At 54.9% G+C, this 116,465-nt stretch overlaps 8 protein-coding genes and 1 long non-coding RNA gene across 29 annotated transcripts; 5 read left to right on the top strand and 4 right to left on the bottom strand.

The window, feature by feature from the left end:
* The first annotated feature begins 1,999 nt into the window (after nt 1–1,999).
* CACTIN (cactin, spliceosome C complex subunit) lies at nt 2,000–14,224 on the top strand. 2 transcript variants are annotated; one of them, XR_003035521.2, is made up of 11 exons: nt 2,000–2,197; nt 4,589–5,078; nt 5,637–5,732; nt 6,218–6,363; nt 7,218–7,380; nt 7,461–7,575; nt 10,928–11,120; nt 11,826–11,948; nt 12,029–12,309; nt 12,806–13,464; nt 13,980–14,224. XR_003035521.2 is itself a non-coding variant. In XM_024995020.2 (10 exons), the coding sequence occupies exons 1-10, from the start codon at nt 2,025–2,027 to the stop codon at nt 13,294–13,296; spliced, it is 2,271 nt and encodes a 756-aa protein (XP_024850788.1). In that variant the 5' UTR covers nt 2,000–2,024; the 3' UTR covers nt 13,297–14,224. The 2 variants fall into 2 exon arrangements, 1 of the variants encoding a protein (XP_024850788.1); XM_024995020.2 differs by having other exon boundaries at nt 12,806–14,224.
* Nucleotides 14,225–18,397: 4,173 nt separating this feature from the next.
* Nucleotides 18,398–31,930, top strand: TBXA2R (thromboxane A2 receptor). Of its 7 annotated transcripts, XR_003035388.2 has the most exons (5): nt 18,398–18,741; nt 23,156–24,008; nt 24,365–24,407; nt 30,533–30,660; nt 30,739–30,815. XR_003035388.2 is itself a non-coding variant. In XM_024994470.2 (4 exons), exons 2-4 carry the CDS (start codon nt 23,223–23,225, stop codon nt 31,071–31,073), a joined length of 1,164 nt encoding a protein of 387 aa, XP_024850238.1. In that variant the 5' UTR covers nt 18,398–18,741; nt 23,156–23,222; the 3' UTR covers nt 31,074–31,930. The 7 variants fall into 7 exon arrangements, 6 of the variants coding, with proteins under 6 accessions (XP_024850238.1, XP_059744308.1, XP_059744309.1 ...); XM_024994470.2 differs by lacking the exon at nt 30,533–30,660 and having other exon boundaries at nt 30,739–31,930; XM_059888325.1 differs by lacking the exon at nt 30,739–30,815 and having other exon boundaries at nt 30,533–30,732.
* A 3,055-nt stretch (nt 31,931–34,985) lies between these two features.
* Nucleotides 34,986–41,325, bottom strand: GIPC3 (GIPC PDZ domain containing family member 3). Its single transcript, XM_059888665.1, has 6 exons — nt 38,197–41,325; nt 37,249–37,434; nt 36,917–37,097; nt 35,717–35,829; nt 35,352–35,433; nt 34,986–35,232 (listed from the first exon to the last, which is right to left on the bottom strand). Exons 1-6 carry the CDS (start codon nt 38,437–38,439, stop codon nt 35,081–35,083), a joined length of 957 nt encoding a protein of 318 aa, XP_059744648.1. The 5' UTR covers nt 38,440–41,325; the 3' UTR covers nt 34,986–35,080.
* Nucleotides 41,326–41,437: 112 nt separating this feature from the next.
* Nucleotides 41,438–46,983, bottom strand: HMG20B (high mobility group 20B). Its single transcript, NM_001038054.2, is given in 10 exon segments — nt 41,438–42,138; nt 42,676–42,808; nt 43,374–43,589; nt 43,828–43,900; nt 44,174–44,220; nt 44,590–44,710; nt 45,326–45,529; nt 46,009–46,117; nt 46,599–46,654; nt 46,935–46,983. Coding segments are annotated over 9 exon segments (954 nt in total). The 5' UTR covers nt 46,637–46,654; nt 46,935–46,983; the 3' UTR covers nt 41,438–42,125.
* On the top strand, nt 43,184–49,673 carry LOC100849681 (uncharacterized). 5 transcript variants are annotated; one of them, XR_009495207.1, is made up of 3 exons: nt 43,184–43,918; nt 45,158–47,381; nt 47,590–49,673. It is a non-coding gene; the product is annotated as an uncharacterized lncRNA (long non-coding RNA). The 5 variants fall into 5 exon arrangements; XR_009495205.1 differs by having other exon boundaries at nt 45,158–47,158; nt 47,239–49,673; XR_003035522.2 differs by having other exon boundaries at nt 45,158–45,257; nt 46,908–49,673.
* Nucleotides 49,674–57,436: 7,763 nt separating this feature from the next.
* MFSD12 (major facilitator superfamily domain containing 12) lies at nt 57,437–67,271 on the top strand. Of its 4 annotated transcripts, none has more exons than XM_024995023.2 (10): nt 57,437–57,857; nt 61,499–61,709; nt 63,371–63,509; nt 63,605–63,787; nt 64,082–64,174; nt 64,259–64,351; nt 64,832–65,002; nt 65,087–65,181; nt 66,196–66,326; nt 66,453–67,271. In XM_024995023.2, the coding sequence occupies exons 1-10, from the start codon at nt 57,560–57,562 to the stop codon at nt 66,467–66,469; spliced, it is 1,431 nt and encodes a 476-aa protein (XP_024850791.1). In that variant the 5' UTR covers nt 57,437–57,559; the 3' UTR covers nt 66,470–67,271. The 4 variants fall into 4 exon arrangements, with proteins under 4 accessions (XP_024850791.1, XP_024850790.1, XP_024850792.1 ...); XM_024995022.2 differs by having other exon boundaries at nt 65,092–65,181; XM_024995024.2 differs by lacking the exon at nt 64,832–65,002.
* Nucleotides 67,272–67,458: 187 nt separating this feature from the next.
* On the bottom strand, nt 67,459–70,918 carry TEKTIP1 (tektin bundle interacting protein 1). Its single transcript, NM_001077082.2, is given in 4 exon segments — nt 67,459–67,656; nt 67,762–67,887; nt 67,982–68,220; nt 70,836–70,918. Coding segments are annotated over 4 exon segments (627 nt in total). The 3' UTR covers nt 67,459–67,477.
* A 1,954-nt stretch (nt 70,919–72,872) lies between these two features.
* FZR1 (fizzy and cell division cycle 20 related 1) lies at nt 72,873–91,574 on the bottom strand. 4 transcript variants are annotated; one of them, XM_059888229.1, is made up of 15 exons: nt 91,373–91,574; nt 86,526–86,619; nt 79,829–79,950; nt 78,633–78,758; nt 78,468–78,531; nt 78,269–78,396; nt 77,792–77,874; nt 77,339–77,522; nt 76,636–76,701; nt 76,137–76,239; nt 75,870–76,054; nt 75,541–75,774; nt 75,145–75,249; nt 74,565–74,666; nt 72,873–74,287 (listed from the first exon to the last, which is right to left on the bottom strand). In XM_059888229.1, exons 3-15 carry the CDS (start codon nt 79,895–79,897, stop codon nt 74,246–74,248), a joined length of 1,491 nt encoding a protein of 496 aa, XP_059744212.1. In that variant the 5' UTR covers nt 79,898–79,950; nt 86,526–86,619; nt 91,373–91,574; the 3' UTR covers nt 72,873–74,245. The 4 variants fall into 4 exon arrangements, with proteins under 4 accessions (XP_059744212.1, XP_005209006.1, XP_010805283.1 ...); XM_005208949.3 differs by lacking the exon at nt 86,526–86,619; NM_001037609.2 differs by lacking the exon at nt 86,526–86,619 and having other exon boundaries at nt 74,090–74,287; nt 74,574–74,666; nt 91,373–91,513.
* A 15,462-nt stretch (nt 91,575–107,036) lies between these two features.
* DOHH (deoxyhypusine hydroxylase) lies at nt 107,037–115,181 on the top strand. Of its 4 annotated transcripts, none has more exons than XM_059888217.1 (6): nt 107,037–107,142; nt 107,967–108,163; nt 109,698–110,028; nt 111,732–111,808; nt 113,159–113,399; nt 114,471–115,181. In XM_059888217.1, exons 3-6 carry the CDS (start codon nt 109,755–109,757, stop codon nt 114,788–114,790), a joined length of 912 nt encoding a protein of 303 aa, XP_059744200.1. In that variant the 5' UTR covers nt 107,037–107,142; nt 107,967–108,163; nt 109,698–109,754; the 3' UTR covers nt 114,791–115,181. The 4 variants fall into 4 exon arrangements, with proteins under 4 accessions (XP_059744200.1, XP_005209005.1, XP_010805282.1 ...); XM_005208948.4 differs by having other exon boundaries at nt 107,037–107,116; XM_010806980.3 differs by lacking the exon at nt 107,967–108,163.
* Nucleotides 115,182–116,465: the final 1,284 nt, after the last annotated feature.

A 116,465-nucleotide genomic window follows, 5' to 3' on the forward strand; every position in this document is an offset into this window, starting at 1 on the left:
AGAGTTCTCTAATAAATTGGGTAATAAGCATCAGCCGCCTCTCTCTGTCTCTCTGGTGATCTGGGTGCGAGTTTAAAGACTGACTTTGAAGGAGAACACAAAGAAACCTTAGTAAGAATCACAATAAATAAAATCAACAACGGACCCAAATGCTTTAGTAGCATTGGCTTCCACTTCTGCTCAAAAAAATTTTTTAAAAGCTGACCACAGGGGACTCCCCTGACAAGCCAGTGGTTAAGGCTCCACCACAGGGGACGCAGATTTGATTACTGGTCGAAAACTAAGGGAGAAGGCAATGGCACCCCACTCCAGTACTCTTGCCTGGAAAATCCCATGGATGGAGGAGCTTGGTGGGCTGCAGTCCATGGGGTGGCTGAGGGTCGGACACGACTGAGCGACTTCACTTTCATCTATTGGAGAAGGAAATGGCAACCCACTCCAGTGTTCTTGCCTGGAGAATCCCAGGGACGGGGGAGCCTGGTAGGCTGCCCTCTATGGGGTCGCGCAGGTCGGACACGACTGAAGCGACTCCCACATGCCGCCTGGCCAAAAAGATTTTTTTTAATAAATAAAAGCTGACCTCAGGAACAAACACTCCCCAGAGATTGTTCTGCCAGTCCGTCAAACTGAGTAATGCATGGACCCCTTTTAAGGGGAAAATATTTCTCCCTGACTCCCAATTTGAGAAACACTGCATTGAAGACAAGATTCTGTCTCTAAGCAAGCCCTTGACAACCCAGTTTTGATCCCAGACACAGATGGCACAGCTCGTTGGTACACGAGACTAGGCGATCACGACTATGTTCCCCTTATGGTCAGAGAGGAGATATGCTCAAGGATGCCTCCGGGTGGGGAAAATAACGTTTTGGGCCAGCCTGTCACCAGGACAACCCACATCCCAAGACAGGCAGTTATCAAGGGTTGCCTCCATGCCGCCACCCTCCAACCCGCGCTGCAGCACTAAGCAGAATATGCAAAGCTAGCATCTAGGATGGTGTCTGGAAGTTGTGTTCTACACATTTAAAGAGTTGGCTTAAAGAATTAAGCACCATCCCCTGGGGGTGGGGTTTGGGGAACTCAGAGCAGGACTTTGGGCTCCTCCAGATTTCGGGCTTCCACTCTCACCCCTTTGTGGTCTTGCCCCTGCCTAACGGCCCTGCAGGGACTCCACCTAAAGACCCCTGATATCCCTCCCCGCTCAAAGCCCTCCCACGGTTTGCCAGCACCCACAGGACAAAGCCGGATGGGCCACCGATGAGCTCCACACTGGCTCATTGGGGGCGGGATTTTGGCGTGACTTTCTCTCTCTTAGCCTCAATTTCCCAATCTATAAAGTGAGTTAATGAGGAACTTAAGACGTTATGGAAGTGTTTTTTCAAAGCTTAATCCAAGAAACAGGTATTGGCAGTGGTGTAGCATGATGAGGACTCTCACAGAGGATCAGCCCATCATCTAAGACTTTTCGGTCTCCATACCAGCACCCACCCCTGGTCTCCTGGAGCAGCCTGGATTTAAACCTACAGTCTGGAGGCTTCCCCGCCTCAAGACCAGCGAGAGTTCGCCCCCAAGACGTCTCCTAGGCCACGCCCCAGAGACCCCGCCTTCTCTTGACCACGCCTCCTAGGCCCCTCCCATGCCGGCTCCTCGTCCTCTCTAGGCCGGCTTCTTGGTCCCGCCTCCCCATGCCCCGCCCTTTACAGGTCCTCTTTCGCATTTGCTCCGCCCACTGCCCCTCTGATTCGCTAAGGCGCTAGGACCCACCTGGGCCTGCCCCTAGTATTGCCTGAAGAGCGAATCCCAAATTCTGGCGGCGACAGTCCGGCCGGAGTCCATCACTTAGGCCACACTGAGGACAGTGGAGAGGTTAAGGAGGGTCGAAGTCCCCGCGGCATGGGGCGACAGGATGGGTTCCAATCTCCCTGCTCAGGCGTGGGCGGGGCAACCAGGCACGCGCCACAAGCGAGGAAGGCCCCCGGCACAGGCCCCGGGTATTTGTGTCAGCGCCGTCGCCACCGTCCCAGCCGATGGGTCGGGATACACGCTCGCGCTCGCGGTCGGCTGGTCGCAGGGGTCGAAGGCAACGGAGCTGGAGCGGGAATCGGAGCCGAAGTCGGAGCGGAAGCCATGGGCGGCGAAACCGGCGTAGCCGAGACGACGAGGGACGACGCAGACGGAGGCGGAGGAGTCGGGATCGTAGGTAGGGTAGTTGTGTAAGCCGCGCTGGAGGTCCAGCTCCAGCCTTAGGGGAGCTGAAAGCCCCTCGAGCTAGTCAGGGAGGGCTTCCTGAAAAGGGGGACGTCTGAGGACGTCGGAATTGACCAGGCAGCGATAGGAAAGCGAGAGGCTCCAGGAGCGAGGAGTTGGGGAATCGATGAGGTCGGAGAGGAAGCGGGAGACCAGATCGTGCAGGCTTGTGTACCGTTGAAGCATTTGAGAGTTATTTAAGAGGGGAGCAGGGAGCTGTGGAGTATTTCGAACCAAGAAGTGATGTCTGGATTACCTTGCACAGTTCCCACTGGTTTTCGCCTGGAGAAGGGACTCAGCGGGACTGCAGGAGTGACACCAAGGAGCAGGAACGTAGTAACAGTTGTCCAGGCAACAGATGATGATGGCTTTCTCGAGGGGAGGCTGTGGGAAGGTACAGTGAGAAAGTGGGTAGATTTGAGAGGGATTTCCGAAGTAAAAGTGACAACACATGTTCCTGGGGTGTGAGAGAGAAGAACCGTTGATGACAGGTGGCAGGACTCGGTTGAGTCCTCGGACTTGTTGCTCAGCTTCCCATCTGCCCACAGCCCTTTTCTTCTGGAGATGGGGCACCTGACCAGACTTGGCTTGAGTCTGCTTGAATCTGTTCCAACACAAGGGAATCAGCATGGAGATAGGGACTGACTCTCAGAGCTGGGTTCTACTGCTGGCTCAGCCTGTAAATGGCAGTCCCTGCCCCACTTTCATCCAAGTTCTGTCATCTGTGCCCTAAGGATCTCCACAGGGGCTCTGGAAGCATGCACTGTCTCCCCATCCCTCCAGCCTGTTCTCCACACCATAGCCAGGGTGGCTGTCATCCACTGTCATCCACTGATCACCCTCTAGGTTTGAGATCACCCTCCTTTTGAGTCTCATAAGATCACTGTCACCCAGGAATTCCAGGAAGACAAACGGAGTGAAAATAGTAAAGAGATGGTTTAAACCAGTATTTGGTAAACTACAGCCTAGCACCAAGAATAGCTTTTACATGTTTAAATGTCGAGGGGAGGGGGTGGGATGGGAAAGACAAAAGAGTAGTACTTCATGACACATTAAAAGTACATGATATTCAAGTTTTGGTGTCTAGAAATAAAATTTTATTGAATAAACTTATGCCAGTTAGTTCATGTGCTGTTCATGGGCCACTTTTGCCCTGTGATAGCCGAGTTGACTTACTTTGCCATCCACCATCTGGCTCTTCACAGAAAAAGTTTGCTGACTCTGGTTTAACGTTTAATGTTGATGTTTTAGCAGTGGTTTGTGGGTAGCAATAAATTGTTATTGTCACCTATTGGTTTCTAAGATTTTAGTTGCTCACAAGAATCAGCCACTCTAGATAGGTCATGAAAATCAATGTCATTTATGAAGATTTGACCAAGTTTGTAGTTTTTGTTTAAGTAATGCCAAATAATTGGTTTTCAAGGTGTAAGTTTTTTCTCGTGAGCTTAATGGGTGGAGCATTGGACAAAATAAAGACAGATTTAGTTGCTCAAAGGCCCCCAACATTAAAGAATCTATCCCCAGGGTTCATTACTTTGCCTGCCCGCCTCACCTGCCCTGTCAAGGCTCTGTATTCCCGCCAGTCTTGCTCCTGCCTGTCCTATAGAGCCGGCAAACACCACCTTCTTTCTGTAAACCCTCCCTGGACACCTTGTTATTGTTGTTTAGTTGCTAATTTGCATCTGACTCTTTTTGCAACCCCATGGACTGTAGCCCACCAGGCTCCTCTGTCCATTGAATTCTCTAGGCAAGAATACTGGAGTAGGTTGTCATTTCCTTCTCTAGGGGATCTTCCCAACCCAGGGATCAAACCCATGTCTCCTGCATTGCAGGCAAATTCTTTACGACTGAGCTACCAGGGAAACCCCCTGGACACCTTGGACAGAGCTTATAGTTCCCTCACCATCTGGCCCAGGCCACCTGCCCTCCTGCCCTCCCTCCCATTCTCCCCCTCACTCACTCTGCTCCAGTTACACAGGCCTGCCTGCTGCTGTTTAAATATGCCAAATGAATTCCTGCCCAAGGGCCTTTGCCCCATCACTCTCTCCAGATCTCCCCGTAGCTCCCTGACACTCCTCCAATGTCACCTTCTTAGCGAGCTCCTCTCTGGCCTCTGCACGCCCTAATGCACTGTCACTATCCTAGTGGCTCATGGTCCCATCTAGTGTCACATTTGTTGATGTGAGCCCCACAGAAGCAGGGACCATCAGTGTTTGGGTCACTGCTATGTTCCCAGAACCTAAACCAGCTCCTGGCCCCCAGCAGGTGCCTGCCCAGTCAGTGGCAGTGGGACAGGTGATTGGCCAGCTGGCGGCAAGCAGAGCTTCACGGGTTCCCTCCACAGGTCGGATTCAGAAGAGGAGCGACCACGGCGAGGCAGGCAGACCCGGAGCCCCTCTCCTGCCCACCGGCGTGCCCAGGACCACTCCTCTCAGTCTGACTCAAGCGATGAGCAGCAGCATCAGCAGCAGGGCCAATGGGCTCGCCGGCAGCGGCGGCAACGGACATGTTCCTGGTCCCCAGGCTCCTCAGCGTCCAGCTCCGCATCCAGGGACCACTCACAGAGCCCCCGGGAGGCAGCGGCAGCAGCCCTGAGCCAGCAACAGAGCCTGCAGGAACGCCTGCGGCTGCGCGAAGAACGGAAGCAGCAGGAGGAGCTGATGAAGGCCTTCGAGACTCCTGAGGAGAAGCGGGCACGCCGGCTGGCCAAGAAGGAGGCCAAGGAGCGGAAGAAACGGGAGAAGATGGGCTGGGGCGAGGAGTACATGGGTTATACCAACACCGACAACCCCTTTGGTGACAACAACCTGCTGGGCACCTTCATCTGGAACAAGGTGAGCCTCGGGCAGCCAGGCTGGGCCCTTAGTCCTGCTCATGTTGCTTGCCAGTCCTTTCTGTCTTTTTGCTTCATACACTGGTTACAGCTTATTTCCAAAGACATTGTTTAGCATTCCCAGTGCATGTGCCCAGGTTGTACCTGCCACTGACATTGTGTGCCTGCACGAGCACACACACCAGCTTCCGCCGGCTTCTCCTCTGATGACACTCTCCTATGGTGTAAAATTTCAGGCCCTCCACCCACAGAACCAGCCTAACCTCAGGCAGAATGGGAGAACAGGGTCTCAGCATCACATGCAGGGTGGGATTCCATGGTCAGGGCAGACAGAGCTCCATGATGCTGGAGTGGACTGAGCCGATTCTGCAGGCCGCAGTTCCTTCAGGCAGCCGAATCCCTCAGCCTCACACCCCACATCAGCAGAGCAGGTGCTTCGGCCTGGTGGGTCCCCACCTGGTAGAGCAGTTATGAAGTGTAGGAGGCTGTGCTGGATGTTCCCAGGGAGGATGGTGGGAGGAGGCATCTGTCTCAGCGGGAGTGTGGTTGGCCCTTCCAGGCCCTGGAGAAGAAGGGGATCAGCCACCTGGAGGAGAAGGAGCTAAAGGAGCGGAACAAGAGGATCCAGGAAGACAACCGTCTGGAGCTGCAAAAGGTGGGGGCGCCCTGGGGTTTCCTGCTTCCCTCCTGAGGGATCCAAGGGAAGCAGACAGAAAGTGAGTCTGGCTCACCCTGGCTTAAGTCCAGGGGGACCTGATTGGCTTTCGTGGAAAATTCAGGGGAGATTGGCCTCAGGCATGGCTGGATCCAGAGGCTCAGGCAGTGACAGTACCTCAGCTTTGCTGGCCTCCAGGATTTATTCTAAGGCCCTCCCTGCTGGGTGGCCAGAGCAGCCCTGGCCACTAAAGCTACTGTGTCTCTAGTAGAAAGAGGGTTCCCTTCTGCCCCAGGGTCTGTCCAGAGCTTCAGGCATCCCTGGATGGATTCCTATGTCCAGGGCCAGCCCACTGGGGCCAGGCGCCAGGAACAGTACCCCGCCCCCCAAACCTTGGGGAACCCCACAGGCTGAGAGGATAAGGGCAGACCCCACGAGACCCCGTCGTCTGCTGTCCCCCCCTCATTCTCTGCATGTGCCCTCAGGTGAAGCAGCTGCGGCTGGAGCGGGAGCGAGAGAAGGCCATGCGGGAGCAGGAGCTGGAGATGCTGCAGCGAGAGAAGGAGGCGGAGCACTTCAAGACCTGGGAGGAGCAGGAAGACAACTTTCACCTGCAGCAGGCCAAGCTTCGGTGCTTGGGTTCCCCAACCCCTCCTCCTCCTGGGCCCGCCCCTGCTCCTACTAAACCTGCCCTTCCTCTTCCCCCTTCTGCTCCTGGGCTCGCCCCTCCTCCTGCTCCTAGACATGCCCCTCCTCCTCCTAGACGCCCCCTGCTCCTGGACCTGAGGGGGTGGGACCCACCCTTGCTCCCCACCCTGCCCCCTTGGCCCTCAAGCTTGCACCTCGCACCTCCTCAGGGCCCATCCTGACTCACTTTCTGTCTGCTTCCCTCATCATTGCACTCTCACCCCGTGATGCCAGGTGCTGCGGGTGGTACAAACATACGGCTGAGTAGAGGGTACCAACCAGCCCTGACTGGCTAGGCCCTGGCTGTCCGCAACCTTTGAGGCGTTTTGCTCATCAGCTTCATCTACAAACAAGGAAAGCGAGGCTCCTGAGGTGTCAAGAGTTGTCTGAGGTCATGTGGGCTGTGCGAGCCTCAGGCCTGGCCCCTACTTACCTGGCTACCCACAGTCCCCAGGGGCTCAGACCCGCCTGGTCACAGGGTTCTCTGGGGTTGGAACAGGGTTAGCCTCTGATGCCCGTCCCCATGCACAGCACTGAGGCTTTAGATCTTTCGCCCGGGCTGTCCTCTCTGCTCCTCTCTCGTGGCCCACCCACTGTTCTTCAGACCCCACCTTGTCCTGTCTCTGCCTCTTTCAGGGCCTGTGCTTTCCAACTTTTCTTGCTTCTCGGCCTGATGCCTCCTCTTGCACAAAGCCTTCCCTGACCGCCGCCCACAGCGGGCTGGGCTCCTCTCCTGGCTCCCAGTCTGGGAGTGAGGACGCGGCCCTGGCTCTGACTCTGCCCTCTGCTCCCTGGCAGGTCCAAGATCCGCATCCGGGACGGACGGGCCAAGCCCATCGACCTGCTGGCCAAGTACATCAGTGCTGAGGATGACGACCTGGCCGTGGAGATGCACGAGCCCTATACCTTCCTCAACGGCCTCACGGTGGCTGACATGGAGGACTTGCTAGAGGACATCCAGGTGCGCCCTGCAGTGTGCCCCCCCACCACCACCTCCAGGCCCCAGGCATGCCCTCACACCAGCCGTGCCCCCTCCTCCAGGTCTACATGGAACTCGAGCAGGGCAAGAACGCAGACTTCTGGAGGGACATGACAATCATTACAGAGGACGAGATCTCCAAGCTCCGAAAGCTAGAGGCCTCGGGCAAGGGGCCAGGTAATGTGGGCCAGGCCAGCAGTGTCGCACCTCTGGGTCTGGTAGGAGCAGGTCAGGTGGCTCCACAGAAGACCCGATTCTCTGCAAGTCTCTGCCTCCCCCCTGGGGTAGCCACAGCCTCATCAGGCCTCTGCAAGCCATCAGGAGCAGCTGGTGCTAAGCGAGGGGCTCTTCTGCTGGTGGGGGAGTCTCACCCAGCAGTGTCAAGGGCTTCCTTTAAACAATCGCCTACACTTGGGCTCTGTGGTATCAGCACCAGTAGGACTCTTCTGTTTGGGTGTTAAGTTTTTACTGGAGGCTCAATCTGTTTCAGTGAGAACAGGACCCGACTCCACTTGGTAGGAACCTGTGCTGTATGGAGGGCTTTTTTCTTGTTTGGGAGGTTTTTCTGGCCACGCCATGTGTTTTGTGGGGTCTTAGTTCCCTGACCAGGGATCAAACTCATGCACCCTGCAGTGGAAGCTCCAAGTCTTAACCGCTGGACCACTAAGGAAATCTGTGTTCCTTTTTAATTGCTTTTCTTTTCTTCAAAATGATTACATGCATATAATTGCAAAGAGGATAAACTCTAAAACAGTGTCTCCCCCCATAGCACTGCTCACATCTGGGCCCAGACCATTTTCTGTGGGCCTGTCCTGGGCCCTGTGGTGTGTGGACAGCCTCCCTGCCCCCACCTACTCAGTGCCAAGAGCTCCCAGTCGTGACAATCACAGATGTTCCCTATATGGCCCAGTGGCCCCTGAGAGGAAGCAGGTTCAACTGTGGTTGAGAGCCACCGTTATAAAAGCCTGCCAGCAACCACAGGAGCCCCACTGCCCCTGCCCCTTGAAGCCACTGGCTTTAACGGCATCCAGCTCCTGGGGGCCTTGAGCCTGTGTCGCTAAGCTCTCAGCCCCGTATCTCGCTGCCCACCCACGGCAGCTGAGGGACAGGCGCCCTGTGTCCCCTGAGCCTGTGTACATGCTGCTCAGACGGGGTGGTCGGGGCTGTTTCCTTCCTCTTAGAGGAGGAGCATCCTTTATCTTCAAAAGTGGAGTTGTGTTTCTGTCAGCCCTCCTCTCGGGGCGCATCCTGTAGTGAGTCCCAGAGAAAGGAAGGGGCTCTGCCATCAGCAGTGCATGTCCAGAGAACTTTCACGGCTGCACAGCAGTTAGGGCCCAGCGTTCCCACTGCTGCAGGCCCCGGGTTCTGTCCCTGATTGGGAAACTAAGCTCCCACAACCCTCTCAGTACGACCAAAAAAACCCCAAAACAACAACAGAGAAACGTCCAGAAACAGCTGCTTGGTTGGCAGAGGTGCTGGTTGAGAGGTGCCGCAAGCCCCTTGGACTGGATGACAGCCTGGGGCATGACTCTAGGGGCACACCCAGGCCAGTGAGTGAGTAGCTTGGCCACCAGGGGTGGTCAGCAGCCTCCCCAGAGCCTGGGTGTTCTTCCTGTGCACAGGGGACAACCTCCCGGAGGGTTTCCAGAAGAGAAGTGAGCACACGGTCGTCAAACATTCAAAACAGCATCCACCTTTATGGAGTTGACGCCTCAGCTCAGGACTATGGAAGGCATGGGGGATTTTTCACCAATGACCCCACCTTCCGCTTCACTCCTCAGGGGGCCAGACACCTGGGAGGCTCCCATCCGGCCCCCTGCCCCCCTCCCTGGGCCCTTCCTCCCTGTTCCCCTGAGGGTGGGGTTGTCCGCCACCACCCTTCTAGGGCTTCCTGCTTTCGCACCAGCAGTGGAACCCTGCTTTCTGGGACCCCACGGCTCTTTTCTGCAGCTTGGCCCTGCACCCTCCAGTAACTTCTAGAGCGAGGCAGGAAATGGTTGGTGTCCCAAATGTCAGGAAGCATTTCCTCTCCCCTCACTGGTGTTTGCAGGGCTGGGGCTGGAGCTTGGCTCTGGCTGTTCTCTTTCTGAAGCACAGCCCCACCCCAAGGCTGCAGGAAAGTGAAGGGGCATTGTGCCAAGTGTCTATCCCTGGTCCCGTACCCCCGCCCCGTTTCCAGAGCTCCCCGAGTGCCTGGCCCATGCCCCCTCCTGGCCCCTCCTGGCCCCTCCCCATCCCCACTGCATCAGTGACCCCTCTGTCCCCTTTCCCCCTGCGTGTTGTGGTTGGGGCCCCAGGTGGCTCCAGGTGTCCTCAAAGAGCAAGTGTGTTTGCTTTGGGCCTGATTTCTGAGAGAGGAGGGGAGCTGAGAGGTGTGACCCCACTGTTCCCAGAGCCCTGAGGATAGCAGCCTTCCCCCTTTCCAGTTAAACTGGCCCTTTCCTTTCCTTCCTTCTTTTCCTTCTCTTTTCTTTTTTCTTTCCTGTTGCCCCACCCCCAGGCGCACTGCATGTGGAACTTCCCCACCTGGGGATTGAACTTGAACCCACTGTAGTGGAAGCACAGTCTTAATCACTGGACCTTCAGGAAAGTCCTCCTTTTTTTTTCTTTTCCCCTCCCATCACCTCCCCTTCTCACCTTTGTAGCTGGGGAATCCTCACTATACAGTAGGGTTGCAGGAGAAAGTGGGTCCTCGGACACCCCTGTGGCCTCCTTAGTTCCCCACCCTGTTAAAGCCCCCTTAGGTCCTTTAGACAGTGGCTTAGTGCCTGTGGCTTCTGTGGATTGTTAAGTTTTCACTGTGTCAACAGGCAGAGCCTGGCTTATATCTGAGTCAGTGCAGGACACGGTCCTGCCTGGCTGGGTGTGAAGGCTGCTGCCAGATTCGGTTTTGGTCCCATGATGTATTTGCACCTGCGAGAAACCACAGCCAGGCTGCTGGTCCTACAGGTCCCACTGAAGCCAGTGCTGCTTGGGAGCCCAACTGCTGGTTGCAGGGTCCCACGTTGGTTGGCTGAAGGGACTTGGGTTCTTCTTGACCCTGTCTGATTAACTGACCTTCTGTCCACTGGCAGGGGTTGGAGAAGCCAGCTTTTGAGCAGGGAACATGAGCTGGTTGCCTGCCCTACATTCACCCAGCCCAGCACAGTGCTAAGCCAACAGCAGCTGGAGGTCCCCGCCCTTGGGAAACTGAGAGTTAGGCCCTTAGGCCAAGGGAGGAGGCTGGTGACTGTGGATGGCCTCTCAGTGGACGGGACATTGTCTCAGGACTGAGGATGGCTGGGATCTAGGAGGCCAGCTTCATGGGGAAAACTTACTGCTGGTGGAAAGCTTGCATGGCATGTGCAGAGGCCCTGGGGCTGGGCGGGAGTGTACACAGCTTGCTGTCTGATGAGCCACAAACAAGGAAGCCAGCCAGTGTGAGGGACAGGGGTCAGTCAGCCTGTGCCTCGCTATCTGGGGCCTCTCAAATGTGAGGGGTTAGGGCCTGGGCCCAGCCCTTACCTGAGCCACCTCTGCCCCACTGCAGGTGAGCGGCGAGAGGGGGTCAACGCCTCAGTCAGTTCCGACGTGCAGTCAGTCTTCAAGGGGAAGACATACAGCCAGCTGCAGGTCATCTTCCAGGGCATCGAGGGCAAGATCCGGGCTGGAGGCCCCAACCTGGACATGGGCTACTGGGAGAGCCTGCTCCAGCAGCTGCGGGCCCACATGGCACGTGCCAGGTAAGCAGGTGGGGCCTCGCTGGGGGCACCCCCACCAGCTCCCAGCCGCCTTCCCGCCTTCCTTCCAGCCTCCACTGAGCACTTGGTCTTTGTTTTCCTGGGTTAATAGACATCACGGGAAGCCCCAGAGGCCACTGCCTGCCCCATCCACAGGCTCCATTCTCCCAGTGTTTGAATTCTCTGCGTGATGGGACCATCGTGTAAACACAGTTCCTGTCTGCCACAGAATGCAGTCACTTCTAAATTTATCCTCTTCCTCGGAGAAGGCAATGGCACCCCACTCTAGTACCCTTGCCTGGAAAATCCCATGGATGGAGGAGCCTGGAGGGCTGCAGTCAATGGGGTCGCTGAGGGTCGGACACCACTGAGTGACTTCACTTTCACTTTTCACTTTCATGCATTGGAGAAGGAAATGGCAACCCACTCCAGTGTTCTTGCCTGGAGAATCCTAGGGACGGGGGAGCCTGTTGGGCTGCCGTCTGTGGGATCACACAGAGTCGGACACAACTGAAGTGACTTAGCATAGCATCACCAGTCCGTGGTCCTTTTCCGGCCCAGGGCAGGGACCTGCCCCCTCCTGGTGTCTGTGCTGCAGCCCCTTGCTGCCCTCAACCTGGTCCTTGCTGCAAATTGGGAGTCATGAGAAATCTTGGGTAGGGGCCTTCCCCATGGGGCTTCCGGATGACTGCCTGGCCTGCCCCCCAGGCTCCGGGAGCGGCACCAGGATGTGCTGCGGCAGAAGCTGTACAAGCTGAAGCAGGAGCAGGGCGTGGAGAGCGAGCCGCTATTCCCCATCCTCAAGCAGGAGCCACCATCTCCTGGCCACAGGTAAGTCCTGGCCTGTCTGTCCCTGCTCTCCAGGACCCTCTTCCGCCACCGGCCCTGCTCAGCCCAGCCCTCTTCTGCAGCCTGGAGCCTGAGGACCCAGCCCCAACTCCGCCTGGGCCCTCGGAGGGCGGCCCTGCAGAGCCGGAGGCCGAAGGGGCCACGCCAGCGGAGGGCGAGGCGGACGGGGAGGCGGTGCTCATGGAGGAGGACCTGATCCAGCAGAGCCTAGACGACTATGACGCCGGCAAGTACAGCCCGCGGCTGCTCACAGCTCATGAGCTGCCGCTGGATGCCCACGTGCTGGAGCCGGACGAGGACCTGCAGCGCCTGCAGCTGTCGCGGCAGCAGCTTCAGGTCACAGGTGCGCGGTGGGGGTGCAGCAAGAGGTGGGGCTTCCCTGTTTATGGGGTGGGCAAGGGCAGGGCTTCCCAGCGGAGAAGGGGGCATTGTCCTTGAACCCGCTTGGATCCTCCTCCAGCTCTCCTGAGTGTCCCTTTGTTCACTTGCTTGTTTGTCCAAAGGACACAGGGATGGTGGTGGTTACCTCCAGTGCCCGGCTCTGCTCTGAGCTCCTTACACGGCCCGTGGGCCAGGGCCTGGGCCTCCCGGGGCAGCCATCATTCCTGGCACAGAGGAGAAACCGCCTCGGGGAGACCAGATCCAATGTCCCCATGCGGGCCTCTAACTACCAGGCCCTTTGGGCAACTCAGCAAGGGGACACGTGGTGTTTGGTGCCCACCTGGGAGGACAGGGGGCACAGGGCAGGCAGGCCGGGAGCAGGGAGTGTGACAGGCAGGGAGGCCGGAGGGGGGTGTCCGGGGTCCCAGGTAATGCGCCCCCCACCTCACTCCCTGCAGGCGACGCCAGCGAGAGTGCAGAGGACATCTTCTTCCGGCGAGCCAAGGAGGGCATGGGCCAGGACGAGGCCCAGTTCAGCGTGGAGATGCCACTGACCGGCAAGGCCTACCTGTGGGCAGACAAGTACCGGCCGCGCAAGCCACGCTTCTTCAACCGCGTGCACACCGGCTTCGAGTGGAACAAGTACAACCAGACGCACTATGACTTCGACAACCCACCACCCAAGATCGTGCAGGGCTACAAGTTCAACATTTTCTACCCCGATCTCATCGACAAGCGCTCCACGCCCGAGTACTTCCTAGAGGCCTGCGCCGACAACAAGGACTTCGCCACGCTCCGCTTCCATGCTGGGCCGCCCTACGAGGACATCGCCTTCAAGATCGTCAACCGCGAGTGGGAGTATTCGCACCGCCACGGCTTCCGCTGCCAGTTTGCCAACGGCATTTTCCAGCTCTGGTTCCACTTCAAACGCTACCGCTACCGGCGGTGATGGCCGGGACCCCTCCTGGAGCCCCACGACCCAGAGAGGGCTTGTGCAGAGCCGGCAGCCTCCCCTGGCGGGGCCTGGTCCTCGCAGGGCGCCCCCCCCTTCCCTGCATGAACAGGTCCCACTTCCCTGCGAAGCCTACCTGGGAAAGCTGAGGGGACGCACAGACAGGTGGGCCTGTGGCACTGACACACTGGAGGGGCTGCTAGGGGGTTTTCAGAGCCCAGGGGACCCGGCAGGTGTCGCCAGACCTCGGTCCCTGGGCTGACGCTGAGCCCCAAGCGAGACAGGCCCCACATCAGCCATCTCAAGTCAGGGCCTCAGGGCTGGCAGGGCACTCACTGGCCCAGGTCGCTGACGGGTGGGTGTGGGACCAGTGGGACCCAGGCTCCAGGGCCTTGAGTGCATGCTCCCCAAGAGGCCATCCAGGGATGTCTGAGCTCTCAGGTGCCCTAGCTCACCCCCTGTGCTGGCTGGGGGTCAGTCTCCTCCCCATGGGCACGGAGGTCCCGTTACTGCCCACTATCAAGTCTGGGAGCAATATCCTTCCATAGCTGCCGCTCCGGGGGCCCCGTCTGGCCTGGGCATTCTCCTGTCCCTTAAGGATGCCACCCAGAGCCACCCTCCTTGTCCCCGAGTCTTGGATGGGGACAGTGGAGAGTCTGACAGGTACGATCTCTCACCAGGTCACAGAGCGCCAGTGGGGCCCCAGGCCGGCCCCCGCCCCGCCCCAGAAACAGGCTGCTTTTTAACAATTTCTTATGGAGACATTTCCAGCCTCAAGTGAGAAGAAGCCTGAAGGGCTGCCTCCACTACTCAGACAGCGTGGTCCAGACACCTTATTTCATCTGGAAATATGTACAATTCAGGTTGTTTCTCTACAAAGATTTTTTTAGGTGGGGGGAGAAAAATCTTGTTTATTTTCCTTTAATTGGTCTACTTGTGAGAGTGCATGTTTTTTAAAGAAACATTTTATTTTAGAATAATTTTAGATTGTCAGAAATGCTGCAGAGGTCGTCTCGCGTTCCCGCCCTCAATGCCCATATCCACACCCAGCTGTCCACATGGCTAACATCTTGTGTAACCACAGTACATCTGTCAGAACTAAGACACCAAACAACCAAGACCTTTAGAAAACAAGTACAACCCCTAAAAATAGTCGATAACCGTTCCCGAGGGAGCTCCTTGTCATCTGAGGGTTTCCTCCATCTTTGCCCTCTACCCTCACCCCCCAGAAGGAGGGTGCATTCCTAAACACCCCAGGGGGTGCTTAGCTGTTCACCTAACCCAGGGTTCGATGCTCAGCGGTGTCTAGGGACAACTGTGGTTGTCAGGACCTGGGGGACTCCTGGCATCAGGGGTGGGGGCTCCACACCCCACCGTGCCCAGGATGGCCACTCTGAGAGAGTGATCTGCTCCTAGGTCCCCAGCACTGAGACTGACACCCCCAGGTCCCCCAGTCATCTCCCAACCCTGACTTAACTGTGTCCAGGAGCCTCTGGTTCAGCTCTGGCCTCCACTGATGTGCCCTGCCCCACATGTTCTCATACATCAGCGGACACGTTCTAGATAGCAGGGCCTGGGGACTCGGGGACGAAGTGCACGTAGTCAAGGGGCACCCACTCCCCACTGCAGACCCTGGCCCACCCAGCCAGCTTGGTCCAGGTGGAAGAAGACCCCATCCATCCCCTTTGGGACCCTCCATGGACATCACTAATCAATGGCCGATTGCCATAGCAATCAGCATCCTCTGGGCAGCTGCTTCCAGTTGATCCCTGGCCTGCTTCACCGTCATGGGAGCAGGACAGGCCCTGGAGCAAGGTCGAGTCTGGGGCAGAGCTTGCTCACCAGATGGGTGGGGCCCTGTTCTGGTCTCAGCATGCAGGCTGTGTGTGGCTGCAATGACCTGGCCTTTACAGGCGTTAAGCAGACCTCACGCCAGCCGTACATGACAGCATTTACATCCATTTGGGAAACAGACTCACAGAGGCCCATGTTTTCAAGCCTAGAAACCAGCTGTCAGAGTTAGAACCCAGCCTTCTCCAACCTCCCATTTCCAGCCTCAGGTTCCCTACCTGCCCCAAGAGGAGTCCTCCCAGTCCCAGTGTCTCAGTTCCTCCTCACTTCACTTCTGCAATCCAGGTGGCCTGTAGACCCCAAGGGAGACTCTGGGGTCTGGGGGAGGGGGGAGGGGAACAAGGCGGCCATGTCCCCGAATAGCTGGGCACATGTTTAGCAGGAGTCCCCAGTCCAAAGGGAGGAGAGCTGCTCCAGGCAAGGGTTCAGGCTGGGGCAGGGGAGGCACAAGGTCTAGGGGTCCCAGAAAGGGCTCTGAAGGTTCCCTGGGGGAGGGCCCTGCCAGGCCTGGGAGGACAGGGCTGCCGGACAGAGAAGGAAGTTGGGCCTGCCTTGCAGAGGAAAAGGCAACAAATGCTTCCAGGGCAGTGAAGTGAAGTGGAATTCACTCAGTCGTGTCCTACTCTTTGTGACTCCGTGGAAAGGAGCCCACCAGGCTTCTCTGTCTGTGGGGATTCTCCAGGCCAGGATACTGGAGTGGGTTGCCATTTCCTTCTGCAGGGCTTCCTGGGCAGGGGTGAATGCAAGTCCAGGTGCTGGGCTCTAGGGCACTGGGGAGGCATAGAGGGTAAGTGAGCTGGGTGGGACACAAGCTGGGTGTCAGGAAGACCCATTAGGCAGACTGGAGGCACCACAGCACCCAGCTGCCCCAGGACCCAGCCCCTGCCCAGTGTCCACCCAGCATCCTTCAATTGCCCTCAACCCCCACCTCAGCCTCTTCCTGCCCTTGGCTGAGTGTGAGACTAAGAATAGATGCTCCCCGACTCCCAGCGGAAACCATAGCCCCGGGAAGCCGGTCCTGAGCCTGACCTCTGTTCCCACCATCTGCCGCCCCCCACCCCCACCCCACAGACCATCTCAACGCTTCTCACGACTCCCATGTGCCCTTGACCAGGGCCAGGGCAGAGACCAAGAGACCTCCAGCGGACAGCCTGGGAGGTGGGGGAAGCGCAGAACTCACGGTCAGATCGCACCTGCATGTGGCCTTAGACCCAGCCTTCCTGCCCTCCAGGCCTCAGTTTCCCAGTCTATAAAATGAGCATTTTCGCCCCCTGCCTTGCAGAGTCCTGCTGTAACCCAGGCACTTGCCAATCTCAAGTCAAGTGTGTTTATCTGACCCCTGCCCTGGATGTTTACCAGAAGGAGCACTGTCCTTTTATCTCAGGGCAGAGGAAGTGGGAACGGAACAATCCTCCTCCATCTCAGCCCACCCGCCCCCAATCTGGAGCCCCAGCCCCACGTCCTCTGCCCTCCTTACAGTCCCCTGAAGCCTCATGCTCTCTCTTGCTTCCAAAGCATATATATAATTTCTGCCCTGTCTCTTTCTTGCCCTCCTATGCATTCCACAAAGCCCCCGTTCTCACAATTTCTGCCCCATCCCCACTCCAGGATGCCTTTCAGACTCACCTCCTTGGCCCCCCTAACCTCTGTCCCTTCCTTTGGCCCTGCCCTGAACGCAGGAGGCTGGGAATGTCTGTATCCAGCTTTATTTTTCTCCAGCCTGGGGGATCTTTGAGGGCAGATGTGGTTTACAGTCTACCTGGGGCTCACAATTGTCCTACCATATGGGCTGGGGCAAAGAGTTTCCCTAAAGGAAAGGCTGGGAGGAACAAGACTGCCTCCTTTGATGTGAGGGACATCAAGGCTTTACAGAGGAGAGAGCCTTGGAGCCAGGGTTCTGCCAGATGCATAGGAGTCGGGGAGACTCCTTGTCAAGGAAGAGGAGTTAGGGTTAACCTGCTGGGGACTCAGACAATGGTATGGAACAGAGGAGGGGCCGTCTGGAGGGATGGAGAGGCCAGAAGGATAGTAAGTGGACCCAGTGGAAGGGAGATCAGGGCCAGGGCAGGAGTCCGTCTTTCCCACTCAGAGCCTGTACTGGTGTGCCCCTCCCAGGCCCCTGAGGACTCGGTGGCATGAGATCAAGGCCAAGGCAAATGGGTTCCAGCCCACTCCAAGCTGTAACTCAGGGCCAATGAGGCCCAAACTCACCCCTCTATGCCCTAACCCTGCCTTCCATGCATCCTCGATGGCCAGTCCCAAACCCGTGGACCCCCTTCATTCACCCAAGGCCCAAGGACTGTGGGCAGGAAGGACTTTTAAGAAGCTTCTCACTTTCCTGCACCACGGTCTGGGTTTAGCCTCCACACCTTTGCTGTAGCAGTACCCGACTGCTCACTCTTTACTTTCACAGCTTTGGGCCGATGAGACCCTGGCCCACAGCCCTGAGTGAGTCATGGGGCTTTCAAGAAAGTCCATCCTGTCTGGAGAGTCATTCCCAGCTTCCAGCTCCCTGCCTCAAGCGCGATCATTCCTGCAGTGAGGGGCTCTAGGGAGCAGAGCGAAAGCGTACCTCCCCACCCTCACCTCAGGGGCCCAATGCCAGCCTAGGTGCTCCCAGATGCTCCCCCTAGAATGCAGCCGCCCACAGCCCTCCCGCTCACCTGCTCCCGGGAAAACCTGTCTGAGCAGGCTGCCCACGAGGCTTCCGGCTTCAGAGTGCGGTCCTTCTCCCCTCTGAACACCTCTGCACCCCCACCCCCAGCCCTGACAGGGGCCTCAAACAAACCCTACACTGATGAAGCCTCTACTGAGGGGCCAGCCACTCCTCAACCACCACGCACCCCGCGTTCACCAGCTCTGAGCTCTGGGCCTCTGGACCGGGGTCTGGGCGCCCTGGGGAGCTGGCCCCGCCCCCGCCCCCTCTCGGTCTGGGGTACTACCCAGACGGTGAATAATGCGGGGCCTGGCGGCTGGAGCGGCGCCGGAAAGGGGCCTAGCTGGGGCCGGCTTGGGGGAGGGGGCGGGAGAAGGCTCCTGAGAGGGTGCCGGCCACCCCCGCCGCCGCGCCCCTGCCCCTGTGGCCCGGGATCCCACGGACTCCCCCTCCCCCAGGAGGCCGCGCTGTCTCCCCGGGGGCTGGGGGCGCCCCTTGACCCTCAGCAGCCAGGCCTGGGCGGGAGGGGCGTGGCCAGCGCGGGGCGGGAGGGACTGATGCGAGACAGACGAAAGACTGAGAGACTCGGGCAGAGAGACTAGATCCAGCTGTAGAGCAGAGCCCCCGCCCCGGGGCTATTTTTAGACCCCTTGGGCCCCCCTCCAGGCCGGGAGGGGACCTAGTCACCCCTCCTTCGGCCGGGGACCCCGCGCCGCCAGGCCCTCCGTCGGTGTCCCTGCGCGACGTGGCAGCGCGGGAGTCCTCCCGCTGTGACTCGGTTTCCCCAGGGGGCCCGGGAGGCCGAGCTGCCCTGCTTCCGCCTCCGAACTCCCTTCCTCCCGCCAGGCATTTACGCGTGCTCCAGGGCCCAGGACGGCGCGCCTACCCCTGCACGCCCCCTCGACCACCTTCAGCTGAGGACAGTTGGCCCTGAGGTAAGGGGCGGGGCATGAGAGTGGGCAGGTGTGGCTTGAGTGCATCCTACCGGCCGATCCGCGCTGCCGTGGGTGTGTTCCCGTGGGCGGTGACAGCTACTAGGTGCTCGGTGTCCAGGGGCACTCTTGAGCCTGGGTCCCAGTCTGGAGTGCTGCCTGCCCTGGGCACCTGCTGGCTGGTGTGAGCAAGAATGTGCTTGTGTGTGGATTCCCTGAGTCTGGGTCAGGCCTCTCCGCGTCCTGTAGCGCTGCAGCCAGAGACAGTGCTGAGACGCTGGGTATGGCTGCAAGTGAAAGCACACGCCTGGTTGGTTGTGTGTCTGCACGCACACTCGGAGTTGTGTCCATCACTAACCAGTGGCTGCCTGGCCTGGATCGGTCCTGTCCCTCTGTCACCCATCTGTTCCCCTCGCCAGTGGTGAGTGCTGAGAGGATGCCCGCTGGACAGATGAGGAAACTGAGGCTCAGGGGGACCACATGAGTCAGGGCCAAGGCTCAGCTCTAACCCAGTCAGGCTGACTGGGGTGGGGACCTGGGTGGTGTCACAAACAGGAAAAGTTCCCGGAAATAGAGCCTTGTGGTGAGGGGAGGCAGGGCTGGGTCTGGGAGCTGCCTTGCGTGGAAGTGTTTGTGTCTGTGTGGGCGTCTGTGGCTTCACAAGGGCGTACAGAGGGTCCCCACCCTAGGGCGTGCAGATGCGAACCGGGCATGAGCTGGAACCAATGCAGTAACGGGCCTGCTCCCTGCATGTTCGTGCTAGAGGGCATGATCCTTGGTCAACTGGGCAGCATTAGAGAACTTAGGAAATGTGGAAATAGACTGAGGTCATACAGTGCATCAGGGCTCCCACCTGGCTGCTCAGTGTGTGCACCCAGGAGACAAGCTGTGAGCACAGCCAGGAAGCAGGAAGAGTGCGGGCACCAGGCTGGGATGGGTGTGTGTGTGTGTGTGTGAGTGAAGACTGAAAGTCTCAATGGCAAGAGCAGGTCGGGCCTGGGAAGACGCCCAAATGCTGGCAGGCAAGTCAGTGGCCTTGTTGTCCCCATTTCAGAAAGGGGGAAATTGAGACTTGGCAAGGTCGAGCCCCTGCTTGACAGTGGCAGATCGGGGACTCCAGTCCAAGCTTGTCTGAGGTCACTGTCGCCCCTCTGGGGGGAGGGTGGGTAGGCCCCTGGCGAGGGGACAGGCAGGCAGGCCAGGGGGTGGGGTGTTGAGAGGCAGAGGGACTTGTTAAAAAATGGATGGCTTGTGGAAGCAGCAGGGGGAGAGTGGGCAGTCAGTGATGGACCATCAGGCAGAGGAGGGGCCCAGCCCTTGGAATCCAAAGACTACAGTCTGCCAGGGACACCGTGGTAGTGGGGGGGCAGCCTGGTGCCCACGCCTGGCCCAGCGCCCAGGCCTCTGGGACAGTGGGCTGGAGCCCTCCCAGCCTCCCCGAGGTGAGCTGAGGGAGCACTGAATGTTTGTCCTGCAGTTCTGCAGAGAGGAGCCAGGACCCAAGAGAGAGATTTCTGGAACTCAGGACCAGCCAATGAGAGCTGTGGAACCTCAGCCCCCTTAAAGTCTAGATGCTTCAGGCCTTTGGGTTCCTGAAGTGGGACCTTGTTAGAATTCTAGAACCGGGGACTCGTTAGAATTCCAGAACCCTGGATTTTCCAAATCCAGACCTCTCCCACTCTCGGGTTATAGGATCCTTGGGTTTGTCCAGCAAATCTGGGGTCCATGTTTCTCATGAGGCACAGAGAGGGAGAGCAGTTCTCCCAAGGGCCGCACAGGCGTGCTTCTGGACCTCGGAGCCCTCCTGGTCAATGTGGGAGGGAAAGGGAGGCCCCGCCAGGTGCCCCTCCTGGCCCGCTTTCCTGGGGAACTTGAGCAGGCTGCTATCACCTGAACCCCTGGTTGGGGGACTGGAAACCACATGCTGGGGCCAGAGGAAGTGGTGCCAGTTTCCAGTCTCCCCCAGGCCAGGGGTCCTGGGGTCGCAGTTTTTGTTTCCACATATGGGAAGCGTGAAACAGACTCGGGGTCTATGTCCCTGGGTGCATGAGCTCCTGCACAAGAGTAGGGGACCCTGGGGCCATGAGATGCGGGAGGGGCTGGCAGTCACTCCAGGGTGAGGCAGGGGCAGTGACCACAGACACAGCCCGAGTCCCGAGAATATTTAGAAACAACACATACCAGCTCCGAGGGAGGGAGGGAGGGAGCGCCCTGTCCCAGGGGGAACTCAAGTGCAGGTCGAATCTGAGCTGACGACAAACACATCCCTTCCCCGGAGTGGAGGGCTCAGATGGCCACGCGCCTTGGAAAGGCCGCATGCCACCCTCGCTCAGGATTTAGTTTCTCACTCGAGGCCCCACCCCACCAAAGTGGTGCTGACCTTGGCTGTCAGCCTGGGAGGGAGGCTCAGAGGAGCTGGATAATTTATGAGGCTAGATAAGGAGTTGCTGAGATGAATTAAAGAGATGGGGAGTGAGGTGGGGTGCAGCTAAGCACACTCGCTGCTGAGGCTGGTCACGGGACACAGCCCCAGGGCTCGTCATTGGCCCCATTTTATCAGAAGGGAGACTGAGGCTCAGAGTAGGGAAGAGACTCCTCCAAGGTTCGTGAGGGAAATCATGGCAGTCATTTTAGAAAAATTCTATCCCTTTTTGGCTGTGCCTCATGGGACCTTGGCAGGGCAAGCATGTATGTAGTCTTACTCACTGGACTGCCAGGGAATTCCCTAGAAATGATGACCCTCCACACCCACCTCTCACCAGCCTCTGCCTGACTGCAAGGCTTTTGACACAGATGCACACATTTGATCTCCAGTCAACTCCGGCTAGGCTGTGTGACTTTGGATTAGTTACTTAACCTCTCTGTACTTCTGATTCCCTGCCTCCGCAAAATGGGGATCATAAGACTCTGAGCTCTCATTTCAAGGGACCCTGAAAGGTTTGATCCCTGGTCCGGTAACTTGATCCCATATGCTGCAACTAAGACCTGGTACAGTTTAATTAATTAATTAATAATAAAATAATGTTGTCGTGGTGGTTTAGTCACTCTGTTGTGTCCAAGGCTACTCTGTCCATGGTATTCTCCAGGCAAGAATACTGGAGTGGGTTATCATTTCCTCCTCCAGGGGATCTTCCCAACCTAGGGATCGAACCTGTATCTCCTGCATTACAGGCAGATTCTTTACCACTGAACCACCTAGGAAGCCCAATAAAATAATAATAACTAAATTTTTTTTTAATTAAAAAAAATAAGTGGACCTTTCTGGGCGTCAGCTGCCTGGAACCTCCATGCCTCCCACCGTCCTGCCTCCCCACCTTTGTCCACTCTGATCCTGCGGCCAATGGCCCCTCACTGCTGGCACAAGCATGGTTTGTGATAGGCACGCATACCACATGGGAGGCTGGCCCCATGGGTGGCCCTGTGCCCTCCCAGCTGGATCCTTTTGGGCAACTGAGAGAAGACTTTTTAAAAAATTATTATTCAAGTATAATTGCTTTAGAGAGCTGACTTTTAAATGGTGTCATTTTCTTTCTCCTCAAACACTGGTCAATTCATCCACACCCCAGTCAGACCCACACGTCTCTCCAGTTTTCTCCCCCAGCCCCATACTGAGGAGTTTATAGCCCATTTCCTCCTGCTACTGTTTATAGCCCGTCACTGGGGATCCAGTTGCTTCCAGTGAACTGGGTTTTTTTTTCCCCCAGAATGGAACTGGATTTCAGGGTTTCTTTTTTATTAAACAAAAATGGGGGGGGGGGAGGAATATACATGATTCTAACACAGGAGGAAGAATGTCCCTAAAGACCAACGGGGTCGGATCTTCCCCGAGGCCTTCATGAGGAATTGTGACCTCAAGGCTGACCACAGAGCTGGCCTGAGAGTCAGCGACCTCTGGCTGCCAGCCAGTGGCCCTCCCCACACTGCACGTGTCCTGTTTTACAGCAGTTGAAATCTGTCCTGGATCCTTCCTTCCATGAAGGACTCAGATGGATGACCCCCAGGGAACCAGAAGTTTAGAGAAGAAAAAATCATTTGCCTGAGGTCGCATAGTTGGTGTCAGGGCTAGAGTTCAAACCCAGAGCTTCTCAACCCTTCTCTGCAACCTGGCAGACACTAATTGGTGTCTTCCAGGGTTCCCAGAAGAGGAAACACTGATCCTTGCCTTTGAGGGTCACTGAGCCTGGGGCAGGACAGAGTTGGAGCTAGTCATACTAGTAATTGTAATAGCAGGACTACTACTAGGAGTAGTAATAGTAATGCTTACTGAGCTGGGAGTGAGATAAGTGAGGAAAGGCGTCTTCAAGGAGGGTATAGTTGAGCTGGGGCATTGAAGTTTGTGTAGGAGTTCACTGGGGCCACTCAGACTAATATGCAGAATGAATCACCAAAATCTTCTCTGCCGCCCACCTCCCCACAGGTGTCTCTGAACCACCACCAGCCTTGGCCTGATGAAGTGGTAACCCTCCCTGCTATGCTCCAGAACCATGTGGCCCAATGCCAGTTCTCTGGGGCCCTGTTTCCGGCCTATGAACATCACACTGGAGGAGCGGCGCCTGATTGCCTCCCCATGGTTTGCAGCCTCCTTCTGCCTGGTGGGCCTGGCCTCCAACCTGCTGGCGCTGAGTGTGCTGATGGGTGCACGGCAAGGCAGCTCCCAGTCTAGATCTTCCTTCCTGACCTTCCTCTGTGGCCTGGTCCTCACTGACTTCATGGGGCTGCTGGTCACCGGCGCCATCGTGGTGACCCAGCACTTCGTCCTCTTTGAATGGCAGGCCGTGGACCCTGGCTGCAGCCTCTGCCACTTCATGGGTGTCATCATGGTCTTTTTCGGCCTGTGTCCGCTGCTGCTGGGGGCCGCCATGGCCTCAGAGCGCTTCCTGGGCATCACCCGGCCCTTCTCGAGGCCCGCGACTGCCTCGCAGCGCCGAGCCTGGACCACAGTGGGGCTGGTGTGGGCCTCTGCGCTGGCGCTGGGCCTGCTGCCCCTTCTGGGTGTGGGCCACTATACCGTGCAGTACCCCGGCTCCTGGTGCTTCCTCACACTCGGCACCGATCCAGGGGACGTGGCCTTCGGCCTGCTCTTCGCACTCCTCGGCAGCATCTCAGTGGGGATGTCCTTCCTGCTCAACACCATCAGTGTGGCCACCCTGTGCCACGTCTACCATGGGCAGGCAACCGCCCAGCAGCGCCCGAGGGACTGCGAGGTGGAGATGATGGTGCAGCTCATGGGCATTATGGTGGTGGCCAGCATTTGCTGGATGCCACTGCTGGTGAGTGGCGGGGGTAGGAGCGGGGACTGCCTGGGGCCTGGGTTCATCCTGAATAGATTCATAACCCTCAGAGCCCAAGAAAATGTGACCCCAGAGTCCAGGGGTACTCCCTTGAGTGAGACACAGATAACCCCAAACTGGGGGCAGGACTGGGGCAGAAGCAGTGTCCTGGGACTGAGATGCCCAGGGAGGGGCTCCCAGGCTCTCCCCACCCCAGGGAGGGTATCAGAGAAGACTTTCCGTAAGAGGGTCATTGGAGCTGGGGTTTTGAAGGAGGAAGAGGAGTTTACCTGCTAGATGAAACCAGGGAGGATATTCCAGGTGGAATCACTGAATCATTTCTACCTTGTGCCTAGTTCTGGGCTGGACCCCAGCTTTGCACAGATGTTCCTGAGTCAGGTGAGTTTACTGAAGTCCTTCCACTGATTAATATAATTGGCCTTTTGGAGTTGTTATTTTTCCATTTCTGATTCAATCTGGACAAGTCTGAAGACCAGAATCAGATACTTGGTTTCCAGCCCATATCCAACAAGGACTTACCATGTGACTCTGGCTATGGGCTTCCTTCTTCCAGCCTCAATCAGTTCCTTAGATTTTAAAAGAAAGAAGAAAGTGTTCATTGCTCAGTCATCTCCAACTCTTTGTGACCCCATGGACTGTATAGCCTACCAGGTTCCTCTGTCCATGGAATTCTCCAGGCAAGAATACTGGAATGTCCAGGGGATCTTCTCGACCCAGGTATCCAACCCGGGTCTCCTGCACTGCAGGCAGATTCTTTACCGTCTGAGCCATGGGGGATGATTTAAAAGGTGCCTGCCTCTCAGAGTGATTCAGGAGGAAATGAACTCATTTATCCATTTGTTTCTTCAACAAACATTGATTGAACACCCAGTGTGTTGCAGGCTCTGGTCTAGATGCTGAGCAGGGAACAAAAAGTACAAAATGCTTGACTTCCTGCAGCTCTTTGATCATGGTGGTGGCGGTTTAGTCACTAAGTCGTGTCAGACTCTTGCGACCCCATGATCATGGGGAAGACAGCAAATAAACAGTGCATAAATAAGTGACATGGTAGATATTAGGAAGTGATAAGGGCTAAAACAAAAACTAAATCTGTGGGATAGGAAGATTGCAAATTTGGTTGTGCTCTGTTTTGCTAAATGTTTTTACATGTGTCAGTGGTGGGAAAAGAAATAGAAGGGAGCATAAGTTTTTGTGTGTGATACATGAAGCTGCAGGCATGACGGGCCCCGGGGGAGCAAAAGTTACAGTATGATGCTTCTGGCTGAGCAATGTGCTTCTGAAACCCAGTCCCTGGGGTGTCCCTCCCAGGTCTGTTTTCATACAGCTGAGACCGTTTCTATTTTTGTTTATTATAATTATTATCATTATTATTTATTGAGCAGCATCCAGAGGATGCCTGTGAGCACCTGATTCGGGTTTCCCCCTCTCTGCCTACAGCACCTCAGGGCTCCCATCTCCCTCAGGATAAAACCCCAAGTCCTCCTGCAGCCCACAAGACCCTGCGAGACCTTCTCCATCCCCTCCCTGCCCTTCTGTCCGCCCTCTCTCCCCCTTGCTCACTCTGCTCCAGCCACACTAGCCTCCTTGCTGTTCCTCCAACATGCCAGGCATGATGCTGCCCCAGGGCCTTTGTATGTGCTGTACCGTCTGCCTGGAATGCTCCCCCAACCCCAGATCTCCATGTGAATCACTCCTTCACTCCTCCATGTCCTTGCTCAAATGTCACCTTCAGCAAGAGTTCCCTGACAAAGGTCTGCCTCAGCATCTTCCTGATCCCTGCCTTCTAGGCTTGACTGTCTTAGAATACCCCCAGATGACCCCTGCCCTGCCCTGAACCATTAGAGTCTCAGCTGAGACTCTGAAGGATGGATAGGAGATTAGAGAGAGGTGTGTGTTAGTCACTTAGTCGTGTCTGATTCTTTGTGACCCCATGGATTGTAGTTCGCCAGGGTCCCCATCCATGGAATTTTCCAGGCAGGAATACTGGAGTGTGTTGCCATTTCCTTCTCAGGGATCGAACCCAGGTCTCCTGCATTGCAGTTGAATTCTTTACCATCTGAGCCACCAGGGAAGCCTGAATAGGATATTTGTTCTTGTTCAGTCGTTCAGTTGTGTCCACCTCTTTGCGACCCCATGCATGCCAGGCTTCCCTGTCCTATCTCCCAGAGTTTGCTCACTCATGTCCGTTGAGTCGATGATGCCAGCCAACCATCTCATCCTCTGTTTCCCCCTTCTCCTCCTGCCCTCAATCTTTCCCAGCATCAGTGTCTTTTCCAATGAGCCAGTTCTTCCCATCGGGTGGCCAAAGTATTGGAGCTTCAGCTTCAGCATCATCCTTCCAATGAATGTTCAGGGTGGATTTCCTTAGGATTGACTGGTTTGATCTCCTTCATAGGAGATAAGCTGCCAGATAAAAACCAGGAAGGCGTTTTAGGTAGAATCACTGAGTCATTAAATGATTCCCAAGTCCCCTTTGGGAGCCAAGTTTTTCCTAAAAGGCCATATAGTATCCCTTTTAAACACTGTCTCTGGGACAACCACACAGCTCTTCTATTGGGGTATGAAAGCTACCTGGAAATGACTGGGCATGCCTGAGTGCCAAAAGGAGTTCATTTATGGACTCGGAAATGTGAATTTCATGTAATTGTCACATGTCACAAAATATGCTTTCTGTTTTTTTTTCTCACCATTGACATGTGTAAAAACATTCTTAGCAAAACAACAAACCAAAAAGGCACAAATAAAGCAAACAAAGCACAACAAAAACAGGTGGCAGGCCAGAGTTGGCCCATGAGCGAACTCATGCTCTGAAACCTCCCATGGCTCCCTGTTCTCCCAGAGGAAAGGTCCACAGACACTTCCCTCCATCTCACTGGGGAAACTCCTATTCTCCATCTGATTACCTCTCAAGCCTGGCCCAACGCCTCCTCTGGGCTACAACAGTGCCTCCATGTCTGCTTGGTCACACCAACCCCCACCACCGAGCCGAAACCACCTGGGCATGTAAGTAGAGCCTGGGTCCATTGTGGCCATAGCACTGTCCCCAGAATTGCCCAGCACACAGTAGGTGCTCAGGAAACAACTGTACTGTAGTGATTCAATATAATAATATTAATCATAGTATTATTTATAATTATGAAATATAATACCCACTATAATAATTATTTGTATTAGAATTAATATATATAATTATAACAACTGTGATATAATTGTTAAATACTATATAATATACACTATAATTGAGTGAGTGAGTGAGCGAAGTCACTCAGTCGTGTCTGACTCTTTGTGACCCCGTGGACTGTAGCCTACCAGGCTTCTCCGTCCATGGGATTCTCCAGGCAAGAATACTGGAGTGGGTTACCATTTCCTTCTCCAGGGGATCTTCCCAACCCAGGGATCGAACCCAGGTCTCCCACGTTGGAGGCAGACGCTTTAACCTCTGAGCCACCAGGGAAGCCCGAAACTATAATTATATAGTATTAATTAATATTTAATAAGTATATTAATCATATAATATATAAGGAAGCCCCAGTTAACATTTAATAATTATATCAATCATATAATATATATTTATATAGTATATAATTGTTAAATACCGTCAGTCTCCTCAGTCCATGGGATTTTCCAGGCAAGAGTGCTGGAGTGGATTGCCATTTCCTTCTCCAGGAGATCTTCCCGACCCAGGAATTGAACCCGGGTCTCCCACAGTGCAGGCAGATGTTTTACCATCTGAGCCACCAGGGAAGCCCCAACATATAACTATAATTATATATATTCATAGAATGGGAAAGACTGGGGATCTCTTCAAGAAAATCAGAGATACCAAAGGAACATTTCATGCAAAGATGAGCTTGATAAAGGACAGAAATGATATGGACCTAACAGAAGCAGAAGATATTAAGAAGAGATGGCAAGAATACACAGAAGAACTGTACAAAAAGGATCTTCACGACCCAGATAATCACGATGGTGTGATCACTGACCTAGAGCCAGACATCCTGGAATGTGAAGTCAAGTGGGCCTTAGAAAGCATCACTACGAACAAAGCTAGTGGAGGTGATGGAATTCCAGTTGAGCTATTCCAAATCCTGAAAGATGATGCTGTGAAAGTGCTGCACTCAATATGCCAGCAAATTTGGAAAACTCAGCAGTGGCCACAGGACTGGAAAAGGTCAGTTTTCATTCCAATCCCAAAGAAAGGCAATGCCAAAGAATGCTCAAACTACCGCACAATTGCACTCATCTCACACACTAGTAAAGTAATGCTCAAAATTCTCCAAGCCAGGCTTCAGCAATATGTGAACCGTGAACTTCCAGATGTTCAAGCTGGTTTTAGAAAAGGCAGAGGAACCAGAGATCAAATTGCCAACATCTGCTGGATCATGGAAAAAGCAAGAGAGTTCCAGAAAAACATCTATTTCTGCTTTATTGACTATGCCAAAGCCTTTGACTGTGTGGATCACAATAAACTGTGGAAAATTCTGAAAGAGATGGGAATACCAGACCACCTGATCTGCCTTTTGAGAAATCTGTATGCAGGTCAGGAAGCAGGAGTTAGAACTGGACATGGAACAACAGACTGGTTCCAAATAGGAAAAGGAGTTCATCAAGGCTGTATATTGTCACCCAGTTTATTTAACTTATATACAGAGTACATCATGAGAAACGCTGGACTGGAAGAAACACAAACTGGAATCAAGATTGCCGGGAGAAATAATAACCTCAGATATGCAGATGACACCACCCTTATGGCAGAAAGTAAAGAGGAACTAAAAAGCCTCCTGATGAAAGTGAAAGTGGAGAGTGAAAAAGTTGGCTTAAAGCTCAACATTCAGAAAACGAAGATCATGGCATCCGGTCCCACCACTTCATGGGAAATAGATGGGGAAACAGTGGAAACAGTGTCAGACTTTATTTTTCTGGGCTCCAAAATCACTACAGATGGTGACTGCAGCCATGAAATTAAAAGATGCTTACTCTTGGAACGAAAGTGATGACCAACCTAGATAGCATATTCAAAAGCAGAGACATTACTTTGCCAACAAAGGTCCATCTAGTCAAGGCTATGGTTTTTCCAGTGGTCATGTATGGATGTGAGAGTTGGACTGTGAAGAAGGCTGAGCGCCAAAGAATTGATGCTTTTGAACTGTGGTGTTGGAGAAGACTCTTGAGAGTCCCTTGGACTGCAAGGAGATCCAACCGGTCCATTCTGAAGGAGACCAGCCCTGGGATTTCTTTGGAAGGACTGATGCTAAAGCTGAAACTCCAGTACTTTGGCCACCTCATGCGAAGAGTTGACTCATTGGAGAAGACTCTGATGCTGGGAGGGATTGGGGACAGGAGGAGAAGGGGACGACAGAGGATGAGATGGCTTGATGGCATCACTGACTTGATGGACATGAGTCTCAAGGAACTCCAGGAGTTGGTGATGGACAGGGAGGCCTGACGTGCTGCGATTCATGGGGTCACAAAGAGTCGGACACGACTGAGCAACTGATGTGATCTGATAATTAATTATATCAATTATTATATAATATATGATTATATATTATATAACTGTTAAATACTATATAACATATAACTATAATTAGGGGGTTTCCCCAGTGGCTCAGCAGGTAAAGAATCTATCTACAATGCAGGAGGTGCTGGTTCAGTTCCTGGGTTAGGAAGATCTTCTGAAGAAGGGAATGGCAAGCCACTCTAATATTCTTGCCTGAAAAAAAGCCCATGGACAGAGGAGCCTGGCAGGCCATAGTCCATGGGGTCACAAACAGTTGGACCTTACTGAGCAAAACTATTATAATTACATATTATTAATTAATATTTAATATATCAATCAGTATATAGTATATAATTGTTAAATACTATATAGCATATAATACATATTATTAATTAATATTTAATAACATTGATCATTATATATTATATAATTGTTAAATACTATATAACATATAGCTATGTTATTAATGAATACTTAGTAATTAGATCACTCATGTAATACATAGTCACATTACAATTATATATTATATAATTAATTACATATATAATTTTAAATACCATATAATAAATAATATGGTTATAATTAACAACATATTATTAGGTAACTATATTATTATATCTATAATTATTTGTAAGTTAGTGTGTATAATAATTTGTATCATATTACATATTGTGTAATATTAAACATAAATCCAATATTTAATAATCTATATTAAACTTACTATGTTTAACATAAAATTATTTAATATAAAATTTTTGTCATAGAATTTTATAAACTATAAATTTCAATGTAATATAAAGTGACAAAATAACATAAAATTTAATTACTTAATATAAATCTTATACCATAATTTGATATATTATTATATATAGTATGTATATTTGATATATGTAAAGTTTATATAAAATATGTGTTTAATAGAATAATAACACTGGCAGTCACAGTGATTCCACCTGTTCGCACCTGCAAGTCCTCTTTGTCCACCGTGTTTAATCATGTCCAGGGAAGGAGCAGGAAAAGTGTGCTATTTTGCAGCCACATCAGCTGAAGCTCAGAGAAGTCAGGCAGATATCCTGAAGGTCACACAGCCCAGCAGGAACAGAATCAGCACTGGATCTCAGGGGACAGCAGGTGGCACAGGCAGGTGCTGGTGGAGGGCAGGGCTGGCTGCCAGCCTGGCCCCTGGCTGACTGCTCTGGCTCCCGGCAGGTCTTCATCGCCCAGACGGTGCTGCAGAGCCCACCCGCCATGAGCCCGACGGGGCAGCTGTCCCGCCTCACGGAGCGGCAGCTGCTCATCTACCTGCGAGTGGCCACCTGGAACCAGATCCTCGACCCCTGGGTGTACATCCTGTTTCGCCGGGCAGTGATCCAGCGCTTCTACCCTCGCCTGAGCACCCGATCCCGGTCACTGTCCCTGCAGCCCCAGCTCACCCGCAGGTCAACGATACACTAGGCTGGACACTCTGGAAGGACAGAGCACCCTGCCAGAATGTCCCCCACCAGACCTTTATCCTCCCTGTCGGTTGCTTCTGTCTGTCCTGATGCCCAGGAGCCAAGAGTGTAGCATAGACAGAGGGTTTGAACAACAAAATTGTGTGCTATCTTCCATCAGCCCCAGGGACGCCCCCAAGTCTTCCCTGACTCCCCTTTCCAAAGCCCTTCCCCTCTTTCAACCCCTTCTTTGAATCCCCTCCCAACCCTAGGAAGGATGTGACGGTGCTGAGCAGGTATCTGGAGGAAATCAGACTTGTAAGCTTCCCTTTGCAGAAATCCTCCAAAAATAAGGGGCTCCAACCCCTGAATCTGACCTTCTTACTGGGTATGGTTGATTCCCTTTGACATCCCAATTCAAGAAGGCTCTGTCTAGAAAGGTTGAATGCCAACAGACCCCCTCTCTTGCCAGAATATAATCTCCACCTCGGCTTTATTTTCCTTTGGCTCTGAAATCATCCATCATTGAAGTTTCTGGTGTCAAGATTCCTATCCAGCCCACAGCTGCTGAACAGGACTGGGGTGGGGGTTGGGGAAGCCCCAGCTGAGCAGGACTAGGGCGGGAGTGGGGGAAGCCCCTAGAGGTGGGGCTGGCTCCTCACTTCTCTCCCCACCCGCTTTATTGAGTCTTCCCTGAACATTTCACGGTTGAGATCTCCTGGAATCCTGCCTGAAACCCCAGGAGAGGGTTCTGGGTTAAACCCATTTTGTAGATGAGGAAAAGAGAGGACGAAATAGATACCCAGAGACCATGGGGTACACACCTGCTTCCTCCACTGCAGATGAAGCACATGCCTTCATCAGCTTGTGGTTTCACCATCTATCCACTCAGCCCCTCAGACTCTCTGCACCTTGAGCAAGCAGCTCCTGGCCCACAGTAGCTGCTCAATAAAAGTAGACTGATCTTATACAGACTGATGTGTGTCCTGCAGGGCCCTCAACACCTGAACAATTAGCACTTATAGGGTGCCTGGCACATAGTAGGCACTTAAGAAGCATCTAGTGTTTTCGTGTCAGCCCCTTCCTCTGCTCTCCCCCAAATACCCGCCAAAATAACACATCAGGCTGCAGGGGTGGGAGGTGCCTTTATGCCTTTATTCCCCACGAGCCCTCAAGCCCTCAAGGTACATGAGAAGGAAACTGCCTCCTGCCTCCCCTGCCCGCCCCTACCCCACTGTCCTCCCATAGACCTAGGATCAGCTGTTTCCACCCTCCCTTCCTCACCTGCCCCACCCCATGTGCGGGGTGGGTGTGGAATGAGGTCACCTGCTACTTCTGGGCAACCCAGGCAGGGAGGAGCAGGAGGAGCAGGATGGGGGCCCCAACTATGTCACGCCCAAGCTACTGCCCTCCATGGTGGGGTAGGAGCTCTGACTCCCGTGGAGGTAACCCAGACTCCCTGAGCATGGAGGAGGGGGCAGGCCCCTCAAATGAGGGTTCAAGGGGCTGAGAACGAAGGAGGGCCACCCTGGGGGCAAAACTAGGGATGATGTATTTGGTGGGTGGGGTAGACTTCTGGGGTCCCAGCTGGGGCTTGGGGGAAAGGGCTGGTTTCTGGGGGGTGAAGGGGGACTGTGGGTGTGGGGCCAGGGGAGAAGTTGAGGGGCTTTGGCCAGGGCTAGGGTTGGGCGGGGTTCCTCGTACCAGATCATGGGGATGGGGCTGGGGGCAAGAGATTTGGCTAGGACCTGGAGTCAGGGCTCTGGGTGGTGGGCCTAGGTGTTGAGGTCGGGCATAAGGGGTGGGATCAGGCTGGGTTCTGGGGTCAAGGCCTGGGGTCTGTGGGCAGGGCCCCTTTCTAGAGCTGAGCTGGATTCTTGGACTGGTCTGGCTTCTAGTTTTAGAATCAGATTCAGTTCTGGAACTAAGGTGGACTCCAGAGCTGGGCTGAGTGTTTGAAGTGGTCTGGGTTTCAGAGCTGGGCTGAATTCTAGAGCTGCACTGGGTTCTGGAGCTGAACTGCACTCCAGAGCTGAGTTGAGTTCTTGCACTGGTCTGGGTCCCAGAGCTGGGCTGGGTCTCAGGACTGAGCTGGGTTCCAGAACTTGTCTGGGTTTTAGAGCCAGGTTGGCATCCAGAAGCAGGCTGTGTTCTGGAGCTGAGCTGGACTCCAGAGCTGGACTGAGTTCTTTCACTGGTCTGGGTCCCAGAGCTGGGCTGGGTCTCAGGACTGAGCTGAGTTCCAGAATTTGTCTGGGTTCTAGAGCTAGGTTGGCATCCAGAAGCAGGCTGTGTTCTGGAGCTGAGCTGGACTCCAGAGCTGGACTGAGTTCTTTCACTGGTCTGGGTCCTAGAGCTGGGCTGAATCTCAGGGTTCAGCTGGGTTCCAGAACTGGTCTGGATTCTGGAGCCGGTTTCGGATCCAGAGCTGGACTGTACTCTTGAACTGCTCCAGGTTTCAGAGCTGGCTTGCATCTCAGACCTGAACTGAACTGTGGAGCTGAGTTGGGTTTTGGAGTTGAGCTTGACTCCAGAGCGGGGCTTAGTTCCTGCACTTATCTGCATCTCTGAGCTGTGAGGGGTTCTAGAGATGAGCTGCGTTCCAGAGCTGCTCTGTTTCCCAAAGTCTGGCTCAGTCCCAGAGCTGCCCTGGGTTGTGGTCTGGATTTGGTTTTTAGAACTTGTCAGGCTTTCTGAGCTGAGCTGAGCCTCAGAGGTGTTTTGAGCTCCTGGGCAGGGCTGGGTCCTTGAACTGGGCCTACTCTCGGAGTTTGACACAGCTGTGGAGCTGAAGTCTGTGTCTGCATCCTTCTGGGTCCCAGGACTTGACCGGGTTCCAGATATTAGCTGTATTTTGGAATGCACCTGGGTCTCAGCAGTTGACTGTGTTTTGGAGCCAGGTGGGATTCCAGAGCCAGCCTGGGCTCTAGAACCGAGCTGAGTTCTGGAGCTGGGTGGAGTGCTGGAGGTGGACTGAACTCTGGAAAGAGGCCAGGCCCGGAGATTAGTCCTTGTCCCAGAGCTGGATGGCATTCTAGAGTTGCTCTGTGCTCTGCAGTGAGCATGGGGCTCAGCATCAGGCTGAGCTCTGGAGGCAGGTCTTGCCCCAGCAATGGGTGGGGGTCCAGAGCTTGTCTGAATCCTGGAGATGGGTTTGCTTGTTGCACGAGGCTGGGGGCTAGAGCTGGGCTCAGTCTCTGAGCTGGATTCATCACTGGAGCTGGACTGGGCCCTAGGACGCAGATAGGGTCTGGACCTGGGCTGGACTGAAGTGTGCATCTGGGTTCCTGAGCTGGCCTGGGTTCGGGAACAGGGTTGCATTTCAGAACCGTCTTTGACTGCTAAGCTGGAGGGGCTTCCAGGGCTGGACTGCCTCTTGAGTCTCACGTGGGCTCCAGAACTACCTGGTGTTCCTGAGCTACATTGAGTATCCAGGTTCGGCTGAGTCATGGAGCTATCTTGAACTGCAGAGTTGGATCGAGTTTTATGGCAGGGCTTGGTCATAAAGCTGGCTTGGCTTCCAGAACCAGGTTGGATTTCAGAACTGGGCTGGATCTTCAAATTTATTTGGGTTCCAAAGCTTGACTTCACATCAAAGCTCCACTTAGCCTCAGAGCTGTCCTGGGCTCTAGAGCCATCCTGGGCTCTAGAACTGAGCTGGGTTCTGAAGCTGGATTGCATCTCAGAACTGGATGGGGTTCTAGTGATGAACTGGGCCTCAGAACTGACCTGGGTTCTAAAGAGGGACTTGGTCTCTGAACAGGGCTGAGTCTCAGTTCTGGGTTTGGTCTCTGAGCTGGGCTGGGCTCTAGAGTAGGGCTGGGGCTCTGATCTGGGCTTGGTCTCTGAGCTGGGCTGGGCTCTAAAGCAGGGCTGGGGCTCCAGTCTGGGTTGTGTCATAGATCTGAGCTTGGTCCCTGAACTGGACTGGACTCTAGAACAGGACTCGGGCTCAGATCTAGGCTTGGTCTCTGAACTGGGCTGTGTTCTAGAGCAGAGCTGGATCTCAGGTCTGGGCTTCTGGACTCTGGAGCAGGGCTGGGCTTTGGAAAATGACCGGGAGGGCTGGGGTGGGGGGCTGGGCTCCGAGCTGGGGCTGCGCTTGGCACCAGAGCAGACTAGCCACAGGCTTCCCTGGCCTCGCCGATGGCGGCCCACACCTCCACCACAAACTCGTCTGGGAAGGCGAACTCGCCCAAGACGGAGTCTAAATGGCGTGCAAACTCCTGGACGCTCACTGTCTTCTTGGACGTCTCCACCATGGTGGATGCTGCAGGCCAAGCAGAGGGGAAGTGGGTGAGGGTTCTCCCTGGGGTGGGGGGGATCCCTGCCTCCTCCCCATGGGCTGTCCTCCCCCCAGGGTCCACCCAGCTTACCCTGGCCCCTTACCCAGCTCTGGGTCCCGAATGCCCATGTAACTTTCCAGCAGATCGTCCACCCTCCGAGATGCCTCCTCCTCGAATTCACTGGGCTGGGGGCATGGGGGGCAAAGCAGAGAGTCAGAAGCCTGGGATCCTCCGGCCCAGCCCCCTCCCCAAGCCACTACCCCTTTGGTGACAGCAGATTGGGATCTTCCATGAGTCAATACTTCTGGTCCTGCCATTACTGCCCTGCCTGACAAGAACCCATTCTGCAGATGGGGAAACTGAGGCTGAGTAAAGGAGAGGGTCTTCCCCAAGGTCATGCTGAGTCAGCGTCAGCGGTAGAACTCTGTGTGCAAGAGCCCCTGAAGGCCCCCCATCCCCTCCACTCACCACTTCCTCCACAGTGGCAGCCCCCCCAGACCGAAGCCGCAGGGTCTCCCTCCCACTGCTGACTTTTGCTTCCATGGGGTATTTGCTGCTCCGGCTCCTCTGGCCGATCATATCTGGAGGGGACAGAGTAGAGGAGGTGCATGTGTTCTGGGTGAAGCTACATTTTCGTAAAGACTCAGAAGCCACCAGCTGAGCCCTTCTAGAACATTCCTACCCTCCAAAGTCCTCCTTATTTCCATGGATGAATCCTCAGAGACCCTGTTTGAGAATCCTTCCTTCCCTTAAATTTCCTTCCTCCTCTCAAAATGACTCTCCCTAGAAGAAACTACTTCAGATTCTCCTTAGGGAAAGTCTAGAAAGTATCTTGCTCTAGCATTTGCTCTCCCTAATCTAGTCATTGCGGGAAAGCAATGACTAGATTAGGGAGAGCAAATGCTAGAGCAAGATACTCCAGTATTCTTGCCTGGAGAATCCATGGACAGAGTAGCCTGGCAGGCTACAGACCATGGGGTCACAAAGAGTGGAACACGACCGAGAGACTAACACTTTCACAACCTAGTCGTGAGGGCTTCCCAGGTGGCTCAATGATAAAGCATCTGCCAGCCAATGCAGGAGACGTAAGAGATACGGGTTCGATCCCTGGGTCAGGAATTTGCCCTGAAGTAGGAAGTGGCAACCCACTCCAGTGTTCTTGCCTAGAGAATCCCATGGACAGAGGAGCCTGGCAGACTGCAGTCCATGGGGTCACAAAGAGTAGGACCTGACTGAACCACTGAGCACTCACACATGCAAGGTGACCTCCTTATCTCATCCACAGACCAGTCACAGACTTCTCTTTGAAAAGCTCCATTCTAGAATTCCTTATGAAAGCCACTGTCTAGAACTCACCAGAGACTCAGAGCAGGACTTTAAAAGCTGCCAGTTAGGTTACAGAATAGATCCAGACAGCTCCTTATCCTTTCTCAGTCTGCCCAAGCCTCCCCCGACCCCATGCCTGGGCTGACTCTATGACAATGTAGAAATAACCCACCTGTTTCTCATACAGTGCCAGAAGGTCTCTGTCCTGTTACCAGGGGCATCTAGACCCTTCCATCTTGTCCCATCCCCTGACCCTTTGCCGCTCCTTACATCCAGAGAACCCATTTCTGAAAGAGCTTCACCCCACCCAGCCTGTCCCCCAGGGCCCCAGGTGGCCCTCACCGAAGGCTCTCTTGGGCTGCACCAGCCGCAGGGTGAAGGGCTGAGACTTCGGCAGCTCACGCAGCATCTTGGCCACCTCGTAGTGGCGGCAGCCGACGATCGAGTGGTCGTTTATGGCCTCAATGCTGTCTCCCACACACACTGCCTCGATTCGGTTGATGATGCTGCCTTCCTTGATCCTCTGCGGAGGACCCAGAGTCATTCACAGGACCCCACCATCCAGCCACCCCACTCGGGTCCCCAGAGCCCATTCACACCACAGAGGAGCAGGGGCTCACCCCAGATCGCCGGACACCCTGGAAGCCACCTCCCCCTCACCCCAAAGTGGGCACCTTGATGAAGGCATAGCCGGCCCCGTTGTCCGTGATGGTCAGTCCCAGGGCGTCCTCCGTCTTAGTGACCTCCACCTCCTTAGTCTCGCCGCGCACATGGGCAAAGATAAAGTCCTCCAACCCTATCTGGCCGCCCAGGAGTTTCTGCATGTCCACCTTGTGGCTGTTTAGGGTGCAGAATAAGATCTGCCCCAAGAGGAGAGGGAGCCCCAAATTAACGACAGCCCTCATCCCCCACCATCTGCACAGAACAACCAGGGGATGGGCTCAGGGGCCTGATAGGGATACTGCAGCACAAAAGCATGAAAACCCTGCCTTCCCCAGGATCGTAGTCATGCTTAAGGGCAGAATATGGGATCCTCAGAATGGAGTAGGAGGCGAGGAGACTGGGACCCCCAGACTGAGGAGCAGGATGAGAAGGAGGCTGCGGACAGATGGACGCCCTTCTTCCATCCTCCCTCAGACTTCCACTTTTAACCCTTTGATGACCTGACAACCCCAGACCATCTTTTAAAGGCAGTTAGTTCCAAATCTCCTGGCGCCCCCTGGGGGCTGAGGGGCGTACCTGTGGCCCAGTCCCTGACTCCCATGACCTCGGACATCTCACCTGGCAGGGAGCTGCCGGGAACCCCAGTCCCCAGCCGCGCCCAGGAACCGGAGGCGCTTCCCTGAGGGCTGGGGTCCACTCCTAGCTGGGTAGCCCAGTGTTTTCCGGACGATCTAAGGATCCACGAACCTTAAGACTTGCTCACCTTTTGCACAGGGAGTGCAAAGGGGGTCCACGGGGTATGGGCACCGCAGGATCCGAGAGGTGAGTCTCTGAGATCTGGAGATAGGGTCCCCTCCATCCGGAGATGGAGGATCTGGGGACCCCGTCCCAGAGTCCAGGGTTCACCCCTATCCCCGGTCGACTAGTGGGCCTCGGGTGCTGGGGTCCGCGGGCCTCACCTCGGTGGGCGCAATTCCGAAGGCCTCGGCGATCTTGGCGTAGAGCTCGCGCACGTTGGTGAAGCCCTCGATCTTGCCCGTGGGGCTGCCGTGCGCCAGCTGCGTGCGGAAGACGAGGCGCGGGCGGGCACGGGGCGCGGCTGGGGTCTGGGACGCCGCCGGGGCCTCGGCGGGCGAGGGCGGGGGCGCGGGCAGGCGCTGAGCCTCGGCCCCCCGGGCCTCCCGGGCCTCTGTGGTCTCCATGGCAGGAAGAGCTTGGTCACCGGGGCCACCGCCACAGCCGCCGGATCCACCGCTTCCTGCAGCCTCCCCTCCCCCGGCCCAGGGCGCGACAGCCGAGCCGCCCGGGGTAAGGGGATCCGGGAACCCGAGCCTCCCGGGAAGACGACACCGCGGAGTGTGTATGCGAGGGTGGGCCCCAGGTGTCCCGGCCCTGCCAGGTCCAGCTGTGCTCTCCCCGGGGAGCAGGGGAAAAAATAAGGATCACAAATAAGGATAGGGCAACTCCTAGTGCCAGAGTGCTCACTCTCTGCTGGGCGCACTCATTTAATCCTTGCAACAACCGTCGGAGGTGGGGAGAACCCTTACCCTATCCTTACCCTCAGGCATAAGTGAGCTACATCGTGTCCATCCCCTGCCCACAGCCCTCCAGGGCTCCCACCTTCCCTGGGGTAAACCCTAGTCCTCTATTCTGCCCACAAGGCCCTGCACAAGCCGCCACATCCCCATCCCTGGCCCCTTCTCCTCCCTCTTTTCTTCTGGCTCACTCTGCTCCAGACACATGGGCGTCCTCCCTGCTCATTCAACACACAGGGCCTTTGCACAGGCTGTGCCCCCTCCAACACCTGGAACGTCTCTCACATCTCCAAGTGGTTCACTCCTTCGCCTCCTCAGCTCTTGGCTCAGACGTCACCTCCTCACCAGGTCCCAGTTTCTCTTCCCTGCTTTTTTTCCTCCCTAGCACTGAGCGTGACCTGGTAGGGCAGATATTTTATTTATTCATCCTGTGTTTCCTCAGTCTCCTCAACTGGAGGAGAGGAAGGCAGGAGTTCTCTGAGCCCATTGGGTTACAGATGAGAAGGCTCTGGGTACTAGGAGGTTTCTCTCAGAATCCCCTGGGGACCCACTGTCACCAAAAGGAATGTTGATTTTGGCTCAATAAACAGCACTGGAATGCCATACAGCAGCTCAAAAGGGAGGACTTATGCCTCTGAAGAATCTCAGAAACCAAGCATTGCTGGAAAAGGCAAGTTACAGAAGGCTTCAGACGAGGTAAGAAAATTTACGAAAAAAAAAAAAAAAAGAAAATTTACGTAAAGCTTGAAAACGTGCAGAACGGCATACACACCATAACACAGATGAGCCTTGAAAACCTGATACTCATTGAAGGAAGCCAGATTGCAAAGGCCACATAGCCTGGGATACCATTTAGATGAAGTGCCCAAAACAGCCAATGCATGGAGACAGAAAATGGATTTGCGGTTGCCAATGGCTGGGGGAAGGGAAGATGGGGAATAATAGCTAACATGGAAGGGGTTGTTGTTTGGGGGGTGATGAAATATTCTGGAATTAAGTGGTGCTGGCGGTTGCACAACTTTGTGACTATACTAGAAACCACTGAATTGTACATTTTCAAATCTTTAGAAAACAAACTAAAACAAACAAACAAAAAATCCATCAAAATGGTATTCTTGTGGAAAGACATCCTTTTGTGCTAAAGGTTATGTAAAGACCTGACCAGGAATGGTAAACTCCAAACCTGCGATGAGGGTACGATGCCAGAGAGGGGGTGAGGTGAGGAAGCACACACGTGTGTGTGTGTGACAATATCCATCTTTTCCAGTTTCCTGGGGCAGCCATAACACAGTACCACCAGTTGAGTGGCTTAAAAATGATAGAAATTTATTCTCTCAAAATTCTGAAGGCTAGAAATCAATTTGTCAGCAAGTCCAAGCTCTTCTGATTCCTTGGGTGGCATCCTCTCCCCCCAGCACCACTCCCAGCCTCTGTTGGTGGCTAACCATCCTTGGCCTTCTTTGGGGTGTGCTCTGCTCCAGTGTCTGCCTGTTGTCACATGGCTGTCTCCTTTCTCCATGTCCAAATCCTTATCTTCTTTTTTTTAATTTTTAATAACAATTTGTTTATTTTATTCAGTTCACACAGTAAAAAAAAAAAATTGGAATCTCATTTTGTTGAATATGTGACAAGTTACATAATTGAAAGTATAAATTTAGCCCAAAAGTTTAACATTGACTGTGAAATTGCAGTTGGTTCTAGAGCAGTGCAGAGGCTAGCGGCGCTGACCACCCTGCCCCTTGTTGTAGAAAATCCATGTATAATTTTTGATCCCTCAGAACTTAATTTGAAGTAGGCTGCTGCTGCTGCTGCTAAGTCGCTTCAGCCGTGTCCAACTCTGTGCGACCCCATAGACAGCAGCCCACCAGGCTCCCCCGTCCCTGGGATCCTCCAGGCAAGAACACTGGAGTGGGTTGCCATTTCCTTCTCTACTTTATCTTCTTATAAGGATCACCAGTCACATTGGATTAGAGGCACCCCCCACACATACACTCCAAGATGACCTCATCTTAACTAATTATATCCTCGGTGACCCTATTGCCAAATAAGGTCACATTTTGAGGTTCTGGGGGTTAGGGCTTCAAGATTTTCTTTGGGTGGGGCTAAATTCAACTGATAACACCAGTGTTTGTCAAATTAAATCTCTGGAATTTTTAGGGTGTCTCAAATATTCCATAAAAGGCTTAAGTCTCTGAAAGCACTCCCCAGTAAGTTAAGTACAGAATTATCATCTGACCCAGCAAGTCTGCTTCTTGGGATCTACCCAGAAATAAGAGCAGGTGTTCAAACAAAAATCTGTATGTGTGTGTTCTCAGCAGCATGATTTGCAATAGCCAGAAGGTGGAAACAACCCAAGTGTCCATCAACCGATAATGGGTACACAAAACATGGGCCATCCACACTATGGAATATCACTCTGCCAGAAAAAGGAATGAAGCACCGAGAAACGCTACAACATAGACTTTGAGGACATGACGCTCAGTGAGAGAAGCCAGACACAAAAGACCCAGTGTGTGATTCCATTTGTATGAAATGTCTAGGACATGTAAATCCAGAGACAGAAAGTGGACTAGTGGTTGCCAGGGGCTGGAGAGGGTAGGCCTGGGACCCCAACAGAGGATCCTGGCCCATTCCCCTTTAAAAAAAACACACATACTCATTTAAGTTTGAAATTCAATTCCACCTTTTTTTTTTTTTTTTTTTTTATTTAAGAAGTCCAGATCGAGTGGTGGCAAAACAACTGCCTCCATGGTGGTTCCTCAGCTGAACGAGCATGGGGTGGTGCCAGCCCCCCCATTCAGGGGTGCAGGAATGCGAGGGTGACAGATAGATGGCTCCGCCAGGAGTGTGAAAGTGTGTCCCTGCAAGGTGCCTGCCCGTGTGGGTACTTAGGGTGACACCTGCCAGGCAGGAGTCCCCGTGTATTGGATGTGGGTTTTCTCTGCCCTGGGTCTGGGAGCTGGTCCCGGGGAGTGGGTGTAGGGTGTGTAACTCTCCCCACACCAGCTGTGAGCGGCTGTGGGTTTCCTCCTGTCCCGGGCTACATTACCCCTCATGTGTTCCCACGTCTGTGTAGTGTGATGTGACCTGTGAGGCCAACAGGCCTGGCTGGGCCCTGGGAGTCTGTGCACAGTGCATGGTGGGTGGGTTTTCTAGGATGGGGACCTGGGGAGATTCAAAGCTAGAGGGATGCTGTAGAAATTTAATTTTAGGGGGGCTAGAGCCCCCAAGGTGCAGGATCAGGCCTGGCCCCAGAGGATGGAACCCCCCACCCCTCCTCCAGGGGGTGCAACTGGGGGAGGGGCCATGACCAGAGCTTGGTCTTCTCTGGATCTGTGGGGCGGCCGACACCCTCATAGATGCTCACTGTGACAAAAGAAGAGATTAGTTGATGGGGGACCCACATCAGGTCTCAGCCCCCATCCCCATCCTGGGGTACCCCAGAGGCCACCCTCCTCTGCTCCTTCGGATGCTAGGGTGGGGGGCCTGGAGTTGATCCCACCTATCCTGGGCAGCTAGGAGCCACCCAGAAAAACCCATGCAGAAGCTGTGGTGAAGCTCTGGGTCCCCTGAGCCAGAGGTGTGCTGGCCTCAACATCCCCCAAGCAGCATTTAACACAGTACCAGGCTGAATTAGGGCTCCCCAGTAGCTAGGCCATTAGCCACCTACATCAAACCAGCCCCACCTAGTAGATCCTGCAAGCACTGTGGCCTCGGAATAAGATCTGGCAGCTAGATCCCACTTGGCGGCAACGGCCCCAGACCCCAGAAAGCCCGCTGGAGACCTAAAACCGGTTTATGTAGCCAGGCTTCTCCAAGGCAAGTCAAGCCTGAGGTGGTCCCCACGCGAGGCAGCCCAAGCTGGGCTGAATGGGCGGGGGGCAGACCTGCCCTGGTACACACCTGGCGACCTGGGCCAGGATCTCCTTGATGCGGACGATGAGCTTCTCGTGCTGGGCGGGGTCGCGCTCGATGGCGCCGTGCAGCCGGGCCATGTAGAAGTCCAGGGTGCTGAGCGTGGGCGTTTCGCCGGTGCCTGGGGAGGCAGGGACCCGTCAGACGAGCCCAGTGGGGGATCACCACGGAAACAAAGATCAGAAGGTGGGGGTAAGAGGAAGGGGCCATGGGTGAGCGTCAGTGGGGTCAGGTGCGCGCGGTCAGGGCGTCTGGACCCGGGGAAATCAAGGTCAACTGTGGCAGAGGTCAGAAGATGGAAGATGGAGAGGGCGGGGTCGTGATGGGGGGATTCGGGAACTGGTGGGGGAGAAGTTGGCCTAGGTCAGCCGAGGAATGAACACGGAAGTTAGACCCGGGGAGAGGCGGGGCGCGAGGGCTACTGTGGGCGGGGCTGGCACGAGCAGCGTTCAGTGAGGACCGGGCCGCGGGGGCTTAGGATTCCCGGGAGTAAGGGTCAGCAGGGGCGCGTCGGTCGGACAGAGAAGCGGTTTGCGCAGCGACTGGGGGTGAAGGGATGCCAGAGTGAGGACTTGCTGGGCGGGGTCAGAGGGGGCGGAACTCGCGGAAGCCCGGGCAGAGCCGAGGTCATCGAGGGCGGGGTCATAGGGGGCGGGACTAGGTTGTTGGGGGCGGGGCCTCCACACCAGGCACTGGCAGCGAAGCGAAGCTGGCGGTGAGCGCTTGGCGCACCGCCTGGAGCTGCTGCTGCAGCGCCAGCGTCCGCCGCTCCTCCAGCGCCAGCTCCTGCTCCAGACGCTCGCGCGCGCTGCTCATGCTCTGCGTGTGCCTTTGCAGCACAGCGTTCTGCTCCTCGAAGGCCACGTTCATCTTCCGCAGGCGCCGCAGCTCCGCCTCCCGTGCTGCAGGCGGGGAGCCGGGTAAGAGCCTGACGCTTCCCCGCCATCCCCCGGCCGCCTTCCGTCTGCGGACTTCGCCCTGAGCTGTGTCCCACGCCAAGCCTTCCGTCACTGCTCTGTCTCCAGCCCCACATCTCAGCAGTCTGGGCTGCGAGGGCAAGAGAGGAAGGCACCCACTGCCTCCCGCCTCGATGCCCTCTTGGTTCAACGCTTGCTTCAAGAACTGCTGGTCAGCGCTCACCTTTGTTTTGGTCCAAGAACTCTTCAGTGAAGATGGGGACGTCGAAAGTCGAGAAGCCGTCACAGTCCCCACCCTGGGACGACAGGACAAGGTGGCAATTTTGAGGGGGGTCAGTCAACTCTCCTATGGGACATCCCCTAAGCTTGGGAGGGTCTCCTGAGGCTACCTGGGTCAGAGTCCATTTTACTGCCCCCCTCTCAATTTGTGTGAGTGCCCCGCCTCCACCCGCACACATCTGGACGGGGTGCTCACTTCACCCCATGAGCGACGGTCCTTGGTCACCCGGGGGTTTAAACACGCCAGACCTTTCTCGCCCCGGTGTTCTCCGTGGAGGAGGGACGCTTACCTTGTGTCCATTCAAAAGGGTATTCATGAGCCCAGAGCTGGAATCCTCTGGTGGGGGAGGGAGGAGGGCAGGGTCAGTCTCCCAGGTCTCCTCTGACCCCCTGCTTTGCACATGCTGTCCCCTCTGCCTGGAACGCCACTATTTCCACCAACACCCACCCCCTTCCCCCCACCCCCGCACCTGCTCATCCTGGATCAAAGGCCCCTCCTGGGCCCCTCCCCCCACCCTCATATCCATGAGTGTCCTATCTCAGTACAGATCAGCCCCGTTCACTCACAACTGTCTGGTTACATGTGTCTCGTTCCCACATGACCGTGAGAGACCCTTTGGCAGGGGGTGGGGTGGGGGGTGCATCGGCCTGGGTCACCTGTCTCAGAGTAAGCACTCAGCTGCCTGGAGGCTGAGGCCCTTCGCACCTTTCTTGATCTTCTTTTCCTGGATCTTCTCCGCACACATCTTGTAGGCTTCCGACTGCTGGTAGGCCCTCAGCTCCTTCATGTACTGCTGCTTCTCCCGTTCAGCCTCGTCCAAGTACCGCTGGTGGGGGCAGGGAGAGAAGGCTCGGCCCAGTGGCAGCGGAGGCCTCGCAGACTCCATCACTCAGCCTGCTGTACTACACTTTGCCACAGCTCCCTGCTGCCCTTCAGACAAAACTTCGCACTTCGCTCTGCTGCTCAAGCCACCTCCCAACTCCCGGACCTCACTACCTCACCCCAATTCCAGCCTTTTTAAACCACTCCCCGGTGTCTGACTGTCTGCAGGCTCCCACCTCTGGGCTGACCTGCCCTTCTAAACCCATTTTGCCTGTTGAAATACCATGTAGAGGGTGTACGCTGCTGGTGATTTTGTTACATTTCCTTGATGTTTTTGCAAATTTTAAATTAATTACCAGAACTTTAAAACCGCAAGGTTTCTAACAAAAATCCAGCATCCACCCTCGACTTCTTTTATAACGGTGTTTATTAACTTTTATGTTTATTCCAGCCAACTGCCACCCTCCCCTCCCTTCAACAAGCTGGAGAGAGCTAACGGGTGGTCAGTCCTCCCGGCAGAACGAAGGGCCTGCCACACCTGTTCATTGGGGGTAAGTGATGCTGATGGATGTCTGAGTGAGTGAGAGCAGGTCAGTCAGTGGTCCCGGGCCGTCCCCACCTGTTTCTCCGCCGGCTGCAGCTTGCTCCACTCGGCGCCCAGCATCTTGGTGATCTCGGGAAAGGGCAGGTCCGGGTGGCGCGTCCGGATCTGCTCGCGCCGCTCGTTCAGGAAACGCACGTAGCCGGTGACAGGTGCCTTGGGCCCATTCGGCAGGATCTTCTTCCGCTTCTTGCCCTTGGGCCAGCCGCGCTTCTTCACCGGCTGCAGAACCCAGTCGCGCTGTTGGGAGGGGTCTGGAGGGCTGGGGCTGGGCACAGAGGGGAAGAGGCGGGGCCCTGGAAGACTTGGGTGGGGCCTAACCACGAGGTGGGACCCAGAGGTATGGAAGTATGGCCTGGTCAGGGTTTAGAATTGGGAGAGTGGGGTTAAGGAACCCCTGGCCATGGGTAAAGGGATCAGAGAGGTACTGGGGACAGAGCATCAACCCAAGGATTGGGTTGGCTTGTGTTGTGGGCGTGTCCCCTGTATGGGCGTGCCTTACTAGCAGAGATTCCGCGGGTAGTGGGCGGGGCCTAGACAGTGGCAGTGGAGCTCTTGGGGGCGTGGTATCTGACATGGGGCAGGCCTCAGCTTGGGAAGGGAATTCTGGACTGTGGGCGGAGCCACAGCAAATTCAAATTTAGCTCGGGGCGGAGCTTTAAGGCTAAGGCCCACCGACACAGCAGTGCAGGGACTCTCACCTCCTCTTCGTGGGACCCCTTCTCTCCGGCCCGCGGGCCCTCGCCGCGCTCTTGCTTGACAGCCACCACGAAGCTCCCATGCTGTCCTGGAGCCTTGCCGCTCGCCGGCCTGTAGCCACGGGAAGCCAGGGTCATTCCCACTCCCCACCCCTGACGACGGATTTGGCAGCAAGAGGCCTGAGTCCTCAGAAGAGGGCTCTGAAGAGGGTCAGGATACGGAGGTTGAGATTGGAGCACTAGGGGAGTCACAGGGGACCTCGGAGAGACTAGAGCTACGGGACGCCAGGGTCACCCACCCCTTCCCCCACGACGAAAGCGCTGGCAGCTAGCGGCCTGAGTTCTGAGAGCAGGGGTCTGAGGAGGTCAGGATCCGGGGTTAGGGCAGGAGAACTAGAGAAGGTCAGCAGGCCACTCCTGAAAAGGACTAGAGCACGGAGGTTTGGGGGAAGCCCGTGGGAACTCCGAAGTGGGGGGGGCTCCTGTCCCAAGTCGGAGGAGTCAAGACCCTGGGCCCGGGGTTCGAGAAGCTCCAACGGGACGGGGTGGTTGCATCCCCGAGTGGGCTGAGGGGGAGGGGATGTCGCACTCACGCGGAGGCCGCGCCGGGCTGCTTGGGGCCGTGGGACATGGCCACTCCCGGCCGCACCTGGAACGTAGACGCGTGGCCAAGTGAGGGTCGCCCAAGCCAGCGATGGCGGGGCTGGGCTGGGAAACCCTGTAATGCCAGGTCCGGGGCGCCTGGGGGGGCCGGAACCGGGGGCGGGGAGGCCCTCGGGGGCGGGCGCCCCAGGGATCCTTTGTTGGGCGATCGCCCCCCAGGAGGCCTGGGTCCGCACCCTCCCGGCCCAGGAGGGTCCCCGCCCCGGCCCAGGGATCCCCGCGCCCCCGCCTCCTCGCAGGGCCCCGAGTTCCGCGGCTGTTTTCACCTCCAAAGAAACTTTCCCGGACCTCTCGGCTGCTACGACGCTCCAACCAACCGCCGGGAGCCCGCCCCTGCTGCCCGCTCCGCCCTGCACCGCCCCCGACATGCTAATAACGACTCGGCGAGCGATCGGATTGGGTATACCCATCCCCTGGGGCGTGACCATGCAGATACAGGTCGGCGCGCCCGTTGGTGATTGGCTGCGGTAGCCACTGAGCCGCGTGGGAGGTAAGTAGAGAAAGCTGCAGGCGGGCGCGTCAAGTTCGGCTGTGCTCGGCCGCTCTCGGGACCAATCAGGATGTTTTCAGGTTTCGCCGGGTGGAGCCTCTTAAAGGGCCAGCAAGCGCGGCTCAGACTCCTCCCCTGCTGAAGGCGAGACTCCCCGCCCCTGCAGGATCCGGAGACCTATGAGGCCGAATCCGGCCCCGCCCTAGTTGTCATGGGGACGGTAGTAAGTTGCTAGGGAAGGGGTTAAGGTCTTTTGGAGCAGTCCCTTTCCCCACTGCAAGGTGGGACCTGTTCTTAGCAGACCGGGTGGAGAAGTTTCCCGTTTACTGACTGGACTTAAAGCCCCCAACAGGGCCGTGCCCCACCCTGCATGCAAGAGCTTCTCTCCCTCCTGTGAAAGGGCCTCAGCTTTCTCTCCTATGCAATGGAAGCTTTGCACAGAGTCCACGTCCAGAAGGCCGGATGCAGCAAAGCTGAGACCAGGAGCTGGGCTCGAAGCAACTAAGAAGAATGTGGTGGGGACAAGAAAGCTGCGAGGATCTCGTGAAGATGAAGGGCCAGGAGACCCTGCTCTGGAGTCTTGGGGACCCCCAGGCAGCAGCCTGGTCCTCTTACAGCCTGGACTGTGTTTCCTCTGACCCCAGGATAATTGTGGTCACTGGATGCTCCTGATGGCCCGTTAGACCCCAAACAATCTACCCACAGCACCTTCCTGCTCTCGCCTCCCTTCATTTTCCTCCTCACTTACTCTGGCGACCTCAACGTTCCTTAGATATGTCCATTTCATTTATTCCCACCTCTGGGCCCTTGCACTTGCTCTTAATGCCCTTTCTCCAGGTTAAATGTCCCCCTTTCCAGTGAGACATTCCCAGGCTTGTACCCCACCCCAAACACCCCATCTTATCTTTGCTCCATATGTTCATTTCCTCCCTATAAGCTGCCTGTTTGCTCATTGCTATATTGCCAGCACCCAGAACAGTGCCCACAGGTGCTGTCAATGCATATATATTAAATAAACAAATAAATGTATAATGTAAATTTCTAACAGGCAGGTGCAGCAGCTTTGGAAAGCAGTCTGGCAGTTCTTCAAAAGGCTAAAAACAAAACAAAACATAGAGTTACCATGCGATGTACCCAGGAGTTAAAGAATGGGCTTGCAATACAGGAGACCCAGTTCGATCCCTGGGTCAGGAAGATTCCCTGGAGAAGGAAATGGCAACCCACTCCAGTAGACAAAAGCGCCTGGCAAGCTACAGTCTATGGGGTCGCAAACAGCTGGACAGGACTGAGAGACTAAACCACCAGCATCCAGGAATTACCGTGCAATGCATCCACTGCACTCCTAGGGACATATTCAGAATTAAAAACATACATCCACACAGAAACTTGTACATGAATGTTCACGGCAGCATGATTCACAATAGTGCAAAAGTGGAAACAAACCCAAATGTCTATCAGTTGATGAATAGGTAAATACTGTGGGCCAGCCATCCAATAGAATATTCTTGGCTATAAAAAGGAATAAATTGCTGTGTCATGCTAGGACAGGGATATGCCTTGAAAACATTAGGCTCAGTCAAAGATGCCAGTCACAAAAGGCCACACAGTGTATGGTTCCATTTATATGAATTTTCCAGAACTCCAGAGAGATAGGAAGTGGATTAGTGGTTGCCTGGGGCTAGAAAGTCAGTGGGCAGGGGCAAAGGAGGTCACGGGGCTTCTTTTGGGGTGATCAAAACGTTCTAAAATTAGGCTGCTTTGATGGCTGCATAACTCCATTAATGTACTAAAGTTCACACAATTGTACACTTTACACAGGTGCATTATCTGGAATGTGAATTAAATCCCAATGAACCTGTTTCTCTAAGAGGCATCCCAGAGCTGAGGAAGATAAGCTGTGCCCTGGAATTTTGACAGACCCAAATTCCACACCGCTCTGTTGCTTCATCAGATGTGGGACTTCCTACACCTGCTTGCCTCTCTGCTTGGTTAGAAAATGTCGAGGTGAGAATTCCAGCCAGGAGAATAGGAAAGACCCAACCTCCAGATCCTGCCTCTTTGGCTTGATTGACAAAGCTGATGTTGCCATAGAAACGTGTCCTTCCACTCCCAAGGTACTACACAAGGAATTCAGGGGTCTTCCTGTGCATGGAAAAGAAATGAAAGGTCTTGAGGTTGATTTTTTTTTTTTTTATTGGCATATAGTTGATTTACAATGTTGTGTTAGTTTCAGGTTTACAGCAAATTGAATCAGTTATACATATACATATATCCACTCTTTTTTAGATTCTTTTCCCATATAGGCTATTACAGAGTACTGAGTAGAGCTTCCTGTGCTGTACAGTAGGTCCTTAATTGTTATTTATTTTATATATACTAGTGATATAGATATCAATCCTAATCTCCTATCTTATTGATGTCGATTTTGAAAGCAGTTTGCAGCTCCTTGGCATCAGGACAAATTCCTTGCTGTGTGGATATTTTCTGGGAAAAATAAAAGTGTCTTGAATCCAAATGGCATTGCATCCACTCCAGTGCATGTGATCCAGACACCCACCCATCCCCAAGAAGCAACATGTAAGAAGCAGCATTTCTACTGTTTGACTTTATATCTTTCATTCTTTGATCTAAAAGCCGATACTTTGGCCCCCCAAAGTATAAATAGGTTTTTCCTTAGCCACAAACTTCTCTCAAGTCCTAGCTCTCAATAAAACCAGGAACTCTAGCTGTCTAACCTCATATAATTTCATGTTAGTTTCTTTGCATTCATTTCTATGCTCCATTTGGAAATGTAAAAAATATATTTATTTATTTATTTGGCTGCATTGAATCTTAGTTGTGGCATCCAGGCCCAGTTGCTCTACAATGTGGAATCTTAGTTTCCCAACCAGGGATCAAACCAGCATCCCCTGCCACTGGAAGAAGAGTTCTTAACCACTGGACTACCAGGGAAGTCCCTGGAAATTTTTATCGTGTGAAACCAGGAAGAGGGCCCCAATTTGTAGCCTGAGAAATACAAGATCCATTAAGGATGACTTAACTGTCTTTGTGAAATTAATTTTATGATGCAAGCAATGTGCAAATTCATTTCATTTGTACAAATTAAAGTTGTGTGTGAAGGCTACCAGACCCATACCATACTTCCCCTTATAAGCTTGTCACATTTCTTACCAAAACTTTTCCTACCTACCTATACACATACATACTCTGTGAGTCTCCTAGGGCTATAGGAACAAGGCACCACAAAGTGGGTGACTTGAACAACTGAAATTTATTTTAAAAAATAATAATAGGGGCTTCCCCAGTGGCTTAGTGGTAAAGAATCTGCAACCAATGCAGGAGACACGGGTTCCATTCCTGGTCCAGGAAGATCCCACATGCCTCAGAACAACTAAGCCAGTGCAACACAACTCCTGAGCCTGTGCTCTAGAGCCTGGGAGCCACGACTCCTGAAGCCGAATGCCCTAAAGCCCATGAGAGGCCACTGCAATGAGAAGCTCCCGCACAGCAACAAAGGGCAGCCCCCAATCGAGGAAATGGGAGGAAAGCTCATGCAGCAATGAAGACCTAGCTCTGCCAGAAATAGAGAATTTTTAAATGGTTAAAATATTAACTAATAATAATAATAAGTTAAAAGGACTTCCCTGGCAATCCAGTGGTTAAGACTCTGGGCTTCCACTGCAGGAGGCATGGGTTCGATCCCTGGTCAGGGAAGCTCTGCATGTCTTTGCAGTGTGGGGAAAAAAAAAACAAAACAGAGTTATGGGGACCAGAAGTTCAAGATCAAGAGCTTGGTCAGCACTGGTTCCTTCTGAGGCTGTGAGTCTGTTCCATGCTCTCTGAGCTCTCCCAGCTTCTGTGGCATCTCCTAGCCATCTGCAACCTTCCTTGACTTGTACAAGCATCACTGCATCTCCACCTTCACATTTATATGACGTTTCTGGGCGTGTGTATTTCCAAATTTCCCCTTTTTTATTAGGTCATGGGTTGTATTGTACTAGGAACCACCCTGCTCCAATTGTGACTCATCTTAACTCATTACATCTGCAATGACTCCATCTCCAAATAAGGTCACATTTGAGGTCCTGGGGATTAGGACTTTCACCTGGGAAGGCTGGGGGGCACAAAGCAAAACACAACACTTACACACACACACACGGGTGTGAATGCACTCCTATAAGGAATGTAAGCTCACGTCTTGCTTTTTTTTTTTTTTTTTGCCACACCAAGAAGCATGTAGGATTTGAGTTCCCTGACCAGGGAGTGAGCCTGTGCCCCCCTGCAGTGGAAGCCTGCAGTCTTACCCACTGGACCGCCAGCGGAGTCCCACAGCTTGCTTCCTGTGATCATATGATCAATCACGCCGTGAACATCCTCTGCAAACTCTTGAGTCCGCAGCCTTTGGCCCAGTGGCTTTATATGTGAAGCCCAGAGCCCTGCCTCTGGGGCTGGGTAATTTCCCACAGCAGGACCTCATCACCGCCTGTGTAACGAGCTCTGGCAACTTCTGGTTCTTCCTCATACGACTGTATTGCCGCCTTTGTTTCAAACGTTCCGAACCAGCTGTCTGGACCCCTTTTCCAGCGTAGCTAGGAAAACATGAAGTTACGCGTAGTTCCTCCCACCGCCGCCCTCCAAGCCCCGCCTCTTTGGCTTGATCGACGAGGCAGGCGTTGGGGCGGGGTTACCGTTTGGGGGGCTTTTTGTTTTGTTTTGTTTTGTTTTTGTTTTGCAGGGCTGCGCTGTGCAGCATGCGGGATCTTAGTTCCTCGACCAGGGATAGAACCCGTATTCCCTGCATTGGGAGCAGAGTCAACCACTGGACAACCAGAGACGTCATCCCCCTAACCCACGCCTCCGCGTTTACGTTTGTTTTTAATACTTATTTGCCAGCACCGGGCCGTTCAATTTCTCTCCATCCCCAGGAAGGATCAGGATGCGGTCGGCGCTCTCGTGATATCCCCGCCTTCGTTAGGCTCTTTTACAGAGTGAATTTAATTCAGGGGATTGCCGTCGTGAGCAATGAAGGGCCAAGGAGGCAAAAGCGAAACGCAGAGGCAACCGCTGTCCGAAGGAAGGGGTGTGGGGACGGGGTCTCAGTCTTTTGGGCAAGGGACACCCCCCACACACACACCGCTGCTGCTGGACTCTCCTGGGCTCAGGGAGGTGGCGCTGAGGCCCACCTCTGTGACTTGGGCAATTTACCAAACACTCTGTGCCTCAGTTTGCCCCACCGCAAAGTGGGCTAATAAGCATGTCTGCCTGTATGAGGTTGTGAGAAGGATTTAACGAGTTTAATTCAAGCACAGTGCTCGCGACCCGGCCTGGCTGGTCAGTGCTCCATAAAGCATTGGTTGCTCCTGTCCACGGAGACTGAAGCCTCTGGTACAGAGAATTTTCTAGTGTCGTGGTTTCCACCCAGGGGTAATTCAGCGCCCCTCCCACCCCCACCCAGGGGTCTGATGTCTAGAGACATTTTTGGTTGTCATGTCTAGGGCGAGTGGGGCTGCTCCTAGCATCTACCCGGTGAAGGCCAGAAGTGCTGTCATCCCAGGACAGCCCCCACCACAAAGAATAATCCAGTGCCAAGTGTAAGCTGTGAACAGGATTGGGAAACCCTTCTCAAGGGTCCAGGAAGTGCTCTATCCGCCTGATCCCGCTAAGGTCTCCCAATAACTCTAATCAGAGTTGCTCCTCTTCCCTGGTGGCTCAGTGGTAAAGAATCTGCCTACAATGCAGGAGCTGCAGGAAATGGGGGTCGATCCCTGGGTTGAGAAGATCCCCTGGAGGAGGACATGGCAACCCACTCCAGTATTCTTGCCTAGAAAATCCCATGGACAGAGGAGCCTAGCGGGCTCAAAGAGTCGGACACAACTGAGCATCATACACACTCTCACCTCCATTTTATACAAAGGGGAAACTATGACCCCGTAGCTTGCACAAAACTGCCTGGTTTGATCTTGGCTGTGGGCCCTGGGATGTAAGGAAATTTTTTTTGAGTGTTAGAACCTTCCCCCTCTGAGTGTCCGCCCACCCCCCACCCATTTTGGCCTGAGAAGTTCAAAGGTCAGAGAGAAGATCAAAGCAAGCACCTTCCCGATGCTGGATGGGGGCTGCCAGGTCATCCGATACTCAGCTGGAGGAGGAGAGCCGCGGGTCTGGCGTCTGAGGCGGCTGTGGACGCTCTGGGGGCATCAAAGCATGTCTGGATCTCTCCTGAACACAAGCCTGTCTGTCCTTCCTTTTGTCCTACCCAAGGGTTCAGCATTTATCTGTCCTTCCTGACATCCCTTCCCCTAGGCATGGCCTTCTCTGGTCTTCCCAGCAAATCTGACCCCACCCCCTTATTAGGGGGCCTACATGCCCCCTGCTGGTATCCACCCAGGCAGCTGAGGCCTGATTTGGGATAAACCACCTTCACCTCCTTTCCCACCCCCACAGGCTTTTTTTTTTTTGGCTGTGCTAGGCCTTCGTTGTTGCATGGGAACTTTCTCTAGTTGCTGTGCGCGGCCTTCTCATTGCAGTGGCTTCTCTTGAGCCTTCTCATTGCAGTGGCCCCTGGGCTCTAGAGCATATGGACTCAGTAGTTGTGGCACATTGGCTTAGTTGCCCCATAACATGTGGGATCTTCCCAGACCAGGGATCAAACCCATGTTCCCTGCGTTGGCAGGCTGATTCTTAGCCACTGGACCACCAGGGAAGTCCCCCCATAGACTTTTTAATCTGATTCTCCTCACCTTTTCAAAACTCTACTGTGGCTCAGTGACCTGAGGGTAATGTCCCAACTCCTCTGACATTCTGTCACCTTTCCTGGTCTGATTCTTCCAGTCCCAGCACTGATTATGGGGGGTTTGGAGGATGCGGCTCTGCCCTCACTTAGAATTGGGGCTTCAGAATCTTTGGGGCTCCAGCATTGCTCAGGCTGAGACCAGATCCAGTGAGTTGAATGAGTTCATTCATTAAGTAATGAGTTCATGAATGAATGAATGACAATACTCGGGGGCAGCTCTCTGGCTCCCCCAGTGTCAGGATCAGTCTTGTTCCTGCCATCCCCACAGAGTCAACTTCCCTGGTGGCTCAGACCGAAAAGAATCTGCTTGCAATACAGGAAACCGGGTGTGATACCTGGGTGGGGAAGAACCCTTGGAGAAGGGCATGGCAACCTACTCCAGTATTCTTGCCTGGAGAATCCCATGGACAGAGGAGCCTGGTGGGCTACAGTCCATGCGGTCACAAGTGAGCGACTGACACTTGCCAGAGTCAGGGCCGAGAAGTACTGCTGCTGCTGCTGCTAAGTCGATTCAGTCGTGTCCAACTCTGTGTGACCCCATAGACGGCAGCCCACCAGGCTCTGCCACCCCTGGGATTCTCCAGGCAAGAACACTGGAGTGGGTTGCCATTCCCTTCTCCAGGAGATCTTCCTGACCCAGGGATTGAACCTGGGTCTCCCTCATTGTAGGCAGACCCTTTACTGTCTGAGTCACCAGGGAAGTCCCAAGAAGTACTAGCTGGCTTCAATAGGCCAAAAACCCAGAGATGAGAGATGTATTGGTACTTCGACCAAACGACCCCTCCTCCCCCTGCTGGATCTGTGCCCAGGGGCTGCCAGGTTGATGCCTTGGGTTCCTGATCCACATAGGAGGCTGATAAAAGAGGGAAAACTCAACCATCTTTACCCACAGGTGAGACCTCTCCTGAAAGTGAGTAATTAACTCAAAGATATTGGAAGTCACAGGGAATTCAGTTGGAATCTTGAATCCACCTCTTGTCAGCTGCTTGCCCTCTGGCAAGGAATTTCTGTCTGAGCCTCAGTTTTCTCATCTGTAAAATGGGTGTGAAGTGTTGAGGTAAGAAAAGAGAGGAGGAATGCAAATAAAAAGCTTAGGCTAATAGGGTTGTATTTATTTTTTATTTTATTTATTTGTTTGGCAGTGCTACACGGCATGTGGGATATTCCTGCAACCAGGGACTGAACGCATGCCCCCTGCAGTGGGGCTTCTCAAGTGGCTCAGTGGTAAAGAATCTGCCTGCCAATGCAGGAGACTCAGGAAACCTGGGTTCAATCCCTGGGTTGGGAAGATCCCCTGGAGGAGGAAATGGCAACCCCCTCAAATATGCTTGCCTGAAAAATCCCATGGACAGAGGAGCCTGGCGGGCTACAGTCCACAGGGTCACAAAGAGTGGAAAATGACTGAGCGACTGAGTGACTGAGCACACCCCAGCAGTGGAAGTATGTAGTCTTGGGACCGTTAAGTCTTTGGAGTCTTAACCATTGGACCACCAGAGAAGTCCACTGGTAGTGGTAAAGTCGTCTTCTGGGGACTTCCCTGGTGGTCCAGTGGTTCAGACTTCCCGCTTCTATGCAGGGGGCTCGAGTTCAATCCCTGTTGGAGAACCAAGATTCCACATGCCTCAGAGGGTGGCCGAAAGTTGAAGAAAAAAAAAACCCGAAATTGAAAGGAAGCAACCTTGGCCGGGAGGAAATGTGGTTCTCTGATCTCTTCTTATCAGTTTATCAGAGATCTGGGTCTACCCCTATCTCCTCTGTTTTTCTACCAGGCTATCTCTCTTGAAGCCACTATTTCCCATTCACACCCATTTCAGCTCCTCTCCATGAAAAAATGTGTGTGGCAGTAGTTGGTCCTTATCAGTGTCAAAGTCTGGGCTGGGCACCCCTTGGGTTGCTTGAGCCTCAAGTTTACCTTTTTGCTTTTTCTTCTTTTTCCAGCATGGGGGATCCTAGTTCCCTGTCCAGGGGTCAAATCCACAACCTATGTAGTGGAAGCGCTGGGTCTTAACCACTGGACCACCAGGTAAGTCCCCTGAACTTTAAGTTTATAAATGGGTTCCCCTCTGGTTCCCAATTTCTGTCTGCATTTTTCTGCATTTCTGATTCTTTGCCTATATGTCCACTACTCAATCATTTGACAAATATTTCTTGAGTTCCTACTATGTGCCAGGCATCACTGGGGACAACCCAGTGACTAAGAGTGTATTCACAGGGATCATCATCCAGTGGGGAAGACAAAGGGTTACAAATGGGGCAGGGGAGAGCAGGATACTGTGGAACCCAGAGTAATAACTGAGTTGGGAGGAGAGGGTGCTGAAAAGGCTTTCTGGCTGAGAATATTAAGCGCTGATGCTTATATTCTTTTTAAAAGTTTTTACTTTATCTTATTTATTTGTCTGGGCCAGGTCTTAGTTGTGGCATGCAGCATCTAATTCTATGATCAGGGATCAAACCCAGGTCCCCTGCGTTGGGAGGGCGGAGTCTTAGCCACTGGACCACCAGGGAAGTCCCATGACGCTTAGATCCTTTTAAACATACAGCATATCCATTCTAGAGCTGGGGAGTCCCAGGAAGAGATGGGACTTGTCCCAGCAGGAGGAGCTCGGAGTGGATGGGGCCGGACCTGGATCCCGGCCTCTGGTTCCGGAGTGCAGGTTTTATACCACTGCTGGTGGAGACCCGGAGGCCGGGGGGAACTGCACCAAACGCTTGGAGGAACTTGAAATTGTGTGCGCGATGACCCAATCGTGGCGAGGGGTGCGGGGGGTGGGGGGTGGGGGGTGGGGGAAGGCGTTGGAAGGAGGATGGAGAGGGGTCCAGACCGCTGGCCTCAGAGTCACATGCACCTGACTCACGATGAGCCCCAAGGCGGTGTCTCGCTTGTGAAATGGGAGACTTGCTCCGCCTCCTGCTCTGCTGGGAGGAGAAAATCCACGTGGGCGCTTGGCACGGTCAGCGCTCATAAATGCCAGCTGGTGTTAATATTTTTATCATCCCCATTATCGTTAATAACTAATTAATTACAACTAATGTGTCCTCTCTGCGTCGGACTGGGTCTCTCCAGGCCAGGAAATCACCGGGCCCCAGGCGAGGTCGGACTCGGACCGCTCTTCCACCCATCCGCGTCCCCAGCCCACCCTGTCCTCCTTGGCCCACAAGAGGCCTCGTAAATTTGCGGGCAGCCTGAAACGGCATGGGTCTTAAGGCGCGAGTCTGATTAGGAGAGCCCTTAGCGTCGCCCCCCACCTGCGTGGGAGGGGGTCCGCAAACCAATGATAGGAAACGTGGGCGCTAGGACCCAGCAGCCCCGGCGGGGCTGAACCCGCTGGCACCCGGCATCGAGAACCTATTTGCCCCCGGGCCACGCCCCCCCTCGTGATGATTGGCTTGCCTTCTCCGGTATGCGGCTCCGATTGGCGAGAGTGGACGCCGCTCCCGAGATTCCCCTCCCCACCCGAGGTTGTCCCGGGTCCACCAGCACCACCCCTGCAAAAGCGCTCGGCGGGGTGGGGCGGAGGAGAGGCGCCCCTGGGAGAACTGGACGCGGCGATCCCGGCTTGGGGGTACAATCTGCCAGCGCCGGACGGACGGGCCGAGTCCGGAGCGCCGCCATGGGCCCGGGGCCCCCGGCTGCCGGTGCCGGAGCGCCCCTGCGACCGCTGTCCCTGGTCGCGCGGCTGAGCTACGCTGTGGGCCACTTCCTCAATGACCTATGCGCGTCCATGTGGTTCACCTACCTGCTGCTCTACCTGCACTCGGTGCGCGCCTACAGCTCGCGCGGCGCCGGCCTGCTGCTACTGCTCGGCCAGGTGGCCGACGGGCTGTGCACACCCCTGGTGGGCTTCGAGGCTGACCGCGCCGCAGGCCGCTGCGCCCGCTTCGGCCCGCGCAAGGCCTGGCACCTGGTCGGTAAGCCCCAGTCCGGCCTCCCTCATCCGACTGCCGGCCCCTCTGTCCCACTGCTCAGTCCTCTATCTGCGCAGCCCATGAGCCTTCCCATCGGTCCACTTGACTGCTCTGTAGTCTTTGTCTGTCTGATGGCTGACCCGTGGAGCCTCCTCCATGTGACTCTGGGTGTGACCCTCTAGGGTCACTTTTCTTCATCTGTCTGACGCTCAGGGGCACCCTGAACCCTCTCTGGGTTGGATCTTCCTGCCAGTGCCTCCACTGTCAGTCTGTCTGGTCTGGCCTGACTTCTCTCTGTTTGTATGAGAGTGACCACCGATGGCAGCTCAGAGTTAGGTTGCCTAGAACCCCGTGTTGCTCTCTGTCCCCTCAGTGCACTTTGTCCATATGTCTTCTGCCCCATCTTGGGCAACGTGGCAATTGGTGACTTTGGGGAGCTGCCCTGGGAACTGGGTTGTGGGCTGGGTGAGCCAGAAAGGTCAGGGTTCTGTGCTTGTCCCGCTGATGGGATGGGGTTCTGCAGAGAAGGTTATGGGGTTACCCTCTGTTCCTTCTGGGGGAGTTGCCTGGACTAGAGGGCTGTCTGAGAGGGGAGGAGGTAGGTATCACAGGGCTGGGAGTACCCTCCCCAGTGCACACCCCTGATAAGGCCCAGCTCCTAGAGTCCCTCCTCTGCCCGCCTGGACCCTGGGCCCTGAGATTAGCTGCGGGCCACTTTGCCTACTGTTCTCTCCCTGGCAGAAGTACTAGCCACATCCTGGCACTTGGGGCACGCCAGGCATTTCAGAAAGCAAAGCCAGGAATCCTGCCACTTATGAGAATTCAGGGTGGTAGCTTTTCAAGTGCCAGGAGGGCCGGCTAGTATCTCCCTGCCCCCTGGAAACAGTGACTGAAGAGGCAGTTATTTGCCCTGGGCCCTTGTGAGTGACATATTTGCAAGGTTCAGCAGACCTCCAGGTTGCCTGCAGGTGGCCAGCTTTGCTGTGTCTGCAGCGGCTTAGGGCTGGATTTCAGGTTTCTTAGACACTGAGCACGCTCAGGCTGTTAGACAAGCAGCCAGGGAGGGGAGCAGGTAGAGGCAGGTGACTCAGACCGCAGATGGAGGTGTCCCTCCACAGGCTCACATTGGGATCGCTTACAGAGCCAAACCCACAATCTCGAATGCAATTTTGTTCATAATAGTTGGGTAGGCTTGTTGACACACACACCAAACAGGTCGTTCCTGGGCCAAAGAGGTGTGAGGACTCTTTTTGTTTTCTGGGATGGACAGACGAGACCCTTCTAAGGAGACGGAGCCTGCGGTGGGTAGGTGGCCCTGGCAGTGGATGCTGCCTGTGCCAGGGCCCTGGGATGGGACCTGGTAGCAGCGCTACTAAAAAAGCGACTTCCCCTTTTGTAATCAGAGGGCTGAGCTTCAGTGAGGGTCTCACCTGACCCCAGACCAAAATCTAAGTCTCCTAAACTGAAGGCTTTGTGTTTAGGCAAAACAGGTGTGGGGCATGGTGCCCCAACCAGATATCAAGGCATCTCCCTGCACCCTCCCCCTGCCTTGGGGTTAGCACATAGGAAGATCCAGGAAGATCTGTGGGGAGAGGAAGCCAGGGTGGCCCCTTGTGAGGCTTGATAAGGTGACTTGAATAAAGGTCACCTTGGCCACAGTGCCCACTTTCACTCTATTTTGCCCCTGAATCTGTGGGTAGTGGGGACGGACTTGATGTTCACCTTAATGAGCATCTGTGCTCCGCTTCTAGCCCACGGAGGACCCAGAGAGCACATGGATACTCCTGTGGGGTCCAGGTTGGGGCAGGTGGGTAGACTGGACTTCATAAGGAAGAAGCAGAGCACTGGAGGGGGCATTAGCTTGGGGGTTTTGGAGGATGAATAGAAGTGTGTGTTTATGGGGCAGCATTCCAAGTAGTTGAAACAGCATTTGCAAAGGTGTGAAGTCTCATGGCTTTGAAGTTGCTGAGACAGGAAGTGGCTCAGAGTAGTAGGAGCTCCCAATTTCATTAACTCTTAATCCTCACACCCATCTTGTGGGGTATTTTCATTAGCTGCCTTTTCTGGAGGCAAAGGCCCAGAGATGTAAAGTCACTTCCCAAAGTTCCGCAGCCAGGCAGCCTGGGGCGCTGACAATGGTTAACTACCTGAGCAGTGGCAGGGTAGAGTCCGGCCACGGCAGCACATTCTTCTGACCAGAGTCTACAGTTCCTGTCTGGCCCTGAGTGGCAGCCAGACCTCCAGGCATCTAGAGGGGCCCGGGGTGCCCCTCCCAGGCACCAGTTCCAGAGAAATAGTGAGGGTGGTTTGGGTTTCAGTTCCCAATCCCTGGACTGCGGGGGCGGGCCCAGGGTCTGGGGGATGAGGTCACCTCCGGAGCCGGAGCCGGGGCAGGAAAGAGGAAGAACTGAAGTCTGACTCTAGGCCCTCCGGGGATGGGAGGAGAAGGGTGGAGGGCTGGACTCTTCGTTCCGTAGCTCACTCTGTGGGCCTCAGTTTCCTCATCAGGAAATGGGGTTAATAATAACGTGTACTGCTTTGGGCTGTAAACAGAGGCCACTGTTATTATTCACTCACTGAAAAGATCTTGGTGTGCCAGGCTCTGTAATGGGTGCCAGGGACACAGAAGTGACTTGGAGAGACCTGTTACCCACCCTCAGACAGACAGGCAGACAGAGAATTCCTGTGAGTGCTAAGGGATGTGAAGGAGAGAAAGCAGGGTTCAGACAGTGTCAGGGTGGGGAGGGGACTGCTGGCAATGGAGCTGGTGAGGGGGCAGCTTTTTGGAGGAGGTGACATTTGAGTTGAGTCCCAAGGGATGGAGAGGAATGGGTCTTGCTCAGATGTCGTGGGGAGAAGCATTCCAGGCAGAGGGCACAGATGGTGCCAAGGCCCTGGGGCAGGAGGAAAAGCTGGAGGCCCAGTACCTGGAGCAGAGCAAGCTGAGGGGAGGAGGGGGGAGGAGGGGAGGGCAGGGAGGATACGGGGCAGGTCGGCAGGGCCTCTGAGGCCTCGGGAAGGACCTGTGCTTGTTCTGAGGAATTAGGGTATTTTCCAGGAAGAGGCCCCCTCATGCTCTGATGGGGACACTAGGGTTCAGGGAAGGCAGGGTCCAACCAGCCCCACCCAGCATCACCTGGTAGGAACTGGGAAGAAAAATCCTCCTTGGTGGGGAGGCAGGAAGGGGAAGTGGTGGGCACTTCCCCAGGGGACCCCTCAGCGCTCTTTCAACTTGCTGCATGGCCTCAAGCTCTGCTTCAGTTTCTCGAGCTGTCACCTAGAGGGCGAGCTGGGGGAGTCCTGAGCTGGCATGGGGCCCCCCATTGCTGCCCCTTCCCCCTCGTGGTTCGGCATGTGACCTCCTGTGTGTGCTTCCCCGCCGCACACAAGGGGCAGGTAGCCTGGATGGGGAGGCCCAGCTCCTCTGTCCTGTTTGGGTGTGTGTCCTCAGGGGGACCCCTAGATCTGTCTGCCTTAGTTTCCCAATCGGTCACAGGGCTGTGAGCCCAGGGAGCCTGGGGCTCTGGCCCTCACTCACTGTGTAGCCGTGTCTGTGTCTGGGTCTGGCCCCATCCGGTTGCCTGGGGGGCCCAGGGCCGTTGGGAAGGCCTGCGATGTGCCCTCCCCATTCTGCTTGTCCACAGGCACCATCTGTGTCTTGCTGTCCTTCCCCTTCATCTTCAGCCCCTGCCTGGGCTGCGGGGCCGCCACACCTGAGTGGGCCGCCCTCCTCTACTACGGGCCCTTCATTGTGATCTTCCAGTTCGGCTGGGCTGCTACACAAATCGCCCACCTCAGCCTCATCCCAGAGCTCGTCACCAACGACCACGAGAAGGTGGAGCTCACAGCTCTGAGGTACCACCTTTGGGGCAGGGCAGGGTGGGGCAGGGGGCCCAGGGCAACCTATCACATCTGAGCTCTGCTTGGCTGTGTGGCTCTGGGTCTCAGCCCCAGAATGGACATCCGTCAATCAATGTATCATTAAGCTGTTGCCGCGTAACAAATAGCACCACATCAGCAGCTTCAGACAGCACATACGGGACTGCCTCACAGTTCTGGCAGGTGAGGAGTCTGGCTTAGCTTAGCTGGGTTCTCAGCTTCAGGCTTGAGGCTGCAGTTGAGGTGTTGGCTGAGGTTTCAGGTCCCTCTGCCCCGCTTACGTTGTCATCATTTGCTGTGTTTGCGTCCTTTTAGAAGTCCTGGCGTTTGCTGCTGCTTTGTGGCCAGCATGAGAGTCTCTGATCTCAGGGACGGTGTGTGAGCCTTCTTCTTTCTGAGGGTCACTGGATTAGATCAGGCCCACCCAGGATGTGCTCAGTCGTTCAGTCGTGTCCAACTCTTTGCGACCCCATGAACTGTAGCCCACCAGACACCTCTGTCCATGGGATTTTCCAGGCAAGAATACTGGAGTGGGTTGCCATTTCCTTCTCCAGGAGGCCCACCAAGGATAGTCTGTCTTAATTACATCTGCAAAATCCCTTGATCTTTGCCATAGGATGTTATCTTAACATGGCCTGACATCCCATTGTATTCATAGGTTCCATTCCCCAAAGGGGGGAGGTTAGATGGAGAGGAAGCAGGGCAGGGGGATCTCTGGGCATCTTAGCATCCTGCCTGTCACATGTGGGTACAGCTGGCCCCCAGCTCATCCACTGACTTGCTTAAAGGTGGCGATTCTAGGTGTGGTGGTAGCAGGAGCCCTTTAGAACACTTGTTGTGTGTGAGCACAGCAAACCATCTTTCATTCTCATGACAAGCCCAGGAGGTTGATTGACATGTACCCAGGGAGAGGGTTTGAGCAGAGCGGGGCCTGTGTCGGGGGAACGGGCATCAGGAGGTGACTGTTGGGCAGGAGGGATGTCTCTCCTGCAGGTGGACGTTCAGGCATGAACGCTGGTCATGAGGCCCCACCTGTCCGCAACCCAGTTCCCCATTAGGGCTGGGAGCTGCAGGCACTAACGGCATCGGGGGATTGCCCAATGACCGGGGCCCCCAAAGGCCCCAGCTGCAGGGGGCGGGCTGGGCTCATAGAAGTCAAGCTCCGGGTGCTTTCTACCCACAAGAGCTTTACCAAGCCTGCCTCGTGACTCTGTGGGTGTTCTTGTTTTAACTTTCAGAAAGGGAAACGGAGTCCCAGTGAGACCCAGAGGCTCCTTATCTGGTGAGGCCCTGGGGGACAGGGCTCAGGGGCTACAGGCAGGTGCGGGCCCAGGTGACTCTGCCCAGTTGAAGCCCAGGGTTTCTGAGTATCTCAGGTCTCTGGGTTGCAGCCCTGACTCGGCCCTGCAGGACCTCGTGGTGGAGTCTTGGTTCAGAGCAGGAAGTCTGATAACGTGGAGGCTGGGGAAACTGAGGCCAGCAGAGGATTTCCGGGGACTACCTGATGTGTTGGTGGCTGACATCATGTGGCCAGGACTTCCCCAGGCATGGCCAGCATCTCTGACTGGGTGACCGCCTGGGAAGGAAGCGGTTGTGTGGCTTCTGGGTGGCCTCTCTGAGACCTGACTGTCCCGCAGGTACGCCTTCACTGTGGTGGCCAACATCACCGTCTATGGAGCTGCCTGGCTTCTGCTACACCTGCAGGGCTCTCCCCACACCGGCCCCACTGAGGATGTCAGCGACCAGCTGGGGGTCCAGGATGTGCCAGTGTTCCGGGTGAGCTGTGGGGGCTGGGAGGGGTGCTCCCAAGGTCCTGAACTTAGGGTTGGGGCCAAGTGTCACTGCTGACCCCTCTCCTACCCGGTCCCCAGAATCTCTCCCTGCTGGTGGTGGGTGTCGGAGCTGTCTTCTCACTGCTGTTCCACCTGGGCACCAGGGAAGGGCGCCGGCGGCAGGTGGAGGAGCCCGGTGAACACAGCCCCCTGTTGGCTCCCTCTACCACCCAGCCCTTGCTGCTCTGGAAACACTGGCTTCGGGAGCCAGCCTTTTATCAGGTATGACAGCGGGGAGAGGGAGGTCAAACAAGGTTGGGGTTGATGCTTCTCCCCAACCAGGGCCCTCACTGTGCCGGGCTGCAGGCAGAGATGGCAGACACTAGAGGAAATGTACCCCTTCCCAAGTCCACACCCAGGACAGACATTACTAATAGATCCCTGCCATCTTCTCCACCTGACCAGCTAGGCGGTCACTACTAATGGTCAGGTGCCAGCTGCAGGGTGGCGAGCTACAGGGTGACTCATCCTGACTTGCAGCCCTGCCCCCCTGCCCCATGCTCCGTGTGTTCCTAGGTTGGCCTGCTGTACATGAGCACGAGGCTCATTGTGAACCTGTCCCAGACGTACATAGCCATGTACCTCACCTACTCCCTCCACCTGCCCAAGGTGAGCCGGGTGGGCAGGCTGGGGCAGGGGTCCCTGCGCCTGCTGAGCCAGGCCCGACGTGCTTGCGCCCTCTCCACCCCACAGAGGTTCATCGCCACCATCCCGCTGGTGATGTACCTTAGCGGTTTCTGCTCCTCCTTCCTCATGAAGCCAGTGAACAAGTGCATCGGGAGGAATGTGAGTGGGAAGGTGGGGAGGGGGGTGCCCCCAGAACCTTGGCAACTCCGGACAGAGCACCCACATCCTACAGGAACCCCAAGATGGGAAACGAGTTGTAGAACCTGGGCTTTGAGCACACTGTGACCACCCACAGCCCTCTAGAGGTCAGGAGTGGGGGTAGTGGGTATGACTGAGGAACCAAACACTTCACTTGATTTCCTTTATTAACTCGTGTTGAGACATGAGTAGCCACCAGTCTCTAGTGGCAGCCATGACAGACAGCTTAGCTGTAGAACATGCGCTCCATGGATCACTCCGTATCAGCAGGCTCAGAACCTCGGAATTCTCTGAGGTCAGAGTGGGGGCTCCTTAGGGATGACCCAACTCAGTCCTCTTGTTTGCTGGGGCTGGGGGCCGGATTAGAGACCAGAAAGGGCTGGTGTCTGGCTCAGGCCTGCCCAATGAGGTGGGCCTGACGCCGGGCTGGGTGCTCTGCAGATGACCTACTTCGTGGGCCTTCTGGTGATTCTGGCCTTTGCAGCCTGGGTGGCGCTGGCAGAGGAGCTGGGCATGGCTGTGTATGTGGCGGCTGTGTTGCTGGGCATGGGCTGTGCCACCATCCTTGTCACCTCACTGGCCATGACGGCTGACCTCATCGGTCCTCACACGGTAGGGCTGCTGAGTGGGGCCAAGTCGAGGTTGGGGACTGGGGCCGAGCCTGGGGTGCTGACCCCCCCGCCTGTGTCCCCCTAGCACAGTGGAGCCTTCGTGTATGGTGCCATGAGCTTCTCGGACAAGGTGGCCAATGGGCTGGCAGTTATGGCCATCCAGAGCCTGCACCCCTGCTCGTGAGTACCCCATCCAACCATCGTCATGTCTAGTAAGGTGTGCCAAGCCTGTGTTGTATGCCAGGCACTGCCCGCAGACTATGGATTCCATGACTGACAGAAGATCCCAATACAGTGGTGGTGGCCTCAAAGTCAGGGAGACCAGGTTATTCCCCATTTCCAGCACCCATTTATTCAGAGTGGACAGTGTGTCCTGTGCTGGGCGCTGACCACACAAAGATGGGTTGGATGACGGGAGTGGACAGGGCAGTGGGAAAGCCTGGAATTCCTGTCATTCAGATCCTTAGGCCTTAGGGTTCCAGGCACAGTACTATCCAATGAATAAATATGTATGAGGGCGTGAAGGACACTACTTAGGGAGGCCCACTAGGGAAAGAGGTCAGGAAGGCCTCCTTGAGGTGACATGAGATCCGAGACATGGTGGATGTCAGGGATTTCTAGGTAAATGGAGAGGAAGAGCCTGTGCAAAGGCCCTGAGGCAGGACCAGGCCTGGTGTGTTGAAAGAACAGTGGAGAAGGCCTGGGTGTCTGGAGAGTGAGGAGGCCAGGGCAGGGAGGGGATGGTGCAGGTCGTGCAGGGGCAGAAGCAGGGGAGGATGACTGCAGGAGTAGGGGGCTGGGGTGGGGGTGGCTCTGAGCCCTGTGGGCAGAGGAGGGGTGGGCCTGACTCAGTTGCTCACTGAGCCCTCTAGTGGCTGCTGGAAGGACAGATGGGGCAGTGAAGGAGGGAACGGGAGGGGACTAGGGTGTAGGGTGGTGAGGGTGGTGCTGGGCTGGACTGGGTTGGGGGTCCCGAGGGAGGACAAATGGGGAGTCTGGGATAGACTTTGAAGGCAGAGCTGACCTTATTGGGTGAGGTATCAGATGCTGGAGGGGATAAGGGGGTGGAGGGTGACCCCTGGCCCTGGCCTGAGTGCCAGGAAAGCTTGGGCACCAGCTGAGAGGAGTAGGAGGTCCAGCCTGGAGCCGGAGGGTACCTAGTGATAACTCTCACTCCCTCTTGCTCCTCCCCAGCTTGGAGCTCTGCTGCAAAGCCTGTGTGGCTTTCTACCACTGGGTGATGGTGGTCGTGACGGGTGGTGTGGGCGTGGCCGCCACCATGGCTCTGTGCAGTCTCCTGGTCTGGCCCATCCGCCTTCGGAGATGTGAGTCGTAGGCGCCCCCACCCCACAAAAGCCCCAACTAGTCCTGGGTGGTGGTAGGTCTGGGACAGCGGGGCCAGAACTGGCTGGCCCATCCCCCCAACCCCACTCCCACCGCTTTTCTTGCAGGGGACCCTGGAGCCTAGCCCTGACCCCACTCGGTGGTCCCTTGCCCTTTGTAAATTAACCTCGACTGTGAACATCTGATGTCCAGAGGCCTGGAGCAGCCCCTCTGCTCCCTCCCCTGCATTGTCCTGTCTCTGCCTGGCTGTGGGTGGAGGTCAGGATGGGTGAGGTCCCAGCAGCTTATCCCTGCTGGGGTAAGGGGAGAACACCGAGCTGGTGGGATTCTTGTGATTTGGTGTACTCCAGTGCCAACTCTTCCAATACTCCTGCCTGGAGGAGTATTGAAGTATTGAAAATCCCATGGATGGAGGAGCCTGGTAGGCTGCAGTCCATGGGGTCGCTGAGGGTTGGACACGACTGAGCGACTTCACTTTCATTTTTCACTTTCATGGATTGGAGAAGGAAATGGCAACCCACTCCAGTGTTCTTGCCTGGAGAATCCCAGGGACGGGGGAGCCTGGTGGGCTGCCGTCTATGGGGTCGCACAGAGTCGGACACGACTGAAGTGACTTAGCAGCAGCAGCAGCAGTGCCAACTCTAACCCACCTCCCACCGTCTGGATGATAGAGGTGCTTTGTGTTATGTGGGGCCGGATATGAGGGTCGTGGGTCCAGGGGCTGCATGGAGCTCAGCCCTGGCCAGCCAAGGGTTTCCTGGGTGCTGGAAGGCCCTGGAGGACAGAGCTGTCGCTGAGCCTGCCAGGAGCCCAAACCCTGGCCGTGGAGGCGTCGAGGATCCGCGTGCCTGGCTGGGGTCCCCGAGTGCAATCCCCTGCGCCCAGGCCACTGCTGACCGTGAATAAAGAGCTGCCTGGGGCCAGAACTCTCTGCCTTGGCGGTTTGCCTGGGGCCCAGGGCGAGGCCGGAGTGGGCGTCTGTCTGCCCCTGCCTCGAGTTTGGTCACCAAGGTCTCCCTTTATCTGACTGCCCCCAGGCCTCGGCCCCAGAGGTGGACGGACGCCCAGAGCGGGTGGGAGTGGTGGCGCCTGCACCCCTGCAGAGCCGCCTCGGGCAGCAGCACGATCTTTATCAGTGACTGGGTGTATAGACAGGCGGGGGCCGCTGGTTGGTGGCGGGACAGTAGGGTTCCAGGCCCCACTGCCGGTAGTTCTGGGCGGTGTAGCGCGGGCGCTGGGGCGCTGACAGGTACCGCACGTAGTCAGACGCCCGCCATAGCGGTTCCACCCCGAAACGGTGCCTGTTGATGGCTGTGGGGCGGGGCCAGGACCCGGTCACGGCTGGCCCCGCCCCTTGGCGGTCCCGCCCCGAGCCCCGCCCCCCGCCCCCCCCCCCCCCCCCCCCCCCCGCCTCACCGAATTCTTTGCCCCTGATGGGCCTGTCCTTCCACAGCACGCTTCCCCACCGAGTGCTGGGGTCTGTGTACTGGGCGGGAATGATGGGGTCGTACCAGGCCGTCTCCCGCAGACGCTGGGTGTAGGCTGCGGGGTGGGGGTTGGGGTCAGCTCCGCACCTCCGGCCCCACCTGTTTTCCAGGCCTGGGGACGGTGGGGGAAGGTAGGGGCGGGAGCTCACCCGAGGGCAGGCTGCGCTCCCGGTGGCCATAGCACCCGTGCCAGCGGGCATAGGCCTCACGGTACGGGCTGTCCGGAGCCCGCGGGAGCGTGTACCAGGCTTCCCGGGAGTCCGAGTTGGTCAGGCCCGTGTACCACAGCTGGCCGGCCGCGTCGCGTCCCATGGGCGTGTACTTCCAGCGCGTGGCCTGTTTGATGGCCGGAGTCCAGCGGGGCCCCTCCTGGGACAGGTAGTCATCGCTGTGGGCAGGGGGCGGGAGGAAAAAGACTGAGCTTGCAGCCCCCCTGCCCTCCCTGGGCCTCTCTCCTCTTTGCTGGCATCTCGGTGCAGAGGCAGAGGCCCTGTCAGAGGTGCGGGAGGCTGCCCCCGTAGCCCCTCCTCCCTACCCCATCCTCCCCGACCCCCAGGAGCCTCTTAAATGTTTCTTCACCTTTTCTGCTTTTCTTGCCTCTACCAAGTCCCTTGTCCAACCTCACAGACCTGCAGGCCCTTTCCTCCAGGAAGCTACCCTGGCCTGGAAGTGTGCTGGAAGTGGTCACAGCTACAGCTGAGTGAGTGGCCCAGGTTTACCTGTCACTGGTCTGGCCTGGGAGCCATGGGCTGGGGATCCAGGGAAAACGTGTAGAGGGGCCCAGGCTCCCAGGAAGTGCCCTCACCATTCCTCCAAGTCCCCAGGAGCACCTAGGTGCTAAGACTGGCTCACATTTAAAGAAGCACCTATGCCTCCTGTTCCAGGGGCCTCTGGTACAGAGCCTCTCCCAGGCTAGCACCTCAGGAGGGCTTCCCGGAGGAGGAGGTAACAGTGATGTGAGGCGAGCAGCTCGTGTAAAGGTCGTGGGGCAGCGGGGGAAGATGTAAGAACTGAGGCTGGCAGAGCCGGGGGAAGTGGAAATATGCTGATGGTGACACTAAAACCTCAAGGAGGCATCATTAAAACTAAAGCTCCCCTTCCAAACATCCCAGCAGCACCACTGCCCAAGGGACAGAGGTGGGCACCTGCGGTGACCTGGCAGTCTAGCTCCAGGGACGTGGGTGCCCCAGGGAATGAGGCTGTGACCCCAAGATGGTGCCAGCAGGGCTGCTGACTAAACCATCTCCTATGTGCCTGCTTGGGGTTCTCACCCCACAGGGCAAACTAGAAAGAGGAGAGCGTGGCCTGCTGTGTTTGGGGCACAGGTCTTGGGAAGTGGCCATGGGCTGGGTTTGCTGCTTGCAGGGAGGGGAGTTGCGGGACCCTCTGGCAAGCCCTACCCTTTTGAGCTACAAAATGAACTGAAACCACAAAGCGCACGTGGTTTGTGGAAAGGAATTTAAACAGTCTAAAACAACACACAATGAAAAGTGTCTGTGTCAATTATTACCTCAAAAAATAAAAACACTGCATTACAGCTGAAAGAAAAATGTTTTTTCCCTAATAAATGAAGGCTTCTCGGTCTAGAATCGAGAGACCTACTGGCATTTAAATAAACGTGTTGTGCTTAGTTGCTCAGTCGTGTCTGACTCTGTGACCCCATGGACTGTAGCTCGCCAGGCTCCTCTGTCCATGGGGATTCTCCAGCCAAGAATATTGGAGTGGGTTGCCATGCCCTCCTCCAGGGGATCTTCCTAACCGAGGGATGGAACCCAGGTCTCTTGCATTGCAGGTAGATTCTTTACCACCTCAGTCACCAGGGAAGCCCACTGTTTAAATAGAGCACTGAAAAAAATTCATCTCCCATGCCAGCCCTGACCCCCCGTTATTCCCCAGCCCTCACAGCAGTCCTGTACTCATTGCTGTCCATTCCCTTGCAGCAGCAGTCTGTGCATGCACCCGTGTCCCACTGCACACCTGTGGGACCCTGCAATTGAGGTGGCACAGCTTTTCTTAATTTTCTTGGAAATGCAGCACCCAAGGTACTCGCTCCCCTTTTTTTGTAAAGCTGGATAGTATACCATTATAGTTTATTAATGATTAATGGATCTTCTAGTGGGTTGAAGGTGTCACCCAAGTTCCTGTCCACCTGGAATCTCTGAATATGACCTTATTTGGAGATATGGTCTTAGCAGATTAACTCCAGAGGGGGTGGGGCTTCCCTGGGGGCTCAGTGGTAAAGAATCCACCTGTGCCAATGTAGGAGACACGTGTGCAATCCCTGGTCCAGAAAGATCCTACATGCCGTGAAGCAACTAAAGCCTGTGTGCCTACTGAGACTGTGCCTTCAAGCCCAGGAGTCACAACTACTGAAGCCTGAATATGTGCTCCACAGCAGAAGAACCTGCTGTAATGAGAAGCCCAAGCCCATGCAGCAACTAAGACCCAGCACAGCCCAAAAAAGGGTCACGCTGGGTCAGGGAGGCCCTAACATGACCCTGATGCAGACTCCCAGTAAGGCAGGGGATCTGGACGGGCAGGGGAGAAGATCACGTGATGCGGAGGCAGTGTGGGTTATGCCTTTACAAGCCAAGGGATACCACAGACCGCCTGCACCCCCAGAGCCCAGAGGGTCAGGGGACAGGCGCCCCCTTGTGGCCTCAAGAGGCCCCCAACCCTGCAGACAGACAGCTTGGTCTTGACCTCAGCCCCCGGAGAGGGGAAGAGGGTGTATTCTGTGCCCCTTGTGGAGACTGGTCCAGCAGTGTGGGGTTCACAGGACCCTCTGCTCTGCTGGCTGTGTGCGTGCGTACGCTGTGTGTGTCGTGCAGGTATGAACCACCACGTGACCTGCATCAACTCCTGCCAGGTCCCAAGCCAGGCACGGGTGGGAGGGGATGGGTGCAGGGAGCAGCCAGGTTAGGACAGGGGAGCCTTTATGGAGAAGGACTGAGGCTGGTGGGAAGCAAACCCGGGGAGCGGCACAGGGCAGCACATGCTCACCTGTAGAGAGGCGGAGGGAAATCCACTTCCAGGGTCCCCCGGGGGACACAGGGCCAGGCAGCCTGCCGCCTCAGGGTCTGCATGTCTGCCTCTGCGTGCCTGGGGGCTCCTGCCTCCAAGTCCTGTGGGGCCATTGTTGACAGCAACAAAGGCCACCCCAGTGTCCTGGCAACAGCTGGGCCTACTGGCCCCCATCCAAGCCGCTGCCTCCCTCCCTCAGGAGAGGGGCCTGCGTTGGAGCTCTTGGGTGGGGCCGGCCCGGGGCTCGGTCCACCCGCCTCTTTTCTGTCCCCCAACACCCCCACAGGGGCATCTTGGAACAGAACCAACTTTCTGAATTCCCCTTCCACAATCTCAGCTCTACCTTCTCCCCACATCCAGTCCTTTACCCAGTTTGAGAGTCTGCACACCTGTGTTCACAATAGCACACACCACCACAGCCAGAGCGGAAGCAACCCAAACACCCACCAACCGCAGAACAGAAACCCCAAGCAGGGTCCTTCTGTGCTGGGGAACATTTCTCAACACAGAATGGAGTGATACACTGACACGACCCTAAAAACACGACGCTCAGTGAGAGAGGCAGACACAGACGGGCACACAGGATGTGACTCCACTGATTGGAAACATCCAGAACAGGCTGATCCACAGACACAGAGGTGGGTTCCTGGTGGTCAGGGGCTGGGGAGGGGGAAGAGGGGGGTGACTGCTGATGGGGATGGGGCTTCTTTTCAGGAATGTAAATTCTGGAACTGAACAGTGATGATGGTAGCACAACATAGTATACATACTAAAAACATACTAAATTGTACACCTTAATATGTTACGCACATTTCACCACATGCAAAAAATACTAACAAATCTAGAACCTGGCTGTCTTTTACCATCTCCAGTGGCTTGTGGCCATAGTCCTGCCAGCACCTGCCAGGGCACAGCCTCCTCCCTGGTCCCTTCCCACCTGTGTCCAGGTCTCCACACAGCAACCTGGTCCTGTTCCACCTCCCTGGGGGTAAAGGCCCAAATCCTCTCCTCGGCCCCCCAGGCCCTGCCTGACCTCCCCCGTCCCTTTCTTTCCTTCCCCTCCTCCCTCTCTCCCCCTTGCTCATTCTGCTCCACACACACAGGTCTCCCTCCGTTCCTCCAACATGGTCCTGCTCCAGGGCCTTTGCACAGCTATGCCCACGGCTTGGGGCACCACCTCAGCCCGGCTGTTGTCTGTGCCCCACATTGGACCCTTGCTCCCACCTCAGCCCTGGGCTCAGAGCTGCCTCTTCCCAAGCCCCCCACCCCCGCTTCACGCTGTGCCTGCCACATGCACTTTAACACTTTACTGTCCACTCACCTGCAAATAGAAGCTGCTCAAGGGCAGGTCTGGACTCTGGCCTCCCTTGTCCCCGCTGCCCAGGACAAGGATCTTCACAGGATGTACCACCAGTCATGGGCATCTGCTCACTGCAGGGGCCTCACCTAATTTCTTCTAGGACCCCCTGGGGGGCCCATCCAGTGTCGCAGCTCCTCCAGCCTGGCTGCTTTCCTCCCCGTCTCACCCTCAGCTGTCAGTAACACCTTTCCCCTTTGTCAGTCTAGGAGCAATGGAAACAAGTCCCAGCCCCCTCCCCAACCACTCCCCCAGCCCAGGGCACTGAGCCAGGCCTTGCTGCATACTCATACCACCACCCCTGGGTCCACCCTCTCACTCCCACAGAACCTGCCACAGCTGGGCTGCAAGGATCAGGGATCCAAGCCTTCGGGGACACTGGCATTCCCTGTTGACCACCTGCAAGTGGCCTCCTCAGCCTGTTGACACCTGCTTGTGACATTCAGGCTGCTCTGGGGTTACGCTGAGTGCGGACCATCAGAGCCAAACACATCGACAGACTGACAGCCCCACTGGGCATGACCACGTGGTTGGCTCTCCCACCAGCCGCCCGCTCCCATGCCCAGCCCTGCCACTGCATTGGAAGACAACACATGCTTCATCATTTCTACCCTGTCTGTGCCCTCAGGTGCGGGGCCCACAAGTAGAGCCAGGCTGGGTGCGGTAGACACAGGACTGTTTTCTTATTAAAAAAAAAAAAAAGACTCAAACAAAAATAAGACCTGGACCAATGGGCATACACATGTCTGTACACACTGTCCCTCTGCCCCCTGCAAGCAGCTTGGGGCAGGCCCACCCTTCCCCAAGTTCAGACACCCGCCCACCCTCTGAATGCTAGGGCTTTAAGAGCTGTGACCCCTGTTTTCCCCAGGGGTGGGGGCAGGTCACTGCTCCCTGCCAGCGAGCCTTAACATTTGGGGACCAATTTACAGAAACACAAAAACAAATCCAAAGCAAAGTCACAAATACGTATGTACACATGCACACGCTGGCTGCTGAGGGGCAAAGGTACTCAGAACCAAGAGCAGGGCTTCTGCAGGGTCCGCCCCACCCTGTCCACGCCCATCCATGTCCTCTCGCCTCAGAAGGGAGGCATGCTCGGGCCCCTGGCCACAGCTGCCTAGCCTCCCTCCTCCGTCTCCTCCAGGTGCAGCGGAAACAGGGTGGAGCATGACAGAGAGGTGGGCCCAGAGCCAGGGGAAGCTCAGAAACTTGTGGGGGACCCTGGGGTGCCCCCTGCCCTGGCTGAAGGCGCAGAGAGGACCCACTAGGGTAGCCTGGAAGGAAGGGCTGGGGAGGGCCAGGCACCCACAGGACCTGATCCTTGGGATCGATTCTGCCCTCAGACTACCCTGACTGGTCACCCTGCAAGCGCCAAGAATCACAGTTGCCTGTGACCCCGTGAGCAACAAGGAGGGCTCAGCTGGGGTAAACACATGACAGTGGACAGATCCCCCTAGAGTTCTCCTCAGATAACAAGTCCACCTCGAGATGACCTCTGGCATGTAGCATGCCTGGGGCCTGCTCCCAATGTCATGCACTCAGAGTCAGTGGGGGGTGGCCGGGTCAGGGAGAGCAGAGGTGGCTGCAGAGACCCCCTTCAAGAGGGTACGTCCCTGTGATCCCTCCTGGCCGATGGGCGTGGTGTCCAGCTGTCCTGTCCTGTGGCAGGCGTGGGCGGCGGCGGGCACATGCTTCCGGGCATAGCATGCAGCCCTGATGAGGCAGTGGTGGTGACAGGTGATGGAAGCAGCCAGTCCAGGAGTTGTCCTGCGCTGGGCACGCTGTCCGAGCCGGGGCCGCCCAGGGTGGGGAGCCAGAGCCCCACTCCTGCTGCTGCCCGCCCCGGCCCTGCCCCAAACACCGGCCAACAGGGTTCGCAATCAGGCTTTAATGCAATCTTCAGGTTCTCTCCAGGCCCGGCTCCCGCCCCACCCTACTGCCAATCTTGGGCTCATGTGGGGGGGAGCAGAGAGTCCATGCACGCTGACAAGGTGTTGCTCTGCGACCAGGACGGCCGGTAGCTGTGGGTTTACCGGATCCTAGTGAAGAGGTTGAGGACGGACACAGACTCCTGCGGGACACACAGGGGCAATGCTGAGCACTCAGCCCAGCCCCGCCGCTCAGGCGTGGGAGGGAAGCTCTGCCCGGAGGGACCCCGAGGCTCTGGGCCAGGAGGGGCCTGTGTGGGCACCGAGCATGGTGAGCGCCCCAGGATGTGCAAGGGGGCCAGGTGATGCAGAAGCAGAGGGGTGGGGGGTCCTGGAGAGATCCCGGCTGGCAGGGCGGGGGGGGGGGGGGCAGGATATGCTGGGGGCACACAATTGGGAACATCTGGCGCTGATACCGACCCACTTTACCTTTGTTGAACGGGTTTTGCTAAAGACATTCCAGAACCTCAGTGTCTCGTCTCCAGCACCGGTGACGATGGCCTCTCCGTCAGGGGACATGGCCTACGGGAGGAGAGAGAGGCCACTGTCCCTGAAGCTGCAGGCACCCGGGGAAAACATAAAGGACATTCTGCCTGCTGTGACGAGGGTCTCGCTGTGTGATTCGGCAAAGGACTCACTGGCTTAAGGACAAAACTTTGTTTTGGAAAACACCAAAATGCTGACGAGGGCATGTGCGTTGAGAAGGGCTCCTGTCTCCAGACACGTGAGAATGGTTGCTTAGTGAACCGTCTAGAGAAGACCTGAGCAAGTACATGGGGGTTATCTGCAGCATCTTCCACTTCCATGTGCAGGCAGACACCTGGAGATCACACAGTGGGCAGAGCCACCGTTGCTCACAGGGCAGGGAGCTGGTGAAAGAGACTCAGAGTGACAATGCCACAACCTGTCACTTGGTCCCGGGGCCCAGAGCTGGCCCAGATGGGATGACAGACCTGGGCGGCAGGGTGTACTGCCTCTTGGGCCTGGAAGGGAGACTCACCAGGTACAGGACCCGATAGGAGTGCCCGGTCAGCTTGGCCACCTGGGTCAGAGAGGGATACTTCCAGACCAGGATCTGGTTCTGTGAGTAGCCGTGTGTGCTCACCTAGGGGACAGAAAGGGCACTGTGCTGGGGTCCCAGGCCCCCAAAAGCATCCACAAGGCACAAGAACACAGGGCCTGCCTGAAGGGTACAGAGACTAGCAGGTGACAGCCCCCAGCCTGGCTCCTTGGTCCACGACTGGACTGACACGGGGACCACATTGGCAATGAAAGCCCTTGGGCCTCTCTGAGGGTCACTGGGTGTGGGCACCTTGAGGTTCTGCCAGACCTGGCTGGCCGGGGCCTGACCGCCTGCCCCCACTGCCGCCTACCCATCCTGTACCCCAACACTCACCAGCTCGTTGGCGTGCTTGGACCAGGCTAGGTTGCACACCTGGGAGCCAGTGTCAATGCACTGCAGCGGCTGCCCCGTGAGCGTGTTCCAGAAGCGGATGCAGCGGTCAGCTGTGCCACCACCGGACGCCAGCAGCCCGTGCTGGTGGGGGGACCAGGCGATAGCCTTGACAGCAGCCAGGTGCTCTGTGTACTGCTGCACGGGGCTCAGGCTCGAGTGGTTCCATACCAGCAGCTGCAGGAATGGGGCTGTGAGGCTGGCGTCCCTCGGCACACCCCCATTACCCCTGCTCCACAGAGGGGGCTGCAGGGAGCGAGGGGTTGGCCTACCTTGTTGTCGTTGCCCCCCGAGGCGAGAAGCTGGTGGTCGGTGGACCACTTGAGCCCGCACACCTCTTGCCGGTGGCCCTGCAGCCGCCGCTCTGACTGCAGGGGGGGCGTGCGGATGTCCCTCTGCAGGATCATGCGGTCCCGGCTCCCGGATGAGAGCTGGTCGGCGTTCCAGGCCAGCGCCCCTGTGGCCAGGTAGAGGGTAGACTGAGGATGTGGCCTGGCCCCACAGCACAACCCCACCCTTGCCCCCAGGTGGCTCCTCACCGACACGCGCCGTGTGGCCTTCCAGCATGGACAGCTTCTTCCCCGCAGCGGCATCCCAGATCTGCACGAAGCCCTTGTGTGTGCCGACAGCCACCAGGTTCCCCTAGGATGACAACATGGGCGGGTGTCAGGCCCAGATGGGGCCCTCCCCTCCCCCTCCCTCCAAAGTCTCTTAACACATGTGTCATAGGATCCTCCTCCTAGGAACCCAGGTAGGTAAGTCATATGGAGCTTAGGTTTGTTAAAACCCACATGACATGCGTGCGCAGAGATCCACATGCGTCAACGTGTGGAGCAAACTTGCCCACCCCCGTGTCTGTCATCTAATCAGGCTGAGGACAGCCAGGGCGCAGATGTCACTGGGGCTAGACAAATGACCATAAGGCTCCTTCCGGGTATGCAAGGCCCCCACCACTGTGGAAGCCCCTTCCAGTGAAGTCCAGTCAGACCTCCCCTGTGCCTACCCTGCCCAGCAAGGGGATGGAGCTGGTGTACTGACCCTCTCAGACCAGCCCACGGAGGTCACTGAGTCCCCTTCCACGGAGAGGTCACAGAGCCGGGTCACCTGGTGGAAGGTGTCATGTTGGTGCAACAGATGTGGGGCCCACTCCTCCTTTAAGGCCCAGATTGTCTATCCATCCACCCACCCACCCCTTCACTCTCTCATTCCCTCACACCTCAGGCCTGTGAGCCACGGCCTCACTGTGGGCCCCAGGAGGTAGCTAGGAGCTCAGGGACACACACAAGCACAGGGATGCTGACTGCACAAACTGGAGGGGCACGGGCATCACAGCCGGGGGGCCCTGCAGCAGGCGTCAGCCACGGGCTGTAGGGGATGTGTATGCCGGTGTGCCGGTATCCCTGTGGGGGGCTCCACTTGCTTTCTCTGAACCCACCAGCATGTAGTTCTGTCCCTCAAACATGCCACCCTGGGGGCCAGCAGCCACTCAGAGGAGGGGGAGTTACTGCTGGGTGGGGGCCCTGTGCTCAAGCCAGGAGCAAAGACTCTAATTCCTGGAAGGCAGCCCAGGGCAGGGATGGTCTGCACCCTGAGGAGACGGGGTAGGAGAAAGGGGTGGCTGGGAACTATCCAGGGCCCAGCAGCTTCCCCATCACTCACACAGGGCCTGGCCTGGCTTGGCCGCTCCCTAGCACCACCCTCCGCAACACACACACATGTGCACGCGCTCCGCGGAACCCACCTGGCTGGTGCAGGCACTCCACAGGTACACACAGGTCCCCAGCCCCACACTGAGCACGTTGAGGGAGGACCAGTCCACCAGGTTCAGGTAGAAGTCATCCTGCAGCTCGGGAGCGTCCAGGACCTTGAACGGGATCTTGGAGATCTTGCGCGTGGGTTTCCGTGGAGATCGCAATAACTTCTGACTGCAGGGAGGGGGCGGGGTAGTGGCTTTGCAGTGACTGCACGGACCTCACAGTCTCCCCTTCCAGCAGCCCCCGGTGTTTTGGGCTCATCCTGACTGACACTATGTGACTCCAGACCTGTGGGTGACCCCATGGCCACCAACCCTCCGTCATGGGTGCTCAGCCGACCTGAGCGTCGATAACCCACTTCCCCTCTGCCTGGAGCCTCCTCCAGGAACTTCCCTGACCTGTGCACAGCCCCTCCCCACCCCGTGCGGGTCTGGACTCACCTCTTATTGCTGACGGGGGACAGGGAGTATGGGGACACGTCGTTGCCATCATCGGGGCTGGAGCGCTTGGTGCTGAGGGAGTACTGCAGGTGGGGGATACCTCTGAGCGGATGCTGTGCCCCAAAGCCCTGGTGCCCTGAGCCCCTGGGGGGAGAGCACACAGGGCGCCAAGCCGCAAGTGCTCTGACTAGAGACACGTGTCCCCAGCAAACCAGGCCTGGCCCCTGAGGTGTCCTCCCACAGGCTTGCTGGCGTCCGCCCATCTTCTCCTGCCCCCACAGCCACCAGCCCCTCAACTCAGAGTGTCAGGGGGTCCCAAGCCGGGCCCCTGACACTGCCCTGGGGCTTGCGCCTGAAAGGGGTGTGGGTGGCTTGGGGTGAGCCTGGTGTGAGGCAGGGGTTAAAAGGGCCCCCACCATCTGGGACTCCAGCCCCCAGCAGGGCTGAGCAGGAGGCGGCGGAGGCCAGCAGACTCACCGTGAAGAGGCCCTTCCTCTCAGGTGTGGAGGGCTGCAGCCGGCGGTCCTCTGTCTGTGGGTCCTGAACCTTCTCAATGCCAGCGCCCAGCAGCTCGTTCTTGAGCAGTGCGGAGTAGGCCAGGCCATCTGTGGGCACCAAGCTCCGTGAGGCCAGGCGGGGGGTGGGGGCCTGGGGCTGGGGGGACCTGAGTGCTGACCTTTGCCATTGTCCGAGGTGGCGTCCTTGGCTTTCCGGTTCTGGCTGGGGGACTTCTCATTTTCCTGTAGGTGGAGAGGGGAAGGAAGAGTGAGTGGGAAGGATGGGCCCCTGCCCCCAGGCTGCACAGTCAGGGTCTCGCCCTCCACCCTCGACAGCCCCTCACGTTGATCCTGTGGAAATTCACGCTCCAGTTGGCACCAGCTCGTGAGGGGATGAAGCGGTCTCCATGCTTGCTGGGGGAGGACACGGGGGAGTTGGCAGGGGTCAGGGTTCGCCGCATCTCCGCCACCTGGAAGGACGGCAGGGTGGGCTGGGTGCCTCAGAGCGCCCAAGGCCAGTGTCTCCTCCCTGACCAAGGCCCCACCCGCTATGTCTCCTTGTCCGTGGCCTCTGGGCTAAGGGTTTGATCTTGGGAGTAACCCATGTGCTGGCGCCTGTGAGTGGCACCACGTCTGAGGCTCAGTTCGTGTGTCCCACTCCCTGGGCAGGAAGTGGCCAGAGAGCGAGAGCCCAAGTGCAGGCACCGCCACGAGCTGCAATCCATCTCCCAGGGTCACACACGGACAGGAGTGGGCGGCAGAGAACACAGAGCGTCCAGCCTGTCTCCCGCCACCCACAGCCTGTGTCCCGTCACCCACATCCCCACACTGTCTCTTCCCGGGCCCCGGCGTGAGGCAGTGGGAATGTCCCAGGAACGCCCTTTCTCCTATAAGGGAGGTTCAACTGTGCTCCCCAGAGAGATATGCTGAGGTCCTGCCCCTGGGACCTGGGGTGCGACCTTAACTGGAAATAGGGTCTCTGCAGGTGTTCTCAAGTTAAGATGAGCTCACATTGGAGCAGAACAGCCCCAAACCTAAGGCCTGTGTCCTCAGAGGAGACAGAGACATCAGCACACAGAGGAAGGAGACGCAGAGACAAGGCAGAGGTGGGGTGGGCAGGTCTGTGCGCCCAGGAGTGCCAACAACCCCAGACACTGGAAGAGGCAGGAAGGAGCCCACTCTGGAGAGCCTGTGCAGAGCCAAGAGTGCTGAGAAGCAGTGGGCACAGCCTGCCACGTGTTGGGAGCCTACAACATGGTGGAGGGGGTAGGAGCTTGGGAAAGAGAAAAACAGCTCCCCCCATTGCTCTGTCCCAGTCCCCCAGAGAATGAGGGGTCTGTGGCCCCAGCAGCAGAGGAAGTGTGGGGAGGTACTAGGGGGTTCACACCTGGGTGTGACCATGGGGAGGACGTGTGTGTCACCTGTTGGGCACCTCTGTTCTCAAGGGACAAAGCCCCGCGGCTGAGCACAGCCCCCACCAGCCCCACCCCACCAGCTCCACTGGGCAGGGTGGCGCTGGCGCACCAGCCCCAGCACTCACGCACGGCATCGTGTTTTCGTTCTGGATGACGATCTGCCGCAGGAGGCGCCGCTCATAGTCCTGGTCCATGGTGAGGCGGGCAGGCACGGCCCCGCCAGCCGTGCTCAGCGGCCCTGGATGGCCTGGTGGGGAGAGGAGGAGAGGTCAGCGCCAGCAGACAGCGGTCCCTGGTCGCTGGTGACCACGGGGTACCCTGGGCGACAGCCAAGTCCCCCTGCTATGTGGGTGGGGGGTGGGCCCTTCCCCCAGGAGCCCAGAGGGCCGTGATGGGGCAGACAGGCTCCTCTCTGGTTGTCCTGTGGGGAACCTGCCCCCAGGCCCCCTCCTCTTCCCACACAGGCCCAGGTCTTGCCACCTCTGGACCACATCCTCGCTCCTACGGCCCCTAGAGAGGAGGGGTGGTGCTGATCCCTCTTTCTCTAAGCAGAGCAGCTTTGATCCCAAAGCACAGAACAGGGGGCAGGAGTCGGGAGGGGGTCCATCAGCTGCCTGGCCCTTCCCACGGAGCTGACTGGGCACGAGGCCTGCCTGGTGGAGGGATGTCGCCGCCAGTGGACAGACAGGTTCCCCCCCAGGTCCCCCAGTCAGGAGGCCTCTCTGAAGACCGGAGTCAGAGTGCGGCATGAGGGGAGGCTGAAGAGAGAGGCCTGAGGCAGGAGGGCTGTGCACCTTCTAGGACAGGACGCCTCAGAGAGCAGCGCACCCTTCCCAGGGGGACAGCAGACCTGGGTCCGGGGTGCCCACGACCACACGCGAGCCTGTCACCTGCCCTGATGGAGGGCAGCATGAGGCTGGGGAGGGGGCCAAGCGTTGTGCCCCCAGCGCCCGCCGCCTCTCCCACCACCATCAGTCTACTCCTCCAGCTGGAGGGCCATGTGCAGGTGGGGCCAGCCAGCTCCAGCCCCTGAGCCTCCAGGCCAGCACACAGCGGTGACAGACCAAATACGAACTGAGAAAGCAAAGCCTGGCCAGAAATTAAGTTTACTAATACAAACTGCTAGATGTAGTGCCCTGGCGAAGTCCACTCCTGCCTTAAAAATATATATATGGTAAAGTACCCATGACATAAAATTCACCATCGTTACCGCTTCTAAGTGCACAGCTTAATGGCACTAAGCACACTCCCACTGTTGTGCAATCATCCTCCCGTCATCTCCAGAACTGTCCCATCTCCCGAACTGAAGCTCTAGGCCCATGAAACACTCATTCCCCATTCTATCCCTGTTAAACACTTGACCCCCCAGCCCCTCTCCCGTTAACTCTTCAAAAAATCAAATATACACAGTCACATGACCCAGCAAGTGCACTTTGAGATAAATGCAGATATACACCCTGGAGAAAGGAAACAGACCCACAAAGAAGCCAGTATTCAAGTGCCTTTACATACACTAGTCACAAAAACCAAGAAGAGAAACCCAAAAGTCGTCAACAGTGAACAGATGAACGAATGTGGTCCCTCCACACAGTGGAGTCACTCAGCCTTAAAAAAGGAAGGAGGTTCTGACACCTGCCACCCCAGGTGGGCCGAGGACACGATGCTCAGTGAGAGAAGCCAGACAGAAAAGGTCACACTCTGTGTCATTCCACTCTTAGGAGGTCCCAGAGTCGTCAAATCCATGCAGACAGAAAGGAAATCAAAGAACATCTGCCCTTATACGTGACCACAAGACTACAAGACGCTCAGGTGGCCCTGCCTACGTCCTACTTCCACACCTCAGACACAGACTCCCCGAGTTCCTGGGCCTAACCCTGGGCTGAGGCAGAGGCACTGGCATGAGCCTGTCTGGTCCCCGTCCCTCACTGGGACTGTGCCACGCACAGGGTGTCCTCAGTGTGGCTTTGGCCCAAAGGCAGATACTTGGCCAAAGCAGAGCCAGTGGGGTTCGACCCTGAGGGGCCGTAACACAGCCACCAGTCACCTGTGAATTTTCTGCCTGCACCCTCTTGCAAAGATGAGGACGGCAAGGCCGGGCAAGGGGTCAGGGGTCAGGTGGGGCACACAGGGATCCTGCCTGGAGGTCCACCTGCCCTCCCTCCCCCACCCCAGGCCCATGGCACCCCCTCACTTGGCCTGGGGCTCTTCTGAGCCCGTGCTGGCCCACATCCCTGTCATGGACTTCCCGCTGAGAGAAATGGGCAGGCAACACCGCCAACTCCCACTCCCATTTCAGGTCAATCTGTGAAAGAAGCCACCTCTTCATGACCACTGGCATCCTGTCTGGCAGAGGTCCCTGGACACGTTTTGTCCACTGTGGCCGCAAGACAAAGCCTCTGAAATGCCTGCCAGTCATCTCCTTCTCTGGCCTTCTACTCCTCCTCCCCCAGGGGGCCCGTGAGCAGGCTATGAGCAGGCAGGACACTGAGAGGAGACACTAAGCTCTGTTCCAGCGTCCAAGTTAGGTTAGTGGCTGTCCCTGCTTGGCAGACACAGAAACCAGGCTCAGAGGGCTAACTTCCCAGCCCAACATACTGAATGTACTCCGCAGACCTAAACAGGGCCTCAGCTGCCGTATGGCAGGCAGAAAGCTCCCTGGAGCCCACGTGCTCAGGGGCGCCTCCTCTGGGGCCTCAGCTCAGGGATGGCGAGGGGGTTGCCCACAGGGCTGATGGAAACCACGGTCTCTCTATTCACAGACCAAAGCCACAATGTCAACGCCCCTAGCGGCTCCTTGTGTGGTCAGATGGCAGGGCCCAGACAGCAGTGCAGATGCAGGCCACACACCTGAAGTTAAGCACCCAAAGCACTGAGGTCATTGCAGAGTACGTGGAGACTGGTTTTCTAGGATGCACAAAGGAGCTGCTGCTAAGACGCTGAGTGTCCAGGCACCGGGTGTCACTAAATCAGCACGCCCACGTGAAGTGCCCTTCGCCATCTGTGGGCTACGTCCTGACAGGAGAGTCTGCAGAAGGCCGTGTGGTGGGCAGGCGACTCACTGCTGACAGGTGTGGCTGCTGAGGATCAGAGCGGTCCCTAGTCCCTGACTGTGGCTGCGTTCCTTATATGGCAAAACGGGCTCTGCGGACAGGGTCAAGGCCCCTGAGATGGGGACAACCCAGGATTCCCCGGGAGGCCCAGTGTCATCACAGGGTCTTTATAAGAGGAAGGGGGAGGGTCAGAGGCAGACAGGAGATGCTGACTCCCGCCTCATACTGCACAGCTCCAGAATCAGAGGACACACCCTTGCCGCGGAGGAGACACTCCCACCCGCTGTTGGCAGGAGCCGAAATCTGGCAACAGCTTTCAAAATCTAAAAACGCACATCCTTTTTGACTTCTAAGAATTTCCCCTTAGAAACTCTGGCACACGTGCAAACCCATGTGTACAGGGAAGCTGCTGTACGCAGGCCGCTCAGGAAAGCAGGGGACAGAGCTCAGATGTCTACCTGGGGGGCCTGGCCTTTTTCCCCTGCTGCCAGAGGCACTGCAGTAAAGGGGTGGGGGTCTTGGGGACCCACTGCACGCACAACACGCTGTGCAGAACAAGCTGTTTTCAGAAGGGTTAGTCGGTCGGCTCTGGGAAGAGGAACTAGAGGACAGGGTCTAGTGAGGAAGGAAGCCCTGGTCTCCTGCCTTGTCATTGTGCTTCTTGGATTCTGTGTCTCGGGAACTTGCCAGCCATTCACAGAAATAAGCAGCCAGACACAGCAGGGGTCACGCACACCCGGCATGAGACCGGAAGAGTCTCCATGGTAGGGGCATGGCCAGCTGTGCACAGGAACACTCTGCCCCCTTTGCTTGTCTCCTAACTCCTGGGTTTCCAGCCGCTGCCCCACTGGAGGAGGCTTCCCCTGCAGTTTCTCACCAACTCCTGACCTCGCCCAGCCCTCCAGCCTGCAGGATTTCCAGTTACCAGGCACTCAGTACAACCTAGTGGTCCTCATCAGGGTGGTTCTGCCCTGGGGACACCGGGCCGAGTCTGGGGACATCTGTGCTTGTCATGACTGTGGGTGCCAGAGATGCCACTCCACACCCCAGTGCCTGTCACGGCCCCCCAGAGAGGATGATCCGATGCAGTGCCGGGGGGAGCCCTACAGGGCCAGGCCAGTGAAATGACAGAGCATGGGCTGGCCCTGGGTTGGCAGGGACCCAGGGGCCAGAAGATAACCCAGTGTCCAAGCCCCAAGAGCCCTCCTGACAGCTGGGGTCCCACCCAAGGAAGAACACAAGGGCAGGTGCTCACCTCCAGTCACTGCAGCCCCAAGGGTGAGTGAGCAGAAACCACCCCTCCCTGAGCCCACAGAGGAAATGAGGTCAGACAGTGGCCTGTGGGGCAGGACCCAGGATAGTAAGCCCCTCCCACTGTCGTTGGCGAGGCCTCCTCAGGTGAGAGCAGCATCCTGGGCATACCCCTGGCAAGTTTGTGCCAGGCCCACAGGGCCGTCCCCTGCTTCCAGCAGTGCTCAGACCAACTGCAGGTCCTTTGGGGCCTTGCTTATCTTGAGAACCGCTCCCGCTGTTTTCCTGCTGTGGGGCTCTGAGGCCAAGGAGACACCCCGTGATGTGGCTTATGACTCAGGACTCCAGGCAGCTGCTGGCCTCCCCCATTCCCAAGGCACTGCTGACATCCCAGCCATCCAGGGCACTGTGGGTGTAGAGCAGCCCCCCAGGCCCCCACCTGTCTGATGCTAGGAGGATCCCCCCAGTTGAGTGGATCACTGATGTCCCCAGACACAATCCAGTGTCCCCTGAGGGGGGGGGGGGGGCGCAGCATCACCCTAGAGAGGGTAAATCTGGCCTCTGGGAGGGAAGTCACACAGGCTCCCCAGAGGCTCTCTGAGGACACAAGCCAGAAGAGCCCATGGGGACTGCATCCCGGGGGATGGGACTGCTCCCAGCGCTGTGGGGAGGCTGTCAGGACACAGCTGATGGCAGGGACACGAAGCCCACCTGTGCCCCTCCAGCAGCCAGCAAAGCACCAGACAGTCCAGGTGCATGACTCAATGCAGTCCCCAGACTCAATTCTATCTCTGTTCCACAAAGGAGGAACCCTGGGGCTCAGAAGGCTGGTGAGCACCCTGGCACCAGCAGGCCAACCGTCTAAAGCTCCCAGGCCCTCTGGGGATTGGTCATTACAGCTAGGGTGCAGCAGCACCAGTTGGCTCCAGTGGGAGCTATCCAATTAGGGGTCACGGTGACCAATACTGGGGCTCCTTGAGAACCATCATCATGGGGCACAGCCTCTGAGGGGGTCCCTAACCCTCCAGGAGGCACCCTCCCGGCCCATGAGGCGTGCAGGTGAAGAACCTAAAGACTGTGGTAGCTCTGGTGCCAGTCCATGGCTTCCTGACCATCAGCCCCTGAGAAGGCAGGGTAACTGGTCGTCTTATTCCAGCCAGACTCTGAGGGGTGGGGGAGAAGTCCCACAGAGAGACCCAACCAGAAATGGGGGGTTTTCCAATCTTCTGCTCCCAGCAGAGTCTCTGCTTTTGCCTTTTCCACGTGGGTGCAGGCCGGCCAGCCCTGGCAGATCCCCTTCTTGCGATCATCACCAGGCCCAGGGCGGGCTGTGGAGGGGGACAGAGCTGGCTGTGAGTCTGGGCTTCGACCCTTACTGGCTAACTGGCTCGGGCAAGCAACTTCTCCTCTCAGAACCTGTCTCGTCATCTCAAAAGTGGGGAAAATGGAGTAACACCACAAGTGCAGGGGTGAAACCGGGTGCAACTTCCATGGAGCAGCTGGTAGGAAGTCTAACCCAAAGGGGACGCTAGGGAGCGGAGCTGGTCTCCCGGGCTCAGTGAGGGGTGCACAACAGGTCCCAGCCGCACCTGCTTCCTGCCCATCCACTGCCCAGCAATATAGGCTGTGCGGCATGTGGGGAGCACAGGGCAGGGCCCCATCTTCTCCCCTACTGTTCCTAGAGGTGACAAGGACTGGTCTCCCCTTGTATAAGGGAGGATCGTCCTGAGAACATGAGAGGAGTGGGATTCCCGCAGGCTACAGGGCTGGCCGCGGCTGTACAGACGTTGACTCCTGACTAGGACCTGAGCTCTGGGCTTTGCCACAGTGGAGGCACAGACAGGGACCTGAGCAGGGAGTGGCTGCACCTGCAGACAGAGAAGGCGATGGCACCCACTCCAGTACTCTTGCCTGGGAAATCCCATGGACGGAGGAGCCTGGAAGGCTGCAGTTCATGGGGTCGCGAAGAGTCGGACACGACTGAGCGACTTCACTTTCACTTTTCACTTTCATGCATTGAAGAAGGAAATGGCAACCCACTCCAGTGTTCTTGCCTGGAGAATCCCAGGGACGGGGGGGCCTGGTGGGCTGCCGTCTATGGGGTCGCACAGAGTCAGACACGACTGACGCAACTTAGCAGCAGCACCTGCAGAGGGGACCCAACCAGCTAGCAGCCCCTCATATCTAAGGACAAGGAAGGACAGGCCTGAGGATGGCCAGAGTCAGAAAGGGCTGCGCCCAGTAGGGGACAGAGTGTCTTCCAAGTGACTAAGGAGCATCACTGGGTGGGGAGGCCCGGAAGTGCACCTGGGGAGCCTCTTCTTGTCATTCGTTCATTCACTCACTCATTTAGCAGAGGCTTACAGCCCCATGTGTGGGCAGGTGTAGGAGCTGCCAAGTAGGCAGGACTCACAGCCTGGAGGCATGGAGAGCCTTGTCAACACAGCTCTCCTGCCCGTGACCATACCCCCAAGAGAGTCTCACTTCCAGGTGAAACTGCCACTCTAACCCTCACCCTCACCTCTTAGCTCACAGGGCACCCCCTCCCGTCAGACTGGGTGAAGCTTTCAGGCTTTAAGGGCATCTAGGTCTGCAGCAGCTCAAAGGATGCCAACCTACGGAAAGAAGAAGGACTTGAGCGCCACAGCAGTGACTCAGGACCATCTATCTATATGATCACAACTCCTGATCGTGTCCCACCAGGACCCCAGAGCCTTCACAGATCTCTGCCTCGGCCTGCACACCTGGGCACAGGGACCTCACCCCTCACAAGCAGCCGTGAGTGTCAGAGGTACTTCCTCCATCTCCTCACTGTGGTTCCCACCCATGGGTCCAGAGTGGGAGTGGCAGAAGGAAAAGCCTAGCATGTTGAGGGCAGCCCCCTCCACACATACTGATACGCAGTCAGGTTGTTCCCTGTGGGGACCCTTCTGGGCACTGTGGATTTGAGCAGCATCTCTGGCCCCACCCACTGATGTTGCACCCCCCATTTTGATGGGGACCCTCTGGTTTAGGGGACTCATTAGGGGGAAAAGTTGCCTCCTCCGATTCTGAAGACTAGCACTGACCTCTCAGTGCTCAGCCCTTCTATGAGTGCAGACAAACACTCACGCCTACCCCCTATTTGTTCCCCCCACCTCCTCAAGCGGCCTCCCCGTCACCATGGCAGCCTGACCCTGCCTCCCACAGCAGCTTCAGGCCTGATAGAGATGACACTCTCACTGAGGGTCACAACCCTATGACTCCCAGGCTAGTTCTGATCTGGGGAAGAGCTGGGGGTTGGAAGGCATGGTCTGGGGGGAGCACACTGGGAGCAGGAAGAGGGAAAGGTTACGAGGCTGTCACAATCTCCTGGGCTGTGCCTTGGGGCGGCTGGTGGCAGGGGTGGGGAAGGATGGGGCAGGGGCTTGAAGAGAGGTGGTTTAGTGGGCTTGTGGGGGGCTGGGATCTGCTTGCTCAGTTGAGAAAGCAGGTGGTCCTAACAAGATGGGGGGGTGGAGAGGAGGAGTCCCAGGTGAGGCTGGGGGATACAAGGGAGGGGGGTGGGCAGGTCTGAGGAAAGGGCCACCTTTTCTGGACACGCCACATGGCACCTAGGGCAGGCTGACGGGCTGCTGGCCACATGGGCTGCAGTCAGGAGCCAGGTCAGATGAGGACAGGAAACTGAGGGTGAGGGGAGGCCATCAAGAATGAGCAGAGATGCCCTAGCCGAGATGGAGAGGAGGGTACCCCTGTGTCCCCAGCAGCTCTCTCTCAACAGACAGAAAGTGCCAACAGCCCAGGGGCCTGCCAGCTGGCACAGAGACATCATGACAGAGCCCATCCACACACAGAATTATCCAGCCACAGAAAAGAGGACATGCTACAGCATGAACCCCAAAGACATGATGCTCAGTGAGAAAAGCCAAACACGAAAGGCCACATGTTGTGTGATGCCATTTATACGAAATGCCAGGAATAGGCAGATCCAGAGACCAAGAGTGGGTTAGTGGTCGCCAGGGGTGAGAAGGGGCTGGGAGTGAGCGCTGATGGAAATGCTCTGGAACTACAGTGGTGACAGATGCACACACCACATAAACATACTGAAAACCACCCAACTGCACAATTTAAGTGAGTGAATTGTGGAGCACAAGGATTTTACCTGAGTAAAGCTATTACCCACAAAAATCAGATAATAAGAGAAACATCACTGGAGCAGTTAATCCTAAAGGAAATCAACCCTTAATAATCACTGGAAGGACTGATGCTGAAGCTCCAATACTTTGGCCACCTGATGCTAAAAGCCAACTCATTGGAAAAGACCCTGATGCTGGGAAAGATTGAGGGCAGGAGGAGAAGGGAGTGAAAGAAGATAAGATGGTTGAATGGCATCACTGACTCAAAGGACTTGAGTTTGAGCAAGCTCTGGGAGATGGTGAAGGACAGGGAGGCCTGGTGTGCTGCAGTCCATGGGGTTGCAAAGAGTTGGACACGACTTAATGACTGAATAACAGTGGAGGAGACTGAAAGACAGAGGGGACGGTGCAGGCTGCCGCGTGAGCAGCGGTGGGACGACTGAAGGAGGCCGGGCCAAGGGGGGTGCAGTGTGCGCTCTCGCTCCCTTCACGCCCGAGGACGCTGAGGCAGGAGGAGGCAGTCACTTGCCAACGACACAGGACACAGCCGTCGGGGCCACCAACGTCCCGTGGAGACTGTCACTGGGGGCTGGGCCCTGCGCCTGTCCCTTGATTTAAACACTCCCTGCCTGCACTGGGCAGGCTCCGCAGCAAAGACTTGGGGAGGGAGTGAGGGGCAGGCAGGCCAAGACCAGTGGAGCTGACGAGCTGGCTGACACAACGAAGCAACAGCACTGCTCCCAGCAGCACTGGGAGCTACTGGGGCAGTAGAGGCAGGCCGAATACCCCTTTCCCAACTCTGCAGGCCACTGGCTCCCTGTGCCAATCCCCAAGATGGACTGCCCACCCTCTATCCGCTCCAGCCAGTACTCTCCAGCCCCAGCTTTGCAGGGCACTGACACGGAGACTCTGCACTCATAGGCTTTGGTCGGTGCTCTGGTTCCAGGCCTCCAACTTTGGCACCGTGGACTTTCAGGATCAGGACCAGATCACTCTCAGTAGGAGACCATCCTGGGTGCCACGGGGTATGGAGCCCCATCTCTGCCCCACCCCTTCAAAGTTAGGAGCCTCCCCAGTCGTGACAACCATAGATGTCCCCAGACATCACCAGTGTCCCAGACAAAAATCTCCAGGTCATTATAGGGTGCTCCAAGTCGGCTGGTTTCTTTAAGAACAAGTCCCTTGATCTCCAAGTCAGCCCGGAGTCCCAGACAGATTGGAAGATAGATTGGCTTCTGATCCTCATCCTTCTCAGTAACACTGAGCGAAAGGTCCCCACAGCCACCACCACCATGGGCCTCCCAAAAGGCAGAAGTCCCTGGTACACAAAACCTACCCCAGTCAGCAGCCCCAATAAATACGAATGGCAGGAGACTTCCTGCAGCAACAGAGGGCCCAGTGTGAGCTTCTATGCAGATCTGCTTCTAAAGCCTTGTGAGGCTTCAAGGTCCCCCGTGCCCAGCCCCAGACAGATGCTACCAGCCCAGGCACAGACTCTGAGACCTTCCTGGGCAACAGTCCTGGCAGCAAGCTGGCCAGCGCAGTCACAGGAGACACTGCCCCCACCACAGCAAAGCAAGTGTCCTTTGAGCCAAGCATTGTCTGAGGACCAGGGCTCTGGGTTTCGGAGAGGCAGGGCCTGCATCCTTAATGGAACCCTCTGGGAGCAATCAAACCTCACTCACGACGCAAAGCACCAGCGAGTGGCCAGCACACTTTCCTCTCTTAGGTTCAGAAGAAACACGAGCCTGGCGTGGCCAAAACAGAAGGGACCCTCCACATCACAGGCCACGAGGACGCACGAGACAGTCTGCCCATAAGTGGGCTGGGAGGTGTTCCAAGCAACAACGTGCACCACTCTGGGGACAGCCCCCCTACCCCCACATCTCATCAGCTTCCAGAGGACAGATCCAGCCCCTATCATCAGGAGAGACCCCCTCAAAGGTCTTCATTACACAGACAATCCCACCTGGCCCCATCTGGGGGAGGGATCTGGCTGCCATGAGGTCTTAGTGGACGGTTTTTCTTTAGGTAAGTTGTCCTCACTCAAGGGATGGTAAGAAGTGGGGTGGAGGGGCACAGAGGATGGGGTGTTGCCTCAACAGCCAGAGGCATGAGGTCATTGCTCAGTGTACCAGGGTAAGGGTGGGGGAATCTAGTCCCCAATCTGAAAGGCCCCGTGAACTCCAGATGATATGATGGGGGAAAACAAAACGGGTTAAGGCTGGGACACAACAGTGGAACTCAGGCTTTTAATTGGCGGCAGGTCAGAACAGACAAGGCCAATGGGAGGCGGGGGTCAGTTTTTAGTTGGGGAAGAGGGCTGTGATGGGGTGACTGTGGCCTTTCCCAAGTGGCTGCGCTTGTGCTTGGAGGAAGACCAGAATGACCCCGGGCTGGAGGGCGGTTGGGCACAGCCAGGCGGTCTCAGATTTTGGTGGAGTCAGCGGCGAAATGGAGAGGTGGATTCTGGGTGGGTCGTGGTGAGAAGGGGACAAATTGGGAGGGAGGGAGGCAGGAGCAGAAACCAGAGGGGCCGGGAGCCAGAGGGGCACTTAGGTATTCAAAACTCGTCGTCTAACTGCTTCCGTGTGCCAGGAGCAGAGGGGGCGCGGTGAGTACAATGGGGAGCGCCGACGGATAGGGTCTCCGCACCCTCAGCCCGGTTGTTCAGGGTCCACAAGGTTGGATTGTGTTTTATCCGGGTGGGGACGGGGGTTGGTCCAGGCCTGGGTGAGTCGTGACAGCTCGGGGGCGGGCGGGGGGCAGTTTCAATTTGGGCCGGGCCCGAGCTCGGGAGACCCGAGGTTGACAGGCCAGAGATGCAGAGTACGATTAGGGCGTCGGCCGGCCGTTTTGGTGGGCGGAGTGGGGAGTCCCCCGGTTTAGGGGTGGTCAGAGCTCAACCTCATAATTAGAAAGAAAGGGGACGTTGACCTCGCGGGGAGATGGCGGGCTGCAGGTGGCTCGGGTTGGGGAGGTCACCCAGGGCCTGGTCTGGGGGAAGGCTCGGACATGGGGGTTCGGACGGGAGGTGGGATGCTGAGGTCACTCGGGCCTAGCTCAGACTGGGAGGCGGCGCTCGGGGGTCTGGCCGGCTCCCGGAGCGGGGCTCAAGCCTGGGAGTGGTGGGCCGGATCGCCGGCTCGTTTTCGGGGACCCAGGACAGACCCACGCCGCTGCCAGGCCCGGCCCGGCTCCGGCGTCGCAGCTCGGGTCCAGGGGGCGGGTCCCCAGACCTCAGCCGCCTCACCTGGCTCGCTCCCGTTCGCCCTCTGGCTCCACCGGCCCCGCCTCTCCCGGCGCCGCGACGCGCCCACCTGCGCTGCGCGCAGCTCCGCTGCGTCCGGCCGCGGCCGCAGCTGACGGGATCCCGGGCTCCGCGCTCTTTAATATGGCGTCGGCCGCTACTCCGCGGCCTCCGGCGCCCTCCTCCGCCGCGCGCGCGCTCCCGCGGCCGGCCACGCCCCCGCGCCGGCGCGCTGCGTGCCGCCGCCACGCCCCGCCACGCCCCCGCGCGCCCGAGCATCGCGCCCGCGCCCCATCACGCCCCGCCCAGTTCTCGCGGTTGCGCCTGCGCGCCTCGGGCATCTCGGGAGGACGTGACGTAAGTTGCGATTCGAATCAATACAGGAAGCATGGCGCGACAGGTTGCCCAGGGCAACCGCCCCTGAACCGGATCTGCGGCCCTGAGGAGGCGGCTATGTGGGAATCTGGGGTAGTGACCCGGTTCAGTTTAAGGCGTGGTTCTTAGAGGACCACGCAAAACAGGTGCCCCCTGGGCAGACCCATCATCGCAATGAATGACGCAGTCAGACCCCCAGATAAGCGCAGGTGGGTGCGCTTTGCTGGTTGTGCAAACCCCACTGCCTGTTGAAACACATTTACTCACTCATTCATTCAATACCATATTACCGTCCTCTTGGGTGCTCCTCCAGATCCTCCAAGCAGGGAACTGAGAAATGTAGTATTTCCTGTGGTGTCAATAACCAAAGATGTCACAGTCATCAGCAATTGTAGCCCTCCAGTGTGAGCCAATGAACCTGAGGGAACTTAGAAAGGAGAAGAATATCTACCCTCTATCAGCGCTCAGACTACAGTCACTCTCTCTGGTGAGCCCAGAGGAACTCAGGGTGTGAAAACAGGATATGGTCCCCAGATAGCTGAGGTGCATATCAAAGGAATGATTTCACTGAGCCCAGACTCTAGCATCTTCTCATATAGAGAAAAGCACTAAATTTCTTAACTTGGGGTTAACCTGGTTTTCTTTAATTCACAAAATTACTTTGGACGTTCAGACTACTTGCCTTTTGTTGCAAAACTTCTATGTAACCTGACTCCTAAACACACACACACACACACACACACACACACACCACTCTCCTCCAAGCAGTTCTCTCAGGGTTACTTGAGATGCTGCCTCCTGGACTTAAGTCCTAAAAATTTCCTCCAAATAAAACATAACTCTCAACCTCTAGGTCACTTGTATTTTTTTTTTCAGTCGACAAAACAGATAAAAATCTCTGTTCAAAAAATGGGCAAAGGATCCAAATGGACGTTTCCCCAAAGAAAAGAAATAAATGGCCAACTCATGAAAAAAAATACTCACCACCTGCAGTACAGGGAGAAATGCAAATCAGATCACCAAACTACCACTTCAGGCTACTGGATGGCTGTGATTTAAAAAAAATAATAAAACACCCCCCTTCCACCATCACTACTCAGGAAATAAAATGTTGGCAAAGGCATAGAACCCTCATACATTGCTGGTGGGATTGTAAAATGGGGCAGCCACTGTGGGAACAGTTCAGCCAGTGCCCATAAAGTTATATGTAGAATTACCAGATGACCCAGCAAGTCCACTCCTAGAATTGGAGATCTGTGTGAAAATTAATAAACAGAAGCTTCATTTAAAATGGAGTTAGGGAGTTCCTTGGCAGTCCAGTAGTTAAGACTGTGTTTTCACTGCTGTGGCCACCTGGATTCAATGCCTCCTATAGTAGCTAAGATCCTGCAAACCAAAAAAAAAAAAAAAAAACAGAGAAAAACAAGTCAGAAACCCAGAACTTTGCCTGCTTTCTTTGTTTCTTTTTGGCTGCACTGGTCTTCCTTCATTGCTGCCTATAGGCTTTCTCTAGTTGCGGTGAGCAGGGGCTACCTTTGTGGCAGTGCATTTTTTTTTTCCCATTGCAGTGGCTTCTGTTGCAGAGCAGGGCTCTAGAGCTCAGGTTCAATAGCAGTGGCTCACAGGCTTAGTTGCCCCATGCCATATGAAATTTTCCTGGATCAGGGATCAAACCCAGGTCTCTTGTATTTGCAGGTAAATTCTTAACCACTGGACCACCAGGGAAGTCCCAGAACAGCATTCTTAAATCTTATTGTAACTGAATATGAACCTGTGGAGCCTTCTAGGAACTAGGTCCTACCCCACCCCATGTCCTTCAACAGCCTCTTGTCCATAGAAAAACTTTAGACTCCTAGGTCTTCCTCGAATTCCAAAGGATAAATTTTATCAGTGAAAGTGAAAGTCGCTCAGTCATGTCCAACTGTTTGCAACCCCATGGTCTATACAGTCCATGGAATTCTCCTGGCCAAAATATTGGAGCCTTTCCCTTCTCCAAGGGATCTCTAGTTCCCAACCTAGGGATCGAACCCAGGTCTCCCACATTGCAGGTGGATTCTTTACCAGCTGAGCCACAAGGGAAGCCCAAATTTTATCAGAGAAGTGAGAAAATGCAGAAAGAAAGGAAAACAGTCAAGCAACACAAAATAATATTAATTTAGACATTAAAGTCAAGGAAAGATATACTCAACTGAATGCAGAGTTCCAGAGAATAGCAAGGAGAGGTAAGAAGGCCTTCTTCAATGAACAATGCAAAGAACAGAGAAAAACAACAGAATGGGAGAGACTAGCAATCTCTTCACAAAAATTGAAGGTATCAAAGGAATATTTCATGCAAGGATGGGCATGATAAAGGACAGAAAGAGTAAGGACCTAACAGAGGCAGGAGAGATTAAGAAGAAGTGGTAAGAATACACAGAATTATACAAAAAAGATCTTAATGACCTGGACAACCACAATGGTGTGATCGCTCACCTAGAGCCAGACATCCTGGAGTGTGAAGTCAAGCAGGCCTTAGGAAGCATTACTACCAACAGACCTAGTGGAGGTGATAGAATTCCAGCTGAACTATTTCAAATTCAAAAAGATGATGCTGTTAAAGTGCTGCACTCAATATGTCAGCAAATTTAGAAAACCCAGCAGTGGCCACAGGACTGGAAAATGTTAGTTTTAATCCCAATTCCAAAGAAGGGCAGTGCTAAAGAATGTTCAAATTATCATACAAGTGTGCTTATTTCACATGCTAGTAAGGTTATGCTCAAAATCCTTCAAGCTAGGCTTCAGCTGTACTTGAATTGAGAACTTCCAGATGTACAAGCTGGGTTTAGAAAAGGCAGAGGAACCAGAGATCAAATTGCCAACATTTGATGGATGATAGAGAAAGCAAGGGAATTCCAGAAAAACATCTACTTTTGTTTCATTGACTACACAAAAGCTTTTGACTATGTGGATCACAACAAACTGTGGAAAATTCTGAAAGAGATGGGAATACCAGACCACCTTACCTGCCTCCTGAGAAATCTGTATGCAGGTCAAGAAGCAACAGTTAGAACCTTGCATGGAACAAAGGACTGGTTCAAAATTGGAAATTGAGTATGACAAGGCTGTGTATTGTCACCCTGCTTATTTAACTTCTATGCAGAGCACATGAAGCAAAATGCTGGGCTGGATGAGTTACAGTGTGGAATCAAGATTGCCAGGAGAAATATCAAAAACCTCAGATATGCAGATGATACCATTTTACTGGCAGAAAGCAGAAAGGAACTAAAGAGCCTCTTGATGAGGGGGGAAGAGGCGAGTAGAAAGCTGGTTTAAAACTCAGTATTCAAAAAACTAAGATCATGGCATCCGGTCCCATCACTTCATGGCAAATAGAAAGGATAACAGTGGAAGCAGTGACAGATTTTCTCTTCTTGGGCTCCAAAATCACTGCGGATGGTGACTGCAGGCATGAAATTAGAAGACTCATGCTTTTTGGAAAGAAAGCTATGACAAACCTAGACAGTGTATTAAAAAGCAGAGACATCACTTTGCCGACAAAGGTCTGTATAATCAAAGTTATGGTCTTTCCAATAGTCGTGTATGGATGTGAGTGAAAGTGAAAGTGCTGGTTGCTCAGCTGTGTGTGATTTTTTTGTAACCTCATGGACTGTAGCCTTCAAGGTTCCTCTGTCCATGGGATCTTCCAGGCAAGAATACTGGAGGGAGTTGCCATTTCCTACTCCAGGACAACTTTGGGAGGGGGCGTTATTTACCCTGCCACATTTTTGGTTTTGGCACTGTTTTGTATTATGATTGCAGTGGGCAGATACACAAATTTACACAGTGATAAATTTGTATAGAACTTATATACCCACGGACCAATGACTACAAGTAAAACTAGTGAAATCTGGATTAAGCTGGTATATTGTTGTCAATGCCAATGTTCAGTGACGATATTACACTAGCTTTGTATGTGTGTGTTCTCACGTCAGTACTTTAAATATTATGCACATCAAATTATGGTAAAAAGATGACTATGAACAAGATGCATTTGTGCTCAGTCACTTCAGTCGTGCTCAACTCTGCTCCTCCATTCATGGGATTCCCCAGGCAAGAATACTAGAGTGAGTAGCCATTCCCTCCTCCAGGGGATCTTCCTGACTCAGGGATCAAACCTGGGTCTCCTGTCTTAGCGGGCAGATTCTTTACCATCTGAGTCGCCTGCTGCTACTGCTAAGTCGCTTCAGTCATGTCCGACTCTGCGAGACTCCATAGACAGCAGCCCACCAGGCTCCCCCGTCCCTGGGATTCTCCAGGCAAGAACACTGGAGTGGGTTGCCATTTCCTTCTCCAATGCATGCAAGTGAAAAGTGAAAGTGAAGTCTCTCAGTCGTGTCTGACTCTTAGCGACCCCATGGACTGCAGCCCACCAGGCTCCCAGTTCCATGGGATTTTCCAGGCAAGAGTACTGGAGTGGGGTGCCATTGCCTTCTCCGTGAGTCACCTGGGAAGCCCCTTAAAACACAGCCCCTCTATTTCCATCAGCACCCCACTGCATTATAGCCGACCAAGTTTATCTCCAACCATCAAGTGGGGTTCTTCCAGTAGTTCACTTTGTGACAGGTCATTAAGAATATCTTCTCGAATCTGGACTTCCCTGGTAGTACAGTGGTTAAGAATCTGCCTGCCAACACAGGGGACATGGGTTCGATCCCTGCTCCGGGAAGATTCCACATGCTGCAGACCAACTAAGCCTGAGCACCGCAAGAACCGAGCCCATGCCCTAGAGCCCGTGCTCAGCAATAAGAGAAGCCACGCGATGAGAAGCCCATACATAGCAACAAAGACCCACCACAATTAACATAAAAAAAATTTTTTTTAAGGGATATCTTCAAATCCAGTCATCTGATTGTTACCTCTCATAATATCCGGTGAAAGGTTTGAGCTTGGAAGAACTGGAAGATGCTGAGCCTGTGCTGCTTCGAATTCCATCTGCAATTTTAGTGGAACAAAGGGCCTCTGGATGTTTCTTAGTGTGGAAAAGTTCATTTTATCTTGGTTGGGCTGGAAAGTTTTTTCTGGCCATTCAAGAGGATAACCAGGCAAAAGTTCATTTTTTCACACAAGGAAAATCCTGTGGAAGAAGATCATGACTTTCAAAAAGTCCACTTGCTGGAAACTCAATAACTGGAATCCTGTCGTTTGGCTGAGATTCAAGTCCTCTGGCAGGAATCTTCCACTTCCTTGGGCATAGCCTCCTTGTGTATGTGTGTGTGTTTATTTATTTATTTATTTTCTTTTTGGCTGTGCTGGGTTTTTGTTGCTGTGCACAGGCTTTCTCTAGTTGCAACAAGTAGGGGCTACTTCAGGCTTGTCATTGTGAAGCGCAGGCTCTAGGTGGACGGCTTCAGTCACTGCAGCACGAAGGCTCAGTAGCTGTGGCGCACCGGCTCAGTTGTCCTGTGGCATGTGGGATCATCCCGGACCAGGGATCAAACCCATGTCTCTCGCATTGCAAGGCAGATTCTTAACCACTGGACCACCAGGGAAGCCCTTCTGTGTGTGTTCTGCATGCAGTTACAGTCAGGAACAACTGGGTGAAGGGCACACTGCCATCTTCCGTATGATTTCTTACAGCTGCATACGACTCTGCAGTCATCTCAATGCAAATGTCTATTTTTAAAAAACTAAAAAAAAAAAGAAAGTGACCACACCCTTCTGCTTGTGGGACCTTAGTTCCCTCACCAGGGATTGAATCCACAACTACTGAAGCCTGAGCGCCTGCAGCCTGTGCCCTGCAACAAGAGAAGCCACTGCAATGAGGGGTCCTCACACTGCAACGAAGAGTAGCCCCCGCTCACTGCAACTAGAGAAAGCCCAGGCAGCAACGAAGACTCAGTGCAGCCAAAAATAAAAATTAAAACAAAAAAAAGGTAACCAACAAAGACCTACTATGTAGCACAGGGAACTATATTGAATATCTTGTAATGGAAAAGAATCTGAAAGAGAATATATATATGTATAACTGGAAAAAGAGCTATAGGTATATTCATACATACAAATGGACTTCCCTGGTGGCTCAGATGGTTAAGTATCCTCCTGCAACGCAGGAGACCTGGGTTTGATTCCTGGGTTGGGAAGTCGCCCTGGAGAAGGGAATGGCAACCCACTCCAGTATTCTTGCCAGGAGAATTCCATCCACAGAGGAGCTGGGTGGCATATAGTCCGTGGTGTCACAGAGTCAGACATGACTAAGCGACTAACTTAACTTTTAATACATCCAAATAACTGAATCACTTTGCTGTATACTGGAAACTAACACAACATTGTAAATCAACTGTACTTCAATTATTACAACAACAACAAAAAAAGGACCCTCAGAGCTGAAAGTGGGTTGGGTCCGACTCAGCACAGACTGCCCCCTGGTTATCAGTCTCCCCACAAACCTGCATGTTCAAGATTCCAAGTTCACAGAGGTACACAGGCCCAGCTTTTGGGCGTGGCATCCGTTATCTGCTTCCTTCAGCCCTGGGTCTATCTCCTCTCACTCCCAGAGCTTCCCTGGGGCTGCTCACACCCGGCATGCAGTCCCAAGCCTTCTGGAGTCAACACAGCGCCTGGCCCACGGGGCAGCTCAGTGTGTGTATAAGCCCGAGCCACCCAACATGGTTGTTGATGGTGGCCCGCAAGCCACGCAGGTCCGCTGTTAAGCCAGATCTCTGGGATCAGCTTTTGAACACGCAGGAGGACAATGGAAAAGTGCTATGTATTTATACTGTGTATGAGATAGGACTTCCCTGGCAGCTCAGTGGTAAAGAATCCACCTGTCGTGCAGGAGCCACAGGAGATGTGGGTTCCATCCCTGGGTCAGGAAGATCTCCTGGAGGAGGGCATGGTAACCCACTCCAGTGTTCTTGCCTGGGACATCCCATGGACAGAGGAACCTGGAGGGCTATCGTTCATAGCGTCGAAAACAGTCAAACACGACTAAAGTGACTTAGCACACTAACACACGCCGGGGTTCAATCCCTGCTTCTCTGGGAACTAAGATCCCACAAGCCCCAGGGTACAACCAAAAAACAAAAGATAGGGCTTCCTTGGTGGCTCAGTGGTAAAGAATCTGCCTGCAATGCAGGAGACAGATTCGATCTCTGATCCAGGAAGATCCCACATGCCTCAGAGCAGCTAAGCCTGTGCGCCACATCCCCTGAAGCCCACAAGCCCCAGAGCCAGTGCTCCACAGGAGAAATCACCACAATGAGAAGTCTGCATACTCCAGCTAGAGAGTAGCCCCCACTCACCGCAACTAGAGAAAGCCCGAACAGCAAGGAAGACCCAGCATAGACAAAAATAAATAAATAAATTAGTTTTTTAATGTCTGTTTTTTTTTTTTTTAAGATAACCAAAAAATATTTACTATACAGCACAGGGAGCTCTACTCAATATTTGTAATAACCTGTAAGGGAAAATAATCTTAAAAAGCATGAAAATATGCATATGTATCACTGAATCACTTTGCTGTACACCTGAAGCTAACACAACATTGTAAATCAACTAGACTCCAATAAAACTTAAAAAATGAAAAGTAACAATTGGGATATCAGCTCCAAGAGGCCAGAGACTGCTCGTTCTCGGTGCCTGCCATGCAGCAGATAATAAATATTTGCAAAATGAATGACTGAATGTTTACATCAGCCATTGGCCTATCAAAGAGACTTCTCTGCTGTGCGTGGTATGTTGATGTTTTTCATTCACGGACCTCATGCTTGTTTGTTTGTTTTTGAATAATTATTTATTTTTTATTTTATTTATTTATTTATAAATTTTGTTTTATTTATTTTTGACTGTGCTGGGTCTTCCTTGCTGTGCAGGTTTTTTTTTTAGTTGCAGTGAGCGGCGGCTGCTCTCTAGTTGAGGTGCACGGGCTTCTCATTGCAATAACTTCTCTTGTTGCAGAGTGTGGGCTCCAGTTGTGACTTGCAGGATCTAGAGCAAAGCCTCAGCAATGTGGCTTAGTTGCTCCAGGGCATCTGGAATCCAACCCATCTCATGCACATGCAGGCAGATTCTTTACCACTAAGCCATGTGGGAAGCCCATATGTAATTTACATATCTAAGTCCATTTATCTAAATTGTGGTGTTCAAGGGGCAAAGGCTCAGGTGGTAAAGAATCTGCCTGCAATGCAGAAGACCCAGGTTCAGTCCCTGGGTTGGGAGGATCTCATAGAGAAAGGAATGGCAACCCACTCCAGTATTCTTGCCTGGAGAATCCCATGGACAGAGGAGCCTGGTGGGCTACAGTCCATGGGGTTGCAAAGAGTCAGAAACAACTCAGCAACTAACACTTTCACTTTTCAAGGGACACAGGAACGGGATAAGCCCAAAGGGCCTCAGAACAGGGGACAGAAAGTACCAGGCCCTTCTCGCCAATTTGTTTGCTCCCCAGCTATAAAAACAAGCAGACAATCCTTGTTCAGCGTTACCTCGCCCTGGCTCTCTGGAAGCTGGCCTGCTGCTCCAGTTGCGGCTAATAAACTCTATTAAACTCTAATTAACTCTTAACTCTAATAAACTCTCTTTCCTTCTGTGTCTCGTCTGAAAATTTGTTTCCAACTCTCACATGACATAAATGAGAGCACATTATTGAGTCTGTGCCTTGCTTTCTTCGTTTTTTTTTTTTTTTTAAAATTCAGTCCTGTATTTATTTACTTTTGGCTGTGCTGTGACTTCCTTGTTACGTGGGTTTTTCTCTAGTTGTGGTGATCGGGGGCTGCTCTCTAGTTGCAGTGCCTGGGATTCTCACTGCAGTGGCTGCTCTTGCTACAACGGGCTCCAGGGTCCTCTGGCTTCAGTAGTTGCGGTGCATTGGCTTAGCTGCCCCTCAGCATGTGAAATCTTCCCAGACCAAGGATCAAACCTGTGTCCACTGCATTGGCAGGCGGATTCTCAACCACTGGACCACAAAGGAAGTCCTTCAGCATCTATTTTGTGCCAAGCATGGAATAGCAGTTGGGGATCCACTTAGTGAGTCAATGCATATTGACTCACAAGAGACACTATCAGGAATTTTGTGACCGGGCCATGACGGGAATATTTACACCCCAAGAATTGGCAAACACTGCAAATCAGGGTTTTAAATTATTTTTTCCAGGTTGTTCATTAACTGGCACACCATTGTATCTCATCATGGAGAACAAATTAGACATAAACCCCTGCTCTCATGGTGCTTATATACTAGTGTGTCCTAGTGGCGAAAGCAGTAAACAAAGCAATTAAGTAAAATGTACAGTAAAATATGGGCTTCCAGGGTGGCTCAGTGGGAAGAATCCACCTGCCAATGCAGGAGACCTGGGTTTGACCCCTGGGTTGGAAAGATCCCCTGGAGGAGGACATGGCAACCCACTCCAGTATTCTTGCCTGGAGAATCCCCATGGACAGAGGAGCCTGGCAGGCTACAGTCCATGGGGTCACAAAGAGTTGGACATGACTAAACTGAGTGAGCACCCACACACAGTAAAATATAGATGCTATGGAGAAGAATAAATCAGGGGACTGGGTAAAGGACTGCAGAAAGTGAAAAGTGAAAGTGAAGTCGCTCAGTCGTGTCCGACTCTGCGACCAAGGGGATTGTAACCCACCAGGTTCCTCCATCTATGAGATTCTCCAGGCAAGAATACTGGAGTGGGTTGCCATTTCCTTCTCCAGGGGATCTTCCGACCCAGGGATCGAACCCAGGTCTCCTGCATTGCAGGCAGACACTTTAACCTCTGAGCCACAATTTCAATCCAAGGACTGCAGCGGCTGAGGTAATTAAAATGCTCAGGTAGGCTTCCTGGAGGAAGTAACATTTCCGCGAAGGAGCAAACACTTGCACTTGAAAGAGTGAACAAAGGTGTTTGGAGGAACACGTCTTCCAGGCAGTTGGCACAGCATACACAAAGGCCTCGGGGCAGGACTGTGTCTGGTGTGTTGGAGGAACAGCGGGGAGGCCGTGTTTCTGGAGCAGAGTGGGCACGAGGGAGAGAGGGAGGAAAAGAGGGCTAGGAGAGGACGGGCAGGTCGTGCGAGGGCTGCAAGAGGACTCAGGCTTTTTACTCAGGGAGGTGGGAGCCCTGGAGGGCTGTGGGCAGAGGAAAGGCGGTGCCTGACTCAGGCGCTCACACGCTCCCTCTAGTGGCTGGTGCGGGGAAGACAGACTGTGGAGATGAGGATGAGAGCTGTCGCTGGTGCTCACAGGCGCCCTCAGGTGGCTTCCTCGGGGAGGACAGAATGTGGGGGAATGGGGAGAGGTTGGGTGGGGGTGTCCAGGGTGGAGGCCACTTTACTGGTCCAAGTGAGTGATGATGAGAACTGAACGCTGAGGGAGGCAGAGGAGGAAGTTAGTGGTGTTTTTTTTTTTTTTTTTTGCCATTTCAAATAATGTGGAAATGAATGCTTTTTTCACTTTTTTTTTTTACTCTTAGTGAAATTCCTCAAAATGGATTTGCAGACTCAAAGATTCCTCATTAAATAGTTAAAAACACTTTTCAAATATTTAAGGATGAAATGCTGAAACATGGAGAATAGAAATTGTGCTCATTTCCCCCACCACCTATTTTTCGAACAGTTTATAATGAAACCTTTCAAGTACACAGAAAAATTGAAAGACTTTTACAATGAATTGTCATATGCGTACTGTCCACTTTCTCAATGAACACTTTGCTATTTTGCCCTATTCTGTATTTATCCATCCTTTTATCCATTCATCAGTATATCTCACTTTTTAATGCATCTCCAAACAAGTTGCATACGTCACATCCATTAGGATGGCTACTATCAAAAATAAAATAACAAGACTTCCTGTTTGCCAAAAGTTTTACTTTCCTTTTAGGTTCAAAGGATTCCTTAAGAAAAGAAACCACTTGTCAAACACACAATAAACAATTCCGATATTTAATAGAGGATTATTTGATTTAATTTCAAGATGCAGCCATTAAAAAAGGGAAATAGAGGGCTTTGCTGGTGGCTCAGTGGTAAAGAATCTGTCTGCCAATGCAGGGGACATGATTCAATCCCTGATCTTGGAAGATCCCACATGCCTCGGAGCAACTAAACTTGTCCACCGTAGCTCTCTAGAGCCCGGGAACTGCAGCTACTGATGCCTGTATGCCTAGAGCTCTGCAACAAGAGAAGTCATTGCAATGAGAAGCCTGAGTACCACAACAAAGAGTAGTCCCTGCTCACTGCAACTAGAGAAAGCCCATGCAAAAACAGCAAAGACCCAGGGCAGCCAGAAATAAGTAAATAATTTTTTTTTTTTTCAAAGAAAGGAAATAGAAACAACAGAGAAAAGTAACAGCACACACATCACCAGATTCGGCTGACCAACGTCCAAACTTGAACAGCGTTAGGAAGTCCCTTGTTAACAGGATAGGTCCCAGGTGGTGGGTCCAACCAACTGGTGAGATTTCAAATTGCAGTTTCAGGCACATCCACTTCTAATCCCAGGCAGAAAATGATATCATCATCAGTTTGAGCGCAAAATTTTAGCTCCAGTTTTTCTTTGAACTTTTGCAATGCTGTTTGTTTCACCTCGTGAGTCATAGACTTCTTAAACCCCAGGGGGTTGACCAGATCCTCAGAAGCTTAAGAGATTCCAGGACTCACTTCCTTTCTTATCTAAAGTGCTGTCTGGCTTGCTGTGCTTGCAGGAAGGGAAAGAATCCCAGCAGTGTCTAGGCAGGTCAGAAGCAGGTCAGAGGCCTGCTCCCCTGCTTCTGAAGTCTGAACAGGACTTCCTCCATTTTAATTTCCCTAACACTTCCCTGGTGGTCCAGTGGTTGCAACTTTGCCTTCCAATTCAGAGGGTATGGACAATTCAGAGGGTATGGGTTTGATTCCTGAGAAAGAAAGATGCCAGATGCCTCTTAGCCAAAAAAAAAAAAAAAAAAAAGAACCCAGAACATAAAATGGAAGCAATATTGTAACAAATTCAATGAAGATTTAAAAAATGGTGTACATAAAAAAACAAAAACAAAAACAAAAACAAAAAACAACACCAAAAAAACACAAAAACCCAGAAAATAACAAGGGTTTCTATGAGAAAGTGGAAGAATTGGAATCCTTGTTTGTTGCTGGTGGGAACATAAGATGGTGCAGCTATAGACAACAGTTCAGCAGTTCCTCAAATAGTTAAACATAGAACTACTATATAATCTAGAAATTCCACTCTTGGGTATATGCCCAGAAGATTTGAAAATAGGCAATCAAAGAGGTACACCTCTTTGTACACCAATGTTCATAGCAGCATTATTTACAATAGCCAAAAGGTGGAAACAATCCAAATGTCCACTGATGAATGAATAGATAAACAAATTGTGGTCCACTCATGCAATAGGAAGGAAATTTAAAAAGGAAGGAAGTTCTGACACATGCTACAGTGTGGATGAACTCTGAGGATAACTATGCTCAGTGAAATAAACCGGGCACAAAAGGACAAATATTGTTTGATCCCACTTGCTAAGGTTCCGAGAGTAGTCAAATTCATAGAGAGAAAATATGCTAGAGGTTACCAAGGTCTGAGGTCATTGTGAATAATGCTGTGATGAACATGGGTGTACAATTATGGAGTCCCTGCTTTCAATTCTCTCTAGGAGTGGAATTGTTGGATCACATGCAGGAGATCCTGGTTCGATTCCTGGATCAGGAAGATCTGTTGGAGAAAGGATAGGCTACTCACTCCAGTATTCTTGGGCTTCCCTGGTGGCTCAGGATGGTAAAGAATCTACCTGCAATGTGGGAGACCTGGGTTTGATCCCTGGAGAAGGGAACGGCTACCCATTTCAGTATTCTGGCCTGGAGAATTCCATGGACAGAGGAGCCTGGCGGGCTACAGCTCATGGGGGCCGCAAAGAGGCAAGAGACTGACACGACTGAGCGGCTTTCACTTTTTTGATGCTAATTTTATGTTTAACTTTTTGAGGAAGTACTCTTTTGACATAATCCCTTACAAGCTCTCTTTGAGGCAGCATCCTGGAGACAAAGCTGTAAAATGAATGAAGTGACTGAATTCCAACTCTATTTCATATTTCAGAAGTAGAGTTAACTGGATGGTTAGTATAGGGAAGTTAATAGTGCTTGCTTCTTGGAAGAAAAGCTGTAACAAACCTAGGCAGTATATTAAAAAGCAGAGACATTACTTCACCGCCAAAGTCAGTCTAGTCAAAGCTATGATTTTTCCAGTAGTCATGTATAGATGTGAGAGTTGGATCATAAAGAAAGCTGAGTGCTAAAGAACTGATGCTTTTGAACTGTGGTGTTGGAGAAGACTCTTGAGAGTCCCTTGGACTGCAAGGAGATCCAACCAGTCCATCCTAAAGGAAATCAGTCCTGAATATTCATTGGAAGGACTGATGCTGAAGCTGAAGCTCCAATTCTTTGGCCAGCTGATGCAAAGAACTGATTCATTGGAAAAGATCTTGATGCTGGGAAAGATTGAAGGCAGGAGAAGGGGAGAACAGAGAATGAGATGGTTGATGGCATCACTAAACGGATGGACATGAGTTTTAGCAAGCTCTGGGAGCTGGTGATGGACAGGTAAGCCTGGCATGCTGCAGTCCATGGGATCACAGAGTCCCAAACGACTGAGTGACTGAACTGAAGTGGATGGTTCATGGTGGCTCCATTCACTTTAGGTGTCAAAACCTTGTGCTTATCCTGATCGGAACTCTTCCAAATGCCATATGCAATCCAGCTGCAAATCCTGTTTGTTCCACCTTCAAAATTAACTCAGACTCTGAATACTTCTCTCTGCCTCCACCATCCCTTCTGTCTGTTTTCTTTTTTGGTGGGGAGGAGCGCCATACAGCATGTGGGATCTTAGTTCCCTAACCAGGAAGCAAACCTGTGCCCCCTGCACTGGGAGTGTGTCTTAATCATGGGACCATCAGGGAAGTCCCATAAAGTGTTTGTTAAATGAATAAATAAGTGAATGAATAAATGACTAGGTCAAGTCCTTTTTTTTCATTCCTTCCTATCTTGAGAAACCTATATGCAGGTCAGGAAGCAACAGTTAGAACTGGACATGGAACAACAGACTGGTTCCAAATAGGAAAAGGAGTACGTCAAGGCTGTATATTGTCACCCTGCTTACTTAACTTCTATGCAGAGTACATCATGAGAAACACTGGGCTGGAAGAAGCACAAGCTGGAATCAAGATTCTCAGGAGAAATATCAATAACCTCAGATATGCAGATGACACCACCCTTATGGCAGAAAGTGAAGAGGGACTAAAAAGCCACTTGATGAAAGTGAAAAAGTTGGCTTAAAGCTCAACATTCAGAAAACGAAGATCATGGCATCTAGTCCCATCACTTCATGGGAAATAGATGGGGAAACAGTGGAAACAGTGTCAGACTTTATTTTTGGGGCTCCAAAATCACTGCAGATGGTGACTGCAGCCATGAAATTAAAAGCCGCTTACTCCTTGGAAGAAAAGTTATGACCAACCTAGATAGCATATTGAAAAGCAGAGACGTTATTTTGCCAACAAAGGTCCGTCTAGTCAAGGCTATGGTTTTTCCAGCGGTCATGTATGGATGTGAGAGTTGGACTGTGAAGAAAGCTGAGCGCCGAAGAATTGATGCTTTTGAACTGTGGTGTTGGAGAAGACTCCTGAGAGTCCCTTGGACTGCAAGGAGATCCAACCAGTCCATTCTAAAGGAGATCAGCTCTGGGTGTTCTTTGGAAGGACTGATGCTAAAGCTGAAACTCCAATACTTTGGCCACCTCATGCGAAGAGTTGACCCATTGGAAAAGACTCTGATGCTGGGAGGGATTGGGGGCAGGAGGAGAAGGGGACGACAGAGGATGAAATGGCTGGATGGCATCACCGACTCGATGGACGTGAGTTTGAGTGAACTCCGGGAGATGGTGATGGACAGGGAGGCCTGGCGTGCTGCAATTCATAGGGTTGCAAAAAGTCGGACACGACTGAGCGACTGAACTGAATTCCCATCTAATTGGCCACGCCCCTGAGACTTGACCACGCCCCAGGAGCAAGCTGCGTCGCTTGCCGGCCTCACCTCTCGGCTGAATCGGGACAAACCATTTCCATTCGTCGTATCGGGTGGGGAGGCCGGAGAGAAAATCTCTTACGTGGAAACGATGGAAGCTGCCCTTTTATTTCCCTGAGAAGTGCCCGTAGATTCCTCCTGATGTGTGAGTGAGCTATGGCACCGTTGCTAACTCGCGCTTGCGGGGCCACTCACGCTGCGGAGCCTTAGATTGGATCCTCCCTCAGTGCTGCGTTGGTGCCGTCTGGCCTGGTCACATGGGCGGCAAGATGGCGGCCCCCAGAGCGCTGTAGCAGTGTCGCGGTTGGTGAAGTGTTGGTGGCAGCGGCCGCGGAGCGGGTGGGTCCTGTAGATCCTCCGATCTGGTAGCTCACTGGGGTGTTCTGGGGGCGAGGGGGACGGGGAGGACGCCTCATTGGGGTCCCGGCGCTGGGATTCTTTCGCTGGGGAGTAGAAAGGCCTCCCTTCTGAGAGGTCCCGGCGAAGTATTTCGCTCCAGTTCTGCAGACCCTGTCTCCGGGGATGCGCGTAGTGAAGAATCAGCGCGCGGGGGAAGGTCCCATGTTGGGTGACCTCTTTCTCGGGGTTCTGGGAGAACCAAACTGTGAAGGATCAGGTACTGGGGGACACACGTAAACGTGTCTTGTTGTTCAGTCGCTCATTTGTGTCTGACACTTTGCTGCCCCATGGATTGCAGCATGTCAGACTTTCCTTCACCATCTCCCGGAGTTCGCTCAAGCTCATGTCCATTGAGTCAATGATGCCATGAGACATCAGTTCCTGGGAGTCTCTTCCATGGAGCTTTGGGGACCCGGTCGTCGCTGGGGGATCCTGGGAGCAGCCCCGAGGGATGCCGTGTTGGGGCGACTTGCCTCTTAGCGGCAGCGGGGGCGGGGGTTTAGTTTATCGAAGGTCTTTTTGTTGGGAATTCTTGGTTTAGAGGGGGCGGATTTCGGGAATTCCGAACTTCCCTTCTTCCATCCCTTACTCACTCTTCATTGAAGTCTGTCTTAGTTGTGGCGTAAGGGATCTAGCTCCCTGACCAGGGTTCAAAGCCAGGCCCTGCATTGGGTGCTCACAAAGTTAGCCACCGGGCCACCAGGGAAGTCCCTGATGATCCCTGTTTTGAGTGCCACCTCCTTTGATGGTCACCTGTGCTCACACAACTGCACCTCCCTTATTATACCAGGTTGGCCCTAATGACTCCGCTGGGAGCCATACCCTGCTCGTAAGCTTCACGAAGTGTCCTCACTGGTCTGGAGGATGAAGACCAGCCTCAGCTGCATCCTTTCATTTTAATCCTTCCTTTCAACCCCGAGTTTGTGGTTTAGACCTTGACTCTGGAGCCCAGCTGCCGGGATCTCTAACTCTTCACTAGGTTCCTAGGCAAGTGCTTCACCTCTCTGTGCTTGGCGGCCCCTCCTGTAAAACACTGACGACCGCGGTGCTTGTCTCAAAGGGTTATGGAAAGGATGGAGCGAGTTTAGGAATGTAGGGGCTTAGAATAGATGACTGTCAAAGTAGCACATCCTGTGTAAATGTCAGTTGCTATTATTGTTATGGTCATTGTTCTTTAAAAAATTTTTTTTGGATGTAGATCATTTTTAAAGTCTTTGTTGAATTTGTTAAAATATTGCTTCTGTTCTGTGTCTTGGCATTTTGGCCACAAGGCATGCGGGATCTTAACTTTCCAACTAGGGATGGAACCTGCACCCCGTGCGTTGGAAGGTGAATTTTTAACCACGGGACAGCCAGGGAAGTCCCTTACGTTTCTTTTTTTTTTTTTTTTAAGTTATTATTTATTTTTTGGCTGTGCTGGGTCTTCGTTGCTGCGTGCAGGCTCTCTCTAGTTGCGGTGTGTGGGCTTCTCATTGTGGCAGCTTCTCTTGTTGTGGAGCGCAGGCTCTAGGGCACTCGTGGGCTTCAGTGTGGCAGCACTCTGGCTCAACAGTTGTGGCTCACAGGCTTAGTTGCCCCACAGCATATGAAATCTTACCGGGCCATGGATCACATCAGTGTCCCTTGCATTGGCAGGCAGATTCTTAACCACTGGACCGCCAGGGAAGTCCATGGCCATTGTTCTTATTAATGAATTGTGTGCTGGGAGTACAGGGGTGACTAGCACTCAGTCCCTGCCTTCAGAGTTTTAGCAACTGAACAACAATAACATAGGATCTTAGCTCCCTGACCAGGGATGGAACCTGCGTACCCTGCACTGGAAGGCGGATTCTTAACCACTAGACCACCAGGGATGTCCTCAGCAGCTCTATAAACAGTAGTAACACTATTTTTCAGTTTCTGTGGGTCAGGGGTCCGGGCCTGGTTTAGCTGGGTGGCTGTGCCTCTGATCACGCGTGAGGTTGCGTGCAGACCCTGGCTGGGCTCCGCCATCTGAGGGCTGGACTGGGGCTGGGGGAGCTGCTCTCAAGCCGCCGCTCTCACCTGGCTGTTGGTGGAAGGCTTCAGTTTCTCCACCATGTGGGCCCCTGGAGCCACAAGGAGGAAGCCACAGGGTCCCTTATGACGCTCCCAAGTCACAGTGCCATTTCTCCTGTATCCCGTTATTCACCCGGGTCAGCCCTATCCGCTGTGGGGTCGGGGGTAAGGTCCACACGGTCCACAAACACCAGGAGGTGAGAGTCCCTGAAGGCCATGTTGGGAACCAGTCTCCACAGCCCCTCTGGCTGCTGTGTGGCGAACAGACCAGCAGAAGTCATTGGTGAGGTAGATAGAGGCCACAGGCCCAGAGAGGAAAGTGCCTTAGGGAAGGCCACACAGCAGGTAGGCAGGGCCGGACCCAGGCAGCCAGGCTGTTCAGCAGTTTGGAAACCACCCCGCTGAGGTCCTAACTCTGAGATGAACAAGTCAGCTAGCAGCAAACGGCACCTTGACCTGGCATCTCGGTTTCCCCTCCCATCAGGTTCTCAAGCTTGAGAGTCCCCTGGTTTAGCCCAAGGAGGAGGAAGGCGGCATCGCCATGGTGACGGAGCAGGAAGTGGAGGCAGTGGGGCAGACGCTGGTTGACCCCGGGCAGCCCCTGCAGGCCCGCTTCCGGGCACTGTTCACACTGCGTGGGCTCGGGGGTCCAGTGGCCATCTCCTGGATCAGCCGGGCCTTCGATGATGACTCAGCCCTGCTCAAGCATGAGCTGGCCTACTGCCTGGGCCAAATGCAGGACCGACGGGCCATCCCCGTGCTGCTGGACGTGCTGCGGGACACCCGCCAGGAGCCCATGGTGCGCCATGAGGCAGGTGAGCAGACGGGGTGCGGGCTGTACCTGGCGAGCGCTGGAAGGGGTGGGTGGTGAATGCCTTCGACCATCTCTGCCCCATGTCTCAGCTCTACTGCCGAAGCACGAGAGCCAGGTAAATCCCAGGTAATGGATGGGTGTTGCCTCGAGCCAGTCTGGCTTTATGGGCCCTGAGATGTGAATTTCACGAGTCATAAATTGTGATCCCTTTTTGTTTTTATTTTTTTGGTCGCTCCATATGGCGTGTAGTATCTTAGGTTGTTCACCAGGGATTGAACCCGCACCCCTTGCATTGGAAGCTCAGAGTCTTTACCATTGGACTACCGGAAGTCCCTGATCTCTTTGATTAAAAGAAAATACACAGACAATGCGGGAGACCTGGGTTTGATCCCTGGGTCGGGAAGATCCCCTGGGGAAGGAAATGACAACCCACTCCAGTATTCTTGCCTGGAGAGTCCCATGAACAGGGGAGCCTGGCGGGCTACAGTCCATCGGGTTGCCAAGAGTCGGACATGACTGAGTGACTAAAAAAAAAAAAAGTTAAAACTGGAAATACCATTCTTTGCTCATACAAAGACAGGCAGTGGTCATAGCCAGCCAACCCAAGGTTACTCAGTCACTTCACTTACTGGACAATTTTTTATGGCCACTCCAGATGGCCTGTGGGATCTTAGTTCCTCAACCAGGGATCAAACCTGTGCCCTCTGCAGTGAAAGCATGGAGTCCTAACCGCTGGACTGCCAGGGAATTCCCTGGACAAATGTTCATGGACCATCTACTGTAGGCCAGGTGCTATTCTCACAAGAGGCTCAGATAGCCAGTGAGGGGCTATGGTTCCATTTATGATTGTTCTTGGTCCTTTTGAATATTCCCTGAGATAATCTCCAGCTTTGCCAGGCTGCCTTGGACTCCTCTCAGGATCCCAACCATTGACTCCTCTGGGAGCTCTCCGTATAGAGAAACATTTGAGCCCAAATCTCAATTTCGTGTGTGTGATTTTCTGGAACACCCAGTCATGTTATGGTGCAAACGCTTACCTAAGTGTTACGGAAGAAAATAAAGCCTGGGAGAGGGTGCCAGAGGTGTTGCCTTTTTTTTTTTTTGGCCTTTCCATGGGATGTGTGGGATCCTAGTTCCCTGACCAGGGATTGAACCTGCGCCCCGTGCGTTTGAAACTTGGAGTCTCAACCACTGAACCACCAGGGAAGTCCAGCATTGCTGTTTTTAATTGCTGGAAAGAGATCCAAGTGGAGTAAGGGAGTTGTCTGGGGAAAGGGGTTCTGGGCAGTGCAAAGGCCCCGAGGCAGGATGGTGCCTGTCTGCTGACCCTCCTTGCCCACATCGCAGCTTAGAAACCTCCCCCATGTTTTCGGGGCTCTCCATGATGGACTCGACTCAGCGGACTGTTCTTGGCTCTCGCCACCCATGTCCCCAAGTTGTAAGGGCATGCTAATCTGCATCTCCCCTCTGGGCCATGAGCTCTAGGGGTGTGGGCCAGTGTGGGGTCTGAGCCAGTTTCCAGCAAAGTCTGATATCTGGGGAAGGGACACTCATTGGTGCAGATTCCAGGGATGGACTGGTCCCTGCTTTAAAACTCATGGCTGGGTGGCCCACCCATACGACACAGGCAGGGGCGGTGAGGGGGAAGGCATCTGGGGCGTTTCCTAACCAGCCAATGTACGCTCTCTGCCATGTTCTTCTCAGGGGAGGCCCTGGGGGCCATTGGGGACCCAGAGGTGCTGGAGATCCTGAAGCAGTACTCTACTGACCCTGTTGTTGAGGTAACACAGCACCCCCCTGCCCATACCGACCCCCATCTCGGGTCCAGGAACTGGCCTCAGACCCTGTGTCTGGTTGCCAGGGTGACCACCCAGGGATGCCAAGAGAGGGCTGCAGTCAGGATGGATGCCGTCCACTGCCCCTTTGGGCAAAACTGAACTCGATTCACACGTGACACCCACCCTGCTCCACTGGCGCCAGCACAGCCCCCACTCGCCTCTCTCCTAGCCTCCCACAGGCAGTCCCTCCATCGTGTAGATCTCCCAACCCACCCACCTCTCCACCTCCACCCAGCCTCATCCAGTGTCTCCCTGCCGCTGTCCCTATTTTTTCTTTAAACAACAGCTTTATTGAGATGTGTCACATACCATAAAACCCACTCCCTGAAAATGTGCATTTGGGTGGTTTTTAGTACATCCGTGGGCTTCCCTTGTGGCTCAGCTGGTAAAGAATTCACCTGCAATGCGGGAGACTTGGGTGTGAACCCTGGGTTGGGGAGATCCCCTGGAGAAGGGAAAGGCTACCCACTCCAGTATTCTGGCCTGGAGAATTTCACTGGACTGTATAGTCCATGGCGTCTCAGAGAGTCAGACACGACTGAGCGACTTTGACTTCGTACATCCATAGAGTTATAGAACCATCACCACTGTCTGATTCCTAGAACAGTCCATCCCCCCAAAAGGAAGCCCTATCCCCATCAGCAGTCACTCCTCCATTCCTTGCCCCAGCCCCTGACCACCAGGAACCCACTCTCTGTGTCTGTGGATCTGCCTGCTCTGCTCGTTTCCCGTCAGTAGAATCACACCCCGCGTGTCCTTCTGTGTCTGCGTCTCACTGAGCACCGTGTTCTCAGGGTCCATCCGCGTGGTAGCCGGTGTCTGGGCTTCTCTCCTTTTCAGGGCTGAGTGATGCTGCTGTGTGTGGAGCAATCACATTTATTTATCCATCATCTATTAACTTATTCTGTGCCTCAAGACTCATGGTTTGTCATCACCTTTGGGACAGTAGTCTTAAGCAGTCTGGCCTGGCCTCCTCAGGCCTGGCCTCAGGTCATGTCTGTTGCTGGCACCCCCTGATGGTCCTGCCTTGGGGCCTTTGCACTGGCTCATCCCACCTGATGCCTTTCTCACCGGTCACCTCCGAGTGACTCCTCCTGACCCACTGTTCCCCTGTCACTCCTTGATCACAGCAGTCCATGCCGGTTGTTTCCAGCCTGGAAGGATCAATTAGTCCAGAGTCTGTGGGCTGTGTCCCTGCTAAACCGGGAGCCCTGGGGGCTGGAGGGGGACCTGGCATGTCCACTCCCTTCCCTTCCGTCCCCAGCGGCCGCCTGTGTGCCCCTCTCCCTGCAGGTGGCTGAGACATGCCAGCTGGCTGTCCGGCGGCTGGAGTGGCTGCAGCAGCATGGTGGAGAGTCAGCGGTCCGGGGGCCCTACCTCTCTGTGGACCCAGCCCCGCCCGCTGAGGAGCGCGACCTGGGGCAGCTGCGGGAGGCACTACTGGACGAGGCCCGGCCACTCTTCGACCGATACCGAGCCATGTTTGCCCTGCGCGATGCTGGAGGCAAGGAGGCTGCCCTGGCGCTGGCCGAAGGTGAGGAGGGGCCTCGGGGGTCAGGCTCGGGGCCCCTTGGCCCCTGTGGCCATAGTTGTCACACACAGCTGCATAGCATCCTGGGCAGTGCATCCTGGGGCAGGTACTCTTATTACCCCCACTTCTCCGTGGTGGGAGCCTAGGCCCAGAGAGGCAGAGGGACTTGTCCAGGGTCACACAGCAGTCTCAGCTGCAGTTTGGGTTTGACCCCAGGGTCCCCCGTGACCGTTACTGGTGGCATTTTCATCTCAGCTGTGCAGGGAGCCCTGTGCAAGTCTGAGGGGCTGTGGCTCCTCTAGCAGAAAAGGAGAGGAGGGGCCTCCAGGAATCCTGGGGTCCCTTGATCCCCTCCCCCACGCCTGAGGTGGCTGCTTCTGGTCCACAGAGTGCTCAGAGTCCCTCTGCCTTCCTGGAGCTTCCTGTCTAGCCAGGGAGATGCTGGGACATCACCACCACGTGGACCCCGTGGCGGGAGCGCAGAGGGGGCAGGTGTGGGTTTGTCCTGGGCGGTTAGCTGCACAGTCAGGTGGGCTGGCCTCAAATCCCAGCTCTGCCTCCAGAGGACATCGGATCACAGGCAGGTCACTCCCGGGTCCAAGGCTGGGCCCCTCTCAGGAGAAGTGTGGCCCCTCTGTGTGGCTGTGCTGGTGAAAAGCCTGGGACTCTGCCTGTCAGGGTCACTAAGACTCTATGGATTGTGGGGATCATGCAGGAAACGACCCAGAAGCACAAATGTATAAGATGCCTGCAAATCGCACTGGCAGTGTGGGCACAACACGGAGTCGGGGTACGGGGGACAGGACGGGAAGGAGGCGGCCGTGCCCAGTCTGGCCTCCGGGGAGTGGGAAGGGAGGGCCGAGTTTCCAGAGCCCGATGGGCCCACCCTGCTTCCCCAGTCCCTCTGGTGGCTAGGGTCCCACCTCTGAACTCCATGATTGGCGGTGGGGGTGTTGGGGAGTGCTCCCGGATTCGGGAACCTCCTTTCGTCCCCTCTCGGTCCCTCTGTTCCCCGGTGCCCCGCGCCAGGCCCCCTCCTTGCTCTGTGGTGACCCCAGCCTTCTTTCCCTGTAGGCCTGCGCTGCGGCAGTGCCCTCTTCCGCCATGAGATCGGCTACGTTCTGGGCCAGATGCAGCACGAGGCGGCAGTGCCCCAACTGGCGGCAGCCCTGGCGCAGCCCACTGAGAACCCCATGGTACGACACGAGTGTGCCGAGGCCCTGGGGGCCATCGCCCGGCCTGCCTGCCTGGCCGCCCTGCGGGCCCACGTGGCCGACCCTGAGCGTGTGGTGCGGGAGAGCTGCGAGGTGGCCCTGGACATGTACGAGTATGAGACGGGGTCGACCTTCCAATATGCAGACGGGCTGGAGCGGCTGCGCTCACCCCTCTCCTAGGGCCTCCGCGGGGCGGTCCCCCGTTTGGACTCGGCGCATAAACCATGCTGGAGTGAATCGGATCTTGCTTCCCTGTCTTCCAGCCCCTTTTGCATCTTGATCGCAGGCTCCCGGGGGCTACGCTTAAGTCACTTCTGCCACTGAGCACAAGGGGAGGGGGACCGAGGGGTTGCGGGAACAAAGCTGCGTCTGGGGGGTCGGGGGGTGGTGGCCCCGCTTCTCTAGGAATGAAAGGGCGTGGGGAAGGCACTGTGGGGAAACCCAGGCCCCCAGTGTTGGGGGTGTTGGAGCTGTGCTTTGTGGGGTGGGGTGGCCTGGAGCTAAGGGCTTAGGGAGGGCAAGCAGGTCCCAGGGACACAGCCTAGATGAACTATTAAATTATTTTTGCCAAGCGATGACTCTCAGAGTGTGTTGTGGGGCGGCTGAGGTGAGGGATGGCAGCTCTAAAGGAAAGTGTGGGGGACAAAGGCATGTGGAGAGCTCAGCTCTGACGTCTGCCCTGCCCAAGACTGTGTGACCAACCACAAGCCAGTGCTCCTGTTTCCCCATCAATTTCCTGGGCAGGAATAAAATCTGCCCAGCCAGTTCCCTCCAAGCCAGACCTCATCCTCTCCCAGCCTTTATTGGGGACATAAGGGAAGGGGTTTTGTGGTATGGCTAAGAGCTCGGGCTATGCGTTCCCATTCCCACCTCCGTCCCCTACTTCCTCCACCTGCAGTCTCCAGCAGCCCATTTACCGCTTTGTAAAATGGGTGTTAACAAGAGAACTCATTTCATGTGTGACACATTTTCACACCAAGAAATTCTCAATTTCTACATGGGCATCAGCTGGGTGTCTTACAACTCAAGTTCAGTGCTGACACCATCTGCCCAGAGTAAGTGCAGACCCTCCAGGTTCAGGGGTCAGACCTGCAGAGTTGCCCCACTTCAGACGCTGGTCTCGAGCCTGGACCTCCCATACTTCTGATCGACTGGTTATAATTTGGGGCTCCCACCACCCCCTCAAGTCAGGAAAACAGTTTACTTAACTATTTATCATAAAGGAGGCATATGAACAGCCAGATGAACAGGCGCAAAGTCCAGGAGGGTCCCCAGCACAGGAGCATCTGTTGTCCTCGTGGAGTTTAGGGCGGATGCTCTCACCCGTCCGGAAGCTCTCTAAGCCCCTTCCGGTAGGGTTTTCAACATGGGCGTGGTCTGTTAAATCATTCGCCATTGGCAATTAGCTCAGTTCCCAGCCCCTCTCCCCGGGTATACTCAGTTGTGTCTCAGTCGTACCCGACTCTGCGACCCCGTGGACTGTAGCCTGCCAGGCTCCTCTGTCCATGGAATTCTCCAGGTAAGAATACTGGAGTGGGTTGCCATGCTCTCCTCCGTGGAATCTTGACCCAGGGATCGAACCCAGGTCTGTTGCATTGGAGGCAGATTCCTTACCATCTGAGCCACCCCGAAGCCCTCTCCCTGGGGTGGTGGAGCTGAAAGTTCCATCCCTCTATCCCAGAGTAGGTTCCCCATGCCACTGGGACGCCCCCCCAAGCCAAAGCTGCCCCACCTCGTCTGCATCAGCTGACACCCAGGTGTGGTGGAAAGAGGTTGCTTACGAACCTCAGAGGAGGCATCCTTCATCCCATCACTCGGGAAATTACAGGTTCTTGGGAGCTCTGAGTCAGGTGCC

This window comes from Bos taurus, chromosome 7, assembly GCF_002263795.3.
Source record: "Bos taurus isolate L1 Dominette 01449 registration number 42190680 breed Hereford chromosome 7, ARS-UCD2.0, whole genome shotgun sequence".
NCBI lineage: Eukaryota > Metazoa > Chordata > Mammalia > Artiodactyla > Bovidae > Bos > Bos taurus.

What these genes read in the sequence shown, in the direction of transcription:
- CACTIN (XM_024995020.2), top strand. Translation starts at nt 2,025, where the DNA reads ATGGGTCGGGATACACGCTCGCGCTCGCGGTCGGCTGGTCGCAGGGGT. An exon ending in GGCCTCGGGCAAGGGGCCAG is followed by an intron (nt 7,576 to 10,927) that starts GTAATGTGGGCC and finishes GCCCCACTGCAG; the next exon opens with GTGAGCGGCGAGAGGGGGTC. An exon ending in GCAGCAGCTTCAGGTCACAG is followed by an intron (nt 12,310 to 12,805) that starts GTGCGCGGTGGG and finishes CACTCCCTGCAG; the next exon opens with GCGACGCCAGCGAGAGTGCA.
- TBXA2R (XM_024994470.2), top strand. Translation starts at nt 23,223, where the DNA reads ATGTGGCCCAATGCCAGTTCTCTGGGGCCCTGTTTCCGGCCTATGAAC. An exon ending in TTTGCTGGATGCCACTGCTG is followed by an intron (nt 24,009 to 24,364) that starts GTGAGTGGCGGG and finishes CCTTGTGCCTAG; the next exon opens with TTCTGGGCTGGACCCCAGCT. An exon ending in CACAGATGTTCCTGAGTCAG is followed by an intron (nt 24,408 to 30,738) that starts GTGAGTTTACTG and finishes GGCTCCCGGCAG; the next exon opens with GTCTTCATCGCCCAGACGGT.
- GIPC3 (XM_059888665.1), bottom strand. Translation starts at nt 38,439, where the DNA reads ATGGAGACCACAGAGGCCCGGGAGGCCCGGGGGGCCGAGGCTCAGCGC. An exon ending in TCGGAATTGCGCCCACCGAG is followed by an intron (nt 37,435 to 38,196) that starts GTGAGGCCCGCG and finishes CTCTTGGGGCAG; the next exon opens with ATCTTATTCTGCACCCTAAA. An exon ending in CTGCCACTGTGGAGGAAGTG is followed by an intron (nt 35,434 to 35,716) that starts GTGAGTGGAGGG and finishes CCATGCCCCCAG; the next exon opens with CCCAGTGAATTCGAGGAGGA.
- MFSD12 (XM_024995022.2), top strand. Translation starts at nt 57,560, where the DNA reads ATGGGCCCGGGGCCCCCGGCTGCCGGTGCCGGAGCGCCCCTGCGACCG. An exon ending in AGGATGTGCCAGTGTTCCGG is followed by an intron (nt 63,510 to 63,604) that starts GTGAGCTGTGGG and finishes CCCGGTCCCCAG; the next exon opens with AATCTCTCCCTGCTGGTGGT. An exon ending in GCCCATCCGCCTTCGGAGAT is followed by an intron (nt 66,327 to 66,452) that starts GTGAGTCGTAGG and finishes CTTTTCTTGCAG; the next exon opens with GGGACCCTGGAGCCTAGCCC.
- FZR1 (XM_005208949.3), bottom strand. Translation starts at nt 79,897, where the DNA reads ATGGACCAGGACTATGAGCGGCGCCTCCTGCGGCAGATCGTCATCCAG. An exon ending in ACGAAAACACGATGCCGTGC is followed by an intron (nt 78,759 to 79,828) that starts GTGAGTGCTGGG and finishes CCGTCCTTCCAG; the next exon opens with GTGGCGGAGATGCGGCGAAC. An exon ending in CCTATCGGGTCCTGTACCTG is followed by an intron (nt 74,667 to 75,144) that starts GTGAGTCTCCCT and finishes CTCCTCCCGTAG; the next exon opens with GCCATGTCCCCTGACGGAGA.
- DOHH (XM_059888217.1), top strand. Translation starts at nt 109,755, where the DNA reads ATGGTGACGGAGCAGGAAGTGGAGGCAGTGGGGCAGACGCTGGTTGAC. An exon ending in CATGGTGCGCCATGAGGCAG is followed by an intron (nt 110,029 to 111,731) that starts GTGAGCAGACGG and finishes TGTTCTTCTCAG; the next exon opens with GGGAGGCCCTGGGGGCCATT. An exon ending in TGCCCTGGCGCTGGCCGAAG is followed by an intron (nt 113,400 to 114,470) that starts GTGAGGAGGGGC and finishes CTTTCCCTGTAG; the next exon opens with GCCTGCGCTGCGGCAGTGCC.